The 143537-nt window shown below is 38.0% G+C and overlaps 13 protein-coding genes across 28 annotated transcripts; 8 read left to right on the forward strand and 5 right to left on the reverse strand.

Moving 5' to 3' along the window:
• Window positions 1-7011: 7011 nt before the first annotated feature.
• Window positions 7012-17108, forward strand: LOC131994067 (uncharacterized). Of its 4 annotated transcripts, none has more exons than XM_059360270.1 (2): window positions 7012-8303; window positions 16109-17108. In XM_059360270.1, the coding sequence occupies exon 2, from the start codon at window positions 16116-16118 to the stop codon at window positions 16764-16766; it is 651 nt and encodes a 216-aa protein (XP_059216253.1). In that variant the 5' UTR covers window positions 7012-8303; window positions 16109-16115; the 3' UTR covers window positions 16767-17108. The 4 variants fall into 4 exon arrangements, with proteins under 4 accessions (XP_059216253.1, XP_059216254.1, XP_059216255.1 ...); XM_059360271.1 differs by having other exon boundaries at window positions 7012-8281; XM_059360272.1 differs by having other exon boundaries at window positions 7012-8203.
• Window positions 17109-34858: 17750 nt separating this feature from the next.
• On the reverse strand, window positions 34859-36600 carry LOC106089340 (uncharacterized protein DDB_G0283697). The gene has a single exon (XM_013255159.2). The coding sequence runs from the start codon at window positions 36478-36480 to the stop codon at window positions 34897-34899; it is 1584 nt and encodes a 527-aa protein (XP_013110613.2). The 5' UTR covers window positions 36481-36600; the 3' UTR covers window positions 34859-34896.
• An 8421-nt stretch (window positions 36601-45021) lies between these two features.
• LOC106089349 (signal recognition particle 19 kDa protein) lies at window positions 45022-45895 on the reverse strand. The gene is made up of 3 exons (XM_013255181.2): window positions 45700-45895; window positions 45459-45636; window positions 45022-45388 (listed from the first exon to the last, which is right to left on the reverse strand). The coding sequence occupies exons 1-3, from the start codon at window positions 45762-45764 to the stop codon at window positions 45155-45157; spliced, it is 477 nt and encodes a 158-aa protein (XP_013110635.2). The 5' UTR covers window positions 45765-45895; the 3' UTR covers window positions 45022-45154.
• Window positions 45896-48760: 2865 nt separating this feature from the next.
• Window positions 48761-66999, forward strand: LOC106089348 (terpene synthase). 3 transcript variants are annotated; one of them, XM_013255177.2, is made up of 8 exons: window positions 48761-48963; window positions 49087-49241; window positions 53437-53478; window positions 63591-63699; window positions 63768-64028; window positions 64100-64202; window positions 65586-65713; window positions 65783-66999. In XM_013255177.2, the coding sequence occupies exons 1-8, from the start codon at window positions 48898-48900 to the stop codon at window positions 65909-65911; spliced, it is 993 nt and encodes a 330-aa protein (XP_013110631.1). In that variant the 5' UTR covers window positions 48761-48897; the 3' UTR covers window positions 65912-66999. The 3 variants fall into 3 exon arrangements, with proteins under 3 accessions (XP_013110631.1, XP_013110633.1, XP_013110632.1); XM_013255179.2 differs by lacking the exon at window positions 53437-53478 and having other exon boundaries at window positions 48762-48963; XM_013255178.2 differs by lacking the exon at window positions 53437-53478 and having other exon boundaries at window positions 48763-48963; window positions 63555-63699.
• A 5173-nt stretch (window positions 67000-72172) lies between these two features.
• Window positions 72173-105535, forward strand: LOC106089346 (EGFR adapter protein). 9 transcript variants are annotated; one of them, XM_013255170.2, is made up of 6 exons: window positions 72173-72435; window positions 83660-84073; window positions 84246-84372; window positions 103833-104112; window positions 104192-104472; window positions 105024-105535. In XM_013255170.2, the coding sequence occupies exons 2-6, from the start codon at window positions 83850-83852 to the stop codon at window positions 105243-105245; spliced, it is 1134 nt and encodes a 377-aa protein (XP_013110624.2). In that variant the 5' UTR covers window positions 72173-72435; window positions 83660-83849; the 3' UTR covers window positions 105246-105535. The 9 variants fall into 9 exon arrangements, with proteins under 9 accessions (XP_013110624.2, XP_013110623.2, XP_013110625.2 ...); XM_013255169.2 differs by having other exon boundaries at window positions 72173-72413; XM_013255171.2 differs by having other exon boundaries at window positions 72173-72338.
• A 5396-nt stretch (window positions 105536-110931) lies between these two features.
• LOC106089359 (probable prefoldin subunit 4) lies at window positions 110932-111775 on the forward strand. Its single transcript, XM_013255193.2, has 3 exons — window positions 110932-111083; window positions 111228-111449; window positions 111524-111775. Exons 1-3 carry the CDS (start codon window positions 111039-111041, stop codon window positions 111671-111673), a joined length of 417 nt encoding a protein of 138 aa, XP_013110647.1. The 5' UTR covers window positions 110932-111038; the 3' UTR covers window positions 111674-111775.
• A 55-nt stretch (window positions 111776-111830) lies between these two features.
• LOC106089358 (phosphatidylinositol N-acetylglucosaminyltransferase subunit C) lies at window positions 111831-113518 on the reverse strand. Its single transcript, XM_013255191.2, has one exon. The coding sequence runs from the start codon at window positions 113458-113460 to the stop codon at window positions 112615-112617; it is 846 nt and encodes a 281-aa protein (XP_013110645.1). The 5' UTR covers window positions 113461-113518; the 3' UTR covers window positions 111831-112614.
• Window positions 113519-114427: 909 nt separating this feature from the next.
• On the forward strand, window positions 114428-116143 carry LOC106089344 (eukaryotic translation initiation factor 3 subunit E). Its single transcript, XM_013255166.2, has 3 exons — window positions 114428-114646; window positions 114731-115123; window positions 115191-116143. Exons 1-3 carry the CDS (start codon window positions 114557-114559, stop codon window positions 116010-116012), a joined length of 1305 nt encoding a protein of 434 aa, XP_013110620.1. The 5' UTR covers window positions 114428-114556; the 3' UTR covers window positions 116013-116143.
• A 490-nt stretch (window positions 116144-116633) lies between these two features.
• Window positions 116634-121632, reverse strand: LOC106089341 (uncharacterized). 3 transcript variants are annotated; one of them, XM_013255161.2, is made up of 8 exons: window positions 121351-121632; window positions 121176-121267; window positions 120967-121111; window positions 120016-120748; window positions 119629-119954; window positions 119396-119566; window positions 116914-119330; window positions 116634-116853 (listed from the first exon to the last, which is right to left on the reverse strand). In XM_013255161.2, the coding sequence occupies exons 1-8, from the start codon at window positions 121430-121432 to the stop codon at window positions 116803-116805; spliced, it is 4017 nt and encodes a 1338-aa protein (XP_013110615.2). In that variant the 5' UTR covers window positions 121433-121632; the 3' UTR covers window positions 116634-116802. The 3 variants fall into 3 exon arrangements, with proteins under 3 accessions (XP_013110615.2, XP_013110617.2, XP_013110616.2); XM_013255163.2 differs by having other exon boundaries at window positions 120016-120691; window positions 121339-121632; XM_013255162.2 differs by having other exon boundaries at window positions 121339-121632.
• A 1706-nt stretch (window positions 121633-123338) lies between these two features.
• Window positions 123339-125721, forward strand: LOC106089343 (acetyl-coenzyme A transporter 1). The gene is made up of 2 exons (XM_013255164.2): window positions 123339-125089; window positions 125164-125721. Exons 1-2 carry the CDS (start codon window positions 123692-123694, stop codon window positions 125356-125358), a joined length of 1593 nt encoding a protein of 530 aa, XP_013110618.1. The 5' UTR covers window positions 123339-123691; the 3' UTR covers window positions 125359-125721.
• A 2383-nt stretch (window positions 125722-128104) lies between these two features.
• LOC106089338 (cold shock domain-containing protein CG9705) lies at window positions 128105-131301 on the reverse strand. The gene is made up of 4 exons (XM_013255157.2): window positions 131027-131301; window positions 130781-130960; window positions 130571-130693; window positions 128105-128480 (listed from the first exon to the last, which is right to left on the reverse strand). The coding sequence occupies exons 2-4, from the start codon at window positions 130927-130929 to the stop codon at window positions 128336-128338; spliced, it is 417 nt and encodes a 138-aa protein (XP_013110611.1). The 5' UTR covers window positions 130930-130960; window positions 131027-131301; the 3' UTR covers window positions 128105-128335.
• A 2241-nt stretch (window positions 131302-133542) lies between these two features.
• LOC106089337 (E3 ubiquitin-protein ligase RFWD3) lies at window positions 133543-136155 on the forward strand. Its single transcript, XM_013255156.2, has 3 exons — window positions 133543-134133; window positions 134195-134278; window positions 134340-136155. Exons 1-3 carry the CDS (start codon window positions 133689-133691, stop codon window positions 135953-135955), a joined length of 2145 nt encoding a protein of 714 aa, XP_013110610.2. The 5' UTR covers window positions 133543-133688; the 3' UTR covers window positions 135956-136155.
• Window positions 136156-138863: 2708 nt separating this feature from the next.
• On the forward strand, window positions 138864-141101 carry LOC106089339 (E3 ubiquitin-protein ligase RFWD3). Its single transcript, XM_013255158.2, has 3 exons — window positions 138864-139085; window positions 139141-139260; window positions 139315-141101. Exons 1-3 carry the CDS (start codon window positions 138917-138919, stop codon window positions 140877-140879), a joined length of 1854 nt encoding a protein of 617 aa, XP_013110612.2. The 5' UTR covers window positions 138864-138916; the 3' UTR covers window positions 140880-141101.
• The last annotated feature ends 2436 nt before the right edge of the window (window positions 141102-143537 follow it).

A 143537-nucleotide genomic window follows, 5' to 3' on the forward strand; every position in this document is an offset into this window, starting at 1 on the left:
CTGTCTGTCCGTCTGTCTGTCTGTCTGTCTGTCTGTCTGTCTGTCCGTCTGTTTGTCCGTTTGTCTGTCCGTCTGTCTGTCTGTCTGTCTGTCTGTTTGTCCGTCTGTCTGTCCGTCTGTCTGTTCGTCTGTCTGTCTGTCTGTCCGTCTGTCCGTCTGTCCGTCTGTCTGTCTGTCCGTCTGTCTGTCCATCTGTCTGTCCGTCTGTCTGTCCGTCTGTCCGTCTGTCTGTCTGTCCGTCTGTCTGTCTGTCCGTCTGTCTGTCCGTCTGTCTGTCCGTCTGTCTGTCCGTCTGTCTGCCCGTCTGTCTGTCCGTCTGTCTTTGTGTACAAAGTAAAGGTCGCAGTTTCCATTCGATCATCTTAAAATTTGGTGCAGGCATGTTTTATGGCCTAGAGACAAAGCCTAATGAAATTTAAAACAAGTAAAAAGGCGTTAAGTTCGGCCGGGCCGAACTTTGGATACCCACCACCTCGGGTATATATGAAAACCACCTTTCATCAAAATTCGGTGAAAATTTCATACCTTATACTCATATACCTCATACCGATCTGAACTATATACGACACGGATGTCGAAAAGGCGAACATAAGTCACTGTGTCAAATTTCAGTGAAATCGGATTATAAATGCGCCTTTTATGGGGCCAGGACTTTAAATCGAGATATCGGTCTACATGGCAGCTATATCCAAATCTGGACCGATTTGGGCCAAGTTGCATAAACATGTCCAAAAGCGTAATACAAAGCACTGTCCCAAATTTCGGCGAAATCGGACAATAAATGCCTCTTTTATGGGCCCTAAACCCTAAATCGAGAGATCGGTCTATATGGCAGCTATATACAAATCTGAACCGATCTGGGCAAAATTGAAGAAGGGCGTCGAAGAGCCTAACCAAACTCACTGTGTTAAATTTCAGCGACATCGGACAATAAATGCATCTTTTATGGCCCCAAAACCTAAAACCTAGATATCGGTCTATATGGCAGCTATATCCAAATCTGAACCGATCTGTGCGATATTGTAGAAGTATGTCAAGGGGCTTAATTTAACTCACTGTTCCAAATTTCGGCGACATCGGACAATAAATGAGCATTTTATGGGCCCAAAACCCTAAATCAAGAAATCGGTCTATATGGCAGCTATATCCAAATCTGAACCGATCTGGACCAAATTGAAGAAATATATCAAAGGGCCTAACACAACTCACTGTCCCAAATTTCAGCAAAATCGGATAATGAATGTGGCTTTTATGAGCCTTACACCATAAATCGGAGGATCAATCTATATGGCAGCTATATCCAAATCTGGACCGATTTGAGCCAAATTAACGAAGGATGTCAAATGGCCTAACACAACTCACTGCCCCAAATTTCAACAAAATCGGATAATAAATGTGGCTTTTATGGTGCTAAGACCCTAAATCGGCCGATCGGTCTATATGGGGGCTATATCCAAATCTGAACCGATCTGATCCAAATTGACGAAGAATGTCAAATGGCCTAACACAACTCACTGCCCCAAATTTCAACAAAATCGGATAATAAATGTGGCTTTTATGGGCCTAAGACCCTAAATCGGAGGATCGGTCTATATGGCAGCTATATCCAAATCTGAACCGATCTGAGCCAAATTGACGAAGGATGTCAAATGGCCTAACACAACTCACTGCCCCAAATTTCAACAAAATCGGATAATAAATGTGGCTTTTATGTTGCTAAGACCCTAAATCGGCGGATCGGTCTATATGGGGGCTATATCAAGATATAGTCCGATATAGCCCATCTTCGAACTTAACCAGCTTATGGACAAAAAAAGAATCTGTGCAAAATTTCAGCTCAATATCTCTATTTTTAAAGACTGTAGCGTGATTTCAACAGACAGACGGACAGACGGACGGACATGTCTAGATCGTCTTAGATTTTTACGCTGATCAAGAATATATATACTTTATAGGGTCGGAAATGGATTTTTCGATGTGTTGCAAACGGAATGACAAAATGAATATACCCCCATCCTTCGGTGGTGGGTATAAAAAATCGGTTCAGATTTTGATATAGCTCCCATATATATGTTCGTCCGATTTGCAGTAATAATGCAATTAAATGGTCATTGGTTAACCGAATTTCTCGAAATTTGGCAGGAAGGGTTTCCTAACGGACGATATTACTGGTGAATTTCATGGAAATCGGTTCAGATTTAGATATAGCTCTCATATATACAATATATATCGCCCGATTTTCACTTCTAGAGTCACAGCAAGCGCATTTATTAACCAATTTTGCCAAAATTTTGCCCAACGCTTTCCTCGGCGACTACCGCAATATCTGAGAAGATTGCTCCAAATCGGCTCAGATTTACATATAGCTTCCATATATATATTCGTCCGATTTGCAGTTATAATGCAATAAAATGGTCATTTGTTAACCGATTCTCTCGAAATTTGGCAAGAAGGATTTTCTTATGACTTTCGACATTACTGGCGAATTTCATAGTAATCGGTTCAGATTTAAATATAGCTCTCACATTGGTATATGTCGCCCAATTTTCACTCCCAGAGCCATTTATTGACAGTTTTTGCCAAAATTTTGCACAACGCTTTTTTCGAAGTCTACCACAATATCTTTGATTTTTACTTTAAATCGGATCAGATTTAGATATAGCTCTCATATATATGTTCGTCAGATTTTGGGTAATGTTGTTGTAATTTGTCTACCATACCAACTCCTTATCATTGAGCTTAAACTTGAATTGGACTGCACTCATTGATATGTGAGAAGTTTGCCCCTGTTTCTTAGTGGAATGTTCATGGGCAAAATTTGATATTGAAAATCTGAATTTCACCTTAAAGGAGCAAAAGATAGCGTTATACAGAACTTGGGTTGTTGGTAGCAGTGAGTGGCATCATTTTCACAAATTTTATTAAAAAAAAAGCCCAAGTACTTTCCCCCATTCTTAGGTAAAACGCTTTCTTCAGCCAATATTTCAGTGATTCTATTCTGGTAAACCACAGAATATATTCTTTGTGGGATCTCAGATCAATATTTCGATGTGTTACAAACGGAGTGACAAACGTCATATATCCCCATTCTATGGTCGAGATTATAAAAATGTAGGTTTCCAACCCAATGTGCATAGCATTTAACAAAGTACAAGAAAAATTAAAGCTTTTTTGTCTGAAATATATTTCAATCAGACTGCCAACATATTTTTCCCCCCCTCTTTCGTGGACATGGTATTTTTGTGTGGTGTGCGGTTTACGTATTTTCAACAGTGCATGGGTGTATGTGTGTATGTTTATGTGCGCTTTCGTCTGGTGAGCAGAGTGTCAAAATCTAAGAAGTATAAAAGAAAATTAACAACCGGACAACGTAACGTCAAATAGTTTACAACTCACTCGCTTGTAGCTCATTCGCCTCACAGAGGCAGCAGCGAAGAGCTTATAGTCTTGAAAACAAGAAATAAACCAGAAAAGTTTCATGAAAAATTACCTATGTGAGTTGCATTGCCAATTAGCACATTGTTGTTGTTGAGTAGTTAAAGCTGCCTGGTTGGCTAATATATGACAGAGAGAGAGAGAGAGAGAGAGAGAGCGCCTAACTGGCTGCGAAACTCTCTTCATTAGCCACAAAGCTTTTGCCTGCACCCTAAACAAGAAAACGCATTTGATGTTTGCATTGTTCGCCTTGTTTGTGTGTGTGTGTGTGTGTGTGTGTGTGTGTTTGTGGTGAGTATGCGAATATGAGTACATACGACAAAGTCGAGCAACAACATGAATTTTCTTTTAGTGGAGCACAAACAAAAGACTTAAGAAACAAACCTAATACTGTTCCCATACTCATTTACCTTAGACATTCAGCCACAACTACGTATACACAGATACACAGAGTGCTCGTTAGCTTGCCATTACCACAACAGTACTTTACATAAGAACGTGCTCCCCATTCAATTTCTATTGAGACGGCATCAATCAATGTCAATGCTGGTAAATTTGTTTTAATTATGTTTTTTTTTTGGGCAATTAAAAAGATTAATTTTGTGATTAGGTTTTAAATAACCCAGTGGGTATTTTGACATATGAACTCTTAGAAATTATATCGATTTTGATTATCATCATTAATCATAAATTTTTGTTTTTTTTCAATTTATATTATAGTTGCATGTAATGAACATGAAAATCATTTTGGGCTAAAAGAGGTGGGACAGAAGTTCATCTTCCGGCATGGGTAGGGGGAAGTGTTTTTTTTTTTTTTTTTTTTAATTCGGGGTTTCCTAATTTTAGCCGAGTTATTTAAACTACTAATTTTATACACTATGTGTCTGGTAGATTCACTTTTATTGTTAGTTATTATAAGTTTTTTTGGAGATTTCCTAAGGAACCAAACAATTTTTTAGACACCAAACATACAGAAAGCATTTACGAATTTGTTTTTGTTTTCAGAATAATAAAATTAAGTATGCCCCGCGACATACAATCACTTTCTTTTTCGAAGTGACCATGTTCTACCGTCCAGGAACTCTTGTAGTCAAGTTACAGTTCGCATTTGTATGCGTTTATAAATAACAATTGCAGATGTCACACTTTTTCTGGCCCAAGGACGAATGCCATTGATTTTGGAATAATTCGGTTCAGATTTAGATATACATTTGACATGCATTTTTTAACTTTTATGTCATCACTAGCTGGCCCTAGCTGTGCTTTGCTACGCCCATATATGGTTTTTTTTAATAAACATATCTTTAAATGTTTTGAAGCCGATGTCTAGGGCTATTTGTCTTTTTCGGATCAATGAGACTTCATTTTTTATCTTTTTTGATGATGACATCTAAGTACCATAAAAGATTTAATACCTCCTCAATCAGCCTTATACCAGATGTCGATGTCGGCTTCGTACTCCACTCTCAAAGTCCCTTAATTTGAGTCACATACTGTCCCGGTGTGTCTGCATGTCCTTTGGGAGATTATTGGCAGCACTTACACTTGTTAGGTTAGGTTAAGATTAAATGGCAGTCTGCCATCAGACTCACTTAGACGTTTTCGTCGATTGTGATACCACAGGAACAGAAGTAGGGAGATGCCTTCTAGTTCCTACCATTGAACCATCCAGATAGCTTTAAAAAGCCCACCAACATGCGAACGTTCACATCCGCTAAATATTGGTTTGCCCAAAAAGTAATTGCGGATTTTTCATATAGTCGGCGTTGACAAATTTTTTCACAGCTTGTGACTCTGTAATTGCATTCTTTCTTCTGTCAGTTTTAGCTTGCTTTAGAAAAAAAGTGTAAAAAAGCATTTTTGATTAAAGTTTATTCTAAGTTTTATTAAAAATACATTTACTTTCTTTTAAAAAATCCGCAACAACTTTTTGGGCAACCCAATACGACAAGTTCTCGAAGAATTGAGAACCTAATGTGGACCTCCTTCTGACTGCCAGTGCGGGGCACACACACAAAAGCTGCTCTATGGTCTCTTCTTTTTCGATGTCCTCACAGATTCTGCAAAAGTCGTTACTGGCAACCTTCAGTCTGTCAGCATGTTTTCCGATTAGACAGTGACCTATCATGACGGACACAATGACTGAGACGTCTATTCTAGCCAGTTACAGCAAAGCGGTAGACTTCTTCAAGTCTAGATTAGGCCACATAGTTTTGCAATGCTCACAGCCCCCTCTTTGTGCCCATCTTTCATTCGTTGCCCTTCAGGCCTGATCCTGAAAACTTAGCTTACATGTCGCTAGAGGCATACTACCCACAGATTCCAGTATCCCTGGAATGTGTAGAGTAGTTCCTAGTAGCGGTAGACTTCTTCAAGTCTAGATTAGGCCACATAGTTTTGGAATGCTCACAGCCCCCGCTTTGTGACCATCTTTCATTCGTTGCCCTTCAGGCCTGATCCTGAAAACTTAGCTTACATGTCGCTAGAGGCATACTACCCACAGATTCCAGTATCCCTGGAATGTGTAGGGTAGTTTCTAGTCTCGCAAGCTCGTCCGCTTTACAATTCCCTGAGATATCTCTGTGGCACCCAGAACAGGTGAATTTTGCACTGTTCAGCCGCCACGTTAAGAGATCAGAGACAGTCGAGGGAGGTTTTTGTGTTAAAAAATACGTTCTCCAGGGAAAAAATACGTTCTCCTCCACTTCCTCAATTGCAAGGATCTCCGCTTGATATACACTCCAGTGGTCGGGTAACCTTTTCGATATGACCAGTTCTAGTTCCAAACTACCATTGCTATAGAATTCTATGCAACTTCTATTACCAGGGATATCGTAGTTCCAATCGGTTCTATCAGGAATTGTGGTACAGTACTTTTTATCAAAAAGCGGCCCAGGTAGGGTGTAATCCACACTGCCTGGAACATCGGATATTGTATCAAGGATTACACAGTGTCCGGAGCCGCCACATGACCAATGAGAAGCTACCTTAACCTCACGGCAGTGGTCACAGCAATTTGCCACAATGTCCAAAGGCATTAGATGTAGCATTCTATTCAGTACATCAGATAGTGTCGTCCTCAGTGCGGCAGTGTGATGCACAAACAAGCCATCCTTTGGATCTGGTTGAGTATTGAACAGTAGGTGAAGCGCCGTCCACCAGACCACAACACCATATAGCATTATAGGTCTGACAACTGCTTTATATATCCAGTGCATGACGCCCGGTCTAAACCTCCAACTTTTGCCATTGGCTCTCTTGCAGGTGTTTAGGGGAAAGAGTGTGGACAAATTTGAATTTGTCCCTTTAAATTTAAGAATATAAGGTAGAATAAGTGCCATGAATTTTAATTGAATTGTGAATTATTATTATGAATTGTATAATCGATGGTCCATCGAAGCCGTTCACTGAGAGTACCATCGATTAAGGTAATCCCCGTCTGCATTGTCTAACATACTTAGTTGTGTGTCATCGGTTCGGTAAGTGAAACCACTTAAATTCTCTAAGAAGGCAGCATACATTACATACACACTTGTAAAGGGCAGAGTAAAACCAAAAAAAAAAAAAAGATAGTTCTACACGGAAAATGTATAAAAGTGCAAAATACATTATGAATGTGAAAACCGCATGTAAAGACCAAAAAACGCATTTTTAAATGCGGTGTAATATATGGGAAATCCCTTAAAAAAAGAGATAAAATTTGTTATTCCATGCAAACTATCAGCTCGTCTCAATTCCTTTTTCAAAAGTGTGTATGTAAATGCCTTTATCTATATAACAAAAAAAAGATAGAATCGTCAATTGTGAGAGGAAAGTGCTAAAAGTGCAAAGAAGTGTTGTTGCTGTCTGTCCTCATGTGTTGGACACCGTAAAAAGTGCTGAAAACAAGGTTATTTAAAAACATATTTCTGTACACATCTCTGAAAATTGCATAAAATTCATGTTATTTTGTTCATTGGCAGAAATCCCGTTAAAGTCAAATGAAAGTCGTTTAAAAGTCTACATAACGGGTTAAGATCACAAGAAAAAAAGTACATAATTTCAACCAAAAACATAAGAATTTTAATACATAGTCGGTTCTATATACAACACAAAGTTCAACGATCGTTTCGTACGGTGTATAAAAGAACGGAGATTAATGTTAACTCTCTCATTACATTGGTATTGAAGAAGAGAGTAAATAACTAGATTTCAACTGGAAGGGCCAAAGCCAAAAGCGAATGAAGGAAGAGCAAAAAAGCAAAAAAGAAGAAGCACTCAGGCAGACAGACACACACTTGCAAGAAGAAGAATTTAGTTACATTTGAATAGATTTGAAGTTAAGTGATGAGTGCAATCGGAAGGCAATATTTAAAACAATTGTGAAAGAACGAAAGGTGCAAAAGTTAAAAAGAAAAATGTGCTTTAATTTACGTTCACTATTTGTAAAGCATGCAAAAGGTCATAAAATTTAAAAGGAAAAAAAAAAGGAAAATTGTTGAAATAAAAAAGGAAAATTGTTTGAAAAAAAAGACAAGTGAAATTAGAAGAAAAGCAAAAAAAAAAAAAAACCAATCACTCTGTTGAACATACATACATAGTTAAAAGCAGACAGCACTAGACAAGTTAAAAAAAAAAAAAAAAAAAAAAAAAAATATTGTAAAATAAGTGTTTAAAATTACCGCAACAACAGGTAAAGTTTAAAATTTAATAACATTCACAAACTGGGCCCTAAAAATCAATGAAAACAAAAGGAAAAAATATTGCACATGTGGCTTATTAACTAAATGTAAATTTATTGCACCGTTTAATTTATTGCACTTCATAAAGAGGGAAAAAGAATTAACCCGCATTCTCATACATTAAGGTGGGTGATTATGTAAATTTCGGTGAGTGGCAGTTTAACAAAGAGAAAAAAAAAAATTCCAGTTTTTACAGAATATTGCACTAATAAAATATTGCAGTTTTCGTAAAATATTGCACATATCCCAATCATTACCCGCTCACATACGCAACTAAATCTATAAAAATTCATCTGTCCAACACTTTTGTTGGCGATTGTGTTAAAGTCATTGCACAGATCAAGATTACTACGCCATTTCGATATTATTTCATGCTTCGCAATTGTTAATCCCCGCTTATACACGCTTAATACATTGCATAGAAATCCAAATAGGCAATTGATTCAGTTAAAATTATTTACTATTTAAAATTCACATCGTCAAAAGATCATTTCAACATCCCAAGCGTTTACCCGCTCTTACATACGCTTGAGTCATTCAATAAACACATAAAGATTTAAAATATTTAAAACTAAAAATATTGCACAATAACACATATCATTTTTCATTGGCCAAAGCTGACCCACTTTCATGTACGCTAGTTAATGCATACCATTAAACATATAAATATTTCCCCCTTGTGGGTTTGGTATTTTGGTAATATTGCACACGTTGATATCACGACAATAGTTGATATTTATGTATTGAACTAAGCTAAAAATATTAAAATATTGCACTAATTTGAAACACTAAATCTAAATCACAGCACTATAGTTTTATTGCACATCTCCCTCACATTTTTATATGTAGTACATTATTGCACGATTCTATCTCCATTTATTTTCTAATTATAATCATCATCGATAAACGTAAACAAAGAGAGGAAAAAAAAGAGAACCCATCAAAGCAATTGGGTTACAAGAATAAGAAAAAGTAAAATCAAACTGAAAACATAAAGCGTAAATAAACAAGAAGGGCGAGGGACTAACTCGTCGCTTTGTACAAAAAAAAAAAAAAAAAAAAAAAACATACGCGCCAATTCTCCGCTCAGTCTATCATTTATACGTATGAGTGTATGTATATTTATGTCCAAGGGGTATCGTCTGTGCTGCTTACTCCCTACACATTGACTCTGCCGCTGCTTGACAGGCAGAGCCCACGCGTTCGGCCACCTGGTACACACACGTACATACATAACAATTAATCAAGTTTGTTTTGCTCCCATTGGAAGTGGTTATATGAAGATCAAAACAAACCACCAAATACGCGGTGTTGCCAGATTAGCGCTTTGGTAACTGGTTGTGGGATTTGGTTTTTTTCTGGAAATTTGTCTCGCTTATGCGAATTGACGGAAAACCAACCCGTCTATAAAAGGAAAAGAAAAGTTTGGGGATAGAACAAGAATTTCCATTACCGCCAGCAGACATACACTGGGAAAAATTTTTTGAGAATTTACTATTTACTATACCATTACCAGCATATGTAATTTGAATTGAGGGACAGGGAATTATTTTCGTACTAACAGAATCAATACATATACTAACTAACCCATTTCATTGCAAACCATATACACATTGTTTATCTGAATTTCAGCCTTTATGTGAACTTGTTTAACAAGTTGAAGATTTTTATGAATTAATCAGAGATATTTGAAGAAATTTCTGGAGTAACAAAGACGTATGTGTTTTTTGCGGTTTTACAACATTCATTTTCACATATGGTCAAGAAATCAACTCCAAAAAATTTCAACAAATGTCATTTGACTATCTTGTGAATTACTAAATACCCTAATTGCTCACAGTAAAGTTCAAGAAATTCTCTTTATGCGCTCCTCCTCTACAGTAGAGGTTGTTCCCTTTTAATTAGAGTGCGATTCGAGTAGAGGTTTATCTCTCTATTGAACTACATTTCATGAATTTGGTACAATTCCTCTGACTTGAATTTGCGGACACCACTTGTCCTTACTATTATGCCCATCTCAAGAATTTCAGTCCCTCACCTTTAGTAGTATGAATTATTTGGGTTAACTCTAAGATCTTGCCTTTGGTACTCTCGCTTTAAGTCTAAGACTACTCTTTAGACGCCCGCTAAGATTCTGATTTTTAATCTATATTTGGCATTTAATGCGGGAACCGCTTCTTTAATTATTCAGAATCTTATCACCTCTTACCGGCGGAACAATTTGGTTATTCATCGGAGCTTTACGCTTGCACTCAATTCAATCGCAAATCAAAATTGTCTCGATCTCACTGGGTTTCCAAAGGCAAACAGATTTTCTTACGACATTCTACCAAATAATTCTTCTGCATTACTTTCTCAGACAGGAGTTGAAAGCTCTTTCCACTTCGCTTACCTACTCTATTTCTCATTGTTCACTTTATTTTACGGATTCAGTACAAAATGAGCTTAGAGAACGCGACCGCAGACATGGCTTCCCAGTCTTCAGGATCCAATCCTTTATCAGATCCCGCTTCCGCAATTAAGAGGTCTTTGAATCATGACAAGTTTCTATTTGACTGCGACCACTTGATCAACTTTTGTACTCAATTTGAACAGAGCGACATTCAGGATCAGACTGATTCTGTTTTGGAGGTGAAATTGGAAGACCTCGAGAATAGGTGGCAACGACTTCAAGCTACCTATGAAGGTCTCATGCTAGCTCCAAGAAATGTCAACACCAAGGACTTTAGGGAGAACGCTAGAATTAATTTCAACGCCAGCTCTGAAGCCTATTACACGGCAAGGTCCCAAATCCTAGATATTCTAAGAATATCAGGCGGAAATGCTCGCCAAAACGCGAGGCACAGCCTTATTCCGGCTTACCTTCCCCAGCCTTCGGTTAACCACTCGTCTCAAGATGTAGCTGACAGTTACATCAAGGTCCCTCCGTGTGATACGGAAATTTTTAAAGGAGGTTACGAAGAATGGCCGTCTTTCCGTGACATGTTCACGGCGGTCTACGTCAACCATCCGAAATTAACAAGAGCTCAGAAATTGTATCATCTGCGGAACAAGACTAGGGGTGCGGCCGGCGCCATAGTCAAAAGATACACGCTTTGCGATGAGAACTTTGAGCTCGCTTGGAGTGCTCTAAAGGCTCGCTATGAGAACAAGCGAGTCTTAGTGGACAACCAATTGAAGATTCTCTTCAACATTCCGTCAGCTTCTGTGGAGAACAGTGAGGCAATTCACAAAATTCAAGCCACCGTGAATGATTGTCTGTGCACTCTCAAGACTCTGGACGTCAATGTAGAAAGCTGGGACCCCATATTGTTATATTTGGTTTCGACCAAATTGCCAGATGAAACGCTGGCTCTGTGGGAACAATCCCTCAGATCTCATCGCGATCTTCCTACCTGGAACCAGCTCGATGAATTTCTCATCAACAGGTACGAAATTGTGGAACGGCTCTCGAGCATAAAGGCCACAAAGACCAGAAGTTCGCTCCCGTCTCAAAGCAGTGGTAAGATCCAAACTTATCACTCGCAAGAAAAGCTAAGCTCTTCTTGCCCCCTTTGCAGTTCCGACCACACAATAAGGAGTTGTGGACAGTTTCGGAAATACACTGCACAACAACGCATAGATTTTGCATACAAGCACAAATTGTGCATAAATTGTCTCTCCTCATCTCATCTCAAGACAAATTGCAAGAGTGTAAACACTTGTATTATTTGTCATAAGCCACACCACACTCTGCTTCATCTAAGAAGTAAGCCAGAAGAGAAAACTGAAGATCATGTAACCCATTCTGGTCACGAGGATGACAAGGGTCAAATTAAGTCCTCTGGCATGAATTCAAAAAGCACATCTCACAATGAGACTCCCTCAACTTCAGCCGCAAGGCGATCCTCGCATGTTCAGGCAAATTTTTCGGCCAACAACGACATGATTTTGTTACGAACAGCTCTAGTTCGTGTTGAACATCAAGGGGAGTTGTTTACGCTAAGAGCTCTTATTGATCCCGGTTCTCAACGAACCTTTATAACACAAAGAATTCAGAGGCGCTTGCAAATTCCCACCTCTAAAGCGCACTTTGAGATTTCTGGAATTGGCGAACAGACTCAAACATCGAATAAAGAATGCCAACTAGTCATTGTTGCGGAGAAATACGATGTCCGCTTTTCAGTCTCAGCAATAGTATTGCCTAAAATGACAAAATGGCTTCCTTCCGTCTCGTTCGAAATCTCAAATCCCTCAGAGTTGGAGGAGCTAGATCTGGCCGATCCAAATTTCAACAAATCCGCTCAAATTGACCTGATTCTAGGCAATGATTCGGAACGATTCATAAACATTGAAGGAATCAGAAAAAATATATGTGGCGATACCTCAGCATACAATACAGTTTTTGGCTGGGTATTGAGCGGTCCAATGCAAACTGAAAGAATTTTCTCATTCTCCACGAACGTGGTTGAATCCGAAGATGTAAGGATCAGCAAACTTCTGAGGAAATTCTGGGAGCAAGAAGAGGTACCCATGGCTCCCCCTCTTTGTGAAGAGGATCAGTTTTGCGAAGAGTTTTACTCTAAAACTACCTCCAGATCCCCGGACGGTAAATACGTCGTGAGACTGCCTTTCAAAGCAGAAATCTCCGACTCCCTTTCTCTTGGCTCGTCTCGCTTTCTGGCTCTAGCTCAGTATAATCGGATGGAGACAAAGCTCTCTAATGATCCCGAGCTAAAAACCGAGTACAACTCGGTTTTAAACGAGTACATTTCTCTTGATCATGCTCAGGAGGCCTCGTCTCAGGAAATCCACTGCGATGGACGATACAATTCCTTTTATCTCCCACACCACGCAGTCGTCCGTCCAGAACACAAGTCCACAAAGGTGAGAGTTGTGTTCAACGCATCTCGTAAGAGCAAATCTGGTTATTCGCTTAATGATGTGCTCCACACTGGACCTACACTGCAAACCGATTTGACATCTGTGATCCTCAATTGGCGCAGATACCGATATGTGTTCTGTGGCGACATTCAAAAGATGTATAGGCAAATATGGCTACATCCGATCGACAGAGCATATCAGCGCATTCTTTTCAGGCCGGATCCAAAGGGACCGGTAAAGGATTTTGAGCTAAAAACGGTTACCTTTGGTCTGAATTGCGCACCGTTTTTGGCTATTCGCACACTCTTGCAACTTGCATCTGACTCTGAGAACGAATTTCCCAATGTCGCGAAAGCATTAAGGAAAGAGACATATGTCGATGACATTTTGTCCGGCGGCTTCTCTATAGAGGACACCATTCGAGCGCAAGAGGACTTGATATCAGTCCTTAAGCAGGCGGGCTTTCCTCTCGTCAAGTTGACTGCGAACGACCCACATTTGCTTGCACATCTCCCACAGGAGAGTCTGTATGACTCTGATTTCCTACGCTTCGATGAGTCAAGCACTACTAGGACACTGGGTATCAAGTGGAACGCACTAACTGATTCGTTCAGTTATACCCTCGGCTCTATATCAACAGACCAGCCCATGAGCAAACGCAGAGTCCTCTCTGCCGTCGCGCAATTATTTGATCCTGCGGGATGGGTGACCCCTGTAGTGATAAGATCAAAGATACTGATGCAGCAACTTTGGCTGGAAGGACTGGATTGGGATGACGAACTCGGCCCAGAGACCCTGCTGAAGTGGAATGCTCTAGTGACTGACTTGAATCACATAGGAGAAATTTCCATACCCAGATGGCTACAGTATCATCCCTCTGATACAGTAGAGATTCACGGGTTCTCTGACGCGTCTCAGGCAGCAATGTGCGCATGTGTGTACATTCGGTGTCAAACTTCCAAATCGGTTGTCTTCTCAAATTTGCTCGTCGCAAAGAGTAAAGTAGCCCCACTGAAGCCTGTATGCCTGCCACGTCTAGAGCTCAACGGAGCCTACCTTCTCGCAAAGCTTGTCAACTTTGTACTATGCACTGTCGATCTAGACATTAGTGGCATAACTCTTTGGACGGACTCATCCATTGTCCTTGGCTGGTTAACAAAACCACCATGGACATGGGAAACATACGTGGCAAATCGAACGTCCAAGATTCATGACTTTCTTCCAGGGGGGACATGGCGACACGTCCCTACTCATGACAATCCAGCCGACCTCGGCACAAGAGGTTGTAGGCCGCAGGACCTCACCTGTAACTCATTGTGGTTTCATGGCCCAAATTGGCTGACGAACCCACCGTCAGAATGGCCCAACAGGAACCCTTTGGTCTCCCCGGAGATAGGAAAGCGCCTAGATATCCAGGTTATGCACGAGACAGTAGAGGATTCAGACATCTTGCTCAGATTCTCTTCGTACCCCCGAGCATTGAGGGTGGTCTCCTACGTGTTCAGATTCTATTATAATTGCCTTGCTAAATCTAGAGGTACCACGAGAAACTCCTCTCCAATTCTTACCCAGGATGAGGTTATACACACGAAATTCCGCCTAATAATGTTAGCCCAGATGAAATGGTACCCAGATGAATACAAGCAAGTTAGTAGGTCTGAAGAATTGTCCAACAAAACCTCACTGCAATGTTTGAACCCCTTCCTAGATCGGGACAAGGTCCTACGTGTTAATGGTCGACTCGCAGCTAGTTCTTTACCCTACAACGAAAGGTTTCCCATCATACTTCCTGGGAACTCTCGGCTTTGCCACCTCTATTTGCTCCATTTGCATGAATTTCTCGCCCACGGTGAGTGCATCCTAATGTGTCGCATGATTCAGACAGAATTTTACATCTCACGTCTCAAGCCGAGAGTGAAGAACGTCATTCATAAGTGCAAAACTTGCATCATTTTTAGGAAGAAACCTTGCGTCCAAATAATGGCTCCGCTCCCTCCGGACAGATGCACTATAACACCACCATTTCACGTGACCGGTATAGATTTTGCAGGACCCTTTGAAATTAGGAGTTCATCCCTGCGCCGATCCCCTCTCTTAAAAGGCTATGTGAGCATCTTCGTGTGCTTCGCCACCAAGGCCGTACATTTGGAGCCATGTTCCGAGCTTTCCACGGCGGCATTTGAGGCCGCATTTTGTCGATTCGTTGGGAGGCGAGGCCTACCTCGGAAGGTAGTATCTGACAATGGCAGAAATTTCGTAGGTGCTAGTCGAAAGATGCTGAGGGAATTTAGGAGTTTTATTCAGACTGCGGCAAGCGACATTGCTGAGAGGTACTCCACACAGGGCTTTGAGTGGCAGTTTATACCCCCTCATGCTCCACATATGGGTGGGCTTTGGGAATCAGCCGTAAAATGTTTCAAACACCATTTCAGGAGAGTGGCTGGCGCTCATTTATTTACATTCGAACAATTTGCGACATTACTTGCTCGGATTGAAGGAGTTCTAAACTCTCGCCCTATCTCTGCCGTCTCTGAGGATCCAAATGACCTCACGGCGTTAACTCCAGGACACTTTTTAAAAGGCGCTCCGATAATGTCATTTCCAGAGCCCTTAGCTGAAGATATCTCCTTGGTAAACAGGTGGCTGAAATTGAAGGCAATCCATCACCAGTTTGCTATTAGATGGAAAGAGGAATATCTGAAAGCACTGCAGAAACGATACAAGTGGAAGACCACATCTCCAGATATAGAAGTTGGTGATCTAGTAGTCGTAATGGACGATCTACTACCACCTAGCGACTGGCGACTAGGAAGAGTGACTAAGACTCACAGCGGTTCCGATAAGAGGACTAGAATTGCGGATGTAAGAATTGCATCAGGAGTCATTACTCGACCAATTGTTAAATTATGCCACTTACCTTTGCTCAATCAACCCCAATGAAAATCCTAGCCTAATACTATATCGATGCATCATTTTGCATAGGGGCATACTAACCCCTTTTATCACTCATCTCATTGTATCTCGTTCTCATATGATCTGTGTCACTTGTTGCTTGCATTGCCAAATTATTAACCTCTGTTAACTTTCAGATCTACAATGCGTGTCCAAGACGTCTACAAGTGCATGGTGTGCCAAAACCGCCACGCCCTCAGGTACTGCCCATCTTTTATTTTGATGACTGTCGAAGATAGAAGGACGGCAGTTAGACAACACAAGTATTGTCGAAATTGCCTTGCCAAAAGCCACACCGTGGAAGATTGCCAGTCGACGGAGACGTGTAGGAAATGTGGGTTCCAGCACCACACCATGCTGCACCCACGAAAACTAGCACCAAAGCCGAAAAGCTCCAAGGCAGCCACCAGAACGCCCATGGCACAGCCTCGGCGACAAGAGCCAAAAAAAACCAACAATGGCCAATCCACATCCGCTCAGGCCCAACGAGACCAACCAGCCAAATCACGACTAGGCCGACGTCAAAATACAGCTGCCGCCCGCCAACAACAGCCACACCCCAAAAGACACAACGGGCCCCAGAACCACCGAAACAACAAACAGGCAAACCAACGCAACACTCAACAAAGAATCAACCGAAAGCCAAAGCGCAAACCCCAGCGAAAACCCACCAAGAAACCACAACACCAACCAACAAACCAACCACCAACTCTCCAACCTAATTATTTGATTTTGTCTGAAGCGATCAAGTCGCTGGCAACCGTCTTGTGTGCAACTCCCTCAAACTTTGCGTGAACGCAAGGCCGGCGCCATGGACAAATTTGAATTTGTCCCTTTAAATTTAAGAATATAAGGTAGAATAAGTGCCATGAATTTTAATTGAATTGTGAATTATTATTATGAATTGTATAGCGTATAAGATATCCCCCTTTTTTGCCATCCGTACTAATCTGGAATAGAGTGTAAGACTATTGTGAATTGTTAGCTATAAGCCTTTTAGTACTGCAGCTCACTTGCCTTTTTTCAAATGTATACAATTTCACTTCTTCCACAACCGCAGCCAGGTGAGCATCCACATCTCTTTTCCCCTCTCTGTTTTTCCCAATAAAACCCAACGTTGTACCTCTCATAACCCGACACTTACCGTTTTCTTATTTTTTTTCTTTTCGTTTTGGATACTTCATTTTCCTATTTAACTCATTATTCCTCTGTGTACGAGGAATAATAAGTTAAAAAACTCCCGCACTTACAGTCCACTTAACATCCACAGCCACACAGGGAATTCCTACAGTGACGTCACATCGCCTCTCATCATTTCATCGCTAGCACCACAAATCCCCAAGTGATCTCAATCACCCCCGCTCCGTCTAGCTAGGAAACCCCCCAATCTTGTGCAGAGTGGTCTTTCCTGCCCTTTTCAAAATGTTAAATTTCTTGTCCAGAAAAACACCCAGGTAGTCTGTAAATGGAACATTCTCTCCTCCCAAGGAGACAGGTGCCACTGTAGGTAACTTGTACCTCCTGCCGAAAAGAACTACTTCTGTCTTGTACGGATTAACGCCGAGACCACTTTCGGCAGCCCACTTCGCTGTTGCACGTAGAGCTTCCTGAAGTATATCTCTTATAGTGCTGGGAAACTTTTCCCTAATTGCTATTTCCACGTCATAAGCATACGCTTAGACCTTTTTCTTCCAGAGACAACTTTATCCTTCATGATTGACGTCGGTTTTACGTTATTGAAAGCACCTTCAACAATGTCAAGAAATGCTGCCATTGCAAATTCCTTGACAGCGAGAGAACCCTCTATGTAGCCGACTAGGTGATGAAGGGCTGTTTCAGTGGACTTGCCTTTACTATATGCATGCTGCTGCCGAGACAGGCAATCTCCAGGGATCTTTGCCCTAAGATATGTCTCTATCAACCTCTCAAGAGTCTTCAGTAAAAGGGTGGCAGAGTAATAAGACGAATTTCTTTCGCCTTCGTGTGGTAGGGTTTTTCTACCTTCGAAATGAAAATGACCTTAGTGTCCCTCCATCCCACAGGTATATCAGACATGCTTATACAAGCAGAGTATATTTCCCTAAGCCAAGGAACCAGTCTTTCAGACACAGCTTGTAATTCAACCGGTGATACAACATCAGGGCCTGACGACTTTAAGGAGGCAAAACTTCTTGGCGCCCAAAGGATCTTCGGCTCAGACACAATTTCCTTAATAACCTCCGACGAATACCATACCATTGTCCGTTGGAGAATTTCCCAGGAAATGTGTATCAACGAGTAGTTCTAGTCTTTCCTCACTAGACTTTGTTCATACTTTCTCTGACTTCTGAATATACCCCACCGTAATAGGGCTCGAAGACAGAATCTTCCTTAGTCTAGAGGCCTCAGATGTATCCTCCACGGAGCTGCAGTACGGGCCCTAAGAACTATCAATATCGGACTCCACTCTCATAAGGCCCAAATTGTCATGGTGCGTCCTATTTAGGGGTTGTTATGGGGGATGGGCCGGCCACTCAGTGACTTGGCCCTGAAAATATTGTATATATCAGATTCGTGTTCCACTATAAAATACCTCTTCCTCCCCATATTGCAATGGTCGGCAACTACGTCCTTTTTGGGTGGTGTGAGAGGCGACGCCATAGACACTTTTCCCGAGTATTGATATCAGATTCGTGCTTTACTCCCAAATACCTTTCATTTGAGCCCCATATTGCTATGGTCGTAAATATGTCCCTTTTGGGGGATGATTTTAGAGACGGGCGTCCGATTTAGGGTTATTTTGGGGGTTGGGTAGTGCCCCAAACACTTGGTCCGACAATTGGATATTAGATACGTTTTCTTATCCAAAATACTTTTCGTTTGAGTCCCATATTGTCGTGATTAGTGCATACATATATTTGGTAGGTTTTGGGGTGGGGCGCACCCCCTAGATACCCCATCCGAGATTTTGAGTAGCAAATGTTTGTTTGTTGGTTACTATAAGAAAGCACACAAAATTTCGCTTAAATCGCATCACCCATCACCGAGATCTGGTGTTTCTGAAAATTAGGGTAAGGGGGAGGGTCCGCCCCCCCCCCCCCCCCTTCAGATATCAAAAAAATGTAGTACCCTATTTGCGCCACGGGATCATGATGCATCATTAGTGAAAATTTCAAGAAAATCAGTTCAGCCGTTTCTGAGTCTATAAGGAACACACAAACAAACAAACACAAATTGATTTTTATATTGGGTTGCCCAAAAAGTAATTGCGGATTTTTTAAAAGAAAGTAAATGCATTTTTAATAAAACTTAGAATGAACTTTAATCAAATATGCTTTTTTTACACTTTTTTTCTAAAGCAAGCTAAAACTAACAGCTGATAACTGACAGAAGAAAGAATGCAATTACAGAGTCACAAGCTGTGAAAAAATTTGTCAACGCCGACCAAATGAAAAATCCGCAATTACTTTTTGGGCAACCAATAGACTCGGATCATTACCTTGTTGCAGCAAGGTTTGAACATCGCATCCGTTTGAACATGGCGAGGAAAGTACGATCTGAGCAAACTGCTTGATGAAAGCACTCCTTGTTCCGATGATATAATGACGCAGTTGCAAACTATTACCCAATCCATAGAAAATGCCGATAAATCCGTACTTGGGTACCAAAAGCCTCCTCCAAGAAACCTATGGTACGACCAAGAATGTCGAGATGCTACTGAAGCCAAGAATGCAGCATATAGAGCAACCCTGCAATCAGTAGCAACGCGCCACATGAAGGAGAGGTATCGGGAGAAAAGGAGAGAGGAGAAACATCTATTCCGCAGAAAGAAAAAGGAAATGGAAAGACGTGAGTGTGAGCGAATTGAGATGTACAGGAGTCAGAATGAAGTCCGGAAATTTTACCAAAGAATTAAATATCAAATCAATGGCTTTAGTGCAGACACATCCTCCTGCAGAGACAAAGAAGGAGTTCTGGTAACTGACACAGATAACATGCTGAGGATATGCCAAGAACATTTTACCCAACTGCTAGTGTCCGACAATGGTGGCGAAGACAAAACCGCAGAACCAATCCCTGATGATGACACACAATGTTTACTTCCTAGGCAGAAAGAAGTCCAAGTAGCAGTGACCCGACTAAAGAACAACAAGGCAGCAGGAGCCGACGGGTTACCCGGTGAACTATTTATGACAGAAAGAGACAGGCTTATAAGGTGTTTGCATCAGCTTATCTGCGCAATCTGGCTAGAAGAACGCATACCCGATGATTGGAACCTCAGCATACTATGTCCCGAACACAAGAAAGGAGTCAAGGTGGAATGTTCCAACTACAGAGGAATAAGTCTCCTCCGCATCGCATACAAGACACTCTCGAGCGTACTGTGTGAAAGATTAAAACCTAAAGTCAATGAGATAATTGGGCCCTAACAATGCGGCTTTAGACCTGATAAATCCACCCTGGACCAGATATTCACACTGCGCCAAAACCTGGAAAAGACCTGAGAAGGACAAATCAACACCTACCATCTCTTTGGTGGACTACAAAGCCGCCTTCGATACTCCTTTACGTTTAAAGGTATTTCAAGCCATGTCTGAGTTTGGTATCCTGCAGGATGACACTTGCTGATACGCGTTCCTCAGTAAGAATAGGAAGGAGTCTCTCCGAACCATTTAATACCAAACGAGGTTTCAGACAAGGAGACAACCTATCTTGAGATCTCTTTAATATCCTGCTGGAGAAGATTATACGAGATGCAGATGTGAATAGATATGGCACACTAATCACAAGAGAGCACATGCTACTCGCCTATGCCGACGACATCGATATCATAGGTCGGTCACCGGAAGTAGTAACTGCTGCCTTTGAAAGAATCGAAAGAGAGTCAGTGAAAATGGGTCTGGCTGTAAATGGAGATAAGACGAAATGGATGGTTTCAACTCCCAAAAAGCCTTGCACAACCGAGCAGATAAAGAACATGGAGAAAGTTGGGAACCACAACTTTGAGATAGTCAGTAACTTTATCTAACTCGGCATCGCCGTAACCGAAACGAATGACACCAGTTTTGCGATAAAGCGAAGATTAATACGGGCAAACAGATGCTACTTTGGACTAAGTATGCAGTTAAGAAACAAGGCCACCTCTCGACAGACAAAGATTAGACTATACAAGACACTGATACTATCCGTGTTGTTATATGGTTCTGAAGCATGGGTACTTGTGAAAGCAGATGAGGCAGTACTTGGAGTATTTGAGAGAAAGATTCTTTGTAAAATATATGGTTTGCGTTAATGGAGAATAGAGGCGACGAGCTGTCTGACGACGACGGCATAGTTACAGGTATCAAAATACAACGGCTGCGTTGGCTAGGTCATGTTGTCAGAATTGATGAAGAAGCTCCAGCAAAGAAGTCTTTTGAAGGCAAACATGGTGGTACACGCAAACCGGGAAGACCAAAAGCCCGATGGAAAATTCAAGTGGCGGAAGACACCTTGAAACTTGGTGTCAGATATCGAGGCGCTTGAAAACGCTATTCTACGTTCGGCTAGAGGAACAAATATTCTTTCATGACCAATTTATGTAAAGTATTGGGTTGCCCAAAAAGTAATTGCGGATTTTTTAAAAGAAAGTAAATGTTTTTTTAATAAAACTTAGAATGAACTTTAATCAAATATAAATTTTTTTACACTTTTTTTCTAAAGCAAGCTAAAAGTAACAGCTGATAACTGACAGAAGAAAGAATGCAATTACAGAGCCACAAGCCGTTGAAAAAATTTGTCAACGCCGACTATATGAAAAATCCGCAATTACTTACTTGGGCAACCCAATATATTTCCAAATTCGGGCAACACATCGGTTTAGGGGTGATATTCGTAGTTTTAGCAACCAGTTGGTTAAGGGGAACAGTTCGCTCTGCTGTTACCCCACCTATTTCCAAAAGAAAATAATTGTTTAGAAACATGATTTTTGAAAGCACTGTAGACCGGCAAGACAAATACAACCAGGTATGACGCTAAGTAATACAACACCCCATCACATATTCGTACATAGACAATCATTGAAGGCAATCATAGATACAGCACTCATGTTCATAATTCGCCATCAGATATATGGTACGGAGACCTCTATGGGGAGAGTTAGCTAACGATTAGCGTCTTAAATGAAATTGATATGGTCTCCAGGGAGATCTGTTAATTCACCATGTTAATTACCATTGCCGAAGTTGGTTGTGAAAACTACCTCCGTTGGTTGGCAATGGTAATTTTTTGACCGCACCGCTTCCCCCAGGGGTGGCAAGAAAATCGATTAAACCCTGCCAAACAAAGATCTATCAAAAAGAAAGCCCATCAAACAGCAAATGATCCCACAAATTCATCAGCAATTTATGATGGCAAAAAAAAAATAAAAAGTTACCATAATGGATTAGCTGGACATGTGTGAACATTGTCCCTAAGCATGCGAACATAGATGGGGGTACACTTTAATAATACCGAAATTTGGAATGACCACCGGTGCTGCTGGCGCTGGGTGGTGGGGGTAAATTTAAACCAGTCTTAATTATTCAATATCACAACGTCGTCGTCGCCGTCACAGAGTGGACTTAGTTGCCCGTCCCCATCACCGTCTCCATCTTCATCGTCGTTTGTTGTGAAAAGAAAGCGAGTTTTGTAGTAACTTCATTAACATAGACCAGGGGTATAGCACAAACTTAGCAGAAACCCCTATTACATAATGCGGGTGTCCGTCCCTCCTTCCCCGACATCCAATTTGGCCATTCACATGTCTACTAGCTATGCAGGGTTAGAGTTGTTGGTATGTCTTTTGGCGTTTTGTGGTATTTTTACAAAATTTCTTTTCAAAAACACACAAGCAGACACACAAGCTCACGTATGGAAATGTGTAAGTCATTCCTAGACAACAGTAAAAATCAATGAGTGTGTGTGTGTGTGTTTTTTTTGTTGATTTTCTTCTTCTTTAATAACAAATTATGCAGAAACACACACACACACACACACACACGCACACAATAAGATGCACGCATGCGCATAAATAATCCTAAGACACGATTCAGAGATTCCCAACAGTTGCTCGTTCAGTCGCTCTTAGTTCGAGTCTTATAAATTATGCATTAATTTTAGCCACCATTTAGAAATTGTGTACAAATGCAACACATAAAAGATTTATTTTTACATATTTATCATGGAGAGAAGCAGGGCACCACCAAAAATTAGGCCAAACAACCAAAAGCAAACCGAAAAAAAAAATTATTTCAAAAAAAATGTGGGCCAAAATAAATAAAAGCCAAAAGTTCATCAAAGAATGTATGAAATGTGGTCCAAACCAGATGGACATTTCTTATGGGGAAATTTACCCAGATGGGGAATTCGAATGGTTTAAATTGAATTCTGAAATCTAATAAACAATTAAAAAAATAATAAAATGAATTTTAAAGAAATTTTCCCAAAAAAAAAAAATCATTTAAAAGAAAGCTAGCATTGCTAGCCGAAATTTTAGTTTTCCAAAATTTTTGGCAAATTAAACAAGTAAAACCGTGCTAAGCTCGGCCGGGCCGAATTTTATATACCCTCCACCATGGAACGCATTTGTCGAGTTCTTTTCCCGGTATGTCTCTTTAGGCAAACAAAGGATAAAAGAAAAGAATTGCTATGCCATTGGAGTTATATGGTCCGATTCGAGATCATAGTAGAAGTCATTGAGTAAAATTTCAGCCAATTCGAGTAGGAATTGCGCCCTTTAGGGGCTCAAGAAGTAAAATAGGGAGATTGGTTTATATGGGAGCTGTATCAGGCTATTAACCGATTCAGACCCTATTGTACAAAATTTCAGCCGTTGTACAAAATTTCACCCAAATCGGATAATAATTGCGCCCTCTAGATGCTCAAAAGTCAAGATCCCAGATCGGTTTTTATGGCAGCTATATCAGGTTATGGACCGATCTAAACCATATTTGGCACAGTTGTTGGAAGTTATAAACAAAACACATCAGGCAACATTTCAGCTAAATCGGATGAGAATTGCGCCCTCTAGTGGCTCAAGAAGGCAAGATCCAAGATTGGTTTATATGCCAGCTATACTTGATTATGAACCGATTTAAACCATACTAAACACAGTTGTTGAAAGTCATAACGAAACACGTCATGCAAAATTTCAACTAAATCGGATGAGAATTGCGCCCTCTAGAGGCGCAAAAAGTCAAGACCCCAGATCGGTTTATATGGCAGCTATATCAGGTTATGGACCGATCTAAACCATATTTGCCACAGTTGTTTAAAGTTATAACAAAACACATCATGCAACATTGCAGCTAAATCGGATGAGAATTGCGCCCTCTAGTGGCGCAAGAAGTCAAGACCCCAGATCGATTTATATGGCAACTATATTAGGTTATGGACCAATTTAAAACATACTAAACACAGTTATTGAAAATCTTAACGAAACACGTCATGCAAAATTTGAGCCAAATTGGTTAGGAATTGCGCCCTCTAGAGGCCCTCAAGACCCCAGACCGGTTTGTACGGCAGCTATATCAGGTTATGTACCGATTTGGACTTCCACAGTTGTTGGAAGTCATAACGAAAGATGTCATGCAAAATTTCAGCCAAATCGGATAAAAATTGCGCCCTCTAGTAGCTCAAGAAATCAAGATCCAAGATCGGTTTATATGGCAGCTATATCAAAACATGGACCGATATGGCCCATTTACAATCTCAATAGACCTACACTAATAGGAAGTATTCGTGCAAAAGTACAAACGTCTAGCTTTATTCCTTCGAAATTTAGCGTGCTAAGACAAACGGACGGACAGACCGACAGATAAACGGACGGACGGACGAACAGACGGACGGACGGATGGACAGACGGACGAACAGACAGACAGACAAACGGACAGACGGACGGACGGACAGACGGACAGACAGACGGACGGACAGACAGAAAGACGGAAAGGCGGACAAACGGACGGACAGACAGACAGACAGACGGACGGATAGACAGACAGACAGACAGTTTATACAGACGGTTTATATGGCAGCTATATCAAAACATGGACCGATATGGCCCATTTACAATCTCAATAGACCTACACTAATAGGAAGTATTCGTTGAAAATTACAAACGGCTAGCTTTATTCCTTCGAAATTTAGCGAATTTTAGACGGACGGACAGACGGACGGACAGACAGACAGACGGACAAACGGACGGACAGACGGACGGACAGACAGACAGACGGACGGACGGACAAACGGACGGACAGACAGACAGACAGACGGACGGTCAGACAGACAGACAAACAGACAGACGGACGGTCAGACAGACAGACAGACGGACGGACGGACAGACAGACGGACGGACAGACGGGCGGATAGACGAACGGACAGACAGATGGACGGACGGATGGATGGACAGACGGACGGACAGATGGACGGACGGACAGACGGATGGACGAACATGGCTAGATCGACTTAAAATGTCATGACGATCAAGAATATATATTAGAGTGGGTCAATTTTTAATTTTTTTTTGCAATATGGAGGCCACCGTGGCGCAGAGGTTAGCATGTCCGCCTATGACGCTGAAGGCATGGGTTCGAATCCTGGCAAGACCATCAGAAAAAACTTTCAGCGGTGGTTTTCCCCTCCCAATGCTGGCAATATTTGTGAGGTACTATGCCATGTAAAACTTCTCTTCAAAGAGGTGTCGCACTGCGCCACGCCGTTCGGACTCGGCTATAAAAAGGAGGCCCCTTATCATTGAGCTTAAAACTTGAATCGGACTGCACTCATTGATATGTGAGAAGCTTGCCCCTGTTCCTTAGTGGAATGTTCATGGGCAAAATTTGCATAGGACTATATCCTGATATAGCCCCCACAGAGTCCGATCTTCCATAAAAAAAACCACATTTTTTATCCGGTTTTGCTGAAATTTGGGACAGTGAATTGTGTTAGGCCCCTTGATATTCTATCTTGAAGACGGTCCAGATCAGTCCAGATTTAGATATAGCTGCCATATAGTCCGTTCTCTCGATATAAGGTGTTGGCCCCATAAAAGACGCATTTATTATCCGATTGTGGTGAAATTTGGGACTGTCAGTTGTGTTAAGCCCCTTGATATCCTATCTTGAAAATGGTCCAGATCGGTCCAGTTTTAGATATAGCTGCCATATAGTCTGATCTCTCGATTTAAGGTCTTGGCCCCATAAAAGGCGCATTTATTATCCGATTGTGTTGAAATTTGAGACAGTCAGTTGTGTTAAGCCCCTTGATATTCTTCTTGAAGACGGTCCAGATCGGTCCAGATTTGGATATAGCTGCCATATAGTCCGATCTCTCGATTTAAGGTCTTGGCCCCATAAACGACGCATTTTTTGTACGATTGTGCTGAAATTTGGGACATTTAGTTGTGTTAGGTCCCTTGATAACCTTCTTGAAGACGGTCCAGATCGATCCAGATTGGTCCAGACTTAGATATAGCTGCCATATAGTCCGATCTCTCGATTTAGGGTCTTGGCCCCATAAAAGGCGCATTTATTATCAAATTTTGCTGAAATTTGGGACAGTCAGTTTTGTTAGGCCCCTTGATATCCTTCTTGAAGACTGTCCAGATCGGTCCAGATTGGTCCAGATTGGTCCAGATTTAGATATAGCTGCCATATAGTCCGATCTCTCGATTTAGGGTCTTGGCCCCATAAACGACGCATTTATTGTCCGATTGTGCTGAAATTCGGGACAGTCAGTTGTGTTAGGCCCCTTGATATCCTTCTTAATGAAGGTCCAGATCGGTCCGAATTTAGAAATAGCTGCCATATAATCCGACCTCTTGATTTAAGGTATTGGCTCCATAAAAGGCCCATTTATTATCCAATTTTACTGATTTTTGACACAGTGGTTTATGGTAGGCTTTTCGACATCCGTGTTCTATATGGTTCAGATCGGTCTGTATTTGAATATAGCTACGAAAGAGGCCAGCAATGAACCAAGATTTAACAGTGACTTGTATTTATTAGACCACTCAATGTCCGTGCGGAATTCGGTCCAAATCGGACCATATTTCGATATAACTGCTATGATGACGGACTATGGCAAAACGTGGTTAACATATACACCCGAGGTGGTGCGTTATTAAAAAATATGCCTTTCTTTCTCCATACAAAATCCAGATAAATATCACAATTGTTTGAGTTACTCAAAACAATGGAGTGGCCAACATTTTTTCATTTATTTTTTTTTTCAAAAAAAAAAAAAAAAAAAAACATTTCCCTTTTTTTTCAGCTTGTAAACTAATCAAAATCAAGATATGACACATGACATACACATGCATAGCTTCAAGTAGGCATGCATGCAATGCAATGCAATGCAATGCATGCATTTATTCATAACAATAAAATATGGGAGTAGCAGGAGGTATGAACACCTTCCTTTCCACCTGTCCCATGGATGTTATTGATATCAAAATAAATTTCCAAAAAAATAAGAAACAAAAGGGGGGCAGAAAGGCAAAAAAAATGAATCAAATAAAAAGCAAGTAGCTAAATGCTCATGGGATTGCCTGTTCATGCGTTCGTTCGTTCATGAGATGAATTGATTTTTTTTCTTTTGACTAACTCTGACTGTGTTGTTGGCTTCAGATCGTAGTAGCAGCTGTTCGCTCACTGGCCGTTCCTTGGTTTTTTGCCATTTCGTGTGGCTTTTTTCGCTGCTGTTTTTCTGATTTGTTTTGGTGTTTTTGCTTTTTCGTAATTTTGTAGCATGAAAGCGAAAGTTTAATGTTTGCAGAAAAAAAATAAACAGACTCACAGTCGGCCGACACTCGCTCACACACACACACACACAATAATTGACATGTTTTGTGAGCTTCGCACATGCGATTGGCTGCAGAGTAGGCAAAAACGCTAAAAATGCTTTGGGCTTCATCATCGTCATCGTCATCATCATCATCAGCGTCAGGTAGCAAAAGAAATCAATGGAACAAATTATCGCAGTGTTGGCCTGGTCTTCAAAATTTATGAAAACTTTCAATGGCCAATTAATAATAAACCATAAGAAAAAAAAACCAGCGAAAACACCCCAAAAATTTCAAAACACTGCTTATTTGACAAAGGCACCTTACCTTCATATGTGTTAGGGGTGATAGAAATGTTTGGAGTATAAAAAAAAAACTGTTACAATATTTGAAAGTGGTAATGAGATCAGTCGTTAAAACAAAAGACTTAAGACACGAACCCAAAGTAATAAGCATCGCATGTAGCTAATTGGGATATGTTGGTTTAAGTACCTCCACTATAGGATGGGGGTATACTAATTTCGTCTTTTCGTTTGTAACAATTCGAAATATTTGCATTAAAGTGTATATATGTTTGATCATCATGTCTGTCCGTCCGTCTGTCTGGCGAAACACGATAACTTTCGAAAAAGCAAAGCTTGGAGCCTGAAATTTGCCACATTTGCTTCTTATTAATGTAGGTAGTTTGAGTTTGTAAACGGGCCGAATCGGTCCACGTTTAAGTATAGCTCCCATCAAAAACCCATCTCCCGTTAATACTTCTTGAGCCTCTAGAGGGTGCAATTCTTATCCGCTTTACTCGATGACTTTTCCTATGACCTCCAACATATCTACAAAGTATGATTTCAACTGGCTCAAAACCTGATATAGCTCCCATATAAACCGATCTCCCAAATATACTTATTGGCCCTCTAGAGGGCACACATTTTATCCACTTTGGGTGACGTTTTGCACGAGGACTTTTTCGAAGGAGCAAAGCTAGGCTCCTGAAATTTGGCACAGTTGCCTCTTATTCATGTAGGTCATTTGAGATTGTAAACGGGCCAAATCGGTCCACGTTTAGGTATAGCTCCCATCAAAAACCCATCTTCCGAAAATACTTTTTGAGCCTCTAGAGGGCGCGCAATTCTTATCCGCTTTATGGTGAAATTTTACTCGATGACTTTTTCTATGACCTCCTCATATGTCATGTAAGTATGCTTGTAATCGGTTCAAAAAATGATATAGAATAGATATAAACCGATCTCCCGAACATACTTCTTACGCCTCTAGAGGGCGCCATTTTTATCCAATTTAGCTGAACTTTTCCTATGACCCCCAACAGATCTACGAAGTGTGGTTCCAATCGGTCCAAAACCTGTTATAGCTCCCAAGTAAACCCATTTCCCGAATATACTTCTTAAGCCTCTAGAGGGCGCAATTCTTATACAAACGTATAAAAAATCCATGGGGATTTCTTGTTATGACCTCCCATTATCTTATAAAGAGAAATCGTGCAAAGAACTTGTTATACCCACCACCGAACGATAGAGGTATTGTCATTTTGTCATTCGAAATATCCATTTCCGACCCTATAAAGTATATATATTCTTGATCAGCGTAAAAATCTAAGACCATTTAGCCATGTCTGTCCGTCTGTCTGTTGAAATCACGCTACAGTCCTTAATACTAGAACTATTGAGCTGAAACTTTGCGCAGATTCTTTTTTTGTCTATAAGCAGGATAATTTCGAAGATGGGCTATATCGGACTATATCTTGGTATAGCCCCTATATAGACCGATCCGCCGATTTAGGGTTTTAGGTCCATAAAAGTCACATTTATTATCCGATTTCGCTGAAATTTTGGGACAGTGAGTTGTATTAGGCCAGTCAATATCCTTCTTTAATTTGGTCCAGATCGGTCCAGATTTGGATATAGCTGCCATATAGACCGATCTCTCGATTTAAGGCTTTGGGCCCATAACAGCCACATTTATTATCCGATGTCGCCGAAATCTGGGACAGTGAGCTACGTTAAGCTCTTCGACATACTTCTGGAATATGGCACCGATCGGTCGAGATTTGGATATAGCTGCCATACAGACCGATCCTCCGATTTAGGGTCTTAGGCCCATAAAAGCCACATTTATTATCCGATTTCGCTGAAATTTGGGACAGTGAGTTTTGTTAGGACCTTCGACATCCTTCTTCAATTTAGGTCAGATCGGTTCCAATTGGGATATAGCTGCCATATAGACCGATTTCTCGATTTAAGGTTTTGGGCCCATAAAGGGCGCATTTATTGTCCGATTTCGCTGAAATTTGAGACAGTGAGTTGTGTTAGGCCCTTCGTTATCCTTCTTCAATTTGGGTCAGATCGGTCCAGATTTGGATATAGCTGCCATCTAGACCGATCTCTCGATTTAAGGTTTTGGCCCCATAAAAGGCGCATTTATTGTCCGATGTCGCCGAAATTTGGGACAGTGAGTTAAGTTAAGCCCCTCGACATACTTCTGCAATATGGCATCGATCGGTCCAGATTTGGATATAGCTGCCATATAGACCGATCTCTCGAATTAAGGTCTTGGGCCCATAAAAACCACATTTATTGTCCGATGTCACCTAAATTTGGAACAGTGAGTTATGTTAGGACCTTCAACATCCTTCTTCAATTTGGCCCAGATCGGTCCAGATTTGTATATAACTGCCATATAGACCGATCTCTCGATTTAAGGTTTTGGGTCCATAAAAGGCGCAGTTATTGTCCGATGTCGCCGAAATTTGAAACAGTGAGTTGTGTTAGGCCAGTCGATATCCTTCTTCAATTTTGCCCAGATCGGTCAAGATTTGGATATAGCTCCCATATAGACCGATCTCTCGATTTAAGGTTTCGGGCCCGTAAAAGGCGCATTTATTGTCCGATGTCGCCGAAATTTGGGAAAGTGAGTTAGGTTAGGCCAGTCGATATCCTTCATCAATTTGGGCTGGATCGGTCTGGATTTGAATATAGCTGCCATATAGACCGATCTCTCGATTTGAGGTTATGGACCCATAAGAGGCGCATTTTTTGTCCGCATTTTCACCGGATTTTAACGAAAGGTGGTTTACATATATACCCAAGGTGGTGGGTATCCAAAGTTCAGCCCGGCCGAACTTAACGCCTTTTTATTTGTTATGCCTATAAAGAGATACCGAGCAAATGCGATTCATGATGGAGGGTATATAGAATTCGGCCCGGACGAACTTAGCACGCTTTTACTTGTTTTTACTTCTAACAGCCATAACAAGTATGGTCCACATAGGTTCAGAACATGATAGAGATCCTTTTTATTTACATATTATTCATCTTTTTGTTGGAGAAGTTAACAAGTCTAAAATACTCACAAATTTGTCCCCTATTTGTGAGGTAAAAGGCATTTTGTTGCATTGTTTCTGCAAAAAAAAAAACATTTTGGCATATCAAATTGATTTAAAATGAATCTGCAGAGAAGGCAGCACAAATTCGAGAGGGAATCTGGAGCCAAGGTGTTTAGCCTTCCGCTAACTACGATGACCTTAACCGCGTATTTCTTCCAACATAAACAAAAGACTTAAGAAACAAAACTAATGTCATGAGACTAACAATTATATCATTCTAAAATATTTGAATAACAAAACTGAACAATTTAACTTTGTTATATGCCAAGCCAAAAGAAAAAAACATCATCAATTCTAGCACTTGTATGGGAATTTTAATTAGATCTAAAACTACATGATTTCAAATTGCTTAAATCACACAAACAAACTTTTGTTTCCCTGATTTCTTAAGCTGCGGTGTGTATTGAATAATATTAAAGAAAAATGTTAATAGCAACACAAAAATCAATCAATCGATGCGCATACGAATGAATCAAATTTCGAATCGATTTTAATACATCACAATTCCGTAAATATTTTCTCTGCGCAAACTATGTTTAGCTAAAAGAAATCATTTTTTTTTTTAACAATACAAAAAACCTAGAGAAAGTTGTAGATAGTGGTAGTTGCATGTTCGTATACATGTCATAAATTTGTATATCCTGCATATTGGTTAATTAAGAGGATTTGGTTTTTTCAAGCATTCAATGTTGATAAATCGATAAACATGTTATTTAATTTGTATATGCTTGACCCAATAGCTTGCATTACAACTAACAAAACGCCAAAACATCGCTTGATAACACGAAACTAATGTACACAAAAAATTTTATTTCAAATTTTTAATGTAGTCACAAATAAAAGACTATTTCCCTCTAGGACGCATGATCTAGGAGATACGGAGATCAAACTGAAATTTAGATTTTTAATAGGTTTTCAATAAAATGTTGACTTTTTTAATAGAGTCCTGAATTAAGGCCTATTTCCCTCAAAGACGCATGGTTAAGGAGATACAGCTGTTAGTTAAGGAGATACATCCATTTTAAATTTTCAAACTGACATTTCGATTTTGAATGGATTTTCATTGAAATTTTGTATTTTTTTATGGAGTCACATATTAAGGCCCATTTCCCTCTGAGACACACGGTTAAGGAGATACAGACATTTTAAAATTTCAAACTGAAATTTTGATTTTTAATGGATTTTCAATGAAATTTAGAATTTTATTGATGGAGTCACGAATTAGGGCCCTTTTCCCTCTAGGACGCAAAGTTAAGGAGATGCAGCCATTTTAAAATTTTTAAACTGAGATTTCGATTTTTAATGGATTTTCAATGAAATTTTGAATTTTTTTGATGGAGCCACGAATTAGGGCCCTTTTCCCTTTTTTAATGGATTTTCAATGAAATTTTGAATTTTATTGATGGAGTCACGAATTAGGGCCCTTTTCCCTCTAGGACGCAAAGTTAAGGAGATGCAGCCATTTTAAAATTTTTAAACTGAGATTTCGATTTTTAATGGATTTTCAATGAAATTTTGAATTTTTTTGATGGAGCCACGAATTAGGGCCCTTTTCCCTTTATGCATGGTTAAGGAGATACAGCCATTTTAAAATTTCAAACTGAAATTTCGATTTTTAATGGATTTTCAATGAAATTTTGAATTTTTTGATGGAGTCACGAATTAGGGCCCTTTTCCCTTTAGGATGCATGATTAAGGAGATACAGCCATTTTAAAATTTCAAACTGAGATTTCGATTTTTAATAGATTTTCTGTGAAATTTCGAATTTTTTTTGATGGAGTCACAAATTAAGACCCATTTCCCTCTAGGACGCATGGTTAAGGAGATACAGCCATTTAAAGTTTTCAAACTGAAATTTCGATTTTTAATGGATTTCCAATAAAATTTCAAATTTGTTGATGGAGTCAGGAATTTAAGCCCATTTCCCTCTAGGACGCATGGTTAAGGAGATACAGACATTTTAAGTTTTCAAACTGAAATTTCGATTTTTAATGGATTTTCAATGAAATTGCCGTTTTTTTGATAGAGTCTTGTATTAAGGCCCATTTCTCTCTAGGACGCATGGTTAAGGAGATACGGCCATTTTAAGTTTTCAAACTGAAATTTCGATTTTAATGGATTTTGAATGAAATTGCCATTTTTTGATGGAGTCACGTATTAAGGCCCACGCATGGTTAAGAAGATTTTTAATGGATTTTCAATGAAATTGCCATTTTTTATGGAGTCACGAATTAAGGCCCATTTCCCTCTAGGACGCATGGTTAAGGAGATACAGCCATTTTAAGTTTTCAAACTGAAATTTCGAGTTTTAATGGATTTTCAACGAAATTTTAAAATTTTTGTTGGAGTCACGAATTAAGGCCTATTTCCCTCTAGGACGCATGGTTAAGGAGATACAGCCATTTTAAGTTTTCAAACTGAAATTTCGATTTTTAATGGATTTTCAATGAAATTTCAAATTTTTTTAAGGAGTCACGAATTAAGGCCCGTTTCCCTCTAGGACGCATGGTTAAGGAGATACAGCCATTTTAAGTTTTCGAACTGAAATTTCGATTTTTAATGGATTTTCAATGAAATTTTAAAATTTTTGATGGAGTCACGAATTAAGGCCCATTTCCCTCTAGGACGCATAGTTAAGGAGATATAGCCATTTTAAGTTTTCAAACTGAAATTTTGATTTTTAATGGAATTTTCAATAAAATTTTGACTTTTTTGATGGAATCACGTATTAAGGCCCATTTCTCTCTAAGACGCATGGTTAAGGAGATACAGCCATTTTAATTTTTCAAACAGAAATTTCGATTTTTAATGGATTTTCAATGAAATTTCTAATTTTTTGATTGAGTCACAAATTAAGACCCATTTCCCTCTAGGACGCATGGTTAAGGAGAAATTTAGATTTTTAATGGATTTTCCATGCAATTTTGAGTTTATTGATGGGCGCACAGTTTAGGATATACAGCCAATTTACAGTTTTCAAGTAAATTTTCGATTTTTTAGGGATTTTCAATGAAATTTTGAATTTTTCGATTGAGTCACGATAGACAGGGCCATATTGGCCCATGTTTTGAAAAAGCTGCTATATAAACCGATCTCGAATCTTGACTTTTTTAGCCTCTTGAAGGCGCAATTCTTTTCCGATTTGGCCGAGATTTTTGTACGAGTGATTTTTCTTGGACTTCCAATGGCCAATTGTCCAAATTGGTTTATTATCTGATATTGCAAAATTTGCCCATGAACATTCCACTTAAGAACAGGACAAAGTTCTCATATATCAATGAGTGCAGTGCGATTCAAGTTTAAGCTCAATGATAAGGGGACTACTTTTTACAGCAGAGTCCGAACAGCGTGCCGCAGTGCGACACCTCTTTGAGGAGAAGTTTTTACATGGCTAGTACCTCACAAATATCGCCAGCATTAGGAGGGGGATAACCATCGATGAGAATTTTTTTCTGATAGTCTCACCAGGATTCGAACCCAGTCTATCAGCGCCATAGGCGAATATGCAAACCTTTGCGCTATGGTGGATTCATGTCCTCTGTAACTTAGTTAGTTCAAATAAATTTTTATTGGAATCCAGGTTTTTACTTCTTTAAACCATTTTTGTTTTTTACAAAAATGGCCGAAGCCGAACCTATTTTTATTTGTTTATCAGAAAATCTTTACAATAGAATTTTATTAATCAATAAAAGTTTATTCAATAAATAATATTCTATAAATTTAAAAAAAAATTTAAAATTCAGTATTATTACGGGTTCAATACATATTGAACTTTTTTCAAAAGTCGTCCAGGTCTCCACCAAGTTGTAGGGAATGTATTCTCCTCGCTTTCTTCGCTCTTGTCTTCGACATTATAACGCTTGGATGTTCTCTTAGGCGGCGCCAAGAATGCCTTGGAAGAGTTCTTAGCTTTCCTGCGTTTCTTCTTAGAACTCTCCACCAAGCTTTGCTCAAGTTTAGTGCCCAACTCATCATCATCTGAGTCATCATCGAGATACTTTGATTTCTCAGAGGTGGAAGCACGGTTTTGTTTTTTGCTCACATTTTTAGTAAGAAACTTGGGTTTCCTTTCATATCTTTCATTGTCATCATCCTCATTAGTATCAGCATCATCAGCATCATCATCATGGTGATCTTCATCCTTATCAGTAGCCTTCTCTATGGATTTATCCAGTATGAAATCAAAGGCGTTCGATAAATCTCGCCCAAAAGCTTTTAATCTTGCAGAACCCTCTCTTATATTGTTTTGAATGGGGCTATTTTTTTGTTTTTTCACAAATTTGTTTTTCATTTTGGGAACATCATCGTCATCATCTGTATCACTTTCCACATGCTCTTCATCTTCATCTTCCTCTTCCTCTTCATGAGACTTATCCGCATTAAAGCCAAAGGCTTGGGATAAATCCCTACCGAAAGTCTTCAATATTTCCTTACGAGCTTTTGGTAGAAACGGCAATGGAGTACTTGTAGCATATCTCTCCTTAACTACATCATCATCACCTGTCTCTCTCTCACGACTCTCTTCATCGCTATCCTCATCCTCACTACTTTCGTTTAGGCCTTTTTTATAGATCGTAGAACCTCTTCTCTTGGCCAGGGGTGCCGGTGTGAAAATGGTGCCCACAGCTTCAGTGAACCAAGATTTATCCAAACCCAAGCTGGATTTTGTTGTTCTGGGTTTCTCTGTCCAGGGAGCTTCTGTGGTTGGTGTTTTCTTTTTACGCCCTCCCAAGGGAGCTGGCTTTACCAAATTCTGCGACAATTCACTAAACCACTCAAACTGTCTTCTCGATCTGCTTTCCGAAGAACGTTTGGGTCTATCCTTAAGCTTTGCCTTAATGCTGTCGCTCTCTATGACATTGACCTTTGAATTGCTGATTACTTTTGGCCTATGCTTGCCCTCAGGTCGATACACAGTCACCGTAAATCTTTTCTTGGGATAAATATTCGATGAAAAGTGCCCCTTTCCATTGTTCTGTTCAAATTGAAAGGCATTGCGCACAAATGTATTGCGCGAAGGTCCTTGGATCAAAAGCTCAAAGGGCATTTTCAAAGCTGCTGCATTCTCTTGCATGCGGGCAATGCATTCCGTATCCCCATTATCATTGTTACACTCACAAATGCACTCCTCGCCACAATAAAATCCCAGACAGGCACATTGATCGCACAGACCCTTGCAATTTCGGGTATTCCTTTGCTCCTCCTCCAAATTTGGTTGCGGTTGTAACAGATTGTCACTGCTGCTGGCTGTGGCCAAAACAATTAGCCATACAATAAGCAATCCCAGGGTGTAGAAACAGAACTGCCTATTGTTTACAATCGTCGTAGTCATTACGCTTTCGGTATAATGCGCTGTCTCTATGGGGTGCTTAATCGCTTACATTCTCCGCTCGTTGAATATTTTTATTCTAAGACGTTTAAATTTTTGGAAAATCACTTTTTATACTCGTACTTGAAGATATCACTCAATGTCATGTGAAAGAATGAAGAATGGCAAGCACATGAAAAACCAGGTAGAGAAGGTAGCATGAACATGCTACACATCATGTGAATGAAATTTTTATAGGAAAAATTTCATGTGAATGAAATTTTTATGGGAAAACTTTCATGTGAATGAAATTTTTATAGGAAAACTTTCATGTGAATGAAATTTTTATAGGAAAACTTTCATGTGAATGAAATTTTTATGGGAAAAATTTCATGTGAATGAAATTTTTATAGGAAAACTTTCATGTGAATGAAATTTTTATAGGAAAAATTTCATGTGAATGAATTTTTATAGGAAAAATTTAATGTGAATGAAATTTTTATAGGGAAAATTTCATGTGAATGAAATTTTTATAGGAAAAATTTCATGTGAGTGAAATTTTTATAGGAAAAATTTCATGTGAATGAAATTTTTATAGGAAAAATTTCATGTGAATTAAATTTTTATAGGAAAAATTTCATATCAATGAAATTTTTATAGGAAAAATTTCATGTCAGTGAAATTTTTATTGGAAAAATTTCATGTCAGTGAAATTTTTATAGGAAAAATTTCATGTCAGTGAAATTTTTATAGGAAAAATTTCATGTCAGTGAAATTTTTATAGGAAAAATTTCATGTCAATGAAATTTTTATAGAAAAAATTTCATGTCATTGAAATTTTTATAGGAAAAATTTCATGTCGATGAAATTTTTATAGAAAAACTTTCATGTCAATGAAATTTTTATAGGAAAAATTGCATGTCTATGAAATTTCTATAGGAAAAATTTCATGTCTATGAAATTTTCATAGGAAAAATTTCATGTCAATGAAATTTTTATAGAAAAAATTGCATGTCAATGAAATTTTTATAGAAAAAATTTCATGTCAATGAAATTTTTATAGGAAAAATTTCATGTCAATGAAATTTTTATAGGAAAAATTTCATATCAATGAAATTTTTATAGGAAAAATTTCATATCAATGAAATTTGTATAGGAAAAATTTCATGTCAATGAAATTTTTATAGAAAAAATTTCATGTCAATGAAATTTTTATAGGAAAAATTTCATGTCAATGAAATTTTTATAGAAAAAATTTCATGTCATTGAAATTTTTATAGGAAAAATTTCATGTCGATAAAATTTTTATAGAAAAACTTTCATGTCAATGAAATTTTTATAGGAAAAATTTCATGTCTATGAAATTTCTATAGGAAAAATTTCATGTCTATGAAATTTTCATAGGAAAAATTTCATGTCAATGAAATTTTTATAGAAAAAATTGCATGTCAATGAAATTTTTATAGAAAAAATTTCATGTCAGTGAAATTTTTATAGGAAAAATTTCATGTCAGTGAAATTTTTATAGGAAAAGTTTCATCTCAGTGAAATTTTTATAGGAAAAATTTCATCTCAGTGAAATTTTTATAGGAAAAATTTCATGTCAGTGAAATTTTTATAGGAAAAATTTCATGTCAGTGAAATTTTTATAGGAAAAATTTCATGTCAGTGAAATTTTTATAGGAAAAATTTCATGCCAGTGAAATTTTTATAGGAAAAATTTCATGTCAGTGAAATTTTTATAGGAAAAATTTCATGTCAGTGAAATTTTTATAGGAAAAATTTCATATCAATGAAATTTTTATAGGAAAAATTTCATATCAATGAGATTTTAATAGGAAAAATTTCATGTCAGTGAAATTTTTATAGGAAAAATTTCATGTCAGTGAAACTTTTATAGGAAAAATTTCATGTCAGTGAAATTTTTATAGGAAAAATTTCATGTCAGTGAAATTTTTATAGGAAAAATTTCATGTCAGTGAAATTTTTATAGGAAAAATTTCATGTCAGTGAAATTTTTATAGGAAAAATTTCATGTCAGTGAAATTTTTATAGGAAAAATTTCATGTCAGTGAAATTTTTATAGGAAAAATTTCATGTCAGTGAAATTTTTATAGGACAAAATTTCATGTCAGTGAAATTTTTATAGGAAAAATTTCATGTCAGTGAAATTTTTATAGGAAAAATTTCATGTCAGTGAAATTTTTATAGGAAAAATTTCATGTCAGTGAAATTTTTATAGGAAAAATTTCATGTCAGTGAAATTTTTATAGGAAAAATTTCATGTCAGTGAAATTTTTATAGGAAAAATTTCATGTCAGTGAAATTTTTATAGGAAAAATTTCATCTCAGTGAAATTTTTATAGGAAAAATTTCATGTCAGTGAAATTTTTATAGGAAAAATTTCATGTCAGTGAAATTTTTATAGGAAAAATTTCATATCAATGAAATTTTTATAGGAAAAATTTCATGTCAATGAAATTTTTATAGGAAAAATTTCATGTCAGTGAAATTTTTATAGGAAAAATTTCATGTCAGTGAAATTTTTAAAGGAAAAATTTCATGTCAATGAAATGTTAATTAAAAAAATTTCATATCCTTTCCTTATTCCTATAAAAATTTGATTGACCATCGCGGTATAATCGAGACGACGTTAGGAAAATCCTATAAGGGTATCCAGATCGTGAGATGACGAGGCTATTACTGAAAGGAAGTAAGAAGGAGGTCAGTATAGCTTTCAGTATCATAACGGGACATATAGGTGCTGCGAGTGATAGCATGTGTAGGGCATGCGGGGATGATGATGAGACGTTGGAGCATTTCCTTTGTCATTGCCCGGCTTTCGCGTCTAACAGATAACGGCACTGAGGGTGGAGACACAATACCAGACATGAACCAACTAAGGGGAGTGGTATTGAAAACAATTAAGGATTTTGTAAGTAACACTGAATTCCTAACTTAAAATTTTCTTTTAAGAGGTTACTTTATAGTTTTTAGAGCGCACAACAAGCCGATTACTGGCCTAGGTGTATGTCCATAGTGGCATGGGCCGGATTAATATCTGCACCCTCTTTTCAGCCTAACCTAACCCACTATTGATATATATGACCCATTTGCAATGCACAATGACGGATTGCAAATGGGTCATATCGGTACAGATTTAGATATAGCTCCCATATAAACCGAATGTAGTGTTCTGTTATGACTTTCAACAACTGTGCCAAGTATAATCTAAATCGGTCTATAACCTGATATATTGGGTTGCCCAAAAAGTAATTGCGGATTTTTCATATAGTCGGCGTTGACAAATTTTTTCACAGCTTGTGAGTCTGTAATTGCATTCTTTCTTCTGTCAGTTATCAGCTGTTACTTTTAGCTTGCTTTAGAAAAAAAGTGTAAAAAAAGTATATTTGATTTAAGTTCATTCTAAGTTTTATAAAAATTGCATTTACTTTCTTTTAAAAAATCCGCAATTACTTTTTGGGCAACCCAATAGCTCCCATATAAACCGATCTCTCGATTTGTTTTCTTGAGCCCTTGCAAGCCGCATTTTTTGATCGATTTGTCTGAAATTTTGCATGTGGTATTCTGCTGTGACTTTCAACAACTGTGCCAAGTACGGTTCAAATCGGCCTATAACCGGATATGGCTCCCATATAAACCGATCTCCCGATTTGATTTCTTGAGCCTTTGCAAGCCCCAATTTTTGTCCTATTTGGCTGAAGTTTTGCATGTGATATTCTGCTGTGACTTTCAACAACTGTGCCAAGTACGGTTCAAATCGGCCCCTAACCGGATATGGCTCTCATATAAACCGATCTCCCGATTTGACTTCTTGAACCTTTGCAAGCCTGAATTTTTTCCGATTTGGCTGAAGTTTTGCATGTGATATTCTGCTGTGACTTTCAACAACTGTGCCAAGTACGGTCCAAATCGGCCTATAACCGGATATGGCTCCCATATAAACCGATCTTCCGATTTGACTTCCTGAGCCCTTGCAAGCCGCAATTTTTGTTCGATTTGGCTGAAATTTTCCATGTGGCATTCTGCTATGACTATCAACAACTGTGCCAAGTACGGTCCAAATCGGCCTATAACCGGATATGGCTCCCATATAAACCGATCTCTCGATTTGTTTTCTTGAGCCCTTGCAAGCCGCATTTTTTGATCGATTTGTCTGAAATTTTGCATGTGGTATTCTGCTGTGACTTTCAACAACTGTGCCAAGTACGGTCCAAATCGGCCTATAACCGGATATGGCTCCCATATAAACCGATCTCCCGATTTGACTTCTTGAGCCCTTGCAAGCCGCAATTTTTGTTCGATTTGGCTGAAATTTTGCATGTGGCATTCTGCTATGACTATCAACAACTGTGGCAAGTACGGTCCAAATCGGCCTATAACCGGATATGGCTCCCATATAAACCGATCTTCCGATTTGACTTCCTGAGCCCTTGCAAGCCGGAATTTTTATCCGATTTGGCTGAAATTTTGCATAAAGTCTTTCATTTTTATTTCCAACTTATATGCTAAGTATGGTTCAAATCAGTTCATAACCTGATATAGCCCCCATATGAATCAATCCTGATTTTGGATCTTGAGCTATTGCGGCTTGCCTGGCTTGACAGCAATCAGATTCATTTTGTGAAAGTGTTTAGCAAAAACCATGATGGTGGGTTCCCAAGATTCGACCCATCCGATTTTTTTTTTTATTTTTTTAAATATTTTCTCTTCCAAACTTTTTCGCAAAAAGCCAATCTTTTCTACGAAACTAATCGCATCTTGTGTAGAGTGCATGCATGTGAATTATTTTTTATTAGCCACATAAATGCTGAGTGGACGCAATTTCTTCAACAACTGTTTTCAGTTGAAACAAAAACGTCATGAAATGTTGATGAACGTGTGCTTGAGAATTTTATGATAAACATTGTCATTGAAGTGCACACATCTTTCATGGTGCTGCTGGTGACTTTAATATAGAATTAAAAAAAAATTTTAGCATTATATTGTGTGACACTGATTTTCACCAAAGGTCAATGAAAAATTGTTAAAATTTTTGTTAAGTTTGCGTTTTAACTTAGGTAAAAGGTTTATAAATCGTTCAAAAGCCAACAAAAGTGGCAGTAGTATCAATTATAACGAAATGAAAAGACATTAATCGTTAGCAGTTAGCGAAGCACTTTAAACAACTTCAGAGAGGCCTCAAGTAGTAGACCAACAAAAAAAGTAAACTTATTATCTCAAACAAAATCGAAGCAAGTTTGGTTAGCAATTGTTTAAGATTTATATAAGCCTTGACCATCTAATTCTTTTATTTAAGGAATTTGAAAAACATACCCTAGCTTGGTTATTGGATGTCATTATGCCATACAAATTACTAAAAATTTATAGAATGCAAGAAATCCAGAGGGGAGTATGACTTCGAACAAGGCAATACTTGACAGACACATGAAACAATGTCATTTTTTTCAGATAGTACTGATTGGGAAGTTTTGAAGCGACTATGGATGGAATTTTGGAACCACGACTTTGTAATTGAAAATAATGCACTTTATTAGCAGTCTTCATGAGATCACATTACAACTCAAGTCTCAATCCCATGGCCGCCGGTTGTACATATCGACAAGGGCTGCCGTCTCAGTGTACAACAAACAGCTACAACAACAACTGCTGAAGTCGGTGATACCTCAAGTTTCAATAATGTTTCAAATATTTTTAACTGTGTAAAGTTCCAATAATGTTTGAAATATTTTTAACTGTGTACATTGATATTAATTTTATCAAAATCTCCCAGAGACCGATGACTCGCAAAACCTAAATTTTTTATAAAAACATAAAATCAAGAAAAATAAACAAGTTCTTTAAATGACTTTTTCAAGTAGAAAAATGCCAGTCATAGAAAAACACCACCTCCAAAATTTCAGGCAAATCGAGTAATAATTGCGCCCTCTAGAGGCTCAAAAAGTCAAACTGGGCGATCGGTTTATATTGCAGCTATAACAGGTTATATACCGATTTAAATGACTCTTGGAACAATTGTTGGAAGTCGTACCAAAACGACATATGCAAAATTTCAACCATATTGGATAAGAATTGCGCCCTCTAGTAGCCCAAGATGTCTAATCGGGAGATCGGTTTATATGGAGGCTATATCATGATATGGACTGATTTATACCATACTTGACATAGTTGTTGGAAGTATTAAAAAACACCTCACGCAAAATGTCAGCCAAATCGGATAAGAATTGCGCCCTCTAGAGGCTCAAGAAGTCTAATCGGGAGATCGGTTTATATGGCGGCTATATCAAGTCATTGACTGATTTAAACCTTACTTAGCACAGTTATTGAGTGTCATACCAGAACACTTCATGTAAAATTTCAGCCAAATCGGATAATAATAGCGCCCTCTAGAAGCTCTAGAAGTCAAGACCCCAGATCGGTTAATATGACAACTATATCAGGTTATAGACCGATTTGAACCATAATTAGCAAAGTTGTTGGAAATCATGACAAAACACCTCATGCAAAATTTCAGCCAAATCGGATAAGAATTGCGCCCTCTAGAGGCTCAAGAAGTCTAATCGGGAGATCGGTTTTTATGGCAGCTATATTAGATTATCCACCGATTTAGACCATACTTAGCACAGTTATTGAGTGTCATACCAGAACACTTCATGTAAAATTTCAGCCAAATCGGATAAGAATTGCGCCCTCTAGAGGCTCAAGAAGTCTTATCGGGAGATCGGTTTATATGGCGGCTATATCAGGTTATGGACTGATTTAGACCATACTTAGCACAGTTATTGAGTGTCATACCAGAACACTTCATGCAAAATTTCAGCCAAATCGGATAAGACTTGCGCCCTCTAGAAGTTCAAGAAATCAAGACCCAAAATCGGTTTATATGTCAACTATATTAAAACATGGACCGATTTGGCCCATTTACAATCCCAATCGACGTACAAAATTGCAAATTTTCCTTATGAACATTCCACTAAGGAACAGGGAGGGGAAAACTTCTCAAATATCAATGAGTGCAGTGCGATTCAAATTTAAGCTCAATGATAAGGGACCTCCTCTTTATTGCCGACGGCGTGTCGCAGTACTAAACCTCTTTGGAGAGAAGTTTAACATGGCATAGTACCTCACAAAGGTAGCCAGCATAAAGAGGAGAAAACCACCGCTGAAAAAATTTTCTGATGGTCTCGCCAGGATTCGAATGCAGGCGTTCAGCGTCATAGGCGGACATGCTAGTTGGTGATGGTCAAAGCAAAACACTTCATGCTAACTTTCACCCAAATTCTAGAGCCGCTCATGAATTCAAGATCCTAGATCGGTTTATATGGAAGCTACATCAGGTTATGAACCGATTTGGACAGTTGCTGGAAGTAAAAATAAAACACTTGGGGCAAAATTTCAACCAAATCAGATAGGAATTGCGCCCTCTAGAGGCTCATGAAATCAAGATCCGATATTGGTTTATATGGCAGCTATACCAAAACATGGACCAATTTTTACACAATGACTTCTACTCGGACTTCTAATCGGATCATAACTTGATATAGCTCCAATAGCATAGCAATTATTTTCTTTTATTCTTTGTTTGCCTTAAAAGAGATACCGGCAAAAGAACTCGACAAATGCGATCCATGGTGGAGGGTATATAAGATTGGGCCCGGCAGAACTTAGCACGCTTTTACTTGTTATACACCACCACTGTGGTACAGGATATTACAATGCTAAGAAGGAGAAGAGCTAGACCAATCGATAAGAATACCGATCGGCTTAGAATCACTTCCTGATTCGATTTAGTTATGTCCGTCTGTCTGTCTGTCTCTCTGTCCATGTATTCTTGTAATCAAGGTTGTCCAATTTTCATAAAATTTTGCACAAGTCACTTTTTTGGTCCAAGGACGAACGCTGTTTATTTTGGAAAAAATTCGGTCCAGATTAATATATAGCTCTCATATATATCTTTCATCCGATATGCCCTTTTAAAGCCGTAGAAGCCACAATTTTGGTCTGATTTTTACCAAATTTGGCATTAAGAGCTTTTTTTGACGTGTGTGTGAAAAGCTTAATCAAAATCGGGTAAGATTTAATTATGGCTCCCATATATGTCTTTCATCCGACGTGGTCTTTTAAGGCTTTAGTATCCACAATTTAGGTTCGATCTTTATATTATACCATCGATCAATAATCACGACGATCATAGGAGGCTTGGATGGATTAAAAGAGGCTTCACATGGATACCTGAGACGACGGAGTTTGAGTTTGACGGAACTCTGTCATTGTCATCTGGCAATTCATGCTGCACATATGGACTAAAATTAGAGGACAAAAACAAGTCTGAGCGTCTTCATTGATTACCCCTCAGAGAGAGTTCATTTCCAGTTGCCTGACCATAGCACGGTGCTGCAGGCTGAATTTCGGGCGATCACGAAATGTGTGAGGTGACACTGTATAAGGTGAAGATCAACGCAGCAACAACTAAAGGCAGAGCGATCGATCCAACTTCAGTTGAGTTGCCAACTTTGTTATAGAAACTTCAAAACGGCTCCAAAATGTAATGAATCAACTTTTGATCGACAGCAATTTTTATTCTCATAGAAAACGATATTGTATCATAATTTAAGCCGTTGAATAACAAAAGAGTTTAAAGCAAAAAAAAATGGCCAATGGTTGGCAGAGCCACGTCTTAACGTCTTTTACCCTTGCCCTTCTTACCACCACCTCCGCCGCCACCACCACTTGTCGATTGTTGTTGTTGCTGTGGTACTTCACCGCCTGGTTTGGCTTGGCGACTTTTCAATTGGGGTATTCTGGTGGATGCATGTAACATAATCGCTTCGCGGCTAGTGAATTCAGGATTGCAAAAAGAACCGTCATCGTTGCGCATTTGTACGCGTATTCTACCACGGAATTGAACTTCCTGAACAATAAGAAAAACAAATTTTGTTTCAAAAACAAAATGCCAGGAACATATACTACTCCATACTAACCCTACTTTTCTCTCGGCTATATTGTTTGTTTTCAACTGCTACTCGAACATTACTAGCAGAGAGAACATCGCGGATTTCAGCATATGTTGGATTTTCAACACAATTTTCCTTGGGCAATCGACGACCTTCCTGTCTGGTTTTCTTGCTATTAATATAAGCTGGATAAATGCAAATCCATCTACAGAACAACATACACATGAGTTGGTGTTTTCAAAAATAGCCATTTTTAATGTACACATACCTTTCCAAATCGCTGTGTTTCATGGCCGGATGCCAATTGGTACGTACTGGAGCGGCTGCAGCCATCTTCAGCGACTTATTTAGCTTTAAAAACTGAAAATATCTTATATATTTGGAAAAATAAGAAAACTGCTTTACAGCTTCAATTGTTGACACGTCGATTTGTCAAATAATGCACTTGTTAAATAAACAACTTTTTGCAATCACACACCCTGTGGTATTTTTAATACAACAGCTGATTTGTCAAGATAGTTAATGTTATGGGGCGTAGACACGTGATAATAATGTACTCAACAAGACCGAAAAGAGTTTCGAATTTTTTCATTCTTTAGAATTTACATCAAATAATCGGCTGACATCGGCATGACAAATCCACTGTTTTCGCCACATAAATTATTTACTCTAGTTTTAATTAAAAAAAATAGTCAAAGCTATTTATATTTAATACGAGAAAAAATATTGGGTGAAACAACATAGGTAAAAAGATGAAACAATTAAAGGTGGTCACATTTATACAACAACCACATATCATTTGTCATCAAGCTGATCGTGTGTGTATACGTGTGCGTACATGAACAGAGACTATGCGAGAAAGAAAATAACAACATATAGAATGCAAGCGAAAATCTGTCATCTGAATATCGTCAGAGCCGGCTGTTCGCCTTAGCAACGTAACCATAAGGTTTACCAACCAAAGACACTTCGTGTGGTACGTGTGCAGGTAAAATGAGAAAAAGAGAAACACAAACAAAGAAAACGTGCAAAAAAGCGGGGTGGTAAGCTGCGAATGTAGGACATCTTAATACTGCCTAACTGGTTGGCTGTTTTCAGCTGTTCGAATGAGACCACCTTTATTAATCAACCTTGGCTTGTCCCGCTATGTGCTTGGTATATTAACATTGGGAAACACTAACACACATCCGAAATAATCAAATATCAACAAAACAAATATAATAAATCATTTTATTTATTTCTTTACTTTGAATCAATATGACAGAGTCAGGATTCATTGAATAAGGTTAAGCCAAGCGATCAGGCGAAATACATTTTTTTTTTATTTTTTTGCAGTACTTGGCATTGAGGATAACAACTGGTTCTCTTTTTACATTTATTCTTTGTTTATGACATGATGTCATTTTCAATCGGCAGATTTGTCATCCTTAATAATGTTCATGGAGCCTATCCACTTTATATTTTCCCATGTGACCTAACCTTCTGTTAGTGAATCGTGTGGCAGAGTATTTCATCCATGACATAATTACCAGGTAGTGCACCGTAAACAGCTGAGTAAAATTTTTTCTCGCGAAGTGCACTATCTGTCAACAAGTTTTGGTTGTGTGTGCGTATTATAGTTAAGAACCGTAACACACGGCGAAAAATAGCGCGAACAAGTTATATACACAAAACCAGAGTTACACTAATCACTGATTTTAACAGATAGTGCACTCAATATATTGTTGTTTGGCAGCTACCACTACCTGTAAATGAATATATCTTGATTCCTTCCAAATTCAAAGATAACAACTTTGTTGATGTGTGTGTACGAAAAAGTTAAAAATCCTTTAACTTTTGCTCGTCGCTTTTCAACGCGTATTTAAAAAGGTGGTCTAACGCGAACAGCTGTTAACAGCCGGCAAGCTTTGACGGTATTAAGGTGACACATTTTTGTTTGCATTTCTTTGTTGTTATCTTCATTCTTGCATATTCTCTGCTCATGTACACACACGCACACAAATTTCCATGTGTCTGTTGGCAAAACGTCGATCAGTTTGATGGCAAAATGTCGGATTGCACCATTTTATTTGTGGTTGTTGTACAAAAGAGACCATCTTTAATTGTTTGGCCATGGTCGCTTTTATGGGATTTGTTTGCTGAGTTCCATTTTTAATGCGCCATGGTACAATTAAAGGCCAAAACAGAATAAGCGTGTTGTTTTGTTTTTGAGCGTTGAGTTGAAAATGCAACTCTGCGAACAAACCTCAAATAGGCAACGCTCAAAAGTAAAAGTACGTTTACATTGGCCATTAAATCCGGATGTACGGACTTTTCGAGATTTAAGTGCTAAATACTGTTTTTTGTTTGCAGGTTTTATCATACAAAAATAAATCCAATTGTTGCAAGATTTATTTTTAAATCCCAAATAAACTCGATATCATGGCTGAATAATCGATAAAATTGCCGAAATATGCAACTGTTTTCAAGAATTGTGTATGGATGTGTGTGATATGCAAGACATGACATAACTACCAGGTAGGGTACCATAAACAGCTGAGTAAAATTTTTTTCTCGCGAAGTGCACTACCTGTCAACAAGTTTTGGTTGTGTGTGTGTGTATTATAGTTAAAACCAAAACAAAAAATGGCGTGAACTAGTAACATACACAAAATCAGAGTTGCACTAATCACTGATTTTGACAGATGGTGTACTCAATATTTTGTTATATTCGTAAATTAATATATCTTGATGCAGCTGCAGGATTCACTAATAGAAGGTTAGGTCACATGCAAAAACACAAAGTGGATAGGCCCCATAAACATCATTAAGGATGTCAAATCTGACGATTGAAAATGTCATCATATAGGAGAAAACGTAAACAAAGAATGAATGTAAAAAGAGAACAAGTTGACATCCTCAATGCCAAGTACTGCCAAATATTAAAAAAAAAGTATATCGGCTAATCGCTTGGCTTAACCTTATTCAGTGAATCCTGATGCAGCTGTTTATGGTACACTACCTGTTAGTTATGTTATGTGTAATATGCACATTCATGTATACGCATGTACGCTTGTGTATATCCCTTAAATCCCAAAAAACGCAGTGTAAACTGACAGGATTTGCATTTGGATTAAGTTAAATTCAGATCATGGAAGTTTTAATGTAAACGAGCTATAAAACAATTTTTAATTTTCTATTTTGGGATTAAGAAACTTTTACTTCTGTGTTCGCACTCCTTCATATTTATATATCTGCGAAAGTAGGCGAACAGACCTTATGTTGTTGGCTGGCAACAACATTTTACCATTTCTTCATTCCATGTTGTTTCTAAACATTCCACTTTAATAGCCATTCATCCATATGTCATTCGTTCGAGTTTCATTCGAATAATTGCCCACAAGCGCAACTATACTCCAAAACGCCACCGACCACACAGCAATCAACATCTCGTGGAGTTGTTTATACATTAAATACATCGGTCGAGATGGGGGAACTTAATGAAATTTTGGAAATGACTCGAGATAAGTCAACACAAAAAGAACAAGACGAGGTAAATGTTGACACGGCATATATTGGGGGATTTGGAGATTTTTTTGTTTGTTTATTTGTTTATTTCTACATTGCTCAATCAGAAATTTGTTTACATGAAAAATATTTTTTCCTTCTCATTTAGATTCTACTGCAGCCCTTTACGTATATCCAACAAATTCCAGGAAAACAGTTCCGTTCACAGCTATCGGTGGCCTTTAACTATTGGTTAAATATACCCAAAGAGAAACTCTCACAAATAGGAGAAATTGTGCAGATGCTACACAATTCCAGTCTACTGTAAGTACGAATGCTAGTCAATATTGGCATCTATTCACCTACGGCTTAAGGTAGTCCTTATAAGGTTACAGTCGCATGCTTCAATTAACACAAGAGGATTATAAAACACAGTCTACAAGTGGCACCGCCCTAAAAGTAATGGTGTTTTGCCATATTGGCAGGGAAGTTATTCAGAATAGAAAAGTAAACTTTGCAACTGCGTTATAAAGTAACAATTAAAACATTCAATTGAATTTGTAATACTTTTTGTGGTTAGGGCATTACAATTATTTTGCACAATTTTAAGGAAAATTTATTTGAAGTTGATATATGTGTAAGGGTCTCTCATAGAAGGTGTTATTTTGATATTCCAGGAAAAATTACAATTTTTGAAATAACTGATCGTATTCTTATATCATAATAAAGTGGAAAGTATGGCGTTAATGAAAAAGTACATCACGACCTCGCTTACAGGACTATACCGAGTATTAAAAATAACAGCGCAAGTAGGAAACCCCATTATAACATATATATTACTTAAAAGATCATGGTTATTAAGTATTATATTAAGGTCTGGAGGACATAATTTCAATTATAGTTGCTATTTACAATGTTCTCATTTAGTTTCCTTATGGCTTTTTCAATTCGGCAGAAATGCTATTTTCATTATACTGCTGCGAAAAATATCAAATAGATCTCTCTTATATTCTTTGGAAGAAATCCAATGTACATTCAAACGTGTTGTTGTAGAATTTGTATTGAGTTATTGAAATTATTCTAGCTAATTGCACGCTAATACACTACATACTGACGCATAGGTACTAAGACGTAAGTATGTATTTCTTTGTTTATAAAAAAAAATACGATAAATTATTGGATTTGTTGTTTCTTTAATAAGAATTACCTTATTCCATTAAAATGTATGGGCATTTGTACATTTTCCATATCCAACTAACCATAATTGCAAAAAAGCACTAAGTCTGGAAAAATAACCTGAAAACAAAGCAAATCAAAAAAAAACTTTACTAGTGGTTGAAAAGAAACAAATTTTGCCTATGAACATTCTACTAAGAAACGGGCAAACTTTTCACATATCAATGAGTGAAGTCTGATAAAAGTGTAAGCTCAATGATAAGGGGCCTCCGAACGGCGTGTCGCAGTGCGACCCTCCTGGAGAGAAGTTTTAGATGGCATAGTACCTCACAAATGTTGCCAGCGTTAGGAGGGGAAAACCAACGCTTTTTTCTGATGGTCTCGCCAGGATTCGAACCCAGGCCTTCAGCGTCATAGGCAGACATGCTAACCTCTGCGCTACGGTGGACTAAAACAAGTAAGAGCGTGCCAAGTTCGACCGGGCCGAATCTTATATACCCTCCACCATGGATCGCATTTGTCGAGTTCTATGCGCGGTATCTCTTTTTAGGCAAATAAAGAATATTGAATAAGAACTGTTATGCTATTGGAGCTATATCAAGTTATAGTCCGATTCGGACCATAAACGAATGCTGAACATTGTTAAAGTCATTGTGTTATATTTTAGTCCATTCGGATAAGAATTGTACCTTGTAGGGGCTCAAAAAGCAAAATCGGGAGATCGGTTTATATGGGAGCTGTATCAAGCTATTGATCGATTCAGACCGTATTAGATGTTGAGAGAAACCGTTGTACAAAATTTCTGCCAACTCGAATGAGAATTACGCCCTATAGAGGCTCAAGAAGTCAAGATCGTAGATCGGTCTATATGGCAGCTATATCAGTTTATGTACCAATTTGCGCCATACTTAGCACAGTTATTGGAAGTCATAACAAAACACCTCATGCTTAATTTCAGTCAAATCGAATGAGAATTGTGCGCTCTATTGGCTCAAGAATCAAGATCCAAGATCGGTTTAGATGACAGCTATAGCAAATTATGAACCGATTTGGATCATTCTTATCACAGTTGTTGGAAGTAAAACCTAACACGTCGTGCAAAATTTAAGTCAAATCGGACGAGAATTGCGCCCTCTAGAGGGTCAAGAAGTAAAGATCCCAGATCGGTTAATATGGCAGCTATACTTGTTTATGTATCGATTTGCGCTATACTTAGCAGAGTAATTGGAAGTCATAACAAAACACCTCATGCAAAATTTCAGCCAAATCGAATGAGAATTGTGCGCTCTATTGGCTCAAGAAGTCAAGATCCAAGATCGCTTTATATGACAGCTATACCAGATTATGAACCGATTTGAATCATACTTAACACAGTTATTGGAAGTGATACCAAAACACCACGTGAAAAATTTCAGTCAAATCGGATGAGAATTGCGACCTCTAGAGGCTCAAGAAGTCAAGACCCAAAATGGGTTTATATGGCAGCTATATCAGTTGATGTACCGATTTGCGCCGTACTTAGCACAGTTATTGGAAGTCATAACAAAAAACCTCATGCAAAATTTCAGCCAAATCGAATAAGTATTGCGCCCTCTAGTGGCTCAAGAAGTCAAGATTCAAAATCGGTTAATATGGCAGTTATACCAGATTATGAACCGATTTGAATCATACCTAACACACTTATTGGAAGTGATACCAAAACACCACGTACAAAATTTCAGTTAAATCGGCTGAGAATTGCGACCTCTAAAGGCTCAAGAAGTCAAGACCCATGATCGGTTTATATGGCAGCTACATCAGTTTATATACCGATTTGTGCCATACTTAGCACAGTTATTGGAAGTCATAACAAAACACCTCATGAAAAATTTCAGTCAAATCGGGCGAGAATTGCGCCCTCTAGTGGCTCAAGAAGTCAAGATTCAAAATCGGTTAATATGGCAGTTATACCAGATTATGAACTGATTTGAATCATACCTAACACATTTATTGGAAGTGATACCAAAACACCACGTACAAAATTTCAGTTCAACCAATTTGGCCCATGTACAATCCCAACTGATCTACACTAATAAAAAGTATTTGTGCAAAATTTCAATCGCCTAGCATTACTCCTTCGAAAGAAAGCGTACTTTCGACAGACAGACGGACAGGTGGACGGACATGGCTAGATCGACTTAAAACTACCATCAAGAATATATATACTTTATGGGGTCTCAGACGCATATTTCGAGGTGTTACAAACAGAATGACGAAATTAGCGTGATGGAGGGTATAAAAAGAGGCAAAATTTGACCGAGCTGAAAATTGGATGCCCACCACCATTGATTTTGGTAATATAATTGGACATTTTTAGATCAATTTATATGAGGATTATTTTTAAGGAAGAAATTCGACAAATGGATAACTTCAATAAGTTAAGATATGGTCCGTGGTGGCTGTATGGACCACTTATGGACCTACCTAATTTGGTGTATATGTTGTTTGTCAGAAGCTCACTTTACATACAAAATTTCATCCATATCGGGGAAAAATTAAAAACTTATACAGACTTATGGCTGCTACTGTGTTCGTTTTTCACCGTTGAAAACCCATGTTTTTCGCAATTATTTTTTTGAAATACTTCACAAATATCAATGATAAAATAACAATTTTATCATAGGTAATGAGGACATCCGCTATTGAATGAAATCAGCAAATTTTTATTGCTTTAAAATCTTCTATTATCTAAAAAATGTAATCAGCGAAAAATGTCCCGAAAAACCGAGGTAGAACCCGCCTTTAAGAAGTAAAATCGGAAGATTGATTTTCATTGTTAAGAAGATACACCAGAAGCGTTAGTGCCTTATTTAAAACTCCCTATTTATTCAACTGTATATCTGTTTAAACAATAGTTTCGAACAAATTTTGCAAATGTGGAAATACGCTAACAAATTTCTAATACAACAGAGATGTTCTATTTAAGGCGGTTCAGTGCACTTCATTCGGACCGAATGTGGCGAATTCTTTATGCTTATGGATGTATTTCTTATTATTAAAAAAAACAATGGGTGCTCTTTTTTGTGATATGACTTTGCTATTCATTTATCTCAATTAATCAAATATATAAATTGGATGGCATTGTTAAAAGGAAACACTTGGATATTTTAAAAATTTATTTAAGTCCCCATTTATACAATTGTTTTTTTTTTATACAATAATATATAACGGAGTTGATTTAATAAAAGCTCAGCTTTTAACTTTGTTTGATTTTTTTAGCATTTGCTTAAATTTTATTGCGAAAACAATTAAAAAAGTTTTAAAAATCTTAATTTTTTTTCTTGTGTTTACATGATTGAGAAAGGCTGAAACCACAAACACCTTCACGTGATATTTTCATCTTAAGGTTCGTCTTTTCCTTGTCTAAATTATTACATACGAAGGAATTTTAAGCCAAAGCATTTTCTTTCATTCTAACAGCATGTCTAAGCCATATCATCGTTGTAATTTAATACGCTTGCTATGTGAATATCGCCATGCGCATACATGGACACGCGAATTACAGCAAACAGCTGAGTACAATTTTTTCACTATCTGTCAACGAGACTTCATAACGTTCGGTTGCGTGTGTGAGTTACGAACCACAGCACACACAAGCAAGAAAAATTGCGCGAACTAGTAACATACCCAAAATAAGAGTTGCGCTGATCACTGATTTTGACAGATAGTGCACTTGATTTTTGTTGTTAGCCAACTGTTCCTACCTTTTAAATTTGTCTTGATAAGCCCTTTGTACAGTGCTCATTAATTAACGAAAACTGAGGTTCGAGTCGTCAAAACAGGTTTTAATGATCACTTAGAGTGTTCGCGTACTTAATAATGTATGCAAATTTCTATAAATTGATACTGAAAGTCGTTCGCGTACTTTATTTGCAAGCAGAAGAGAGCAGGGGAGTGCGTGAGAGAATTTGCAGCATCGAACAACTGTTTTATGAAAACTAGCTCTTTAATTCAAATAAATAGCAAAAGAGACTAAAGGCCCAAGCGGAATGAGTTCGTCGCGTTGAAAAATGCAAATCTGCAAACAAATGTGAAAACATCACCTCAATCAAACAATTTTTAACTTTAACGACTTAAAGCACTACTTCACGTGTGGCAGCACAGAATGACGTTTGCTTTCATGTGTCAAAGTTAAAAATTTTAAAAAATTTTCCGCAATACTTTTGTGGGATTTGTGTGCAGAGCTGCAATTTGACATTTGTTTGCAGAGATGAATTTTTGCAACGCGACACTCAAAAATAAAGCTACGGCATTCATTCTGTTCAGTGGTACAAAAAAAATTTCTTGTACTCCTGCCAATTTTTACAGGAAAACTATGCGAACAGACCTATTGTTACTGGAAGTCTTTCGCGTACTTTATTTGTCCGCAGAAGCGAGCGGGAGAGTGTGTGAGAGGGAGCAGAATTTTGAGCATTTTGCAATTGGCATGACGAAGCATTTATAGGTGGTCTTATTTGTACAACAACCACATATCATATGGTGCAATTCGCCATCTTGTCATCAAGCTGATCGACGTTTTGCCAACACACACAAAGAAGTTTGTGTGTGTGTGTGTGTATACGTTTGCGTTCATGAGCAGAGAATATGCGAAAAAGAAGACAACAACAAAGAGAATGCAAATAAAAATCTGTCATCTTAATACTGCCAGAGCTAGCCTGCTGTTAACAGCTGTTCGCGTGAGACCATCTTTTAAATACGCCTTGGGTAATTGGGAGCTTGTAAATTTCTACTGAAGTTTTTTTTTCCAGTAGAAATTTGTAGCATTGAACAGCTGTTTTATGAAAACCATCCGTTTAATTCAAATGAATAGCAAAAGGGAGTAGTTTCTCACTCTCCTGCAATTTTTTATTGGAAAAGTACGCGAACGGACCAAATACAAATTTTCCATGAACATTCCATTAAGGAACAGAGGAAAAATTCTCACACCTCCACCAGTGCTGTCCGATTCAAGTTTAAGCTCAATGATAAGGGACCTCATTTTTAAAGCCGAGACCGAACGGCTTGTTGCAATGCGACACCTTTTTGGGAAGAAGTTACATGGCATAATACATCACAAATGTCGCCAGCATTAGGAGGAGATAACTACCCCTGAATTTTTTTCCGATGTTTTCACCAGAATTCGAATCAGGCGTTCAACGTTGTAGTCAGACATGCTAACCTCTGCGCTATGGTGGCCTCCAATCGTCTGTTATGTATCCAGATTAAGGAACTTAGCGAATAAGTTAGGGTGAATACTGAGGGATCTTCTCCTAAGTCGAGAAGGTTTGGCCATGCAGATAAACGGATGAAGTGTGTCGTGTGGTCTCTGGTCGCAATCGGGACACACTTCCCGATTGTTGGCATCAATCCTAGCTTGAGCCGATAAACAGGTGAATTGTATCGTGTGGTCCCTGGTCACAATCGGGACACACTTCCCGATTGTTGGCATCAATCCTAGCTTGAGCCAGAAATAAACTGATTTGCGTGGGAGGCAAGTTTCTTTAGGTGAAATGGGTGGCGGTCGGTCTCCAAGGACCACATTCACCCGGTAGCTAGTCACCTTTGTGGGCGGTGAATGCCTATCCACAATATGATCATGGTTTGAATGATCGCAGCGATAACAGCCTTAGAGTATTGGTTAGACATCATATAGTTATGTCTAAGTACGGGTAGAATCTTTTGTCTCCTGATGAAGATGGTCCACGTAAGAATATGGGCATGTGCATACACGAACAGGGGCAAAATTCACACATCAATGCCTATTGTCCCATTCAAGTTTAAACCCAATGACTCAAGTTTAAGATCAAGGACTTCCTTTTTCTATCCGAGTCTGCTCAAATAATTCGGCTACCATCAGCTGATTTGGCGTATGGGGTTCAGGTTACAATCCTTTGGCTTGTGGTCCCGCAACACACATTAAACTCGCTAGCATCAGCTCTGTCGGAATTCGGACACCTGCAACTGCTGGAACCCAATTGCCAACAGTGGAATGCTTCGTATGTAGTAATTGCAACTGCAGTAAACAATCAGCGGTATCGAGTGCAGCGTCCCAGTGAGGGGCCGGGCGGCACCAACACTTGGTTAAATGATCAGGGCTTATGATGAACGATATGACAAGGCGAGTTATTGTCCATAGCACCGTTCACGTTCCCCCGGTGATCGGTGCTATGGACCGGAGCGGCCTTGCTCAACTGAAGAAACTTGACAGAGATCGCTACAACCAATAATCTAATATCTTATGGAAACCATCATGACTAGCATATCGATTTATGCTCGATTGCTGACAAGAATATGAGAAGAATTTGTCAGCGATAGTTTGCTCCACACTTATGTCAGTGGCATTTGATACTCTTCTATGAAGAGGTGCCGCCCGACGGCACGTCGTTTGTTCGCTATTCATTAAGAAAACTCTCCGTTTCTTACTGAGCAAATTTTCATTTTTTATGGTGGGTAAGTGTATTCAACCCTTAGGTCTAAATAAATTCAATATTTTGTGGCTTAGTGTTATCGACCTTCATAATTTAACTCTACGATTTTTACTTTTAAATTGACCTTGACAGTGAAATTTTTTAATATCATCCATCACCATAACTTTTTCCATTATTTGTGGACCTTTTGTTTTTTTTTAACATCGAAACTTTAGTAAAAACACACCTACAAATAGCATCCAGTTTTCTAGTTAAATCTGAAAGTGTGCATGCCAATAACAATAACTAATTGTGTCTATATGTCGATTTTTGCATATATTAAACACTAGTGTTGTGGTCAAATCGAAATCGATATTCAAATAGATTAGTTTTGCATTTTAAATTGGGTGTTTTAATATCAAAATGAATTTATAGGAATGGGTTACGCGATTTTTTTATAAAAATAATGCACCATTCTAATAATTTTTGGAGGGATGATTTGATTTTGTGCACATTTGCTGATGAACATTCCATTAAGGAACAAGTGTCGCCAGCACTAGGAAGGTGAAAACCACCGCTGAACATTTTCAGCGTCAAAGGCAGTCATGGTAAACTCTGCGATCATCTTGTGTATAGGTATCCACGGCCCAGATACATGATCTTGAGTAGAGGTTCAGCGCTGCAAGAGAGAATCTCTAGATCAAGCGGCATATCAAGCACGTCTAGACGACAGTCATCCAGACATGGCAGAAGAAGCGGTTAATAGCTACTTGTGAATGTGGTACTTGGAGAACGACCGCCACCCATTAGGTTAGGTGAGTCCTTTACAGACTCACTAAGACAATTTTAGGTCCATTGTGATACCACAGTAGCGACAGATCAAGGCTTCTGGGGGGAATCGAACCCACGACCCCTGCACTAGTAATCCAAGCACGCTACCAACTCTGCTACCGGGGCGCCCTACCACCACCCATTGCGCCTTCCCGCCTTCGAACCCACGACCCCTGCACTAGTAATCCAAGCACGCAATCCCATGGCAGCCGGTTGTATGTACCGGATTGACCCGATGAATTCCTTCATCGGCAAGGGCTGCCGCCTCAGTGTACCACACACTGCTACTACAACAACAACAACAAGCACGCTACCAACTCGGCTACCGGGGCGCCCTACCACCACCCATTGCGCCTTCCCGGCAAAGCAGAGTAGTTCCGGCTAAATTACGATCAGGCAGATGCAGCCGCCTCAACTTCTAAAAAGGAAGGATTGATGCTAACGTGCAGGATGTGTGTCTCGATTGTGACCAGGGACCACACGAAGCACGTCACCTGTATAACTGCCCACCAAGGACCACTCAGATCCCCCTGAACGCACCCTACCTAGTCGCAGAGTTCCTGGATCTGGATATTCAGTAGAACAAAGCCGACGAATAATAGAACACAACACACTGCTACAACAACAACAAACTCTGAGCTACGATGGCCCATCTGCATTTGTGCATCTCTCTGCTAGTATCATGAAAAAAAATCAATAAATTATCGAATGCTAAAAATCCCATAAAAGAAAGGCGGGGATGCTGCTCGATTGCAGTTTTAAATCAATAATAAGAGTCCTTTTATTCTGCAAATGCCATGCAAATTTGTCCATGAACCTTCGATTAAGGAACAGGGGCAAACTTTTCACATATCACTGAGTGCAGTCCGATTCAAGTTTAAGCTCAATGATAAGGGGCAAATGATTTCGAAAGGCGGAGAGTTTATACATGGCATACAAATACAACAAGTAATTTTGCCCATGAACATTCCACTAAGGAGCAGGGGCAAACTTTTCACATATCACTGAGTGCAGTCCGATTCAAGTTTAAGCTCAATGATAAGGGGCCCCCTTTTTAAAGACGAGTCCGAACGGCGTGCCGCAGTGCGACACCTCTTTGGAGAGAAGTTTTACATGGCATAGTACCTCACAAATGATGCCAGCATTAGGAGGGGAAAACCACCGCTGAAAATTTGTTCTGGTAGTTTCGCCTGGATTCGAACCCAGGCGTTAAGCGTCATATGCGGACCTGCTAACCTCTGCGATACGGTGGCCTCCATGGCATAATAGCTCAAAAATGTCGCCAGCATTAGGAGGGAATAACCACCGGTGACATTTTTTTCTGATGTTCTCGCCGGGATTCGAATCCAGCCGTTCAGCTTCATAGGCGAACTTTAGTACGTTTGCGCCATGGTGGTTTCCTTCTATTATAGCTGAGTTTAAACTGTGTCAAGCAGAAAATCAACACTTCTTAGAGAAGTTTTGATTTTATTGAGTTAGTCCATTTTGAAATCAATGCAAAAATACATTCTCAACGCAAGATGATTAAGTTTAGATGATTTCAACACGTCACATTTACCCCTGAGAGTTTTTATATACATAGATGTTGTGTGTGTGTGTAGATGTGTGTGCACCTCCTCACAGTAATGTAAACAAAAAGAAAATCACAGTTTATATTTTCAATGCTTAGAAGATTCGTTTTTTTTTAAATTAAAAGGTAAACAAAACAAATGATATAATTGTTCCAATTTGGAAATGATCGCATATTATTTTCATTCTACGAAATTATTAATCAGCATAAAACCTCTTACAAATTCCTTTGGAATGTGGGCCTGGTATGCCAAATAATATGAGATATAAGTACGATCTATGAATAAGTGTAACCTCCTACCGCTGTTGTAGAACTCAAATTGTCCAGTTACAAAAACCGGTAGAAAATACAAGTTAATATATGGGAGTGATTTTTTTGTAACAACGTTAGGTTATGTATGGGACATAGAATTTGTTGTTGTTGCAGCAGTGTGTTATACACATGATATAATTACCAGGTAGTGTACCGTTAACATCATCGCGAAATGCACTATCTGTCAAAGAGTTTTGGTTGTGTGTGTGTATTATAATTAAGAACCACACAAACACGGAAAAATGGCGCGAACTAGTAAATGCAAATATTGCCCATGAAACATAGCCGAGTCCGAACGGCGTGCCGCAGTGCGACACCTCTTTGAAGAGAAGTTTTAGATGGCATAGTATCTCACAAATGTCAGCATTAGGAGGGGAAAACCACCGCTGAAAATTTTTCTAATGGTCTCGCCAGGATTCGAACCCAGGCGTTCAGAGTCATAGGCGGACATGCTAACCTCTGCGCTACGTTGGCCTCCCGGTGCTAGGATAAAAGAGGATGAAAAGATAGCACAATGTCCAAAAGAAAATCTAGACAAGAACAAAAGTTTTCACTGACGATGCCATGCCTCCTCGCCGTCATTGAAAAGCATTCGCATCATCCCCCACAAAGTCCGCTTCTACCTGTTTCTGGCGCAATGTCAGCTTTCGCACATTGTTGTGATCAGTTAACAGCCGCCTCATTGCTAACAACAATTGTTCAAATTTTACGGCATACAAAAATGTTACCGGCCCACACCACACCGAAATAGAATTTTCAATTAATTTGAATTTCTTAGGAAATCTTCAAAGTGATTTTTATGTATCATGTGTTTATTTAACTATGTGATGTGATGAGTGAGCAATGGGTTCATAAGTATGCATTTCATTTCTTGAAGGAATTCCAAGAATTTCTACAATAACATTGTGTGCCAGCTCACACACTATCTCCCTTACATGGTAAATTTTTATGTTCTCTTCTTTTTTTGATAACAATTACTTTGAGAATTTCTGACAATTGCCATTAATTAACATTCATGGCTGGACATGGTGGTGCATTGCTTTGGGATACCCCCGCCCCATGTTGTATTTTGAGGCAGTTGAGGAAGCTTGTTTACAATCATCATCGGATAGCATTAATTGTTTACCCAACAACATTGTGAAACAAAAAAAAAAGAGTTTTCAATTTCAATGTGAATACATATTTGTAATAACTCCACAGAAGTCATTGCCTGCTGCAATTGCTTAGTGGGGGAAGATTCAAAGCAAAACAATGTTCGAGTTTTTGAACAAATTCTCTAATGAAAAAAATTTTCTAATGAAATAAACATTTTGTGTAGAAATATAACAATAAACAACATCTAGGCAAATTTGCCCAGTACACAATGTTGCTCATTGTTGTTTAGGTATAGAAAAAAATAATCCCAAGCAAGCCCACGGGCTGAAAATAACTGCAAATGTGTTAGCCTGACTGCCACTGAAATTAATTATAGACAACATTTTCTGTAGAAATAAATGAAAAATGTGCAGAATTTCGGTATCGGTACTTAAGCCTATAACTGACTTCGATTGTGCGGAAAATGTTGCTAAACATCAATTAAATTTTGTACAATCTCACAATGTTTCCAATGGTGTTGCTAATTTGCTTGATTGTAATTAAACTTTTTTATTTGGCGTGTAAAGCGTTGTTTTGGTAGAAAACAGTTGTTTGTTGACATCATTGTTATCATATGACTGTCAACCAAGTTAAAAACAAATTTTTCTACAAACTGGTAGTTTTAAGTACAAAGCCATCCGTGTAGAAGTCTATGCTACTTTTATTGCCAGTGATATTGTTGTCCAATAGATTCTATCAGGAATAGAATACAGTACTTTTTATCAAAAACGCTGCTCAGGCGGTGTGTAATCCATAATGCCTGGGAAATCTAGAATAACACAGTGTCCGTTGGCGCCGCATGACCAAAGGGAAAACTCCCTTCGCCTCCCAGCAGTGGTCGCAGCAATTTGTCTAGCCACGATGTCCAAAGGCATTGAAGCGCGCGTCCAACAGACCACAACACCATATAACATTATAGGTCTGACAACTGCAGTATATACCCAGTGCATGACACGCAGTTTAAACCCCCCAACTTTTGCCAATAGCCCTCTTGCAGGTGTATAGGGCAAGTGTTCACTTTTTTTGCCTTTTCCAAAATGTTAGATTTGAAGTTAAATTTCCTGTCTAGCCAAACACTCAGGTATTTTGCGCTTTCAGTAAATGGAACATTCTCTCCTCCCATGGAGGCAGATGCCACTGCTGAAAAGACCTACTTCTATCTTGTACGGATTTACGCCTACACCACTTTGGATAGCCGATTTCGCTGTCGCACGTAGAGCTTCCTCTAAGAGTGCTGGAAAACTTCCCCTAACCGCAATTGTCACATCATCATCATACGCGACCACTTTTACACCTTTTTTCCAGAGACAATAATATATTGTTAATGGCTATATTCCAAAGTAGAGGAGACAGTACACCTGCTTGAGGTGTTCCTCTACTGATCCATGTTTTTAGATCCATAGATCCCGAGCCTACCGTTATGCATCTTTTAGTAAGTAAGTTATTAATAAACGTGGTCCGCAGATTGTTAAACGCCCCCTCGATGTCAATACATAACGCCAGGGTGTACCTTTGGGCATCGAAGGATTCTTGTATTTTATGCACAACCTCGTACAGGGCAGTCTTCATCCACCTTCCCTTGATATAGGCATGGTGTTTGTATTTAAGCAGTTCGCTGGATGTCCTACTCTTTATCATGGTGTCCACAATGGTTTTGAGTAGGAAGGAGGTACGGCTTATAGGCCTTTGACGGGCTTGGATATAAATACCACCCTGGCCTCGTGCCAGGATTTCAGAGTATATAAGTCCCGGGCACGCTGTGAGTAGCTCAGGTTAGGTTGAAAAGAGGGTGCAGATATTAATCCTCCCCATACCACTATGGACATACACCTATGCCAGTAATCGGCTTGTTGTGCACTCTAAAAACTATAAAGTAACCTCTAAAAAGAAAATTTAAGTTAGGACTTCCGTGCTACTTACAAAATCCTTAATTGTTTTCAATACCACTCCCCTAAGTTGGTTCATGTCTGGTATTGTGTCTCCACCTAAGTGCCGGTATCTATTAGACGCGAAAGCCGGCCAATGACAAAGGAAATGCTCCAACGTCTCATCGTCTTCCCCGCATGCGCTACACATGCTATCACTTGCGCACCGATTTTACATAAGTGAGCTCGTAGTCCTATGACCGCTATGATACCAATAGTAAAGAATGTACAGGGTATTGTGGCGGTGCTGATATAGGGCGCGCCGAAGAGTGCTCCAAGAGCAGAACTGAATGCGATATTTGATCTGAGACCTTTGCACTTGTACGTGGAGTGCGTTGCATTGAGTACAGTTTTCTGACCGAGAGAGTCAGGATCTCGGGCATTCGTTTGTTCTGCGGTAGGCCGATGGCTTCGTGGGGCGACTTCATGGCTTTGGCATTGCCAAACTGATCTTTCGTAGATGGCGACTTGGAGTTTGTCTTCTCGGAGAGAAAGCTTTGGGCTGGGGGCGCCCCGAACTTCTCTGGTCCCTCTATATACACGGATTGATCCAATATGAATGAGAGCACTGGAACAGAGGTTTTTATTGAATTCGTAGGGATTAGGGAGCCATATAGAACTCTGGTTGGGTGTAGTGTCTTTCATATCCCCAATATCTCCACACAAAATAAAAAGACGACGTTTCTTATAAAATTTAAACTAACAATTTTTGTAAACAGCTGATTGACATTGTTCGCTGCATGTAATAGACATTAACATTTAAAATCTACGAAATTTGACAATGTTGCTAGCAACATGTTGAAATAGTTTTGTTAAAAGAACTTAGCATTGCTTATTTGTACAACTACAACTGTTCGGGCGAAAACTTGAAGTCAGTACAAGGCTTTAGGTGAAAATATTCTTCTACCTACTCATATTCTTTGAAAATGGTACATATCTCATGAAACCAAAGGGATGGCTTACTGATAAACTTTATTGAGATTTAAACCAGTCTGCTAACCAAACCATTTTATAATAATTCTAAGAGTCAAGAGTCCAAATCAACTTTGCAAAAAGAGAAGGTCTTTGAGATGAAAACTCTTTTTCTGTTTCTATTATCCTCTTTGCCTTTTTCTTCATCACTCCCTACAAAAACATTCATTCAATCGTATTTTTGGTGTGCCTGGCCCATTTGTTTCTAATTTGTGTGTTTCTTGTTTTTCACTTGCATTTGCTTAACCGAATTTCACTGCAATCGATGTTTTGCTAACAATAATTTTTACAGCGTTGATGATATTGAAGACAATTCGATACTTCGCAGAGGTGTTCCGGTTGCTCATTCCATATACGGTGTACCCAGTACCATAAATGCAGCCAATTATGTATTGTTTTTAGCTTTGGAAAAAGTACAACAGCTGGGACATCCCGAGGTGAGAGACAAACTACAATCCAATTGGTTTTAAAAATAAATTATTTTTTTTTTTCTATTTCCTTATAGGCTACCAAGGTGTATACGGAACAGTTGCTAGAATTGCATCGAGGTCAGGGTATGGAAATCTATTGGCGTGATAGTTTTACTTGTCCCTCGGAACAGGAGTACAAACTTATGACTGTGAGAAAAACCGGTGGTCTGTTCATGCTAGCCATACGTTTGATGCAATTGTTTAGTAACAATAAGGAGGATTTTACCAAGCTCACAGCTATTTTAGGACTATATTTTCAAATACGTGATGATTACTGCAATCTCAGCCTGAAAGAGGTGACAAAAAATTTTGTTTTTTTTGTTTCCTTATACAAATCTAATGCGTTTTTTTTTTCTTATATTTTTAGTACACTGAAAATAAAAGTTTTGCCGAAGATTTGACGGAAGGCAAATTTGGCTTCCCTGTTATACATGCCGTGCAAACGCAAAAGCATGATAAGCAAGTGCTACGTAAGTGTGAAGTAAACTATACAAATTTTGCCCATGAACATTTCACTAAGGAACAGGGACAAACTTCTCACATACCAATGAGTGCAGTCTGATTCAAGTTTAAGCTAAATGATAAGGAACCTACTTTTAAAAGCCGAGTCCGAACGGCGTGCCGCAGTGCGACATATCTTTGGAGAGAAGTTTAACATGGCATAGTACTTCACAAATGTTGCCATTAGGAGGGGAAACCACCGCTAAAAATTTTTTTGATGGTTTCGCCATGATTCGAACCCAGACGTTCAGCGTCATAGGCGGACATGCTAACCTCTACGCTAGTAAGCCTATATATACGGTAAAGTATACTATAGGCGTATTAAAATATGAAAGGCCCTGTTACATGTTTTTGTATTCCTACATATATGGGTACAAACATAGACTTCCTTACATCGCTTCAAAAACTCCGAAATACGTTTTTTTTTAAACTCATACCGATCAAGGAATGAATTTCTCTTTTGGACTGTTTTTCAAGTGTATTTAAAAGTTGGTAACCCTATTTCCTACTTTTTTCCACACATCTCTATCATTCTCTTCTGACATTTGTATGCATTCTTCGAAGTCGGTTAGAATGTGTAATGGAGAGAAGTTCTTTTTGTCAACCGGTATTGCAACTTCTTGCCAAGTGACAGTATCCACATATATTCCATTGGAAAATGTATGTCCGTTCGGTTTTCGAACCATTCGTCATTAAATATTATGCCATACTCGTTAAATTGTATTTCTTTCATCTTTGTCTTTTCTTCATCAGCTTTGTCAGTTCCCTTACATTCTATTTCGTAAACAACATTACGTTGTTATTGTTTGTCGATTGGAGTTTTGATGTTGGAGAATTTGTTGTTCGTTTAATTCGCTCTGTATGCTTATTTTATGTTGTTTATTTTGTTCATTAAAGCTCTTAAGCTTTTGGTATCTGTTAATCCAGGGATGTATTTCAAGCTACAATATCGTTTGGTTTCTTCATTCGTTGTAGGGTTGCCATAAGTGCTGTTTAGTTTGCGTTTTATTTCGTCGAATAGTTTATTAATTTGGGTGGAAAACTTTTGGTTTTTAATATTTTGGTTTTAATTTTGTCTTGATGGAATTGTTCGTCACTGATGCGGAGTACTCTGGTGATAAAACTTTTAGCATGGTTGATTATCTGTGATTTTGGTTGTGCGCTACGGTAATTCATGATTCTACCAGATGCCATAGTCTTCTGATACCCATCAAATTGTATTGAGGTGTTATTTCTCCATATTTTTGTATCCAGATATGCTATATGGTTGTCCTTTTTTCGAAACTTAGGTCTAAAGAGCTTAAGATACAATTTAACCAAACTTTTTAATTTTATTTATTTTTTAATTTCAGATATTTTACGCCAGCGTACACAAGATGTTGAAGTTAAGAAATATTGCATAACTTTGTTGGAAAAACTAGGCAGTTTTCGTTATACTAGAAATGTTTTGGAATCTCTTGACGAAGAAGCAAGAGCAGAAGTAAATTGCATATGATATTTTTATGTTTTTCGAAAAAAAAAAATCTTATAAAATTTCTTTTCCTTGCAGGTTAAACGTCTAGGTGGCAATCCTCACATGGATATCTTACTTGATAAGTTATTATCGTGGAAAAATTCAGATTTAAATAGCCTACCCTCCTCTTCCTCCAGTGAGAGTAAATCGTCAACGTGTAATTAACAACCAAAGAGGCAAAGAAGGCTAGAATACAATTTACCTTCTTTTGCAGCCACTTAGTTTTACAGTTATATGTGGCTGGCAGTGGCTGCAGCTACTGCCCTCACCATAAAAACCCATACGCCTTATTTTTACAAATGCACCTTAAAAGTTTACAGAAGGTTATGGTTATACATGCATATAACTCGTGTTAAATAGAAAAACAAATGTTCGATGAAAATTATGTATGTATATGTGTAATGGTTCCATACTCGAGTACCATCGCTAAGTGTTGTATGTCTGATTGTTTTTTTTTAATGTTTCAATTTAAAAAAAAAAAATGAATGCCATAATGTTATCACGGCACATAGGATATTGGTTGTCCTAATATAAATATACAAATCCCTTTGTCCCTTACCCTTGAGAAGCTTCTATACTTAATTCATTTGTTCCTTATTAAAAAAAATGTTATTGATCATTGAATTTATGTGAAATTTTAAATCAACATTGCAAAACAAATTGAATGCACCACCTTAATATTATACACATACATATATACGAAGTATGTATTTTGAATGTTTATAAAAAAAAAGTATTTTTTCTGCATTTCTTTTTTGCAAAATAATAATAAAAAAAATTTAAAATACAAGCACCACACTATCTGTCTGTAAATAAGAAAACCGATTAAGGACTACAAATGAACATTTAGCAACAAAGCAATACAAAATAAAAGGAAAAAGAAAAGAAAACGTGCGTCATTTATTATCCCGTCTTCTGTCGTTTTTAGCATGGTGCAATTAAGAGGTAGTGTCATTAGCACTACAACAAAAATCTACCCTCAACAAAACTACCTTGGGTGGCAAATGCCGTTAATTGAAATGTCAAAGTATTTTAGAAACAAACTTTGTTTTACAACTTATCTTCTTCAAATGTATTTCATATTTGTATTTTCATCTTTATAACACTGTTTTGTTGGTTATGTGTGGAATATCGGACCAAATAGAACATCTTTTTAAGATTTTAGTACAAAATCACAGCTGTGTTATAAAGCCTTTGACATTTAGATTTATTACAAAATCAAAACAAAAATAAAAAAAAATTTTACTCAGCTGTTCGCATGACTTCTCCTTATAAGTGCATCCTGCGTTTTTAGGTTAAAAACTATGATCGATGATTCTCTGGCCAAATGATTTAAATGTGAATATTTTGAAGCGTTTTGCTGCTGAGCTTTTTTTCCCCAATATATATAATAATTTCGAGATTTTCCTCATTTGACCTTTTCATCGAACTTTTCGATTTTGTTGTTGTCACGTTCACTGTAAGTATACAATTCTAAGATTATTCTGATCCGGTAACCTTCTCCAGATCCATAGTGGTTCTGCAGTTAGATTGGTTGGTTTCCCCGGAAATGTATACAGGTGATTGGAGTCAAGAGGTCCTGTGCTGCATGCAGGGCAAATACTAAAGTTGGTTTCATCTTATCTTGAGAGATATGAGTTCAGGTTGCTACAGCAACCGAATATAAATTGAGCACAGTAGCTATGGTTTTTCTAGACAGACCATTCTCATCATCTGCAATGGGTGGTTGGCGTCCGTCAATGACAAAATTCGGCTGGCAACAGTATCCTGGTGAATATTCTGAGATGTTGTCTTTAAACCTCCATATACTCCTATGTTTCGAAGGGATTCAGCTAAATGTTGGATATTCGGGTAATCACTGTGTTCTTAAGGATTTTGGGCTCCTAAGGTTAATTTTTGTCATTCCTTGCGTTTAGACAGATCTGTAGATTTTTTCCACTGCGTACTAGTCAATTCTCGGACGCCACCCTAGCGCAGAGGTTTGCATGTCCGCCACGGGATAGCTGTGAGCATCACACAGGCTGGAGCATAAGGTTCGATCTATGTGGTGTTCATGCTAGCTTAGCTGCTAGCTACCGGGCGCGTCCACAGATTGCGGATAGCGGAATGTTCCATGCCGAATAGCTGCAACGGCAGTCACGGACAATCAGCGGTATCGAGCGGAGAGTTTCAGTGAGAGAAACACCGGCCTCACGAGAAGCTTAGCTGCGAGCTACCGGGCGCATCAACAGGTTGCGGATAACGGAATGCTCCATACGGAGAAGCTGCAACGACAGTCGCGGGCAATCAGCGATATCGAGCGGAGAGTCTCAGTGAGAGGCTGGCGGCACCGGCTCTTGCACAAATACTGAGTGCCTATGATGCTCGATATGACAAGGCTGGTTATTGGCGCCTTTAAATAACAAAGGCTCTGAATAGCTGTGGTTCAGTGTCGACTGGGAGTTTCCTTACCCTCCTTAGAATGGCCGTTTTCGCTTTCACTAATTGCATGCTCGACAAATTTTCTACCACCGTACCGTGTCTGATATTAGATTTGGTTGAAGAACATTGGGCGTTCAGAGACTACGCAGTCATTTGAAGAAGCATCCAAAATCGTGCTACCGATGCTATTTACGACTCTCAACAGACAAAAGTCCCAGTTTACAAACTCTGATATGGAGCAGAATCACGGGTAAAATTGCAAATTTGCCCACGAACATTCCATTAAGGAACAGGGGCAATCTTCTCACATATCAATGAGTGCAGTCCGATTCAAGTTTAAGCTCAATGATAAGGGGCCTCCTTTTTATAGTCAAGTCCGAACGGCGGGCCACAGTGCGACATCTCTTTGGAGAGAAGTTTTTACATGGCATAATACCTCACAAATGTCGCCAGCATTAGGAAGGAATAACCACAGCTGAAAATTTTATGATGGTCTCGACAGGATTTGAACACGGGAACTATTCGTCAACATGGGCTTAGCTTAGCTATTTTGTAAGAAAGGATGGAAATATTCCTGCATGAATACTTTACGCAAGCAAAGTAGACCAAAACTTCTGTGAAGGGATTAAGTAGAGGAAACATAGTATTAGAAATTGGTAAGAGCGCATAGAATTCATTATAGTAGAATAGTTATGTCTTCTCCAAATATATTTTCCTTTTTAAAAATATAACAAGTAAAAGCGTGCTATGTACTGCCGGGCCAAATCGTATATACCCTCTACCATGGATCGCATTTGTCAAGTTCTTTGCCCTGTATCTCGTTAAAGGCAAACAAAGGACAACGGTTAAAATTTGACATGCTATTAAAGCTATATGAGGTTATGGACCGTACTTGGTTTGGATGTTGGAGACCATTGTGGAAGTCATTGAGCAAACTTCCAGCCAAATCGGAAAAGTATTGGGAGAACGTTTTATATGGAGCTATATCAGATTATAAACTGATTTATTAGACCTTACTAGGCATAGTTGTTGGAAGACAAAACAAAACACTTCATGGAAATTTTCAGCCAATTCGGATAATAATTGTGCACTCTAAAGGCTCAAGAAGTCGAGATCCCAGATCGGTTTAGACCGATTTAGCCCAATTACAATCCCAACCGACCTACATCAATAAAAAGTATTAGTGCAAAATTTCAAGCGCCTAGCTTAACTTATGCGAAATTTAGCGTGCTTTCGACAGATAGACGGACGGACATGGCTAAATCGACCTAGAACGTCAAGACGATCAGTTCATCTGCCGCCATTTAATTCTAAAAATAAAACAAAATTTTTAATAAACTTTGTTAGGGTGATTTATGCATTAATGGGTTAATCCCATGTACTTACCTAGCATAATTGTATGTTTAGTTATTTCTTTTCACCCGATTTGAAGTTTCGTATTAAAGGCTACTACTTTGTTGTAACTCTAAGCTAAACCTTTGTGCCCTCTAACATTTTGCTTGGGTGTATAATTCCTGTTGAATGTTATATCTACTAGGGGCCTTGTTCATTAGATACCAAAAGTGGAATTATTACCACCGCATATCTACAACCCCACACAAGCAAATCTTAAAAATAGCATAACCATTCATCTAAAGAGTGTCACTATGTCCAAAAGTACAATAATGCACTTGTCTAAAGTGCATGCACATACACATACATGCATATACATTAGGGCGGGTTGATTTGTAGGGATGAAAAAATAAAATTGAAAATCGTAGGTATAGCAACAAAACATAATCTACATAAAATTCTAAGAATTCTCCGAAGAAACCATGGATCTAAAATCAAACCCATAATACGCTTACTAGGAAAAAGCTAATACTTCTAGCATTTTTTTTGTCAAAGGCGGGCATATACATTTATTTTCAAGTCGATAGGCGCGGATTTTTTAGATATCTACATGGTTTCTTCGGTATGCGATTAAAAAAATCAAGCCGCCCTTATATACATATACATCCGTTATCATCCAACTCTTTAATTGACATTTCAACACTCAACTTTCATTAAGTCTCAAATGGGGGGTACACACATTGAAAAGCAAAGATAGACACATACATACATATGTATGTATGCACATAGTTGTGCACGTTACACCCAAAACTATTTATTTTGTTTGTAATTAAAATTCCTGACAAAACCCCCTTTCACTTTTTTGGGAGAACTTTTTCTAGGTAATGGTGCTAAAGCAATTTAGAATCATTTTATTTAAATTGAAAAATAAGTTTTGATTTTAATTTTGCTAAGTTTGAGCTGAATGGCTTTAGTCAAGTACAATGATGGAGTAGGTGCAGGGGACGAAGAGGATCAGAAAGCAAGCACAATTATCCATATGTTTTGAATTGCTGCTGCTGCTGTTGCCTCCTGCAAATATAGAACACACAGCATTTTTGCTTCTTTTCTTTGTCATGTCGTACCAAGGAAGTTTCTCACGTTTTATATTTACCTGATGTGCCCTGCTTTGATTGCCACCCCTTCTGCCCTTCTTTAACTGGTAACAACATTTCTTAAGCCCAACATACAAAGCACATCCGTTTGAATGACATTTCATTGTGGTTGTTGTTTTGGTTGTAGACAACATTTCTCTTTTACTCATCTCATTGAATGGCATAAAAAGAGCGAGAGAGAGAGGGCGGAAACAGAGAGAGCAACATTTCATTTGAAACTGGCATTGAGAGGCAAAAGTAGCTGACCCATCCCACCTGGTTTGGAATGTTTTCTTCTAATATCCTGTTTGAGATACTGAAAACTGGACTTGGATGAAACATTATTTAGAATTAACGCATTAGTCGAACTAAACTCTAGTAATCTAAGGAGCGTTAAAGTAGCTCTTGGCTAAACGCAGCAATTTACCGAGTTCAAATGGCTTTGTTACTAAAACCGGCAGAGGACAACTAACGCATCAATACGCGAAAGATGGTGCGCACAGTAGGCCAAATAATAAATTAGATTGAAAAATACTCTCAATACGGTGAACATATTGTAGTTATTTATTTTGACTGAAGAGCTATGTAGGTGAATTAATTAACGATAAAATCGAACAGCCCAAAAAATATTGATCCAAATGCTTTAACTTATTAAAGGTAACTATTATTTGTTATGAGCTTATAGGGAAGATGAGCAACATGAGTTATGACAATGTGATGATTTCCTTGGCAAATTTTATGTCCATTATGTTGCGTTTTGTATTTTCCAAAAAACATCCTAGTTGAGGAATTTTTTTTATATCAAAAAGCTCCCACATTCAAATTTAACCCAACTTTTAATACCATATTCGTATTCGTATTGTTCCGATCGGTCAACCTTGATTTTGGGTGGTGTTTTGGGGTAACGGGGGCGGGTCCGCCCCCTTCCAATATTCACAAATTATATAGCCTATTCCTCCTTCCTGGCCATATTCGTAATCTACTCCCGAATACCTTTCATTCGAGACCCATATTGTCATGATCGTCCAAAAAGCCTATTTTAGGGTGTTTTGGGGTTGGGGCGACCCCCCTGTTACTTGAGCCCAAATTTTAATATTGAATTCGTGCTCTACTCTTGAATATCTTTCATTTGAGTTCCATATTGTCCCTGTCGCTCAACTTTTATTTTTGGGACGTACTTTTGGGACGTACCCCTTGAGATTTAAAAAAATTATATAGCCTATTGCTGCTTTCGTACCCACTCCCCACAATCTGTGAAAATTTTAAAGAAATCGGTTTAGCCGTTTTTTATTCTATACGGAACAAGCAAATTTACAAACCCACAAACCAACAAACACTAATTCATGTTTATATGTATAGATTATTTCAAAAAAGTAATCGCCGAAAAATATCAAGAAAAATAAAAATTTGTTGAGTAGCCAACTGTCATAAAAAAATTCCCACTGTGTCACGAACAATGTCGAAAACGGATTCAGCTGTTGTAACGAACGATTAGAATGATGGCTGAGATGGATGTCGGTTGCTTTGGCTAGAGGAGTAGTACAACGACGACTACGACTGCGAGTATATGTATCAAATGTATTTTCGTATTTTCCTTTAGTTCATTGCTCCAACTCTTTCAGTACAAACGTGTGTCGTGTTCAGGCGCCATAACGCGTTGTTCATTGGTTCATTCTATCGTTGTCGTCTTCGCTGCCGTGCGTGAGGTAAACTGAGTGGAGTCTGTTGAGTGTCGTCGTTGTGAGCAAAGAAAAGAAGGAAATATAAATACCACCACTACTGTGAGAAAAATAACTAGCCATTGTAAATAATTGTAACCACCAAGAATGAATAAAATAATGAAAGGAAAAAACCTCAATTTCAATGATGTTGTTGTTTTACCAAATTGTAATTCATAATTACCTTTGCATGAATGTGGCATGTGTGTGAGAATATGCACTTAAGTAAAAAAATACCAACAAAAATAATGTTCAACAACAACAACAGCAAAGCAGTTCTTTATGTGAGAAAGAAAAACAACAACAATAACAAGTTAACAAAGAGTTCAGTTCTTAATTCTTTTTCATGTGAAAGAAATTCTGTAATTCTCATCTCATCTAAACCTATCCCAGCCAGCGTTGCCGTTTAAGTCTTTTTAAGACCAAAATACAAGGGATGGATTTTAAATTTTGGGAATTTTTTTGGGATTGCCCTTATTTTGGTTTAATATAAATTTTAAAGCATCCAATACGTATGTTGACACCAATATTTTGGAGTTTTTATATGCCTATACTTCTTTTGATTAATTTTTATACCCACGACCGAAGGATGGGGGTATATTCATTTTGTCATTCCGTTTGCAACACATCGAAATATCCGACCCTATAAAGTATATATGTATATTCTTAATCAGCGTAAAAATCTAAGACGATTTAGCCATGTCCGTCCGTCTGCTTGTTGAAATAACGCTTCAGTCTTTAAAAATACAGATTTTCAGCTGAAACTTTGCACAGCAAATATGTCCGGTTTGGGGTATGGGGCCTAAAAACGATTAATATTGAGCTCCACTGTCTTGAAGGCCAAAATTGTCATGGTGAGCCAAAACTTCCTATTTGGTGGTTTTTATGGTGGTGGGACGTTCCCTAGATTTTTGGTCCTGAATGTTGACATCAGATTCATGGTGTACTCCCAAATACCTTTCATTTAAGTCCCATTTTTCCATAGTCGGAAAACATGACCGGTTTGGGGGGTGTTTTGAGGGCGGCCACTCAGTGACTTGGCTTTGGAAATATATATCAGATTCGTGTTCTACTCTAAAAATCCTCTTATTTGAGCCTCATATTGCAATGGTCAGCAAATACTTTCTATTTGGTTGGTGTTATGGGGGTGGAGTGGCCCCATAGACACTTCTCTCGAATATTGATATCAGATTTGTGCTTTACTTGCAAAGGCCTTTCATTTGAGCCCCATATTGCTATGGTCGTAGTTTTGTCCTCTTTGGGGGATGTTCTCGGGGGTGGGCGGACCCAAACACTTGGTCCCATATCTGGATATCAGATTCGTATTCTACACTCAAATACCTTTTATTTCAGACTAATATTGCCATGGTCAGTAAATAAGTCCTGATTGGGGGATTTTTTGGGGAAAGAGTGAACCCACATTTGGATATCAGATTCGTATTTTATTCACAAATACCTTCACTTGACTCCCATATTGGCATGGTCGGTAAATATGTCCGATTTAGGGGTGTTTTGGAGGTTGGGGTGGTCCCCCAAACACTTAGTCCGACAATTGGATATCAGATACGTTTTCTAATCTTAACTACCTTTTATTTGAGTCCCATATTGTCGTGATAGGTCTATATATATATTTGGTAACTTTTGGGGGTGGGGCGGCCCCCCTAGGTACACCATCCGAAATTTGGATACCGAGTTTTTGTTTTTGGGATACTTTAAGAGAGCACACAACATTTTGCTTAACTCGCACCACCCATCTCCGAGATCTGGCATTTCTGAAAATTAGGGTAAGAGGAGGGTCCGCCTCCCCTTCAAATATCAAAAAAATATAGTACCATATTTTCACATGCAACATTTTTTTTCACTCTCTGTAGGTAACATCATTACCAACGAAAACTTCCGTACAATTTCCCTTGGATAGAGAAAGGGCCCGTTTTGGTGCCATTTTATGTAGATGTGCTAAAAATTATATGTTTTTAAAGTAAACTCAGCGCCCGGCATCCGAGTAGGTATTATAAGCGGATTACCAGTGAGCACGGTCGTAGGTTTGATTCTTACCAGAGGCTTTGTTCTCTCCCTACAAACAAATATCTGTGCTATCTCAATCGACTAAAAATGTCCATGTGAATCCAAAGTTCTTTCTTTATTTTCCGGGATGTTACTCGAAACGTTTATTAATAAAATGCGGGGAAACTTCTCCCATAACGACGAGTGCTTTGCGGTTTAAGGTTTAGCTCACTGACCTCTATACAGTCGAGACCTAATTCCGTGCCGCTGAGAGACGATATTAGTGGAACATTTTCTCGCTGGGACATGCTAACCAATGTAAAACGCTACCCTACGTAGAGATATCAGTTACATAATCGTAAAAACGTTTGGGATATCTTTGCGACAAACAAATCTATTTTATTGGTAAAGTACTATTTTTACAGTAACTGTGCAACATTTCCCTACACCATTGAACGTATGTCATGAATTTGGCACATTTTGATGTGAAAGTCACATTTGATGGTAAAACTTTTATGAACTACGTCTGTGGTAAAGGATGGTTCTTTTACAAAAAAAAAAAAAAAAAAATAAAAACTTCTTTTGGGTCAAAAATGTTTAGTTTACAGCCAAAGGCGAAAAGATTACGTCTTTGGTTTATTATTATCTTGTGTCTCTTCCATTTGGCAGAGTGTAGCTTAAAAAAGATTTTTTTTTTGTTTTTTAAAGCTCAGTCAGTATTTGGAGGTTCGCGATCGCGTGCAAATGTAAACTCGGAAAGCGACAATTTTAAAAAACTTTAGTTGAAAAAATGCTCGTATTTACCATTCCACGAACCTGAAACCTGGCACCAAACCGCACCAGGCTGGAGGCAACAACTATTTCTACAGCGAATACATAGGTTGTTTGACAATATTTTAAGCTATAAAGAAAAAATATCCATCCTTTGTTTTCATCACAAATTCTTACAATTTTGTCGTAAACAAAGTCCCAACATTTTTCGTAAAAGAAGTTTACTAATAGAAAAATTCTTTTAGAGCTAATAAATTATTTTTTACGTGTGGTGGGCGGAAGTTTGCGTTGCTGCTGGCCTATTTGAAAAGAAAAACGCTAACAGGGAGCCGTTCCATTTCTGTACTTTGGGAATATAGAATGTCCTCCCTGCATTTGGCTCTTTTGTAGGTGTTTTCTTGATAGAGATATCAAAAACGTAAATTATCTAGCAAACATCCTATTATGCAAAAACGGGGAAACTTTTGCCAAATCAATTAGTAATGTCCGATTCAAATTAAAGCTCAATGATTTCCTTATCATGTTCTATTTGTAGCCGAGTTCGAACGGTTTTACATGCTGTAGACTTAACGCTAGCATAGAGAAAACCCCGCCGAAAAAAATTTATAATGGTTTCGCTAAGACATGACACAAATAGACAACGGTGGGCTTCAATTGGGGTTGTTTAATTTACCAGTCTAGCGGATTCGCTAGCTTAGGGTTGGTATTCTATTCTGCTTTCGGAATAGAAACGGGAATTTGTAATTGTTCCGCGAGCGGAATTTGACCAAAAACCAGCTGCACTTATTTAAATTATTTTTGTCGCAAATAAATAAAGAAAAGCGAACTATTGAAACCAATAAAACATGCAAAAATGATGCCGACAATGATTTCAAGTGTTGCCACTTTGATTTCGTTGCCATTTTCCTCACTATAAGCAGAGTACTACTTTTTCCGCCTATTTTAGTCAACGTTTCGCCGACGTTTTTTTATAAGAAGTTTGACAACATTCCGCTAAATGCTTTAAACTTCAACGTTGGCAGCACTGGCACACATTCGAAATAATCAAATATCAACAAAACAAATAAAATAAATTATTTTAATTTAAAATAAATATTTCTCTGCGTTCATACATGTAATTTTATTGAAATCCTAAGCAATTTTGCCATTCCAGAACGTTTAATCATTAAATAAATATGTTGCGTTCTTCCTCTTTTAGTTCTGTCATTCAAATTGAATGATGACACCATATATATGCCGCTTAGCTAATCGAGGATGGCATTTTTCTCCATACAAACTAAGCTAGAAAATCCTTTTAGGGGGTAAAAAAACACACCTATTGAGTTATGATATCGTCATATTGCAAAGTCTTCTACGGGATCTTGCATTAGATTTATTCCCAGCAGGTGAAGTCTCCCTCTATAGCGCGCCTACTGTAATGCTGAACCCCTGGAATCCTGGCGAAACTTTTTTACCCATATATCTACTGGCGACATTTGTAGGTATTTTACTTTGAAAATTGTTTCAGGGCATGCCGCGTGAACTCGGCTGTAAATAAAACTTAAACTTACGAGTATATCAAGCAACACTTAGTAATATGAGAGAGAGTCCCGTGCGGATTTTGAGTATTTTTGCAATATGAAATCCCCCTGCCTTTTTGAATTGCCCCATTTTAAAATTTAGTTTAATTTTGTGGCAACACATCATCATCATCATCACCAGCTACTGCCACAGCATGTTGTGGAAGAAGAATAGCACCAACAGTATTGTTGTTGTTGTTATCGTCTACGTCTCGTACCACCACAACACCAACACGGTAGGTAGAGAAAACGCAATCATTAATAAAATGGATGGAAAATGCATGTACTAGCAGTCATTTGCCGCTGTTGCTCCTGTGAGTTTTGTGTGCGAAACGAACACACAAAGTGAACAACTAAAGTGGATGTGGATGTTGTAAAATATAAAAATAACAGTAACAACAACAATTGCGACAAAAAAGGAAACCTTTAAACAAGTTTGACATATAAAAAGAGTACTTTGTAGTACGTGTTTGTAGGTATGTACATACGTACGTACGTAAGTACGACGTACAAGATATGCGACGTAATGTACGGTCGGTCGGTCATACGGATACGTCGTTTTTGGCGAGAAGAAAACCTGTTGCACAGCAACAAACCAACCAAACATCCATCCATCCAACCAACCAACAACACTCATAGAGTCCAGAGGAGGTGCTTCTTGTATTCGTGTCTCAGTTTTAAATCTATGAGAAAATGTGACCAACAGACGGTTACAATAAAGTAGCAAAAAAAAATATTAATAATGTGAAATATACATCCATACAGAATTAAGTAGTATTCAATATAGAATGAGAGTTAAATGAAAAAAACGCGATTTTTTTAAAGCAAATCTGTGTAAAAAATCATCTTAGTGGCGTGCGTTGGGTTAAAATAACCAGAATTCATTGACAGCCACCCCACCTGAAGAGGAATTTTATTTGTGAATGTAAATCAACCGGAAAATTCAACGCATATGTTTAACATATCTAATATAGACGCACATTTTAATATAGAGACATGCGTCAAGTTACCTATGTTGAAACATTTTTTTCTCTGCATTACACCTTACTCTTCGACCAACTGTCAATGCCTGTGTGTGTGTGGTTGTGATAAATTGTCGCTATCTCAGTTATTAATGTGAACCCATTTCTTTTGTTGATTTCATATCGGAAGAAAGTGTCTCAACAACTTTCAACAAGAGGGCCACAACGTGTGTGACATTTTTTTTGACGAGTTTTATGCTGCTTACACTTGTGTGTCGTGTGTATTCATGCGTGTGTGCTTCTCTTTGACTTTCTGCTTGAGTGAACACACACATGCTAAACATTCTTGTACATGTGCGTTACTGTAATGCCAACCTTTGTAACATGATTGATTATTAACAGTGAATTGGATAAACAATTAATCAGTAGCCTGATAACAAATTAAAATTTACAAAGAAATGTATTTGACATGTTCCAAAGAGGGTTACTGCAATGGTGGTATTAAGCTCCTATTAAAGATATAGGTATTAATTGGTAACGATGACAAGGTCCAAAAAAATACATGTTGCCGGTTTAAGGGGGGTTGTCATTCAGTGTTGGAGGTCGCCGTTATGCAGAGGTCAGCATGTTCACCTTGGACGCTGAACACCTGGGTTCGAATCCTGGCTAGACCATCAGTAAAATTGTCAGCGATGGTTATCCACTCCCTATGTTGCCAACATTTGTGAGATACTATGCAATGAAAAACATCTGCATCCTTCGATGCCAAAACGTACACCCTGGCGGTATGCATTGATATTGAGGGGGCTTTTAACAATGTGCTGACCGAAACACTGATCCAATCCTTAGATCAGTACCGGGTGGACCCGGTCCTTAGAGACTGGATAAACCATATGCTAAGGAACAGGTGAATAAATTGTGTGTCCCATGGCAAAAATATAAGGGAAAAAGTGGCATAAGGCACACCACAGGGTGGCATTATATCGCCACTCCTATGGGTGACCACCATAAATGACCTATTACGGATGCTGGCTGAGGAGGGATTTGAACCTGTCTGCTACGCGGACTATGTTATAATACTTCTAAGGGGTAAGGATCCGAAAGAGCTATGAAGAAGGGCCGAAAGGGTCTTGCATATGGCATATGACTGGGCTAGCCCCAGAGCTCTCAATGTTAACCCAGAGAAGACTGAAATATGCCTGTTCACGAGGAAGACGAAGGTGGGCCAATTTAACGCACAACGTTTCCTCAATAAGACGATTTCGATATCTGACAAGGTCAAATACTTTCGAATAATCTTGGACAGGAAACTAAATTAGAAGTGTCACATTCAGAAATGTACTGAGAAGGCTCACCGAAGTTGGACACTATGTAGACGGGCCTTAGGCTTGAAATGGGGCCTGAATCGGAGGATAGTCCACTGACTCTACAGGAGCGTGATTATACCAATACTTAGTATTGCCATCTGGAAGATCATGTTACACGGATGGATCAAAGCTAGAAGACAGAGTGGGCCTGGGGGTCTACATTGAGAACTCAGGGACTGAGATCTGTTTAAGACTGCCTGACCATAATACGGTCCTGCAGGCGGAGATCCGGGCGATCACGGAATGCGTGAAGTGGTATGGTGCTAACTCGAGGACGTCGAGTTTAAACATCTTTACCGATAGATAGATTGCCATAAGGGCAATAACAACCAGGACGGTAAGGCCACGAACAGTCTTGCAGTGTAAGAAGGAGATTAACTTCTTCTCTGAGGATGGCAAATCAGCATCGTTTGGGTGCCGGGCCATAACTGAGTAAGGGGAAATGATGGGAATGGAAAAAATATCATCGCCCTAAGAGACAAATACAATTAGAAATTAAAAAATTCGGCTGAGCCAGGCCGTGTTTCGAACCCACGACGTTCAAGCAATAGTGAAGGTTGCCGAAACGATGCACAAAACCATGATATATATATATATATATATAATCCACGCTGCAATAAAAAACACACATGCATTGGAAAGTGGCACAGTCAGTAGGACAAAGTGTAGGGATTGGTTAGTGTGTTGTATGCAATTCATAGAGGTTCGTTCGTGATTTATGCGAGATAAATACAACCTACAAATGTTCGACCTTTGTAGCCATCACACCTAAAGATTTCTGATGTAGCCAGGGCTTTTTGTTTATTCTAAACAAAAATTAACATTTTTTATTTTGACAAAATTTTATGTTTATAATATTCTACAAATACAACATTTTACTGACTGTGGTACTTTTAAGAGGGCGGCACATGAGAGTCGACTATGGTATGGTAGTTCCACATCGTTATTGCCCAAATTGTCTCGGCCCGGACCATCTGGTGCAGTCATACCCCAGCACTCAACGTTTTAAGCACGCCGACGAGAATTAAACATGGTGTCATGATATTTTATTCTCGCCCGCGTAATACTATAGCTCGTATGTCCGTCGATAGAAAGAAAAACCCTCCGTCCAGAGCCAACACATCGGCATCACGCGATCTATCTATCGCCAGTCCCAACTTCTTTGACCTCAGCACGACATTTTCCGGTGGGCAGTGTTATAGCCCTGATACCCACCGTGGTTGTTTGTAACAGTGTTCAATTTCCGTACGGGCTCTCCTGCATCCATGCTGCAGGGTCAACCAGATTTGAGAATCCATTATGGCGCCACTGTGTTGGTAGGCCTTTATAATGGACGGTAGCCACTACTGCGACTGTACCGTCATATGAAACTACGATGTGGGACAGCGAGATTGACGTGTGCGTTTACACATCCCATGTCGCTGTCCCCAGAGCTTTGTGATTCTTTTAGAGGACTGGAATTGGCAGATGCTTCCTTCTATGCTCACAGAAACTGAATTTACGTTCCTTTCAGATTAAACTAATTCCAAGCGCTCATCAAAAATTATCTACCTACATTTTGATTATTTTCATGTTGCAACATAGTGAGTTTAATGACTTCGCTTCTTCTTTCCTCTACAACACTGATTTTGGTAATAAAATTCAATGATTTGCAAGCGTTGCTCGTTAGTAAGTCTATTCATGATGAAATGTCAAAGCATACTGAGCATCTTTCTCTTTGACAACATGTCTGAAATCCCACGTGATCTGTCAAATACTAATGCATGAAAATCCTAACCTCAAAAAAATCACCCTTTATATATAATCAACCGCGTTTTATTAATTTTAAGTTTATTTACATACAACATCCTCTCTCCACGAAACACTCTCACCTGCACCGAAATATATAGGGACATATAATGTAAATATTGTATGGTCCCTTATCATTGAGCTTAAATTTGATTCGGGGAGAACAACACTCAGGTAATATAAATCCCTCCTCTAGTCTTTAACAAAAAAATGGAAATTTACCCATGAACATTCAATTAAAGAACAGGGGAAAACTTCTCAATGACAAGGGGTCTACGTTTTTTATAGCCGAGTCCGAACGGCGTGCCGCAGTACGACACCTCTTTGTGGAGAAGCTTTTACATGGCCGCCATACCGAATGGTACAGTACGTCACAAATGTCGCCAGCATTAGAGGGGATAACCACCGCTGACATTTTATACCCACCACCATGGAATGGGGGTATACTAATCTAGTCATAGTCATTTGTAAAACATCGAAATATTCGTCTAAGACCCCAGAAGGTATATATACTCTTGATCCTCTCGACGTTCTGAGTCGATCCAGCCATCCCGGCCGTCTGTCGAAATCATGATAGAGGTCGAATGTGTAAAGCTACCCGCTTGAAATTTTGCACAGATACTTAATATCGATGTAGGTCATTGGGGATTGTAAATGGACCACATGGGTTCAGATTTGGATATGGCTCTCATATTAAGTGATCTCCGATTTGACTTCTTGGGCCCCTGGAAGCCGCAATTTTTTCTCCGATTGGGCTGTTATGACTTCCAACAACTGCGCCAAATCGGTCTATAACTTTATATAGCTCCCAAATAAACCGATCTCCCGATTTGAATTCTTGAGCCCATACAAGGGGCAATTTTTGTCCGATTTGGCTGAAATTTTGCACGCGGTGTTCTGGTACGACTTTCAATAACTTTGCCAAATACGGTCCAAATCAGTCTATAACTTGATATAGCTCCCATATGATCGATCTCCCGATTTGACTTCTTGAGCCCCTGGAAGCCTCAATTTTTCTCCGATTTGGGTGAAATTTTGTATGTATTGTAGTTTTCTGTTAGGACTTCCAACCACTGTGTATGCTCCAAATCGGCCTATAACCTGATATAGCTCCAATATAAACCGATCTCCCAATTTGACTTCTTGAGACCATACAAGCCGCAACTTTTGTCCGATTTGGCTGAAATGATGCATGTAGTGTTCTGTTATGATTTCCAACAACTGTGCCAAGTACGGTGCGAATCGGTCTATAACCTGATATAGCTCCCATATAAACCGATCTCTCCATTTGACCTCTGGAGCTCCTGGAAGCCACAATTTTAGTCCGATTTGGCTGAAATGTTGAATGTAGTGTTTTGTTATGATTTCCAACAACTGTGCCAAGTACGGTCCGAATCGGTCTAAAACCTGATATAGCTCCCATATAAACTGGCCTCCGGATCATCCTTATTAGGTCCCTAGAAGCTATAATTTTTGCTGGTTACCTACTCCGAAAAGGTGTGGCCAGAAGGAAAACCAAAAACTTGTAACTCTTCGTTTTATGTCTCCATTTAATGTTTGGCGTGCAAAGCCCTTTTTGTAATAAACACTTTAACTAATCATTAACTCTCGATTTGATAAACCAAGTGCCTACTCTCAGTTACTGAATAAGTAAGGTGTCAACGTAATGATTGAACGACTGACCTTAACTATGTTGCCAGTGTTTGATATTCTTAGAACATTATTATTAGCAAGTAAAGCAAGCAAAAACTTTGGTGCGTTATCTAAAAACTATTTAAAAAGTATCCGTGTGTAATTACAGCTGTGATATATCGGGTTTTCAAATAAGGACAACTTTTTTATAAATAAAGCGCAAACCATTTGAGATATTTCGAAAACTCTGTTATCGGCTTGAAGTACAACATTTATGAATGAAACTCGACTTCGTGCATGTGGCCACCGCGAGCACGTTTGCATCTGTCAATACATTGGACCCAATTTTCGATGACTCGGACACACATTTCAGCCCAAAATGGTCGCAATAATCCATTCAACGTTGGCTCGAGCTCTTCCAACGTCGTCGGCTTGATGGCATAGATCAATTACTTGACGTGGCCTTCAAGAAAATAGTCTAGAGGCGTCAAATCACATCAACGAGGCGACCAATCGGCTGGCCCATTTCTTGAGATAAGACGCTCTTTAAACTTACTCTTCAATACATCGATTTAAGGTGTGTTGTGTGGCTTGTGGGGCCGTCTTGTTAAAACCACCTGTCTTGCAGGTCCATATCTTCCAAATCAAGTCAAAAATAATCAGTGAGCATGGTGCGGTAGATTTGTCCTTTCAAAGCAACGTGGCGTTTGGTATCGTCGACAAAGAAGTATGGCCCAATGAAACCGCCAACATGCAAACCGCACCACACAGTTATTTGTTGTGGATGAATTCTTGATTTGTGATTCACATGTGGATTTTCACCTCACCAATAAAACATATTTTGCTTATTGTGGAACTCATTAGGCCAAAAATTGGCTACGTCAAAACTTGAGTCATCGCTCTTAAAGTCGGTGACCACGACTCCGAATTTCGGTAGTAAATTTACATATATGATTTGCAGACGTTGTGAGTGCGTGTATTTTACCATGATTACAATTTTGAGTTTACTGAATAGATTGACAGTGACAGTAGGATGGTTAGTGTAAGAGTGTAAGAGTTAGTGCCTTCACAAATTAAATTCAAAGTTGTCAAGTCCCTATTGAAAAACCCTTTACTTACATGCTCGATAAATGATCGATTGAACAAAATTACCACATAAATCGTTGACATAATATAAAAGATTATTCTTTTATGTATACCTATCTTTTTTATCATTTCCAACACAGAACAAGACATATAAAGCAAAAGTCCCCGCAACGAAATGAAAACATTCACTGTGTAAATTAAATAAAGCCAATAAATTTTAATAAAAATGCATATCGTGACAAGTGAAACACTTTTCAATTATCAACCATATCAATAAAATTCCCCCGGCCACCATCCTCCTTTAGCCCCCAAACCATAAACCCATTGAAAATGATTTGCTCAGGGGGTAGCCTACAGAACAAAGTTATCTCGGGCAATAAAAAGACCAACATGCAAGATCTACGTTTACGCGTTGAACATCATCGTCATCAGCATCAGCACCAACAACATCAACAACAACAGCAACATGTGACGTCGTCTACACAGCATATACAACCATCAAGTCTGGGCAGGCGACCACCACCCATTCATACTTTACCTCAAATTAGCATAGGGTATGTTTATTTTTTCGTATGTGTGTTTGTATTTGTATTGATAGACAATAATACTGCTATTATCATCATCATCATAACAATTTGCATATTCGTATGCCTGAATAAATTGGAAATCGAAATATTTACTTTTTCCCCTCCCCCCATCTTATTGTTGTTGTATTATTTCATGCAGTTGCAATGATGACAGCAATATTGTGAAACATCATCCACATCAAGTGCCGCTCTCACCCAGTTCAGAGGAGGATAATTCGGTCACGGAAATGAACAATTGCCGTCGTTTATTGGATAAACCACCACTGGTAAGATTTTAAAGATTCTTGCATTACTTCTGTAGAAAAATTTTTCAAAATATTATTTCTTCTAAGAAAATGTCTTTTGGTTAATTTTTATACCCTCCACCATAGGATGGAGGTATACTAATTTCGTCATTCTGTTTGTAACTACTCGAAATATTCGTCTGAGACCCCATAAAGTATATATATTTTTGATCGTCGTGACATTTTATGTCGATCTAGCCATGTCCGTCCGTCTGTCTGTCGAAAGCGCGCTAACTTTCGAAGGAGTAAAGCTAGCCGCTTGAAATTTTGCACAAATACTTCTTATTAGTGTAGTGTAGGTTGATAACGCTGCCCTATAAACCGATCTTGGGTCTTGAATTCTTGAGCCTCTAGATGGCGCAATTCTTATCCGATTGGAATGAAATTTTGCACGACGTGTTTTGTTATGATATCCAACAACTGTGCTAAGTATGGTTCAAATCGGTCTATAATCTGATATAGCTGCCATTTAAACCGATCTTTGGTCTTGACTTCTTGAGCCTCTAGAGGGCGCAATTCTTATCCGATTGGATTGAAATTTTGCACGACGTTTTTTGTTATGATATCCAACAACTGTGCCAGGTATGGTTCAAATCGGTGCATAACCTGATATAGCTGCCATATAAACTGAACTTGGGTCTTGACTTCTTGAGCCTCTAGAGGTCGCAATTATTATCCGATTTGGCTGAAATTTTGCATGACGTATTTTAATCTTACTTTCAACAACTGTGTCAAATAAGGTTCAAATCGGTTCATAATCTGATATAACTGCCATATAAACCGATCTTGGGTCTTGACTTCTTGAGCCTTTAGAGGTCGCAATTATTATCCGATTTGCCTGAAATTTTGTACAACGGATCCTCCCATGATCATTAACATACGTGTTTATTATGGTCTTAATCGGTCTATAGCCTGATACAGCTCCCATATAAATCGATCTCTCTATTGTACTCCTGAGCCCCCAAAGGGCGCAATTCTTATTCGAATTGGCTGACATTTTACACAGGTCTCCAACATATAATTTAATTGTGGTCCGAACCGGACCATATCTTTATATCGCTCTGATAGCAGAGCAAATTTATTCTTTTGTCCTTTTTTTTTGCATAAGATTTCGGGAAAATAACTCGACAAATGCGATTCATGGTGAAGGGCATATAAAATTCGGCCGAACTTAGCATGCTTTTACTTGTTATTTACCTTAAAAAGGATATTTCTACAGAATATTTTGTCTATATTCAGTTTCTATTGAAAATTTTGGGAAATTTTCTATAGAAATTTTTCTTAAATTTTGCTACTACAAAATATTTTGTCTAGTTTTGTAAGATTCTATTTTACATAACAGTAACGCTATTGAAAAAGGTGTTTAGCTTATGTCTACTTACCGAGTTGCAATTAGCAAACAACTCACAGCCGTTGAGAATGCCAGGAACAAAACAAGTCTTTGCCAAGAGAGACCTAACTCGCAGCGGAGTAACCGACTGAGTGGCCCAGAGAGCACGCAAATTTGAATATCCCTGACCAGCGACAGAGTCGATATGATTACTCCAAGTCAGAGTGCTATTAATAACCACGCCCAAGTTCTGTGCATGAGGAACGATTTCCAATCTAGCGTCGTTAATGAATATACCGACATCACATGAAAAACGAGGCAGCCTGTTTCTGATAACAACACACTTGGGCTTTACAGGGTTGAGACGCAGGCCATTGGCTTTCGCCCACGTGCTGACTCTTGACAGATCATGATTAAGCAGACGTATGTTTTCAGCAATCTCATCCCTCCGACATCCGATATATATCTGTACATCGTCAGCGTACATATGTACCTCACAATAAGACAATTGGCTCGCCAAGTCGTTACTGTGCAATGAAAAGAGAAGAGGACTCAGAATTGATCCCTGAAGAATACCTTTTAAAATAAGCAGAGGCGACGATACAGAAGACTTATAACTGACGGACTGGGTGCGGTGTGACAGGTACGACAAAATAAGACGAACGGACGTAGAAGAAAAACTATAAAGATGTCTCATCTTATCACATAACAAGAAATGATCCACAGTGTCAAATGCCTTAGAATGGTCAAGAAGAACAAGGAAATTTATCTTGTCATTCTACAAATTGACCCTGATCCTCTCAGTGACCTATGACAAGGCAGTTACGCAGCTGTGGTTAGGACGAAACCCGGACTGTCCAACATATAACAAAAAGTTCTCTTTGACAAAAGATGAAATTTTTTGTGCGCTCTAAAAACTATAAAGTAACCTCTAAAAAGAAAATTTTAAGTAAGGAATTCCTTGCTACCTCCAACGTCTCATAATCTTCCCCAAATGCCCTACACATGGTATCACTTGCCGCAACGATTTTTCATAGGTGAGCTCGTACTAATAGCTATACTGACCTACTTCCTTTCAGTAATAGCCTCGTTTTCTCACGATCTGGATCCCCCCATAGGATTTTCGGCATCCCACCGACCTGGTTGTTATTGCCCTTATGGCAATTTTACTGTCGTTAAAGATGTTCACACTCGACATCCTCGCATTAGCACCACACCACTTCAAGCATGCCGTGATCGCCCGGATCTCCGCCTGCAGGACCGTATTATGGTCAGGCAGTGTAAAACAGATCTCAGTCCCTACGTTCTCAATGTAAACCCCCAGGCCCACTCTGTCCTCTAGCTTTGAGCCATCCGTTTAACATGATCTTCCAGATGGCAATACTAGGGTCCCATCAATCCATGACTGTGTCGCTGGCAACAGTGTCTCGCACTCGACCTTAAGGTTCATCTCAGGTATCCGATCGGAAACTTCTTCCAGGTTTCCCATCATCGCCTCGACTATACCGCGATGGTATGAGCTGCTTCCATCTTCAATCCATTCTCCCGCAGCGGCAGCCTCACACTTAAACTGTATGTCAATGGGTCGGATATCTAGAACAGTCTCCAGTGCGCTAGAGGGCGTGGTCCTCATCGTTCCGCCCATGCCAAAACAACATGTTCTCCGAACCCGTTGTATGGTCCTTATGTTGCACTTTTTCTCCATAGCAGTCCACCAAACTACTGAGGCGTAAGTAAGTTTTGGTCTAATCACGCTCCTGTAGAGCCAGTGGACCTCGGATTCAGGCCCCATTTCGAGCCTACGGCCCGTCTACATAGTGCCCAACATCTGTGTGCCTTTTCAGTACGCTCCTGAATGTGACATTTTTAATTCAGTTTCCTGTCCAAGATCACACCTAAGTATTTGACCTTGTCAGATATCGTAATCGTCTTATTGAGGAAACGTGGTGCGTTAAATTGGCCCACCTTCGTCTTCCTCGTGAACAGGCATATTTCAGTCTTCTCTGGGTTAACATTGAGAGTTTTGGGGCTAGCCCAAGCAAGACCCTTTATCTCCTCTTTTTCATAGCTCGTTCGGATCCTTACCCCTTAGAAGTATTATAACATAGTCCGCGTAGCAGACAGCTTCATATCCCTCCTCAGTCAGCATCCGTAATAGGTTGTTTATGGTGATCAACCAAAGCAGTGGCGATAAAGTGCCCGCCTGCGGCGTGCCCTGTGTCACTTTCTTCCTTGTATTTATGTCATGGGACCTGCAATTTATCCACCTGTTCCTTAGCATATGGTTTATCCAGTCTGTAAGGACCCGGCCTGCCCGGTACTGGTCTAATGATTGGATCAATGTGTCGGTCCGGTCATTGTTAAACTTCCCCTCGATGTCAATGCAAACCGCCAATGTATGCGTCTTGGCATCGAAGGATACTTCAATTTTATGCACAACCTCGTGCAGGGCAGTCTCCACAATCATGGGCATGCTGTTTGTATTTGAGCAGTTCGCTGGATGTCCTACTCTTTATCATGGTGTCCACAATATGTTCCTTGGTTTTGAGTAGAAAGGACATAGGCTTATGGGTCTGTAGGCCTTTGGTGTCGCATAACTTGCCTTGCCGGGCTTGGGTATAAATACCACCCTTGCCTCCTGCCAGGCTTTCAGAGTACATGCAAGTTCTAGGCACGCTGTGAAAATATTGGGCAGATGAGTCGCCATATGGTCTGCCTTTTTCTGTAGTAACGCTGGAAATATTCCATCGAGTCCGGGTGACTTAAATGGTTTGAAGCTCCTCAAGGATTCCTTCACCATAAATTCCGTTATTGTAAACCTTCGATCAACGTCATTATTCCTGTGGAAAATGGGTTTTCATCAAAAGCCTCAACATGTTTTTACATTGTACTACTACAGAATATTTTGTCTAGTTTTTTAAGATTCTATTTGTTTAGAAAAAATTGTCAAAAAAATTATTTCTGTAGAAAATTTCGACAAAAATGTATTCCTATAGAGGGTTGGGTTAGGTAAGTCGAGGTCTAAGTTACTCTGCCATCAGAGTATCTTAGACATTTTGGTCTGTAATACCATAGGAGAGGGTGCCATGATTGTGAGCCCCAAAAATTGCGGCCCAAATTAAAAACAAAAATGGCTCCAAATTTGGGGTGCTTTTTCATTATGAAAAATTACCCCAAAACAAATGCACCCCTGAAGTATGCAAACCCGCCACAAAAATAAATGTAATTTGAGACTCAGTATTAAAATGATGTCAAATAGCAATTGAGAATTTGAGGTGTATTTTCATAAAGCAATTTCACCCCAAAACAGCAACATAAAAATAGACCCCAAAGTGTGCATAATCACCCCAAATATTTTGTTGTTGTTTACAGTATATATTTGGGGCGTAAATGTAGAAAGCAATGTGGATGTAAATACATGAAATAATTTAGGGAAGTAATTTTGATAAATGATTAGCTGAACCGGGCCCGCTCCGCTGCGCCTTTTACTTTATATGGAACAAAATTATCCTTTGAATATTTGTTTTCGACAATTAAAGAGTTTTTAGTGAAATATCGTGCTACGAAAATAGTACATGTTTATCGCTTCGCTAACAGTATATCCATATAAGTGCCTTTATCTGAATCCCATTTGATCTTTATTGGACTACAATTTTTACTCGGAGGGTTTAAAGTCATTTAAGTTTGGATGCTAGATGTACTCCATTCTTAAAAGCCTTTATTTCAGCACAATATTCTCCTAATGTCCGATTTAGAATTGTTTTCAGGGGGTGAGATGGTGTCCCAGACACTTGGCCCTGAAAAAAATATCAGCATCATGCTCCTCTCTCAAATACCATTTATTTAAACCCCGAATTTCCATTGGTTTAAGGATAGTTTATAGGATGGGGCGTCCCCCAAACACTTGACCCCAAAATTGGTTATAAAATTTGTTTTCTAATCTCAAATATCTTTCATTTAAATCACATATTGTCATGGTTGGTAAATTTTTACCCTTCGGGGGGTGTTTTGGGTAAGGGGCGGTGCCCCAAAAAACAGGGTTCCATATTGTCCCAAATACCTTTATCTGAGCCCCATATTGCGATAATAATTGTTGTTTGTGGAGTATTTCGGGAAAGGGGTTGACTCTCAAAAAATTTATCCCGAAGTGGGTATCAATTTCGTGCTCTACTCCCCAATACCTTTTATCTGAGTCCCATATCGACATGGTCGGTAAAAATGCACGATTTAGAGGTGTTTTGGGGAGTGGGATTGTACCCCCAACATTTTGCCCTGAAAATATATCAGCATCTCTATTCTTATATATCGATACATCATTTATTTGAACCCCATATTGCCATTGGCCTCGAAATTGGATATCAAATTCGTTTTCTAATCTCAATACCTTTCATTTAAACCCCTTATTGCAAAAGTCAGCAAATATGTTCGGTTTGGGGTATGGACTCTAAAAGCTATCAGTATCGAGCTCTACTGCCTTGAAGACCCTAATTGTCTTGGCGAGCTAATACGTCCAATTTGGGGGTTTTTATGGTGTTGGGATGTCCCCCACACCGTTGGTCCCAAATGTTGATATCAGATTCGTGGTCTACTACCAATACCATATTTCCATAGTCGGCAAACATTACCGGTTTGGGGGATGGGGCGGCCACTCAGTGATTCGGCCTTAAAAATATATAACAAATTCGTGTCCTACTCTAAAATACCTTTTATTTGAGCCCCATATTGCAATGGTCAGCAAATACTTCCTATGTGGGTGGTGTTATGTAGGTGGGGTGGCTCCATAGAAGTTTTTTCCCGAATATTGATATCAGATTCGTGCTTAAATCCCAAAGACCTTTCATTTGAGCCCCATATTGATATGGTCGTAAATTTGTCCTCTTTGGGGCGTGTTTTTGAGGAGGGGTGGCCCCCAAACACTTGATCCCACATTTGGATATCAGATTCGTATTCCACACTCAAATAGCTTTTATTTAAGCCCCATATTGCCATGGTCAGTAAAGAAGTCCTGTTTGGGAGGTGTTTTGCGAAAGGGGTGGACCCCCAGAAACTTGGACTCACATTTGGATATCAGATTCTTATTCTACTCGCAAATACCTTTCATTTGAGTCGCATATTGCCATGGTCGGTAAATATGCCCGATTTAGGGATGTTTTGGGGGGTTGGGGTGGTTCCCCAAACACTCGGTCTGACAATTGGATATCAGATACGTTTTCTATTCTTAAATACCTTTTATTTGAGTCTCATATTGCCGTGATTGGTCTAAATATATGTTTGGTAGGTTTGAGGGTGAGGCAGCCCCCCTAGGTACCCCATCCGAAATTTGGATATCAAATTTTTATTTTTAGGTTACTATATGAGAGCACACAAAATTTCGCTTAAGTTCAGCCGTTTCGGAGTCTATAAGGAACACACAAACAAACAAACACAAATTCATTTTTATATAACGATATCGCCCGATTTTTACTTCTAGAGCCACTGCTATCGCATTTATTGATCAATCTTGCCAACATTTTGCACAAGGCTTTCCTCGACGGCTACCACAATCGAAATCGGCTCAGATTTTAATATAGCTCCCATATATATTCGTCAGAATTTGGGTAATTTGCAATAATGTTGTCATTTGTCAACCATAGCTACAATAATTTGAACATATTTGCTCGAAATTTGATACGGATTATTTAATAACCCATCTGAAAACATCCACTGAGGTTCATTAAAATTGGTTCAGAATTAGATATAGCTCTCAATTATAGGTTAGGTGTAGGGTATTATACAGTCGGCACCGCCCGACTTTTGCCTTTCCTCAATGGGTTTTTCTGATGTTCTCACCAGAATTCGAACGTAGGCGTTCAGCGTCATAGGCGTACATTCTAACCTCTGCACTGTGATGGCCGCCAGATGGCGCAACTCTAATCCCATTTGGTGGAAATTTAGAAGTGGGTGTTTTTGTTTTTACTTCCAATAATTCTACCAAGAATGCCATATAAACCGATCTTCAGATTTGATTTCTTGAACCTCTAGAAGGCGCAATTACCACACGGTTTGAAATTTTGCACGTAAAGTTTTGCTATGACTTCCAAACATCCATGCCAAGTATGGTCCAATTTGATCAATATCCTGATATAGCTATCATGTGAACCGATTTTCCTATTTTACTTCTTAAGCCTCTAGAAGGCGCAATCCGAAATTTGACTGAAATGGTATGCTCCAAATCGGCCCTTACCATATAAACCGATCGCCCGATTCAACTTCTTGAGCCTCCAGAGGGCGCAATTGTTATCCGATTTGGCTGAAATTTTCAACATTGTATTTTTTGTGACTTGTAACAGTCATGCCCAGTGTTGCCGTTTTTGTTAGGTTCCTACCAAAATTGGTAGGTTTTTATTCTCTTGGTAGGTTGGTAGGCTGACCTCAATTTTTGGTAGGGTTTTTCAACACATACCAAGTTAATTACTGAAAAATCGCCGGGAATGACTCAAAATTAGTTCAGTTCGTGTTGTTTCTGAGTATTTTTTAAGAGTGCAGAATTAAAACAAGGATAGCGATGGACCAAGGGGGTTACAAGGGGTCTCATTGCTTCAAATTTCAAGAATAAAGGCGTAAGTTCTGATATTGACCGTAACTGCTGGTACGAGTGTTAAGGGATATATTCCAAACTTCGTAAATTCTGGATAGAAAATGCGGCTTTTGTGAGTTCACTGCTTTCAAACGGAAAACAGGGCTATGTGGAAGCTACATACAAATGTTGCCTATACTCAAAAGTTGAGCGGTACACGCATCTCGCTGTAACGGCGAAAATGGAAAGTAAAAGCGCATAACTAGGCTCAAACACTTAAATCGGTATATCGCTTTATCCAAACTCGGCACGGTTGAATTAAAATCGGGGCAAAATACAACTATATAAACTCAAGATTAGGGCATCTTTGATCTTAAGGCTGTAGAGTGTTTGCAAACAACAGTCAGACGGACATGTCTGGTTTCCATATGAATAACGATGATCTAGCCTTTGTAGCTTTGAAAATGAATAAGTTGATGTGTTCCAAATGAAATGCCAAATGGCCAACTCTTCGGTGGTGGGTATAAAAACATATAACCCATTTTTGGCTTTTAGAACATTTGGCCGGGTTTGGTAGGATTTTTCTTAAATTTTGGTAGGAAATAATTTTCTTAAGTGGCAACACTGGTCATGACAAGTACGGCCAATATCAATGCATAACTTGATGAATCCCCTATGTATCTGAGGAAAAGTCATTCAAAGATCTTGTCAAACGCGATCCACGGTGGAGGGTATATTATATTCGGTCCGGCCGTACTAAACGAGCTTTTATGTGTTATATTTTAGTAAAAGTTTGTCAAAATATTTTTCAAAGTTTTTATACCCACCACCGATGGATGGGGGTATATTCATTTTGTCATTCCGTTTGCAACACATGGAAATATCCATTTCCGACCCTATAAAGTATATATATTCGTGATCAGCGTAAAAATCTTAGACGATCTAGCTTTGTCCGTCCGTCTGTCTGTTGAAATCACACTACAGTCTTTAAAAATAGAGATCTGGGCTGAAATTTTGCACAGATTCTTTTTTTTTTTTGTCTATAAGCAGGTTAAGTTCGAAGATGGGCTATATCGGACTATATCTTGATATAGCCCCCATATAGACCGATCGGCCGATTTAGGGTCTTAGGCCCATAAAAGCCACATTTATTATCCGATTTTGCTGAAATTTGGGACAGTGAGTTTTGTTAGGCCACTCAACATCCTTCTTCAATTTGGCCCAAATCGGTCCAGTTTTGGATATAGCTGCCGTATAGACCGATCTCTCGATTTAAGGTTTTGGGTCCATAGAAGGCGCATTTATTGTCCCATGGTGCCGAAATTTGGGACAGTGAGTCGTGTTAGGACCTTCGACATCCTTCTTCAATTTGGCCCAGATCGGTTCAGATTTGAACATAGCTGCCAAATAGACCGATCTCTCGATTTAAGGTTTTGGGCCCATAAAAGGTGCATTAATTGTCCGATGTCGCCAAAATTTGGGACAGTGAGTTTTGTTAGGACGTTCGACATCTTTCTTCAATTTGGCCCAGATCGGTCCAGATTTGCATATAGCTGCCATATAGACCGATCTCTCGATTTAAGGTTTTGAACCCGTAAAAGGCGCATTTATTGTCCCATATTGCCGAAATTTGGGACAGTGAGTTGTGTTAGGACCTTCGACGTACTTCTTCAATTTGGCCCAGATCGGTTCAGATTTGAATATAGCTGCCATATAGACCGATCTCTCGATTTAAGGTTTTGGGTCCATAAAAGGCGCATTTATTGTCCGATTTCGCCAAAATTTGGGACAGTGAGTTGCGTTAGACCCTTCGACATCTTCTTAAATTTGGCCCAGATCGGTCCAGTTTTGGATATAGCTGCCGTATAGACCGATCTCTCGATTTAAGGTTTTGGACCCATAAAAGGCGCATTTATTGTCCGATGTCGCCAAAATTTGGGACAGTGAGTTGTGTTAGGATCTTCGACATCTTTCTTCAATTTGGCCCAGATCGGTTCAGATTTGAATACAGCTGCCATATAGACCGATATCTCGATTTAAAGTCTTGGCCACATAAAAGGCACATTTATAATACGATTTCACCGAAATTTGACACAGTGGCTTATGGATTTTCGACATCCGTGTCGTATATGATTCAGATCGGTTTATTGAACAATAACTTGTACTTATTAGTATTTGGTCCAAATCGGAACATATTTCGATGGGGCATGGGGCATAAGGTATGCATTTTTCACCGGATTTCACCGAATGGTGGTTTACATATATACCCGAGTTGGTGGGTGTCCAAAGTTCGGCCCGGCCTCTTTTTACTTGTTCATAATTTTTTTGAAATGTTTAAAAAAAAATACTTTTTAAATATTTTTATTTCGATTTTTTTTCTTAAATATTCCGACAGATTTATTTCTAAAGAAAATTTTCTCAAGTTTTGTTTTAATAAAAATTTTATAATTTGTATTTTTCATCTTTTCTGGAAAAAAAAATCTGCTATGTCCCTAAGTTGTTAAGATTGTTAAGATTCTTTGTCTGGCGTCAATGCCTATACGCACAAGCTGAAGCATTCATTTTGTGTAGGAATTCAAAATCATTTATCCATAACATTCTCTAATTGAAAATGTGACACTTTTACAAGAAATGAGCAATATGGGCCCATTTGTGCATTCACAATCTGCAATCATAGATACAAACGTATGTATGTATGTATGTGCATTGTTAATACACACAGATATGAATGCAATTATGTACAAATGGGAATATGGGTGGGTTTGCGCTTTCGCTTGCCTATAGAGGCAAGTGTGCAAATGTGTAAATCTGGGCAATGCTTGGCTGACTTCGCCTTGTGTTTACATGGTATGTAAGAGCAGTATACCCAAAGCATCGGCATCCTTTCTAACCCAGGATGCAGAACACACATATACCTAGGCACTGGCACCGCACTTATCTATTTGTAAAACACACACACACACAGGAACACGTCAATATGGCTTGTGTTCCATTTCTTGGGGCCACTGTTTACATGGCAGGCAACAACTTGGCACAATTACGATTGTTGCAGCTTCTGTCGTCTTACTATGTCGATGGGTTTTGAATTGGATCTGGGTGTTAGCTGATGGGCCCCAAGTACATTGGCAACAACGACGACAACAGGTACATCAAAGTAAGCGTTACTCCATCATAATGTACACAAGGAGCAGAAATGTTGATAGATGGAAGGTGGTGGTGGTGGGCTGGTGGTGATGCATCCATACATCATTCATCGCCTTGCCTTAGCCCCAAAGGCACAGGAGGATAACAGTTAGAATTGTTGTATGTTGTTGTTTTTATTGTATGGGGAGCTAGTGGAGCAATCTGTATGAACTCCGCAAGACAAACAAACATACTGAGGCTTACGCAAATATTCTTGGCAAGATGAACTGATTTTTAAAATTAATTAAATGATTCAATTCATTGAAGATTTTAAAGGTTATTTTATACAGTGAAAAGCATAAGCGTGCATCCTCAGAAAATTAATATCCAGAAATTTTTCCATATAAAAGTTCATCTCAATTTCAAAAAAAAATCTAATTTTCATAGAAAATGTATCGATGATTAGCGTCTATCGAATAACATTTACACAGAAATGTGTAATTATTATGTGACAGATATTGAAAAGCACGTTCTGTCCAAAATAAAGTTATGAAAAAAAGAAGAAAAGTTTGGAAAATTAAAGAAGAGAAATATTCGATGTACCATCTTTGGCAAAAGCTCTAATCAACACGTACACACTACGAGTACGATCATGTCGTGCCATATAAAAAGCCTATTAGAAAATTTCATGTCAATCGAATTTTCATAGAAAAGTTCATGTTAATCAATTTTCTTAGAAAATTTGATATCAATCGGAAGACGAATGGCATTAGACCACTGTTTAATGCTTTCTATTCAAAGAATAGTATAGCGAAAAACATTTAAAAGTCAGCAAAAAGTGTGTTGTTGCTAGAAGCATTTGACTGGTTTCCTGTATCGCGCGATTTCATTTTCGACCAAGAAAAATCATCAGCAGGAGATGTCAAATGGATCATGGTGCTTTAGAACCATTGCAACTAGAGTAACTTGTAAAGCACACATCTGAATTTGAACAGGGCTCTTTAAGTCAAATTCAAATGTGTGCTTTCCAACTTACTCTAGTTGCAATGGTTCTAAAGAACCATGATCCATTTGACATCTCCTGCTGATGATTTTTCTTGGTCGAAAATGAAATCGCGCGATACAGGAAACCAGTCAAATGTTTCTAGCAACAACACACTTTTTGCTGACTTTTAAATGTTTTTTGCTATACTATTCTTTGAATAGAAAGCATTAAACAATGGTCTAAAGCAGGACAATATCCTGCAATGCAATCTCAATAAGATTTTAAGACCAAATAAAGAAAGTGCAAACAGATAAAATTTTTTATTGAAAATCGAAATCAAAATTTTCGTATAAAATTGAAATTTTCGTAGGAAATCGCAAATCGCAATTTTTTGTAGAAAATTGAAATTTTACATAGAAGGTTTTTAAGAAATTCAAATTTTTGTGGAAAATCAAAATTTTCGTAGAATATCGAAATAATTGCTTAAAATCGAAATTTTCGTGACAAATCGAAATTTTCGCAAAAAATCTAAATTTACGTAAAAAACCAAATTTTTTTACAAATCGAATTTTCGCAAAAAATCTAAATTTACGTAAAAAACCAAATTTTCTTAACAAATCGAAATTTTCGTAACAAATCGAAATTTTCGTAACAAATCGAAATTTTCGTAAAAAATCTAAATTTTCGTAAAAAATCTAAATTTTCGTAAAAAATCTAAATTTTCGTAAAAAATTGAAATTTTCGTAACAAATCGAAATTTTCGTAACAAATCGAAATTTTCGTAAAAAATCTAAATTTTCGTAAAAAATCTAAATTTTCTTAATAAATCGAAATTTTCGTAAAAAATCGAAATTTTCTTAAAAAATCGAAATTTATGTAAGAAATCGAAATTTATGTAGATAACCAATTGAATAAACTGAAATTTTTATGTAAAAAATTTTTAATTTTTGTAAAAATTCCATGTAGTAAATCCAAATTTTCGTAAAAAATCCTAATTTTTGTGTGAAATCCAAACTTTTATTGAAAATCTTAATCTTTGTAGAAAATCCGATTTTTTTTTTAAGAATCGAAGTTTTTGTAGAAAATCAAATTTTTTGTAGGAAATCAAATTTTTTGTTAAAAATCTAAATTTTTTGAAAATCAAAATTTTCGTAGAACATCAAAATTCACATGTTTTGCGCTAAATTTATTTGGTCTTGAAATAATTCATACAATTGGATATTGTCCCGCTGCAGACCATAGGGTAATCTGTTTCCATTATAAATAGAACACAAAAAACCGTGTTTTAAAGTTAGGCAGAAAAATGTGTTTTTTGCTTTGTAATACCGTTTGATCGGTTTCCTAAATCGCGATTTCCTTTGGAACCACCCAAACTCGTCGGTAGGATTTGTCAAAAAGGTATGTCTTCTAGGTTGAAACTATGCTCTTAAGAGTATTTTCATCTGTAGCGCAGCAAGAAAGAAAATTACTTCGCTTCATATTTTTCTACCAAATGAAGACATCCAACTATTACAAAGAAACACACTTGTTTCAGATTACCCTATGGGCTGCAGCCGGACAATATCCGATTGTATGAAATTTAAAATTTTCGAAGAATATCAAAATTTTCGAAGAAAATCAAAATTTTCAAAGAAAATCAAAATTTTCGAAGAAAATCAAAATTTTCGTGGAAAATCAAAATTTTCAAAGAAAATCAAAATTTTCAAAGAAAATCAAAATTTTCGAAGAAAATCAAAATTTTCGAAGAAAATCAAAATTTTCGGAAAAAATCGATAAAAACCCAAAAAATCGAAAATCAAAATTTTCGAAAAAAATCAAATTTTTCGAAGAAAATCAAAATTTTCAAAGAAAATTAAAATTTTCGAAGAAAAATCAAAATATTCGAAGAAGATCAAAATTTTTGGAAAAAATCGATATAACCCAAAAAATCGAAATTTTTGCAAAAAAATTTTAATTTATCGACATTTTGGTGAAAATTTATTTTTGACGAAATTTCAGTCAAAAATCAATTTTTTATAGATAATTTTAATTTTTTTTTTTTTCGTAAAAGAATTTCGGCGAAACTTTCGTAAAAAATTCTGTTATCGAAATTTTCATAGTTTATTATCGAAATTTTAATAGAAAATTGATGTTATCGAAATTTTCATACAAAATTACATGTTAGCAAAATTTTTTTACAAAAAATCTAAATTTTCTAAAAAAAAATTATATTTAACGAATTTTAAAAAATAATCGAAATCTTTCATAGAAAATTTGGTGCGCATCCGAAGTAATAAGTCAATGGAGTTTAGATTTTCTTGCCTAACAAATATTTTCTCTGTTCCTTAACAGAATGTTCGTCAGAAAAACGAGAACATTGGCTAACTAAAAAGTTATTGGAGCTCTCGGAAAAAAAATGAAAAATACAATAGAACCTCTTTCCATTAGTTAATGAAAATAATCTTTCTATGATTATTTTTTCAATGAGCAACCTTAATATTCATTTCCTATGTACTGCAGAATAAAATATGCACTGCTCTCTTGCTATGCATATGTAAATATTGTAACTTAAACATTTATTGTAATTTCTGTTGTTGTACGTAATGCAAAACTCCAACGATATGCTTTTTCAATGCAAAACAAAACAAAAAAATTGGAAAAGGGATGCAAGTGATTTGATGGATGCAAAATTTCCTCCTCTAGCAAAACTTTGCAATTACACACAAAAGTTCGACGACTCCATTGTCGGATGGTGTGCCGGAAAGCAATGGAGAGTAGTAGCAGTAGTAGTAAGAGGATACTGTGTGCACTCACTGTACAACGGAATTGTTGGCTTTTGACCGAGATACATATTCCGGATTGCAATTGTACCATTTCAAGCAAACTTCTATTGTCTTCTTTCCGGTTGCAGAGAGGAACAGAGGTTGTAGAGCGCACGAATTGCTATTGTTCATATATGGACAAATTGCAAAGAGGAATAATTATTCTGGACGTTGATTGTTCCGGACATCGAATGTCGAGGAAAGTAATTTTGCAGGTGAAAGTGTTTCAAAGCAAATAGCATAGAAGAGCAGTTTCATTAAGACTTTAAATACAGGAAATTCTTTTGAAATATTTGAAAGAAACCAAATGTACATGAGGTAATGGAAAACGTAAAGCTATGGTTTTTAATTAAAGAAGGTATTGTTAATAAAAAGAATTATGGTAAAAACAACATTTGTTTTTGAGAGAATGCAAATGCGGTGGGCAACGGAATAAAAATTCTTTTGATCGCATAAAAAAAAGATGGTAAAGGAACCAGTTTATGTTTGAATCCTTTTCTTTTACTTTAATAGCGTAGAATAGCGTTCCAACCGCCTCGATCTTTTGCGCTCATTTTATATCTCTGACACCATGTCTCGAGGTTTCTCCCACCACTTGATCTCTCCATCGGGCTTTTGGTCGTCCCGGTTTGCGTGTACCACCGTGTTTGCCTTCAAAAGACTTCCTTGCTGGAGCTTCTTCATCCATTCCCACAACATGACCTAGCCAACGCAGCCGTTGTATTGTGATACCTGTAACTATGCTGTCGTCGTCACACAGATCATACAGCTCATGGTTCATACGACGCCTATATTCTCCATTGACGCAAACTAGTCAATATGTTTTATGAAGAAACTTTCTCTCAAATACTCCAAGTACTGCCTCATCTGCTATCACAAGTACCCATGCTCCTGAACCATGTAACAACACGAGTAGTATCAGTGTCTTGTATAGCGTAATCTTCGTCTGTCAAGTGGGGGTCTTCCTTCTAAACTGCTTACTTAATCCAAAGTAGCATCTGTTCGCTTTATCTCAAAACTGGTGTCATTAGTTTCGATTACGGCGGTGCCGAGGTAGATAAAGTTACTGACAATCTCAAAGTTGTGGTTACCAACTTTCTCCATTTTCTTTATCTGCTCGGTTGTACAAGGCGATGAAACCATCCATTTCGTCTTATCTCCATTTACTGCCTGATCCATTTTCACTGACTCTCTTTCGATTCTTTCAAAGGCTGCAGTTACTACTTCCGGTGACCGACCTATGATGTCGATGTCGTCGGCATAGGCGAGTAGCATGTGTTCACTTGTGATTCTATTCACGTCTGCATCTCTTAAAATCTTCTTCAGCAGGATATTAAAGAGATCACACGATAGGCTGTCTGCTTGTCTGAAACATCGTTTGGTATTAAATGGATCCGAGAGATTCTTTCTTTTTCAGTAAGTGTCATCCTGCAGAGTCCTATTAATTTTGCAGGGATAGCTAACTCAGACATGGCTTGAAATACCTTTGATCGTGAAGGGGTATCAAAAGCGGCTTTGTAGTCAACAACGAAATGTTATGTGTTGATTTGTCCTTCTCGGGTCTTTTCCAGGACTTGGCGTAGTTTGAATATCTGGTCTAGGGTCTAAAGCCTCATTGATAGGGCCCAAATATCTCATTGACTTTAGGTTTTAATCTTTCGAGAGTATCATGTACGCGATGGTAAGGAGACTAACTCCTCTGTAGTTTGCACATTACGTCTTGTCTCCTTTCTTGTGAACGGGACATAGAGTGCTGAGGTTCCAATCATCGGGTATGCGTTCTTCTAGCCTTATTAGCGTGTCGCTTCCGGTCTTAAATAGTTCGGCTCCTGCTGCCTTGTTGTTCTTCAGTCGGGTCACTGCTACTTGGACCACCTCATTCTGACTAGGAGATAAACTATCGATATTTAATTTTTTGACTGATTATCGATTGTTATTTTTCCGATAGATACTATCGCAAAAGTTAAATTTTTTGCAAAAATAAGCAATCCTACACTGAATGTACCCTTTAAGATACATTGCGCCTATAGAGGTCTGATTAGGACATTTTGTACAATGATTTCTCTCATGTCTCCCAACTGACTAGGTTTTATTTGATCTGTGCATTGATATTGCTTCTATATAAATCGATTTTCTGATTTTAAATTCTCATTTTCGTGTGAAATATAGGTGATGAGAAATTAACTATAATATCGATACTATCGATATTTATTATTAAAACTATCGAGAATATCGAATGTTGCTATTATGGATAGTTTGCCAGCTCTATATCTGTGCCAGTTACCAGATTTTCTTCCTTGTCTCTGCAAGAGGATGTACCAAAGCCATTGATGTTGAATTCTTTGGTAGAATTTCCGGGCTTCATTCTGACTACTGTACATGTCAATTCGATCACACTCACGTCTTTCCATTTCCTTTTTCTTTCTGCGGAATAGACGTTTCTTGAATCCACCTGGCCTAAAACCAATAATAAGGCCCAATTTAAACGCCGAATTCAATTTTCTATATTCGCATTCCGTTGAATAACTTTTCTGTACAATGGAAAAGGGCTCAATCCTTTTTTATTGGAATATATGAGAGAAGTATACTCGCTGTTCCTCAATGGAATGTTCATGGCTAAATTTGCTATGGAATATAATGCGCTAAGGTTCCTATCATTTGGTATAAGGCGTCTTTGTTCAGATTGTACAAACAAATCTATGCATGTTCCTAATTGGCGCACCACCTCTACTCTTCAAAAGCTCAGTTGGCAAGCCATTGATTGTCACTGCCTTATAATTATATAAAAAATAACATTCAGGTCCCTGCTCTTTCGATTTGATCCTTGCTATGTGGCAAACACTCTTCGAGTATTGGTACTGAGGTGTTTTTTAGCTGCTACCTTTTTTTATATATAATATTCTAAGCTATTAACACCAGGGTGACTCTATGTTATCACCGTGAATCGAATTTTTTCGTATATAATCGAAATTTGATTAGAAAACCTAATTTTTCGCAGAAAATTTTAATTTTCGTATAATGTCGAAATTTTCGTAGGAATTTCAAATTTTTGTTAAAAAATCAAATTTTCGTTAAAACACGAATTTTTGTAGAAAATCGAAATTTTCGTAGAAAATCGAAATTTTCGTAGAAAATCGAAATTTTCGTAGAAAATCGAAATTTTCGTAGAAAATCGAAATTTTCGTTGAAAATCGAAATTTTCGTTGAAAATCGAAATTTTCGTTCAAAATCGAAATTTTCGTGCAAAATCGAAATTTTCGTAGAAAATCGAAATTTTCGTAGAAAATCGAAATTTTCGTAGAAAATCGAAATTTTCGTAGAAAATCGAAATTTTCGTAGAAAATCGAAATTTTCGTAGAAAATCGAAATTTTCGTAGAAAATCGAAATTTTTGTAGAAAATCGAAATTTTCGTAGAAAATCGAAATTTTCGTAATAAGTCAAAATTTTCGTTGAAAATCGAAATTTTCGTATAAAATCGAAATTTTCGGGGAAAATTTTTTCGAATAAAATCGAAATTTTTTTAGGAAATCGAAATTTTCGTAAAAAAAATCGAACTTTTCGTATAAAATCTAAATTTTCGTAAAAAATCTAATTTTTTGTAGAAAATCGAAATTGTGTTATAAAATTAAAATTTTTGTAGAAATTCGAAATTTTTGTAGAAAATCGAAATTTTTGTAAAAATTCAAAATTATTGTAGAAAACCGAAATTTTTTTTACAAAAGTGAACTTTTGGTAGAAAATCGAAATATTCGTAAAAAACCAAATTTTCGAAGAATATATCGAAATCGAAATTTTCCTAGAGTATTTTACGTAGGTTTTTGTAAAATCGATTTTTTCATAAAAAATAGATTTTTACGAAAAAAATCGATTTTTTAAGATTATCGAAAATTTTTTAGAAAATTTAAATTTTCTTAAAAAAGTAAATTTTCTTAGAAAATCAAAATCAATATCTCAGTTTCTAAGCTAATAACACCACGTGGCACATAGGTGAACACATTAGCATCCTGATGAATATATTGGGTTGCCCAAAAAGTAATTGCGGATTTTTCATATAGTCGGCGTTGACAAATTTTTTCACAGCTTGTGAAAATTCTTTCTTCTGTCAGTTATCAGCTGTTACTTTTAGCTTGCTTTTGAAAAAAAGTGTAAAAAAGTATATTTGATTAAAGTTCAGTTTTATTAAAAATGAATTTACTTTCTTTTAAAAAATCCGCAATTACTTTTTGGGCAACCCAATAGTATTAGGAAATTTGTCTGCCGTTCTTAACTCCTCACTGGCGCTGGCTGCATTTGTGAGGAATTCTTCAGCAATGTAAAATTTCCCTACTATGTGGTATCGCTTTGCACCATGCTGTCAAAACTTCACTTTATAGGCTTTTTGTTAACAAGGTTCCTTATGTCAAAACTAGAATCGAACGACACAAACCGATATATTACATTTCTCCCCGTTGTTCTTAAATGAAACGTTCGTAGGAAAATTTAATTTTTTTATTGATCTAGCACATCTTAGTTTACTACCTTTTAAATATATCAATGGTAGCCACGTAGAGGCAGTTTGATGAAAAAGAACAGGCCTTTTTTATTAGTAATTTCCAGCATATCCCTAAGAAAGTTTTTACAAACCTCTATCGATTTTCTTCTTTTAGGTAAAACGTTTAACCATGGGCATTGGTTTGAAAAGATCCACCGAAGATAGTCGACCCCTGGTGCTGCCCACAACGCCAACCACCCTTAACACCTACACCACGCAAAATTTTTCCGATGGCTATGTGAACGAGGCCATTTGTGATCCGGATAAATTTATTTCAACACGTTTTGGTGATTCATGTCGACAATCGTTAACGGATTTAAAAAGTACCCAATGTTTTCCCGAACCAAATACGGAATTTGGATATCAAAAATCTTTTCTAAGGAAAACTTGTAGTGGTGAGAATTATAAAACATTTTCCAAATATTAATTGGACATTTTATTTTTTGTAATTTTATTATAACTTCTTATTTGTAGCCAATTCCAGTCCAAAGATTATATCTCCAAGTGGAACTTTGCGTTTCGAAGGCCTTACAATGGCCGAAGAAAATGAATTGAAGGGAGCACCTTGGTTTCAAGCCGGCCTACCCAGAGAGATATCGTTGGAAGTCTTATCGAAACAAAATCCCGGCTCATTTTTAGTTCGGCAAAGCAATACGAAGCCCGGTTGTTTTGCATTATCACTACGTGTACCTCCACCAGCTCCCAAAGTGGCACATTATTTGATTTTAAAGACTCCTAATGGTTACAAAATTAAGGTAAAAAATAAATCGAGGCTTCATATTATTTGTTGATATTATAAAAGAAAGGGAAAGTAATTTAAAAGCGACGTTATGCAAGTATCCATCGAAGTTGACTTGTTCGCAGAGAAGCTTCCAGGAGGCACGTTTTGCCGCTCTGGTCATCTTCTGGGTAAACATCGTAAATTACGACCCTAAGCTATATTTCAAAAAAAACAAAAGCTGTTGGGTAAAAACATTATATCTACTCTCTGAGGCCACCATTGCGCAGAGGTCAGCATGTCCGCCTATAACGCTGAACGCCTGGGAAAACAGTTTTCAGCGGTGGTTTTCGCCTCATAATGCTGTCAACATTGGTGAGGTACTATGCCATGTAAAACTTCTCTCCAAAGTGGTGTCGCACTGCGGCACGCCGTTCGGACTCGGCTATAAAAAGGAGGCCCCATATCATTGAGCTTAAACTTGAATCGGACTGCACCTGTTCCTTCCACTAAGGAATGGCCCAAACTCCCAAATTATTTATTGTATTTAAAAAAATAATTTCTTATTTCTTCCCCTCTATTTTATAGGGTTTCACGAAGGAATTTTCATCGTTAAGAGCCCTTATTACCCACCACTCGGTTATGCCAGAACTATTGCCCGTGCCTTTAAATCTGCCTAGACCCACAACGAATATGTCGTCGAACAGCAGCACACGTGATAATAGGGGCAACAGTTTGGACTCTGGCCATTTCGATACATATGGCTCATTAAATGATTTTCGCAAGATGATGTCCGATTTGAATGTATGACTACAAGATGATGATCTTCTGAATGGAGATGGATGGCCAAAATAAAAACAAAAAATAACATTTAAAAAAGACCCCTTAATTAAGAATATATATATATTTTTTTTTGTCAAATATATATGTATGTACTAAAATAATAATCCCCTGGGATCAAATGGATTTGTGTTTTTGTAATTGTTTTTTTTTTTCTAATAATTTATAATTTTGCCAAGTGTATGCCACGGATTTATAAACAATTGAACCCATTTCATTATTTTTCTAATGCTATTTGAATTTATAGTTAAATGTGTATACTAATCGCAATTATAGACAAAATACAACAAATTAAAAAAAAAAAAAACATTTAAAACAAACAAAAGTTCATAATCTGTGAATAAACTGTTAACAGTACGCATTAAATTCGCATTGTTTACAGAAATCGTAAATCTTTAAAAGTACAGACATAGATATACTTATATTATTAAATATACTATAATGTTAACAAAAATTTAATAATAATCAAAACTCTATTTCACAATCTCTAATCTTTGCCCTTAAAACGGTGAGTAAAAGCAGGAAAAACGATTAATGATGTAGAAAAGAAAGAAACCGAATTGGTCCAGTTCTTTGGATGATTTCCCATTTAAAATTTATAAATGGGTGCCATAAAGTCCGTAACACCCTTCATATGTTCAAAATGTAATAACTACGGTTGGCAAATGGGAACATTATCGCAAGTTACCCAAAGTCTGATGAACATATATATGGGAGTTATATCTAATTCTGAACCGATTGCGAGCAAACTTCTCAGATATAGTGGTAGTTGTCGCAAGATTGGTCAACAAATGCGCTTGCAGTGGCTCTAGGAGTGAAAATCGGGGAATATGCATATCTGACAGCTATATCGAAATTTGTATGATTTTCACTAGAAAAGTTGGGAGTCATAAGAAAATTTTTCCCGCCAAATTTCGAGAGAATCGGTTAACAAAGGGGCACTTTAGTGCAATTTTTCTTAAAATCGGACGAATATATATATGGGAGCTATAATTTTGCTAAAAAATTTAATTTTCATAAAAAAGGGAAAATTTCGTATTAATACGAATTATTTGTAACAAATCTAATTTTTTGTATAAAATCGAAAATTTCGTCAAAAAGTTAAATTTTTGTAGAAAATCGAAATTTTCGTATAAAATGGAAAATTTTCTTTAAAAAGTGAAATTTTCGTAGCATATCCAAATTTTCGTACAAGTTGAAATATTCGTAAAAAATAGAAAAGTCGAGGATCATAAGAAAATCACTCCTGCCAAATTTCGAGAGAATCGGTAAACAAATGGGCACTTTATTGCAATATTTCTCAAAATCGGACGAACATATATATGGCAGCTATATCTACATCTGAACCGAAAACGAAATTTCGCTAAAAAATTAAATTTTGCTAAAAAAGTGAAAATTTCGTCGAAATTCGAATTATTTGTAAAAAATAATGTTTTGTATGAAATCGAAATTTTTGTAGAAAATCTAAATTTTCGGTAAAAAGTGAAATTTTCGTTAAAAAGTCAAATTTTCTAAAAAAATTAAATTTTGCTAAAAAAATTAAATATTGCTAAAAAAAGTAACAATTTCGTAGAAATTCGAATTATTTGTAAAAAATCTAATGTTTTGTATGAAATCGAAATTTTTTTGAAAATCGAAATTTTCGTTAAAAAGTGAAATTTTCGTAAAAAACCTAAATTTTCGTTTATAATCGATTTTTTTTTTTAAAAAGTGAAATTTTCGCAGAATATCCAACTTTTCGTACAAATTGAAGTTTTCGTAGAAAATCGAAATATTCGTAAAAAATCCAAATTTTCGTAAAAAATCCAAATTTTCGTAGAAAACAGAAATTTTCGTAGAATATCGAAATTTTCCTAGAGTATTTTTCGTAAAAATCGATTTTTTTTTCTAAAAAATCGATTTTTGCAGATTATCGAAAATTTTGTAGAAAATTTAAATTTTCTTAAAAAAGTAAATTTTCTTAAAAAATCAAAATCAATATCTTATTTTCTAAGCTAATAACACCAGCGTGGCACATAGGTTACCATTGAGAACACATTAGCATCCTGGTGAAGATAGTGTTAGGAAATTTGTCTGCCGTTCTTAATTCCTCACTGACGAACATATATTTGGGAGCTATGTCTAAATCTGAACCGATTTCGAGTAACCTTCTCAGATATTGTGGTAGTCGTCGAGAAAAGCGTTGTACAAAATGTTGGCAAGATTGGTCAGTAAATGCGCTTGCTGTAACTCTAGAAATTTAAATCGGGCGATATATTGGGTTGCCCAAAAAGTAATTGCGGATTTTTTAAAAGAAAGTAATTGCATTTTTAATAAAACTTAGAATGAACTTTAATCAAATATACTTTTTTCTAAAGCAAGCTAAAAGTAACAACTGATAACTGACAGAAGAAAGAATGCAATTACAGAGTCACAAGCTGTGAAAAAATTTGTCAACGCCGACTATATGAAAAATCTGCAATTACTGTTTGGGCAACCCAATATATATGAGAGCTATATCTAAATCTGAACCGATTTCTATGAAATTCACAGTAATGTCGAGATTCATAAGATAATCATTATTGCCAAAATTCGTGAGAACCGGTGTACAAAAGACAATTTTATTGTATTATTATTGCAAATCGGAAGAACATATATATATGGAAGCTATATCGAAATCTGAACCATTTTTTCCAATTTCAATAGGCTTCGTCTCTAGGCCGAAAAACGTGACTGTACCGAATTTTATGACGATCAGATGAAAACTGCGACCTGTACTTTGTACACAAATTAACCTGGACAGACGGACATAGCTAAATCGAATCAGATAGTGATGCTGAGTCTAACGGTATACTTATTAATGGGTCTATCTCTCTTCCTTCTGGGTGTTACAAACAAATTCACCAACTTATAATACCCTGTATCACAGTAATGGTGTAGGATATAAATAGCGAACAAGTTGGCGTATGACGTTTGGCATACAAGTGTATAATTATCAAAAAGTGAATATACGCACCCATGGCCAATAAACTTAATACAGAAATGATTGGGACTATGTCAGAGGTTCTCGCCAAATCATTAAAGTTATGAAGTAAAGGATATGTCTACTTCCACTGGACCATAACAGTAGACATAATACCTACTTTGCTTTCACTTCGTCTCCCACGCCCCTAACTTGCACTGCGTCACTCCGAAAGACTTCGAATTAAACAAGTTTATTTCCTCTGGCCTTCTAGGCCAAATCGTCGGATCTTTTATTTTCCCCCTTACTTACTCCGCAAGATAATTTAGATTATCCCAGCATAGAAGACATTGACGACAATGTCAACAGGAGTACGACTACCCTAGTGGAGACTTTCAAAGATAGTTGTCCTCTTCGAGTAAGGAAATCAGCCCAAGAAAACCCTGAATGACCGGGGAGATTCGCATCATTTGGGAAAGAGGTCCGCAGACTTTATAACAGAGCTCGTCGTAAAAAAGCGGAAGTTTACTGGGATGTGTACTACACACGGCTCAAGGAATACAATAAGATTACCAGAGCTGTAAAACATGCCTCCTGTGAGCTTTTCTGAGAACAGGTCGATAGCGTTAATGACTTAGCTAAGATGAAAAAGTTTCTCTCAAAAACGCATGTCCAAACTGAAACGTTAGTAGAAAACATGGGAGTTACAAGAGAGACAACAGAGGACATGTTGAGGCTTTTGGTGAAAACGCATTATCCACAGAACACGACAGGACTCACGGAGACTCCGGAAACTTGGAATAATGAGGTTGATCGAAGGCTTATCATAACGGATCTTATCTATTTAACGTCACTCCTTTGGTTGCCCACCATAAATGACCTATTCCGGATGCTGACTAAGGAGGGATTTGAACCCGTCTGCTATGCAGACGATGTTATAATACCACTTAGGGTAATGATCCAAACCAGCTATGAAAAAGGGCCGAAAAGGTCTTGCATATGGCAAATGATGGGGCTAGACCCAGGGGTCTTAATGTCAACCCAGTGAAGACTGAAATATGCAAGGGGGTCCAATTTGACGCACCATGGCTTGCGATGGTAATTTGTCATTAAATTATCGATTTCGGGGAAGAAAATATCTATCCTCCGAGCATATCTTGTCATCTCAAAGATAAACAAAACAAATGGTGTTCAAAAAGTTATTAAGTTAGGTTGAAAAGAGGGTGCGGATATTAAGACGCCCCATGCCACTATGGACATACACCTAAGCCAGTAATCGGCTTTTTGCGCTCTAAATACTAAAAAGGTAACATCGCAAAAGAAATTCTAAGTTAGTTGAACCATCATGCCACGCCCCTCAGTTGGTTTATGTCTGGTATTGTTTCCCCACCTAAGTGCCGGTGTTTGTTAGACGGGCAATGACATGCGCCTTAATTTATTATTTTCAACTGTGTTAGTGTGCCATACTGATTCGGAGCGGATGATCCAAAAATTCAGATGAGAATTACTCCCACTAGCGGCTCAGGAAAAAAATCGTTATATCAGTTAATATGGAATCTAGGATCATTCTTGACATGGTTATTAGACCATTCTTGACATGGTAAGTGCAAATCTGAGATCAAACCTTTGGGAAAGTTTAATCAAGTAAGGACAATATAAGGTTTAAACGAAAGTTTCCTGGTAGAATATTACGAATCTGACATCCGAATTTGTTTCATCGAGTTTTTTAAGTGAGGCCGTATTCAGCGAAGAATATGCCCCAACTTCTGGCATTGATGTTAGCTGACCTACTGCGACAAGGCTATTTTCAAAAAATATGTTAATGTGTTTAGCAGATGGCATGAATTTTCTGCCTCCGAAACACTGAGCAAATGGGCATAGTTTAAAATAGCATTTTATAAGCGGGATAACATTTAACTTGTAAAAAAAAAGATGAATGATACTCACTGCAATTTGTGTGTTTATATAATTTAATTTGTGTAGAATTTAAAATAATCCAACCTTCAAATTCAACGACGCTATGACCTGTGTTGGGTTGTCATTCCACTTTTCTGAAGGAAACTTTGAGACACTTCTTTTAACGCCGAAATGCTTTGAATAATCGATTACAAAATCGAATCATCGACTTTTACCTTTAAAAAGTGTTGCCATTTTACCTTTTTCCACCAAATTTGGTCTGATGAATTTCTAAATTTAATCTAAAACCTTCTATTAGTGTATCCTGATTTGACATAAGAGTGTATTAGGACACAACTCAAATGACCAGTTTTCATGGTACATCATGATACGTGGTATTGGTGGAAATAAGAGTGTATGCGTCACATGTACACATAACCATCAGTCATGGCATGGCAGCCGGTTGTACGTACCAGCAAGGTTCTTGTTGATTAGAGCTTTTGCAAAAAACGGTGCATCGATATTTTCTTTAATTTACCATACTTTTCTTATCTATTTCAGATTTATTTTCGACAGAAAGTATTTTTCAATATCTGTCAAGTAATGATTATACGTTCCTGTACAAACGGTAATAGATAGACGCCAATCGTCGAAAAAATCAAATGATTTTGATTATTCAGCCATGACTGATGGTTATGTGTATATGTGACGCACACTTTCATCATCATCAGGGTGTGCCGTGTAAAGTCCCTATTCTACTTTTCAAGGGAACCCTGCCTTCCCCCTTACAAAATAAAAGAAAATCGATAACTTTACAATCGACTTTTACTTCTAAAGTTCTCAAGAAAAAAAAACAACACAAAAATTAACAACTGTTCGAATAATTAAAGAAACTCACTAAAAGCTGCATTCTATTCATCTCAAAAATGGCAGCAAAAGTAGCTTCTGCACCAAATAAAGTATTTCAAAATGTAAGTTGACTAAAATGAGTATAACACAGTGTGTGTACAACAGGACACTTTTTCTAACCTCACATTACTGCAATGCTTACTCATTTTTGTGGAACACTTGGTAATGGTTCCAAAGTATCTATTAATCTTTTGCTTATTGTTTAGCATGATGATGTCCATATATCCTTTGAGGACCAACAAAAAATTAATAAATTTGCCAAGCACAACGCCCGCATGGATGAACTGAAAGTCGAGTTGGAAATGAAGAAAAATGACTTGAAGAGTGTTGAAGAAGCTCTTGATGAAATTGAGCTATTCGATGAGGATGAGGATATACCATTCCTTTTCGGTGAGGTATTTTTATCACACAAGCTCTCAAGAACACAGGTATAAAATAAATACAGAAATTGTCAAGTTATGTATAGTTGGTATAACATTTCGTATGTGTTGTGTTTTTGTAGGAACTGTTGCAAGAAACTAAAGAACAGACCTTGAAGGAAATTGCTAGCATAGAAGCCAAAGCCAATGACATAAAAACTGAAATGAATGAACTGAAAGCCCAATTGTATCAACGATTTGGCAGTAATATTTCACTGGAAAGCGATGATTAGGAAGATGACCAAATTTTTAATATTCGAACAAACATGATTACCGCTTTAAATTTTTCAATGGATAAGCTGCGCTTTAATAATAATTAATTCTAAACAGTAAAATTTAGTCTAACTTATTCTGTATTATTTCATGGACTATCATCACTTATTCTAACGTACTGTATTGTTTCATGAACTATCAAAAAGTTAAGGGAAAGCGAATTAAACACCATTTTTGCATTTAATTTAGACGCCTACAAAAAATCGATTTTTTATATCTGCAATCATTCTCGGACAGGGTTGTTCCGTAGCATTGCACCCATAACGAACATTGAAAAATGATTCGGATGTTTTCGCCAGGATTCGAATCTAGACGTTCACTGTCAAAGGCGAACCCAAAATGGCCTCCCAGATTACAAATGAGTTGCATATAAATTGGAGTACATCTCCGCCTAGGGCTGTTAGATATGATAAAGGTCACTGGCCATTCATCTTAACCACATTCGTAAAGCAATCTTATTTGTAGTCGATGCATTAAAAATGGAAATATATTCTAATTTTATCTATGCCTGCAAAAATTCTGAAGGATAAATAGTCTGTAGACTTCTTTTCTTGTACACTATACCTGAACAAGAGTAAGCTGCCAGTGCTATTGGGTGCTTTCTGTATAACGATTTAAGAGAAATTCTATTGATAGTGGGCATAGCCACAATGAATCATAATAACGGGGTCAAAGTGCATGTTGGATAAGCAACAGCCACACTACTACATGGTTTAATGACATAATATCACAAAACCATTTATTCTAGTTAGTAAACTACATATGTATGTATTTATTTATACAAACTTAATAACAAAATGTGGTATAAATTGTATAATATTATTGCTACTAAAAATTATATACATTACAAACGCAGTCTTTTCTTACAATTATTATCTATAAGTACAGAATGTAGTAAATGCTATAATTTTATATCGATATTATCATCGGTTGTTTCTTCGACAATAGCTTCATCCCATGGCCCGTGGATGTTATGCTTGTGTCTCTGTTGAATCACAAAAATACATGGACATACAAAATTAATGAAGAGCGTTAAGGACACATAAATCCACAAAACGTTTAACGATATGGTCCAGAGGAAATACAAGTCCACAATAAAAATAGGCAAGAAAAAATAAGAACACCAGTATTCCCTTACTACCATAGGATAGAGGACAAAAAATATGGCCGCCTCCACTAGCAAGACAAAAGCATGATATGACGTAGCAAGACGTGAAGCCAAACAAATTGACCCAAAAATGGCGGCATTAACTGATATGGCCTTGGAAACCATTGCAACCGAAAGACCATAATCACAGAACAAAACATTAATTAGCATTACAATGAATGTCATGGAGAATATCGTATCCGTCGATATGGCATCTGTAAGCGTGTGTAAAACTGGAGCAAGTAAGTATCCAAAGAGTAAAACCGTCAGCAATGTTTTCGAGTCTTCTATGGCCATGGAGAATGTCAGCATCTTCCCTCGAAAGCAGATATAACCCATTATGGTCACAGTAAAAGAGGGCCAAAAAATAGAGGAGGGTGAGACTTTGTCGCTGTACAGCATGTAGAAAATAATAAGGAAGCCCGTAATGCAGGATATTTGGTTGTTGAGAACTGTGATACCGCGAATCACTTCACCAAGGCTGTAGAAACGTACATGCAGATTGGTTCTTAAGTCCTTTAGAAATGTCGGATCCGTGTAGTTGTCCTCATAATCGTAATTTTCATAAAGATTTTTTCGCCACTGTCTTCTTTTGGACATTAGATTTAATTTAATATTTTCTACAATGCCTATATGCTATTCTATTTATTATTAAATTAAAAAAAAAAATTAAACATATGACCAAGGGCACATTTCATTAGTGAATAACGTAGCGTAAACTTTAAAATAAGACGTAAATGTACTAGAGGTACTTTGCCTCCTAGAACCACGTTTTACACTGCTCTTAAAATACTGACTAAGGCTCTAGTCAGCTGATTTTATAAAGAGAAACAAATTAAATCTGGAAGTAAAGAGCAGTGTAAATGGGATTTAATGACTGGCACTATGTTTGTTGTTCGCCGGTGGAAACACATATTACTTTTTTGAAACACTTCAAAAATTTCATTTTTTTTGCCATTTTCCTCACTATAAGCAGGACAAGTAGTACACTTTTCCGCCTATTTTTAGCCAACGTTTCGCCGACGTTTTTTTATACGGAGTTTGACAGCATTCTGCCTGAAAAGCTAAAAAGAATAATCAGCTATAAGCAGAGTACTACTTTAAGCCTATTTTAACCAACGTTTCGCCGACGTTTTTTATATGGAGTTTGACAGCATTGCGCAAGAAAAGCTGAACAGAATACTCGGCTTTAGTTAGCGTCTCCATGTGTCCAGCGCTACTATAAACTTGCCATCATTGTGGTTTTATAGGAAAGCCTTTGGAACTAAAGGGATTTTTAAAAATTTTTAAATGTGTTGTTTTACTTTGACACTCATATAAAAATAAATTTCTGACTCTGATTGGTTGAATCAAATTTGCCGAAAATTGAAAATGTCAGGGCGAATCGAATTTTAGTCGTCTTGCTTCCAAATTTTGAATTCGCCGATGTGCCCACCTTATTAAATTCGCCTTAGTACCAACCTTTAAACATATTCGAACGTATTTCAATTGAATTGCGCTTTTCTTGGCATCTGGCAGCCCTGTCTTGAGTTATTTTAGTACAACTGCCACACACTTTGACATTTCTCTTCTTCTTTCCTTTTCTTTTTGCCAAAAGGCGAGTGGAATTCTTTTTTCGCGTCAGCACGTTATTTTTGCTATAAATCTAAGCAAATAAGCATTACAAGTGAGGAATATAAGCAAATTATACAGCAAGATGGCAGAGTTTGATTTAACCAGGATAAATTGCCAATTTTTGGATCGGCATTTAACATTTCCCTTATTGGAATTTTTATGTGGCAAAGAGGTTAGTTTTGAGTTCATTTGATCTCCAAAGCATTGCACAGTCATTAGGAATTAACGTTGTAACCGTGATCTATAACCATTACAGATCTATGATCAGAAAGAACTTTTGGAATATATTTTGGAGACTGTTAACAAAACGAACATGATTGATTACACCATGGACACACGCAAGCGTTTGGGCTTGAGTCAGGAGATGCCTGAAGAGCTTGTACAACGTAAAGGCGAAGTTTTGGCCACCCTTAAAATGTTGCAGAATGAAGTTGCTCCCCTTATGAAGGCAACAGATGTCCTCAAGAATGGCGAAAGCATGAAGGATACTAAAACCTTTGTCAATGCTTTACAAAAGGACTATAACTTCAAAATAGAGCATTTGGAAAGTGCCTACAAATTGGCAAAATATTTATACGAGTGTGGTAACTACCAAGAATCTACATCGTATCTTTATTTCTGTTTGATTGTTATGTCTCCCGATGATAAGGTAATAATTTTAGGCATATTTTATAAAGTACTTCATTTCATAACAATTCTTATTTACTACTTTTTAGAACTACCTAAATGTTTTATGGGGCAAATTAGCTGCAGAAATTTTAACCTTGAACTGGAATACAGCCTTGGAGGATTTGACCCGCTTGCGTGATTACATAGACAATGCCAATTTTTCTACCATTCAGGCCTTGCAACAACGCACCTGGCTTATACATTGGTCCGTTTTGGTATTTTTCAATCATCCCAAAGGGCGTGATTTAATCATTGAGATGTTCTTGTACAAGCCGTTGTATTTAAATGCCATTCAGACTATGTGTCCACACATCATGCGCTACTTGGCCACCGCCGTTATTATCAATCGCACTCGTCGTAATGCCCTCAAGGATCTCATAAAAGTGATTCAACAAGAATCATACACATATCGCGATCCAATTACCGAATTCTTGGAGTGCCTTTATGTCAATTTCGATTTCGAAGGTGCTCGTCTCAAATTGCACGAGTGCCAAACGGTTATTTTGAATGATTTCTTCATTGTTGCCTGCCTCAATGAGTTCGTTGAAGATGCTCGCCTTATGATCTTCGAAACCTTCTGCCGCATCCATCAGTGTATAACTATTAGCATGTTGGCCGACAAACTGAATATGAATCCTGCAGAAGCTGAATGTTGGATTGTCAATCTTATACGCAATGCTCGTCTTAATGCAAAAATAGATTCGAAATTGGGACATGTCGTCATGGGTACACAACCATTGAGTCCTTATCAGCAATTGGTGGAAAAAATAGATTCACTGTCAATGCGCTCCGAACATTTGGCAGGTTTAATTGAACGTAAGAGTAAGCAAAAGAATCAAGAGTCCATTGACTCATGGAAATACTATTAAATTATCTTTAGTTTTGTACAGTATCACGTAAAGTTAAATATTTTCTATGATTCCATTTGATACGCTGTATTGTCTATCTAAAAGCCTTCAGAATAAAATGACAACTAAACCTTTCTGGGCGACCAAAACAATTGTAATGTTTGCCGATTATTACCTTAGAGCTAAGTCGTAAGGGTGGCTTTGTTGCTTGTCAAAAACATCAAGTGTTGTGTAGGCCGTTTGCCTTTACCGTGTGTAGAGAGCGAATGAGCAATGGATGCAAAAAATGAAAACGCGTTTCAATACTGAACATATCACCATCCTCGAAGAAAAAAATTGTTCCCCCTACATAGGAAACGACTTTGCTCTCCAAAGAGAGCTCACCAAGAATCGATGCACTGATATGAAGTCTTATGGACTCTTAGGGTTTAAAGGTGTGCAGTGTCCGATTAACGCTCATTTGGCAAAGTATTTGTTTTGGAGTTCCTTGTGGGCCCAATCACCTTCCCCATTTGCTCGTCGATTAACAAACGAAGATGCGTGTGTATCCTGTCTATTCTTCGTCAGGCTTTCTTAACCTACTCGTGCATGGGAACAACTTTATTTCTCGAAAATACTTACCAATCTATCTTAAACAAGATATGCAATTGTACACAATCTTTATTGTTACATGTATTATTTACTAAAACAATATGACGCTTTTAACATAAAACTTGAGATGAATAGGAAAGGACACGATTATGACAAATGGGATAAAATTACGTATGCATAAGAAACAAAATTAAACGCAAATATAAAAGTATGTTAAAAATCACTCCACAAATTTTACTGGCACCACAATGCGTTCATTCTCCATATAGACCTGGCATATAAAAAGAAAATAGAATAAAATATAGCTGCACATTAGGCTCAAAGAACTCACCATAATAAAAATGTCGCCGCGATAGTCTTCTTGCATGGCAGATGCATTGACATTGACCACAATCTCAATTTGGCCATTATCTGGAGCTACATAACCTTCGGAGGGTAGAAATCTCAACAATTGTTTCCTATTACAGCTAACTTCGAAATACTGTCTCGACTTAAAGCCATTGAACACAAATAATGAGACCCTTTCTTGACGACGACTCACATTTATTTCCAAATTGGCCGGCTTAACTGACCACATATTTTGCTGGGTGCTGCTAGATGCAACACGTTCTTCGCTTTCAGTGCTTTCTTCGTACATTTCGTTAACAGTCCCCAGACTTGAAGAGGTGGGAGGTGTGGGCGAATCAGCTGCACACACCACTGTACGAAACAAAACGGTTTCATCTCCCTCCGGCAGAAAGAGTGATGAGGCGTCCGCAGTTTCATCCATGCTATCATAATTGATTGTAAGTAGGATTTCGTGTATACGAAAACCGGATGTTAAATCCATGGCAACACTTGGATTCTCTTGTATGTCTGCCAATTCCTTCATTTCCGTTTCGCCTTCGAATTCAGTCCACAACATGTCCAATACATTGGAAGACATTTTTGAACGTTCTTTTTCACTCATTTGGCACAAAAGACGTCGTATCCTTTGGCGATTTGCTTCATCTCCGCAAATGACGCGCATATTGCCCAACGTTAAAACATTTCTCATTTTCTTTAACATTTTTCTTATATCTTCTCTACGTGGCTTGAAAGTAATACGCGCCTCGATTGTCTGTTGAGGAGGTATGAGTATTTTTTTAGGGTATATTTCAAAGGCGTCACTAAGGCGCGGTAGCAAAAGACCCAGGGAATCAATTGATACCACGGCAAAGGCCAACAACGGCCCTTTGTTGTAAAAACTTATACTACGCTCCAATGGCTGTGCTAACTCGCATATATCACCCATAGTTATGAACGGACTTCCCACTGGACCCATTAGAATGTTTTGTGGCACTATGCTGGCGTTGCCGCCATAGCCATACAGGGCAACGTCCAAAAATGGCTGAACAATTGCTGCAGCTCCGGTGGGTGCATAAAACAAAAGCTTGCCTATGGCCACTCCACGTACTGTGGGGCAGAAGCTTATATTTATAGAACGACACTCTTGGGTATGCAGTGTAATGGTGTTATTACGTTCGGAATTGACTATCTGAAATCCGGGACCAATTACTTCAATGCGTATGACCAAACGCTTGTTGACAATATTTTTGATTTGCATTGACTTGCGTGAATCGCTGCGTAGTTTAATGCTACCCCAGGACAGTTCCAAAGTAGTGACTTTAAGTGGCACTTGTTTGCCATCACGATGGCTGAACTCACTTGAACTAGAACATCGTGAAATGCTGCGCATGTTCGAACTGGAAGTAACGGATCGGGCTGAATGCATAGTGCTGTAGCTGCATGTACTTGACGCTTCACTTCCCACTGGAGAGGAGGCAGCTTTTCGCTCTGATAAACCGCCAGTTGGTGTAAGCAGCTGACGTTCCGAATTACTGGTGGTATCAAGAACCGGAGTGGGGGACGATAAATGGTAACGCGAAGATGACAACGACGATAGGGGAGAACTTTCAACTCGAAGCTCACCAGCATTGCGGGGCGACAATTGTGCACCACCATTACGCCCCGCTAGAGTAGATCCCAGCTTGCTGGATGACAAATTAGGTGATATACCAAAGTCGCAATCAGCGTTACGTGGATCGCCATCAAGACGAGTAGAACACAAGGATTTTGTTTCTTTGACACAGTTCAAGGCAGGCCTTTTATCATACACTGATGAGCGAGAAGACCTAAAATTGACGGGAGTCCTGGCATCAACAGGTGAATCTGATACGTTTGCATGCAAAGGGCTTCTATCTCTTGGAGACTTTCTGCGTACACGACGACTGACATTCTGTTTGGGTGTACCCGGCCATTCATCGTTATCCGCTTCCTCTCCGTCATCAACTGTAGCTTCTACAACACGTATATTTGGAACTGCAGAAGTCAACTCAATAGGGCTCAGTGGCGATCTAGGTTGCTGCTGCGCATGGCTGCGCTCCATTTTCTTCATATCGCTAGAGTTTAAAAGGGACTCTGTAAAACTTATGGTATCTGATAAATCAACTCTACTGCCATCACTACCACGACCTGTAATGGGATCAACATTTTCCTTATTCTCTAAAATGTTGTTGGCAATTTCCTGGGATCCCAGTTTGAAATCGGCGCACAACGATAGCCCACTTTTAGGTCGTGGGGAAAAATTTGATCCATTACAGTTAGAAACAGTTTTATCATGTTGCGTTAGCTGAGGATTCAAACAAGATTTCGACTTAGTGGCCTGCATCATCAAATGCCCAGTTAATTTATTAGTTGACGTGTTTTTTGGGTCCATGTCCAAATTTTCTAAAATTAAATTAGAAATGTAGCAGACGAAATAAAATATAATTATCATTGTCATGTTAGCTTACCCAACGCTCTGTCAATGGCTGACATACTCAAGAGATATGAATTTTCCATTGCACTGGCTGTGTGCTTATTTTCAAACGTTGAAATTACATGGTCTTTTACTTTAGTGCCCGCATTGGAGGCATTTGGAGGCGCCAAAGATTTTTCAGAGCCTGAGCGATTGTCCATATTTTCTATATGAATTTTTATAATGGGTTTTAAAAATTACTTTTATTTTAAAATCTAAACGGCTCACCTAACGCTCTTCCGATGGCAGATTTACTTAAAAGATAGGAGTTTTCGGATGCGTTGCCAGAGTCCTTGCTTTCATGGTTGAGATGTACTTGGCTGGAAACTCGAGTATAGGTTTTGTTATCAATCTGGGGAGTTACTGCAACTGATGCCGAACCGTCGCTAACAACATTTGAAGTAGTCACCATATTGCTGTCCTCATCATCCATCAAGGCAAATGGTGTGCGACATTTTTCCGGGCTCTTTGATTTGACTATATCCCAAATGTTTTCAGAGCGCATATGGAAAAAATTTCCTACCGAAAAATTTGGATCGCCTGCTAAAATGTAACTGGAAGCAGAGATTGTTAACAGCATTAAGCAGTTAAAAAAGTAATCCATATTTAACATACTTGGAGGCAGATGGCGAGTCAAAACCATTGGAGATAGACTCACCAGACACAGCTGCCTTCTCTTTGGCTTGTTGGCTTAAAGTTTTTGCTGGTATAGCTGCATATTCCTCGGCCCATGATATTTCATCCATTATTAATATCGATTGCATAAGTTCCCCCGGAGCAAATTCTTCATTTGAAAATCCGCTCTCATCACCGGTGCCTGCACCAGCACTAAAAGCAAACGATGATCCTCCAGCACCTCCATTAAACGAAAGCTGTGATAGGGATTGTTTGGAAATTGACATATCTGCCGTACGAGGCAAACTTTTTTCCTGACCATCACCAAATGAACTACAAACGCTGGATGACGAAACTGATGACATGCTTAAGAGTTTATCTGCAGCCACATCTAAAGCACCACTTGGATCTAAAGATGGTTCGCCGCCATTGAGTGTCTTACAAAGGTTACGAGTTTTAGTGGCGAAGGAAGAAGCTAAAATTTCTTCCACAGTTAAATTTTTTAATTTTTGTTTTGTTTCAGCTGTCGTTGCCTTTGAGTTGCGTATTTCTTTTTTATATAAGGTTGAGCGGCCGGTCATTTCGCTTGGTTCAAATGAGATCTTTGCTTCTTTACAAGCCGACGGTGGATTAGAAGAAGTGGTCTCCAAATTTATAGTTTCATCGGTCACTAAATCTGATATATTGATTGTGTTAGGACGTCGAAAAGGTACATAATCTGTGTGATCAAGTGCTGTATATATGGTAATTGGGGAATGTGCAAGGTGTGAAAGGTCGGAAAAAAAACATGATATTGTTTTAAAGAGAAACAAATGCAGTGATGTAGAATAAAAACAACAGAAATCGCATTTTATGTTGAATTGTTATTAGAGCGCTAGATCTCATGAATTAATGCGATATTATAAACTGCAATAAACATGGAATGAATTGTATATGCTAAACATCACTTACGCATAGAATTTTCCGTATTTGATGCATTATTGATGATACTACGCATATTTTCCTTATTTGCTGTTACTTCGAAAGGTTTCTTAAAAACATCTGGGGACTTTCCTACTGATTTCTGCAAAGCTTCCAAAGCTTTCTTTCGTTCCATCTACACAAAAGACCAACTATTACAAAAGGAAACTGAAAATAGGTTAAACTTTCAAAGGACTTACATTCAAACGATCACTAATGCGACGATCTGTTCCACCATTTGCAACACTTTTGTATGTATTTTTGAAAGATTCATTGGACAAATCGCCAAAAACTGAAAATTGCAATATTTAAAGTAACTATACATGGATTTGTGTATGAAAAATAATTTCACTCTTGTATTACATCTTCCTCTACCCTTTAATCTATCCATATTAAGTATGCCCAGCGATGTATCATCACCACCACCATAATTTGACGAGCTTGCATTCCTTTCCATAACTTTTCGTTTCAATTAAATCGAATGACATTCAAACAAAAACACCATTTAAATAAATGAAAAAAATAGATTAATATAAAGTCCTCCTTCTATATTATTTCTTTGTTTATTTTTCGTTGGTAATATAGCCACAGGATTCAGCAAAATTTAATGGAGCTGTCCGTCCTCCTTTGCGCCACACAATTTTTAAGCCTTTCTCATTATTTTTGTGATCAAATTCAAATCAAAATGGCGGCCTGTGAAAGCATTTGAAATCGAATATCGATAACAAGAATCAAGCGATGTTCGTTTTGATAACTGTTTCAATGTGGTCAACTTTTTTAAAAGTGTTACGATTTTGCGCGTTTTGATCTAATTTACTGTGTTTACTTATTTGCTCAAATATTAGTCAAGCTCTAATACCTTATTTGACCAATGGACTAAATTTTAGTTAAAATATTATAAAAAATGCTTTCTTAAGTATAAATATATAATAATGAAAGATTGCTCAGTTGAAACAACTTCAATGAAAAAGTAGATAATAATTTTAATTATAAATTACATGAAACATGATACGAATTAACACAAAAAAATTATTGGTGAATGATTGACTACTCTAATAAATTCAGCAACTTAAAGTAGCTGAATACAGCAATAAAAAATTCTAAAATGTGATATCAATAAATATATAAGTTATGGCTTATATGTATTTTTTAATTAACCCTAAAATTAAAATTAACTAAAATACATTTAGTTTAGCATTTTATAAAATATTTCATAAGTATAAATATTTAATAATGGATGAAAAACTACTCAATTTACCTTTTAAAGAGTGACGCATTGAGCTTATAGCCTAGTACTAAATGCATTCACATGAAAATTGATTATTAAAGCTGAGTATTCTGTTCACCTTTTCAAACGGAATGCTGTCAAACTCCATATAAAAAAAAAAAACTTCGGCGAAACGTTGGCTGAAAATAGGCGGAAGAGTAGCACTCTGTTTATAGTGAGGAAAATCGCAAAAAAAAACTATTGTAATGGCAACCCTTGAAACTGTTGCCGGCATAATTTTTTTATTGGTTTCAATGGTTCGTTTTTCTTTATTTTTTTGAGAAAAATATATCAAATATAGAAAACAATAAGTGCAGATTAAAAAACGTATTTTGGTATGGATATAAAAACATCGATTGCTGTCAAATTCCGATTGCGGAACAATTACAAATTTCAGCGCCTATTCCGAAAGCAGAAAAGAATACCATCCCTAATTGTTGGAGAAATATTTGTTTTTATTGGACGACATAACAAACAATTATGATGAAACAAAGTAGCTTGAACCAAATTCGTGAGCATTGAATTACATTGGCTCAGCGACATTTCGCTGGTATTTTGCTCAAAGAACTCAATACCACTTCTGTGGAATGTGTTCGCATTTTCTTCGTCACCATAATTTTATAATGCGTTTTGATCGGTGTTCGGGCAATCCCATGGCAGCCGGTTGTATGTACCGGATTGAACCAATGAATTCCTTCATCGGCAAGGGCTGCCGCCTCAGTGTACCACACACTGCTACTACAACAACATTGTTGTTCGGGCGAAAAGTCGAAGGCAGTACTAGCCAAAATAATAGCGACATGTCGCTGCATCAGTATAAATGTCGTTTCAATTAATTGAAAATGTAACTAAATGGGCACCAATAAACTCTGTTTCTGTGCTGTTGTCTTTGTTGTGTGACTTTTGTTTGTGTTTTGGCGAAGAATAGAGTCCGTTGGATTTTGTTATAGTTTAATAGGCATTTCGCCGCGAATGAAGTCAGTGCTAGACTACATCAGCCATTTTACAAAACCTTAACCTTATTTATCGATATTTACCTTCCCTCTGCAGTCGAAATACAACATATGTAAACAGTTGTTGTTGTTGTTCCTTTATTTGTTGTTTGTATTCTTATTACTTTTTTCATTCTTTGAAGCAATTCAGGTGTTAACTTTGCAATAAACATTGGCAGACTGAAAATTTGCAAATTGTTTAATAAAGCTTAAGTCCATGACTTATTCTATAAATTAAAGTCAATGAAACATAACAGACTGTGTATTCGTAAAGGGTACATACAGTGCACCTGGTGCAGAAAATTAAGGGCTGGCGACGTTTAGAATATTCATATACCCATATACCACACATGCCTCTTCTCTTCAAGTGTGTGACGTGTCGTTTTTTGTTTTTATTTTTAAAAGTTGAGAAGAAAAGTTCGGTTTGGTTATTTGTGGTATAGTTCGACAAGTCACAATGAGTTTAAGACGTAGGCAAAATTCCAAGGAGTCACTTTTGATGCCACAAGACGATGACGGTGGCCAGCATGAGAAAACGGATATACGTGGCGATCGAGGAAATATTTTGATTTTACTGCTTCTGTATATTTTACAAGGAATTCCATTGGGTTTGATAGCAGCTGTTCCCATGCTGCTGCAAAATCGTGGTGCCAGCTACAAACAGCAGGCTGAGTTCTCATTTGCTTACTGGCCATTCAGCCTAAAATTGCTTTGGGCTCCCATTGTTGATGCGTGCTATATTAAACGATTTGGACGAAGAAAATCATGGCTAGTGCCGTGTCAGTATTTAATGGGAATATTCATGTTGTTTCTATCGTGGCAAGTGGATCGATGGCTTGGTGGCAATGGTGCCGACCCAAATGTCCCTTTGTTAACGGCCTTATTCTTCATGCTGAATTTTCTGGCGGCCACTCAGGATATCGCGGTAGACGGCTGGGCTTTGACCATGTTGAAGAGATGTAACGTCGGCTATGCTTCCACTTGCAACAGTGTGGGTCAAACAGCTGGTTACTTTCTGGGTTATGTTGCCTTTATCGCTCTCGAATCAAAGGACTTTTGCAATAATTATTTACGTGAAACACCTAAAGATGTAGGAATGGTTACATTGCCCGAATTCTTATGGTTCTGGGCATGGTGTTTCCTTGTGGTCACTACCCTCATAGCCATATTAAAGAAGGAAAACCTGCCCAAATATAAAGATGATGGATCACGCTATACCGAAGAGCACGAAATGAATGTTTATGAAAGCTATAAGATTCTCCTTGACATGGTGCGTATGCGTCCCGTACAAATACTAGCTGGCATACTGCTAACAGTAAAAGTAACTTTTGCGGCCTGTGACGCTGTAACTTCTCTCAAGCTCATTGATGCTGGAGTGCCTAAAGAGAAGCTGGCTTTGTTGGCTGTACCCATTATACCTCTGCAAATAATACTACCTTTGGTGGTAAGTCGTTACACCAATGGTCCAAGACCGATGGAGGTATACGTTAAGGCTATTCCATATCGCATTGTTTTTGCGGGAATTGCAACGATTATTGCCTATTTGACACCATACATGATCTCTGGCGGGGAAGTGCCCTTATACTATTACGTCCTTTTGGTGGTGAATTACGGCATATATCAGATATTCCTGTATTGTATGTTTGTGGCTATAATGGCATTCTTTGCTAAAATCTCCGATCCGGCTGTTGGTGGTACTTACATGACATTTCTCAATACTCTATCGAATTTGGGTGGGAATTGGGCCAACACCGCTATCTTATGGCTGGTAGATGTGCTTACATGGAAGGAATGCGTTATTGTGAACGGGGAAGAAATTGCAGATAACAAGTGCTTAAACAAACAGCAGACACAGGTAATTATAGAATGAAAAATGGCCAAATTCCATCTAGTGACCTGTGATTCATGTATTTTTTAAATTATTTTCAGGAATGCACCGCAGCTGGTGGTGAATGTGAAATTGTATTCGACGGTTATTATATCGAGTCTATTGTGTGTCTCGTCTACGGTGTCATTTGGCTACTTTGTTTGCGCAAATGGATAAACTACCTACAGAGTCTACCAAACAATTCCTGGCTAGTGGTTAAAACTAACAAATCCTCAAACATGCACAAAAAAAGTTAGCAACTAATAGTTTGACAAAGAGGCTAAATTGTTATACAAAATTAGAATGAAATTAAAGCGAAAGATTTCTTATATTCTATAAGTTGCCTGTATATGTTTTGTATATTTTAACAAAATCGTGTTTTTCTTTAAAGACATTTTTATGTTTAAAAAGCTGAATTATTGTATTCCAGTGCCCAAGCCACAAAAACCCAGCAATGTAGCATTTTTTCCCTACTTTTGCTTGTTATTCCCCCACCCAATAGCTTTATTTGCTATTGTTTATATGTATGTATTGTTTTATATATATATATATTAAATTATTCTTTTGTTGTAATTTATATTTAAGAATTTGCGAAATAATAAAGAAGAGAAGTAGATGAACCGGTTAGATTTTTGATTTTTTTAACAAAGTTCGGTTAGAAACTCGGGTTTGGTGGTACACGAAAAATTCAACACCTGGCGGACTACTTAACTAGTTTATAATAAGACCTTCGAATTCGTTTTGTTTGTCCCATGCTGTCAAGAGTACCTGAATTGATTCAAATAGTATATCGGCTTTATTTCATCCCATAAAACAATTAATAGCGGAATTTACGGCTAGAGCATTTGAAGCTCTGTATTTAAGATACCGGTTGTTGTCGTTGTTGTAGCAGCGTGTTGTACACCGAGACGGCAGCCCTTGCCGATGAAAGATTCCATCGGATCAATCCGGTACGTGTAACCGGCTGCCATGGGATTGCGGTTGTTGTTGTTGGAGCAGTGAGTTGTACACTAAGGCGGCAGCCCTTGTCGATGAATGATTCCATCGGGTCAATCCGGGTACGTACAACCGGCTGTCATGGGATTTCAAGATACCGGTAATAGTCAGCTGTGGTTTAATGTTACATCAATGCCACGCAAAGCTACAAATGCCCGGCAAGGGGTAGCTGTGAGTACCACACGGCCTGGAACTTTGAGGTTCGAACTGTGTTGTGTTCATCGCTGTCACGGGCGCTTCAACAGGTTGCGAATAGTGGAATGTTCCATATGAAGTTTTTTTTTCAAATTACGGTCGTTGTTGTTGTAGTAGCAGTGTGTGGTACACTGAGGCGGCAGCCCTTGCCGATGAAGGAATTCATCAGGTCAATCCGGTACATACAACCGGCTGCCAAATTGGGGTGGTGATTTAAATGTATGCAATTTTTAATTAAAAATTTAATTGATTCAAACATTTTTCAATTGAATTTGAACTTTTTTTAATTTACGATCGTGATTGACTTTTTGCCATTTTCAATCAAAAAATGTATTGATTTAATCATTATTTTAATTGTATCTAAATTTTTTTTCAATTACGAACGTGATTAAAATTGTTGCCATTTTCAATTGAAAAATTAATTGGTTGATCATTTTAGATTTAGATTTATTTGTAACCGAAGCCATTCAGCACATCTATGAATTACGATTTTAGCGTACAGAGAGAATTTTTTTATTGAATCGGTACATTTTTTTTAATTTTTTCTTTTTCAATTAAACAATTTAATTACAACATGATCCTCGTCAAGCTCCTGCCTGCATCGTAGGCACTCAGTATATCCCGATCTCTCACTGAAACTTTCCGCTCGATACCGCTGATTGTCCACGACTGCAGTTACAGCTACTCTGGATGGAGCATTCCACTATCCGTAACCTGTGGACGCGCCTGGTAGCTCGCAGCTAAGCTTTTCATGACAGCAAAGAACACCACACTGATCGGACCTCAATCTTTCAGCTTGTGTGGTGCTCATAGCTATCCCGTGCCGGGCCAGATAATTTGTTTTCTGTTGGTGTTATTTCCTCAGTACATGTAATTCATAAATTTGCTATTAATTTTTGGAAAATCCGCGGGGGTGTTTTGTGCCTTAGGAGTGGTCACGGATCCAAACATGAACCTCAAATTAGTGTTCCAGGAGCTTAACAAATATGTGTGTACCAAGTTGCATCGAAATCGGGGGTGCGCCTCATGCAGCACACTTTTCTTAAAATTTTGAATATATAATTTAAATATTTTTATTGACCCAATTAAAAAAAATGAATTTGAAATTTCGAAAATTTCAATAATATTTTAATTGGACCAACTAAAAAATTAATTAAAAATTTCTATAATTTTTTTTTATTGGATCAATAAAAAAATTAATCTGAAAAATCTTCAATCATGTTTTTAATTGAATAAGTAATTTTTTTAATTGAAAAATTTTTCAAACAACAACAACAACAACAAAACTGTGATTGATATTCCCATTTTCCTGATTGAAGCTGTTTCAATTAAGAAATTGATTGGATCAATAAATTTATTTATTTCTTAATAGTAATACATAAGCCTCCTTGGCCAAAAAAAAAACGTACTACTACGATAAATACTCCCAAATAAACAATAAAAAATTAAATACTTCACTTAGGTGGAGACACAATACCAGACATGAACCAACTTAAGGGACCAACAATACCTAACCTAACCAAAATACTTCACAGTTACAAAACTGTAAGATTCTTCGCCTAATTAATTTTAATTGGCTTCCCAGCCATAACAAGATTATGCGAACATTTAAACTGTTGGATTTTTAAACAAGTCTCATATGAGTCCAATACCAATAGATTCAAGCAACAACACTTGGTTTGATCTGTAGAATAGAAGTTAATAAGTTTTAAGCGAATAACAATATTCGAGTGTGAAAAGATTCTTAGCTCGGCGGGCAATATCAATAAAACGGTCAAACGGAAGGCAATAAATGTATGTATTACATAAAACTGGATTCTTTATTTCATGAAAACATTTTTTTTATTTCTTCAAAATCATTCCACTTATTTTTAGAAAACAATGGTGTGCGCTTAAATTTATTAATTAAAAAAAACTGGCGAATAGAACGAGGCAATACGTTTTTTTTATCGGTTGTTTCCACTATTATATCGTAGAATTCAATTGTTGTTTGAATCTGTTAACGGCAGGCTGTGGCTACAATCTTACGACGGTCTTAAACTTTTATTCTTCCCATCTGTGATGAACTTCAGGGGTTAAGTTGATAATTTTCACATGTACAGCTTGGAATTTTTCATTTTTTGGAGGAATAGCACACAAACGGTACTTTACCTCATCGCCCTCCATTGGCACATATTCACCTTCAATACTAAAATAAAGAAGAACATAGTAATTGTGCGTTAACAACATTGAATACAAAAGGGTTACAACTAAACACAAAGAAAGATGTGAACGTATACGACGGCCGGCTTTTGCAGTCCTCTATTCTATATCTCATTCGATAGTGGAACAAGCTTGAAGACTTCGTTTCCAGACTTGGAACGCTGCGGGTGTGTATGATTAAATGCAAATGCGCTTTTAGTTCGGTCACACCCCCACAATAGATTGCATTTACAAAGTTTTTTCATAAGCAGGCATTCAAAGAGCAAAATTAGAGATCATAAAAGAAGTGCAAAGCTTATTTCGATTTAATCAGGAGATCGGCCATTTTTGAACGATTTCCATAGATTTATTTATTCAATATATAGCTTAAAGAAAATGGTTTCAAATTCATTTATATCCACCACCATAGGATGGCTGTATATTGATTTTGTCATTCCTTTATGCCCCGGGAAATTATGTATAGATTTGATTGCATGTCTGGGTATCTGTAAATCTTGTAATCGCTCTACAGCCTTAAAAAACGTAGTATTGATCTGAAATTTGGACAGATACAAACTATCTGCCAATTTAGGTTATTGGGCCTATAAAAGTCGCATTTTTTACGATGAGTTATACTATGCCCTTTGACAATCTTGCTAAATATGTCCCGGTCCGACTATATTTAGATATAGCAGTCATACCGTCCGATCTTCGGCATTGAGTGTTAAGCCCTTAAAGGCACATATTTAATCCGATTTCGTTCAAATTTTGAACTGCGCATTTATTAGCAGATGTAGAACAGTGAGTTTTATTATATTATTTAATCCCATGGCAGCCGGTTGTACGTACCGGATTGACCCGATGGAGTTCTTCGGCAAGGGCTGCCGCCTCAGTGTATAACACACTGCTACAACAACAACAACAAGTGAGTTTCATTAGATCCACTGACATTCTTGGCAATAACGGTCCAGGAAGGATTGGATACATGGCTGCTACTTTATATACCGAACTTCCAAGTAAGGGCCTTAATTTCGTAAAAAACGGAGTAATTTTATAAGGCTTTTCGGCACCTGAAACAAGTATGATCCATATTTGGATATAATGTAGTTATACAAAAATAGGTAAGGGTAGGTCGGTAGGAGTGTGCGGATATTAATCGGTCCCATGCCACTACGGACAAACGCATAAGTCAGTGATCGGCTTGTTGTGCGCTCTAAATAATAAAAAGTAATCTCCAAAAGAAAATCAAACTTAGGAATTACGTGCTTAGTTTGTTTATGCCTGGTATTGTATCCCCACCTAAGTCTCTGTCTGTTAGTCTCAAAAGCCGGTCAATGACATTGGAAATGCTCCAATGTCTCCTCATCTTCCCCGCATGCCCTACAAATGCTATGCCTTTCCGCACCGATTTTGTGAGCTCGTAGTCCTATGTATCGCGTTATGATACCAAAAGGCTATACTATAACAAATTGGATAATTAACTTATTAGTGACGTTGGTGCTGGACATACCTTATGCAGAAAGTCAGCGATGTCGAATATCAATACTTTAGACCCTCACAAAGACAAAGTTTTGGGAGATATAAAAGTCTATGAGCTAACGGGGCAGTTAATAACATTTTTTCAAATACATTTACCGATGGATTACAAAAGAAATATTCCCGAAAGAGAATTATAGTAATTTTTTCATACATTATTGGTCACAAGAAGTATTCATAAGCCTGCTTACAAGATGGATTCGGTCGACTCTTGGTATAATAAATAAATATGCTACCATTGGTTAATCCACTTAATATATAGTGCTTAATTAGAATCCCGTTCAATTGTTAGACATAATGATTATAATAGAGCATAAACAAAAAAAAATCTAAAATATTATTTTTTTTACTGCAGAGCTTGTTAATTGGCTACTATGACTTTGCTCCAAAAAAGGTAGCTTGTCAAGGTTTGCTACCCCCACATGCAAGCATGGGGCTGCAACAACAATCACTTCGGACAAATGAAAATCGTGAACTGTTTTAAAAATGTTAGTTACGTTCTTTAGCATTTTATGCAATTGTATATCGATATTCTGAAATAAACAGAAGTTATCAACTTACTCGGATATATGACAGAAGAGTTCTTCGCTGCCATCATTTGGTTTAATGAAACCATGACCCTTAGTGCGGCTAAATGACTTCACAACGCCGGTGACAATAGGATTTTCCAATGCACGTGCAGATCTAAGTCAGTGGTTATACACATTATTTTTATCAAGTGTAGGAAAACAAAAACATATATATTAGATATAAGTATATTAAATTACATACGTGGATGCGGTTCTAGTACGCTTTGTAATAATGGGACTTGGCAACTGCAGAGTAGAGTTTGGACTACCGCTACTGCTATTTCTGCTCAATGGAGGTTTGCCGGGGTGTCCGGGGATCAATTTTTCGGGAGTACTTGGAGTCTCCGACATATTTGGATATTTTCCTGAAAATTACTTTAGCCTGGAAAAAGTTACAAAATGAAATATTTAAATTGTTAATTAGATATAGAATTTGCAACATATAAACCTGTTTATATATTTAGCCGAAATGGCGTCGATTTATGTTGCGGTTATGGAATAGGGTGGTGGTGATTTGCACTTTTAGTGTAATGAATGTACCGAGATCTGCTATCCACTTAATGCCTATTTAGTGGTGTGGAATTCTCAAATTACAGCTTCTGTCGGAATTTTCGTTGTCCGCCGAATGCGAGTTCTACCTCAACTTCTAATCAAATTACAACAACTTGGTTGATGGGTTGATGCAATTTTATGGTTTTACTCTGCGGTCGCCAATAAATAAAATACAATAGAGTTGCCATGTCATGAAAACTTACCATAATGCTGGATTGTGGAATGCACCCCCTGATCTGAAGGTGGCTTATAGGTCACATTAGCAATTTTTTCTCTATTTTTGAAAGAGTTCTATGATCATAAACTGTGTAAGAAAGCCATATCTAATATACGCCAAAAAGTGGCCTTAGATAAAAATGGCACATGGCAATCAGTATGCACTTATAAGGGCAAGGTCATGCGAACAGCTGAGCAAAAAACAGTGTTATAATGGTAAAAATACAAATATAAAACACTGTGTACAACACAGAAAGAAAAGTTGTTAAACAAATTTTATTTCTAATACTAATTTGACATTTTAATTTACGGCTTTTCCACTCAAGGTACTTTTGTTGGGGGTAATTTTTTGTGGTTGTGCCAAGGCGGATTTAAAAAGGTGGTCTCATACGAACATCTGTTAACAGCCGGCCAGGTTTGACGGTATTAAGATGTGAGATTTTGTTTGCATTCTCTTTGTTGTCACCTTTTACCTGAACACGTACACACACGAGCGCATATCCCCATGTGGGCCCGGGATGGAAAAGATGTGAGCACAACACATGCCGGGACATTGAGGTTCGATCTGTGTGGTGTTCATTGTTGTCACGAGAAGCTTAGCTGCGAGCTACCGGGCGCGTCCACATGTTGCGGATAGTGGATTGCTCCATACAAAGTAGCTGCAACGGCAGTCGCAGAAAAATCAGCGGTATCGAGCGCAGAGTCTTAGTGAGAGGTCGGGCGACACGCGACAATCCCGCGGTGATTGGTCCACTCGATTGGTCCAAGCTTACTGACCTACAGGAGCTTGACGAGGGTCGCCACCTTCACATGAAAATGCGGCCACAACGAGCGCAAGTTTCTTTGGCTGTGTTGAGAACAATGCCATTTTTGAAATAACATCTTGATGACGAGTTGGCGGATTATACCATATGATTTCTGGTTGGTCTTTTTGTGGCTTGACAAAACGTCGATCAGCTTGATGACAAGATGAAGGATTGCACCATATGATAAGTGGCTATTGTACAAATGAGACCACCTTAAATTGTTTCGCCATGCATATGGCTATAGCATTAGAGCTGGCAAACTATCGATAATCGCAGCATTCGATATTTAGCCTAATCGGATGAAAATTGCGCCCTCTATAGGCGCAATGTATCTTAAAGGATACATTCAGTGTCGGAATGCTTTTTTTTGTTTAGTTTTGCAAAAAAATCGATAGTGCCATCGATATTTTCCCAGCTCTTATAGCATAGTGTAGCGTCTTTAGCACCAAGATGTATTTATTTACAAGTAGAGGCAGTTGCCCAACAACAAAAAAATGAGGGCACTATCTGTCAAAATCAGTGATTAGTGCAACTCTTCTTTTGTGAATATTACTAGTTCGCGCCATTTTTCGTTGTTTGCGTGGTTCTTAGCTATAATGCACACACATAACAAAAACTCGTTGACAGATAGTGCACTTCGCGAGAAAAAATTTTACTCAGCTGCTTACGGTACATTACCTTGTAATTATGTCATGTGTACGAAACTACCTTGATTGGCAAATGCCGTAAATGCAAATGTCAAAGAGGTTTTAGAAATAAACTTTAGTTTTACAACTTATTTTCTTCAAAATTGTTTTATATTTACTTTGATTGGCAAATGCCGTGAATGCAAATGTCAAAGAGGTTTTTGAAATAAACTTTAGTTACAACTTATCTTCTTCAAATGTGTTTTATATTTGCATTTCCAACATTATAACACTGTTTGGTTGATTATTTGTTGAACATCGGATCAAATAGAACATGTTTTAAGATTTTAGAAAATATCACAGCTATGTTATCCAGCCTTTGACATTTCGATATACCGCAAAATTAAAACAAAAAATTGTACTCAGTTGTTTGCATGATCTCACCTCAAGGCGGATTTAACAATGTGGTCTCACGCGAACAGCCGGCTAGGTTTAATGGTTTTAAGATGTCAGATTTTTGTTTGCATTCTTTTTGTTCTCATCTTCTTTTTCGCATATTCTCTGCTCATGTCCCCACTCACGCACACAAATTTCTTTGTGTGTGTTGGCAAACCATCGATCAGCTTGAAATGGCGGATTGCACCATATGATTTGTGGTTGTTGTACAAATGAGACCACCTTTAATTGTTTCGCAATGATCTCACCTTATAAGTGCGTCCTGTGGCTATAGGAAATTTCCGATAAATTGCAAATCGAAGCTAATTATCGAAAATTCTCATTGTCATCTCTAAGCGGATAAAAAACAGAACATAAATACAGATTAATAATAATAATTTCAAACTTATTAACATTGTAAAAAATTAATACATGCCCCTTCGTGATGCAATTTAAAGACTAATGCACTGGGAGCATGGAAAACGACCATGATTATGTTGCAAGTGGTGGTAGTTCTCCACCAAATATTAATATTGTGCGAAGTCGCAGGAACATAATGAGATTGTCCACCCAAGCTCTCTCAAACACGGACCACAACTATGTGTTTGCTCCCGTCTCAAGTGCAAGCAGCGGCAGCAGCATCACTTTCAGTGGAAATAGCAGGTCAGTAGAAGAGGATTTATTTCTAGACGACGACGATGATAACGGCGACGGTGACCAAGATGATGGTAGAAGTTCCGAAGCTGGGCCATCCGATGGAGTTTCAAGTCAAATGTCCGGTGATAGCAGTGCACCTTCAGAAGAACGCCCAAATGGGATGAATTTTTCGGCGGAAGATAGTAATGGGAGTTCAGAAACAAATCCTTCCGATGGTGCCTCAAACGCCACATCAAACGTTTCTACAGTAGAAGCGGAATCTGGTAAATTAGCTTGTTTGTGTTATTGTAGTAAGAAAACTTGTGTAAGCTTTATTTTTCTTAGATACAAACTCTTCTGAAGCTACAACAAGTGCAGCGGTTTCTTCGAGGGAAATTGCAGCAAATGAGGCAGAGGCAGAGGCTCCAGGTAAAAACTCATTTTTTAAAAACTAATTTTTATAGGCGATAAACTTAATATCTCTTTGTAGTTCCTAGTCAAAACGAACCATTGCAAAGATTTCTAAATGTTATTAACCTTGATTCACCGTCGCCACCAAAGAAACGTAAACGGCTTTCGTTGGAACAAAGCAATAAGAATGGAACTCCTAAAGTTAAATCAAAGTCTGGCTCTGGGGATGACGACGACGAGGATGATGGACTCACTTGTCCCATATGCCTTGATAATTGGGAAATGTCAGGTGAGCATCGGTTGTCTTCATTAAAGTGTGGACATTTGTTTGGAGAGTCCTGCATTCGACGTTGGCTTCAGGAGAGCGCACGTCAGTCGGGTCTTAAAGTATGCCCCCAATGCAAAACTAAGGCCCATCCCAAAGACATACGTTACTTGTATGCCAAGCGTTTAAGAGCCATCGATCGCAGCGAAGAACATCGCATGCGGGATGAACTGAATCAGGAACGTTCCAAAAATCATGCTTTGGAATTAGAACTTGCCACAACAAAATTATCTTACGCCCAAGTAAATCAAAAAATAAAATTACTAGAAGCTGATAATGAATCACTTAAGTTGTTGCTGCGTAAAGGTGGTGGCAGTGCGTGTAGCGCCGCTACTAGTCTAGAAGTTGGAAAGGGTATGGCAAGCTTAGTTACCTATAAAATGTTCATGGAAAAGAATATAGAGCTATCTAGGGAGCCAGGCTGCCGAGTTATGAAATATGCAGAGCATCATTCAGCCCTCATTGTTTCGCAAAAGAGTTCACTGGGCCTGTTTCTTGGCTATGGTTTGCGTTTTGTGGACACACCAACGTTTAAACCATCAAATTTCTTACACACATCGATCAAAATGGTGCGAGACATAAGCCTCTCTGATGACCAACAGATGTTGGTTGTTGCAAGTATGGAACAAAAAGCAAAACTCTTCGATCTACGCACACTTCAAGCGGTGTCATTATTTAAACCCGATGAAAGACCCATATGGTCATGTGCCATTGCTCGCAAAGAAAGTGAATACTACCTTTATTTAGGATCTCAACATGGCAGCACATATGTCTACGATATACGTTATCCAGAGACATTTCTGGACGAGCATCAAACAGAGGGTGGTCCAGTAATACAAATTGAATCAGTGCCAGAAAGTTCCACATTTCCTTGTGGTGGATTTATAATATGTAAACTGACGTCCTTGTGGTTTTACGAAAATATTCAAGGTGGCGGAGTAAATGCCACAAGGCTAAACGTTGAAGGTCGCCTTATTTCTATGAGCTATGACAGTAATAACCAAACTCTACTTGTCCAGACGAGAAGTTGTCAGCGCTTTGTTCAGGCTCGCCAAATCCTTGGTCGCTTGACCAAAGTCGATAACATTCCTGTGTTCGAGTTGAATGTCACCTTTTTCGCATACACAAATAGTCCCGTCATGGTTCGCTCCACACAAATCGCGGTTGAGTCAAATACCCTGGTGGCTGCCTATATTCAAGATAAGAAATTACTTTCTGTTTATAATGCTAGTTCCGAGCAGTGTATACAGTCCTTGCCCGTACAAGAAGTTGTCTATGATACTTGTCCAGTGTATGTAAAAAATCTTACGTATTTGGCTGCCTTGACTGAATCCAAATGCAGACTATACAAACTAACGACTTCAACTTAGATAAGAGTTTCCTACATTTTTTTCTTAATTGATAAGTCTATTTACCCATTAACTGATGAAAGGACAACTAACTAAACAATTCGCCATTTTCGAACTTTATACCTTATTTTTATATAATGAATACCTACATTTAATATGTTGTACAGTTGTAAGATTGTGTCATCCAGTGTCCGTTCAATAAAAATATGTTTAAAATGTCATTTTGCTTACTTGTCATTTTGTTTGCGCCACTAGCCGAGTTGGTAGTTTGCTCGAATTAAAAGTGTCGCCTGGTAATCCGCAAGCCACAACAACAAAAATAATCAATCCCATGGCAGCCGGTTGTACGTACTGGATTGAAGTTCTTCATCGGCAAGGGCTGCCGCCTCGGTGTATAACACTACTACAACAACAACAAAAATAACAACAACTACATCAGACGAAAGTAAGAATAGAACACATTGCTACAACAAGAGTAACAACATGCCTGTAAGAAGGGGTACGGATCCTCGTTAAGCATAGGTGAGCAAGGCCCTTCCGGCCCATAGAACCAATCGCCGCGGGAATGTGATGGCCATTCCTTATTTAAAGGCTCCAAAAACTCGTCTTGTATATAGAGTATTTAAGCAAGAGTCGGTGCCGTCTGGCCTCTCACTGAAACTCTCTAATCGATATTGCTTATTGTCTACGACTGCAGTTGCAGTTACACCGTTTACCTATGGGATCAATCCACTATGCGCAACATAAAGGCTCCAAAAGAGAATCACAGGCCCTCAGTATTTAAGCAAGAGCCGGTGCCGTCTGGCCTCTCACTGAAACTCACTAATCGATATCGCTGATTGTCTACGACTGCAGTTGCAGTTACACCGTTTACCTATGGGATCAATCCACTATTCGCAACATAAAGACTCCAAAAACTCGTCTTGTATATAGAATATCACAGGCACTCGGTATTTAAGCAAGAGTCGGTGCCGTCCGGCGTCTCACTGAAACTCTCTAATCGATATCGCTGATTGTCCACGACTGCAGTTGCAGTTACACCGTTTACCTATGGGATCAATCCAGTATCCGTTATTTCTCAGCTGACCTCTCCATGATAACAGCGAACACCACACAAATTGGAATTCAAAATTCTAACCTGTGTAATGCTCATATCACTGTGACAATTTATAGGGTATTGTACAGTACAACTGTACTAGATTTCTATGCAGTACCCATGAAAAGGTTGTTGTTGTTGTAACCACATTTTCTTGTGGAACTGGCGATCCTCGTCAAGTTCCTATAAGTGAGCAAGTTCGTTCCGGTCGCCGCGGGAACAGGGTGGCCATTGGTTATTTAAAGGCGCCAATAACTCGCCTTGTCATATCGAGCATCGTAGGCACTCAGTATTTGTGCAAGAGCCGGTGCCACCCGAGACTCTCCGCTCGATACCGCTGATCGCCGCATTGGAGCATTCCACTATCCGCAACCTTTGGACGCACCCGGTAGCTCGCAGCTAAGCTTCTCGTAACAGCGATAAACACCACACATATCGGACCTCAACGTTCCAGCTTGTGTGGTTGTTGTTGTTGTTGTTGTAGCAGTGTGTTAAACACTGAGACGACAGCCCTTGCCGATGAAGAACTCCATCGGGTCAATCCGGTGCGTACAACCGGCTGTCATGGGATTGGCTTGTGTGGTGCTCACAGTTATCACGTACCGGCCATGAAAAGGTTGTTCACCCCAGAGATTGGCAATGTGGGAGTTATAGGATATAAAGATCGTGTTTTAGCTGCGCTCTATTCATCGCTACTTGAAAGATTTCCAGTTTAATAAACTTTATTATTGGGTTGCCCAAAAAGTAATTGCGGATTTTTCAGGTCGGCCAAATGAAGTTGATGATGACCAAATCAAAGCATTAATCGAATTGGATCGTCATGTAACTGAGCGTGAGATAGGTGAGAAGTTAAATATACCAAAATCAACCGTTCATTATCACATAAAAAGTCTTGGACTGGTGAAAAAGCTTGATATTTGGGTACCACATGTATTGAAAGAAATTCATTTAACAAACCGAATCAACGTGATATGCACCTTAAACGCAATGAATTCGATCCGTTTTTAAAACGAATCATATCTGGAGATGAAAAATGGATTGTTTACAACAACGTTAGTCGAAAACGATCATGGTCCAAGCATGGTGAACCAGCTCAAACCACTTCAAAGGCTGATATCCACCAAAAGAAGATTATGCTGTCTGTTTGGTGGGATTGGGAGGGTGTGGTATATTTTGAGCTGCTTCCAAGGAACCAAACGATTAATTCGGATGTTTACTGTCAACAATTGGACAAATTGAATACAGCCATCAAGGAGAAGCGACCAGAATTGGTCAATCGTAAAGGTGTCATATTCCACCAGGACAACGCTAGACCGCACACATCTTTGGTCACTTGCCAAAAACTGAGTGAGCTTGGCTGGGAACTTTTGATGCATCCACCATATAGCCCTAAACTTGCACCATCAGACTACCATTTATTTCGATCTTTGCAGAACCCCTTAAATGGTAAAACTTTCGGCAATGATGAGGCTATAAAATCGCACTTGGTTCAGTTTTTTGCCAGAAGTTCTATGAGCGTGGAATACTAAATTTGCCAGGAAGATGGCAAAATTTGCCTAACAAAATGGCAATTATATAATTGATTAAAGTTCATTCTAAGTTTTATTAAAAATGCATTTACTTTCTTTTAAAAAATCCGCAATTACTTTTTGGGCAACCCAATATTAGACCTTTTTACTGAAAATCAAATCTATATAATGAGATACCCTTTCACAGTGAGTCATTAAAAATAAAATGCAGCACTAAAAACAGGGCTATTATGGCCTGTCATTTCAGAAAATCGATAAACACAGTTGTATCGATAACCATTCGATTGTTTGTTTGGTATTTTTATTTTGTTTTAGAATTGCCTTAGTTGTTTCTTGGAGATTTGATTTGTATAGAGAATGTCTTTATTCTTTGAAAACTATGATTATGATGGATATGCTTCCAGCGCTGGTAATGGATCTGGTAATGAGCTTTATGATGATTTAAATTCACGCTGGACTAGCAGTGTGTATTCGACATCTGACTCTTTGACCAGTGCCACTAGTAGTAATTCCTCATCAGATACAGGTAAGGCGTTTTTAAGTTATTTTTAAGGTTGACTATAGATTTGACTACCCCACAGATATTTCAAGTGGTTCTGGGACGGAAAGCAGCAGCAGCAGCAGTTCAAGCATATCACATGACTCCGAAAGAGAAGACGATGATGACACACCAATGCAGTCCAGTTCGCGTGATAGTTCCGGTAAGTCGCATTGAACTACCTTTTTAAGTACATCAACGAAAAGTTTCTTCTTAGTTGCAAACGTTTCTGGCCAACAACACATAAATATTACAACTGCACTTAATCCCCGAAAAGAGAAAGCTCGTCTAACCTTACAGGCGCGTAAGAACGGTGAAGATGATGAAAGTAGCTTATCATGCTCTTTATGTCTACTAAATTGTGAAATGTTGGGAGATCATCGCCTGTGCTCTTTGAAATGTGGCCATTTCTTTGGCGAATCCTGCCTTCGAAAAAGACTTAAAGAGACGCCCGGCTCTAATGTTTGCCCCGATTGCAAGGCAAAAGCTCGTGTACGACACATACGTTATTTGTATGCAAAACGTTTAGTTGCCATAGATCGAACTGAGGAAGTGCGTGTGAGGGATCAACTGAATCAAGAGCGCACAAGAACTCAAATTTTACAATTTGAATTGGACTCGTTAAAGACTTCTTACCTTCAGGTGACTCAAAAAATGCAGTCGCTGGCAGCGGCCAATGAATCTCTCAAAGAAATGCTGCAGCACAAAGGCATTCCCAGTACATTCAACATGAAGGCTAATGAAGAAATGATTTCGACAAACCCTTTAACTTATAAATTAATTTTAGATAAAAAAATTCCAATATCTAGTAAAGCCTGCTGTAGGGTGATGAAATACGATGATCGTCGTTCAAAACTAATAATATCACAAAAGGGATTTTTTCCGGGCTATGGACTAAGAATAATGAATGCACCTGGCTTTGAGAACTCAAATTATTTGTATACATCCCAAAAAATGGTATGTGATATAAGTCTCTCGCCTGGCAACGAGCAGAACTTAATAGCTGTAGCCAGTAAGGAGCGTACCTCAAAACTTTTCGATATGCGCAACTTTCAGGCAGTAACTGTTTTTAAGCCTGGAAAAGAATCTATAAGATCATGTGCTATTTCTTGCAATGAAAGTGAAAGTAAGCTTTATCTAGGATCTACACATGGATCTGTTTATTTGTACGACACGAGAAATCCAGGAACTATTGTAAATGAATACAATCCTGAGCCGGATAGAATTGGTGCAATAATACAAATCGAAACTGTGCCAAAATGTGAATTATTTCCGCATGGAGGTTTAATTGTCTGCAAAATTTCTTCGTTGTGGTTTCTTGAACCTCGAGAGGAAAATGACTGTGCTGTTGAGTTGACATGTTTGCTATCCGAGGCAAATTTCGTGTCCATAAATTACAACAGCCAAAATCGCAGTCTTCTAGTCCAAGCAGACATTTCGGCAGACCAACCGCGAGTTCGTCATATTCTGGGATACTTAACAAGGGACAAGAATAATGTACCTATATATCAGACTGATGTTGTCTTTTTTGCCTTGACATCCAATCCAATCGCCACCAGGTCTACACAGATTCAAATAAATTCCAATACTTTAGTAGTCGCATATATGCAAGATCCAAAATTGCTGGCATTATATGATAAAAATTCAGAGCAGAGCATACAATCCCATCCAATGTCAAAAGTTGTCTACGATGCGTGCCCCATTTACACAAGTGAATTTACATATTTGGCTGCATTAAATAAATCCAAATGTTTTCTATATAAGGTCACTTCCTCCACTTGATAGGGATACCAGTACATTTTTAGAGCGTTTTGTATAAATGTACATCAGTGGATGATGATGTATGTCAGAAATACTGTAGTAAAATTTTTAGCACTAGGTAAGAATTAGGTATAGTATATATGGTACATTTTGGAATGTTTCATTTAAATATTTACATTAATTTAAAACAACAACAAACACATAGAAACATATATAAGGTAAGAATTAGGTATAAGAAATTATCCATGCAATAACTTTATGTTAGTAGATAAATAACAAAAAGATAAATTCTTCCAATTTTATAATAAATTTTGTCAATACTATATACCTAATTTTATCATTTTATATCTTTTTTGCAAAATTTTTGCATATTTTTTAGAAAATTTTAGCACAATTGAAGTTTCATTGAATATTTCGTTGAAATTTGGCGGTGTATAACTCTGCATAATGTCCCAACGTTCTTTTTTCTGCTACTAAAATGGTCATAAACCCTCTGAACGACATTGGGCAAACACACACACACACAACCATTGCATGTCAATCCCATAGCAGCCCGTTGTACGTACCGGATTGTCCCGATGGAGTACTTCATCGGCAATAGCTGCCGCCTCAGTGTACAACACACTGCTACAACAACAACCATTGCACGTAATTTGGCTCATAGTACATAAAGATAAAGATTAAAGATAAACCTGTGTGTTTGAAAATAATGTGCAAATGCGTACACATTCTCATCATGGCTATAGAAACACATATTCAGTATACTGGTCGTAAGGTTTCCTCTATACAGGATTCTAAGTCTAGGTAGCTCTATGGCATTACCTCGTTGTTGAACGTTCTCGGTGCGAAAGGTTCTATGGACCGGAACGAGTTTGCTCACGTCTAAGAGCATGACGAGGATCGCAACAACAACCTTGTTATTATTGAGAAGCCTCTCCATCCTCAGCGTCTGACTGTTTGTTGCGGTTTATGGTGCGGCCGTGTCATTGGGCCTCACTTTTTCGAAAACGTGGTTGGATCCACAGATACGGTGAATGGATTGCGTTATGTAAAGGTAATTAATGTTTTTTGTGTTCGGAGTTAAATGGTATTGAACAGGACAACTTTTACTTTCAACAAGACAGCGCTACGTGCCACCCAAGCAACGAAACCATTGCTCTTATTGCTCTTTTACGGGTCGTGTTATCATAATTGGCTATCGATATCTTGTGATTTAATACCTTGCGACTACTTCCTTTGGGGCCATATGAAAGATTCGGTGTATGCCAACAGCCCAGCGTTGATTCAATACCTCAAAAATAGACTTCGTCAGGTTATTGAGAACAAAGGTCAGGCACTTTGCTAGTTTTTTTTTTCATTATTATACCCTCCACCATAGGATGGGGGTATACTAATTTCGCCAATCGGTAACACCTCGAAATATGCGTCTAAGACCCCATAAAGTGTGTATATTCTTGATCGTCAAGACATTTTAAGTCGATCTAGCCATGTCCGTCCGTCCGTCCGAAAGCACGCTAACTTTCGAAGGAGTAAAGCCAGCCGCTTGAAATTTTGCACAAATACTTCTTATTTGTGTAGGTCGGTTGGGATTGTAAATGGGCTATATCGATCCATGTTTTGGTATAGCTGCCATATAAACCGATATCGGGTCGTGATTTCTTGAGTCACTAGAGGACGCAATTCTTATCCGATTTGGCTGAAATATTGCGTGAAGAGTTTTATTATGACTTCCAACAACTGTGCTGATTATGGTTGAAACCGGTTCATAACCTGATATAGCTACCATATAAACCGATCTCGGGTCTTGATTTCTTGAGCCACTAGAGGGCACAATTCTCATCCGACTTGGCTGAAATTTTGCATAAGGCGTCTTATTATGACTTCCAACAACTGTGCTGAGTATGGTTGAAATCAGTCCATAACCTGATATAGCTGCCATATAAACCGTTCTCGGGTCTTGACTTCTTGAGCCACTAGGGGGGACAATTTTTATCCGATTTGGCTGAAATTTAGCATGAGGTGTTTTGTTATGACTTCCAACAACTGTGCTGAGTATGGTTGAAATCGGTCCATAACCTGATATAGCTGCCATATAAACCGATCTCGGGTCTTGCCTTCTTGAGCCACTAGAGGGGACAATTTTTATCCGATTTGGCTGAAATTTTGCATAAGGCGTCTTATTATGACTTCCAACAACTGTGCTGAGTATGATTGAAATCGGTTCATAACCTGATATAGCTGCCATATAAACCGATCTCGGGTCTTGACTTCTTGAGCCACTAGGGGGACAATTTTTATCCTATTTGGCTGAAATTTTGCATGAGGTGTTTTGTTATGACTTCCAACAACTGTGCTGAGTATGGTTGAAATTTTTTATCCGATTTGGCTGAAATTTTGCTCGAGGTGTTTTATTACGACTTCCAATAACTGTGTCAAATATGTTTCAAAGCGGTCCACAACCTTATATAGCTGCCATATAAACCGATCTCGGGTCTTGACTTCTTGAGCCTCAAGAGTGCGTAATTATTAACCGATGTGGCTGAAATTTTTTACAACAGCTTCTTCCATGACCTCCAACTTACGTTTCAAATACGGTCTGAATTCGTCTTTAGCCAGATACAGCTCCCATATAAACCGATCTCCCTATTTTACTTCTTGAGCCTCTAAAAGGCAAAATTC

The sequence above is a fragment of the Stomoxys calcitrans genome, chromosome 1, assembly GCF_963082655.1.
Source record: "Stomoxys calcitrans chromosome 1, idStoCalc2.1, whole genome shotgun sequence".
NCBI classification, from domain to species: Eukaryota; Metazoa; Arthropoda; class Insecta; order Diptera; family Muscidae; genus Stomoxys; species Stomoxys calcitrans.

Bases quoted from the DNA above. Each gene is read 5' to 3' on its own strand.
- LOC106089348 (XM_013255177.2), top strand. From the start codon at position 48,898: ATGGGGGAACTTAATGAAATTTTGGAAATGACTCGAGATAAGTCAACA. The intron at 64,029-64,099 runs GTGACAAAAAAT...TTATATTTTTAG, and splicing joins GCAATCTCAGCCTGAAAGAG to TACACTGAAAATAAAAGTTT. The intron at 65,714-65,782 runs GTAAATTGCATA...TTTTCCTTGCAG, and splicing joins ACGAAGAAGCAAGAGCAGAA to GTTAAACGTCTAGGTGGCAA.
- LOC106089337 (XM_013255156.2), top strand. From the start codon at position 133,689: ATGGAAAACGACCATGATTATGTTGCAAGTGGTGGTAGTTCTCCACCA. The intron at 134,134-134,194 runs GTAAATTAGCTT...TATTTTTCTTAG, and splicing joins TACAGTAGAAGCGGAATCTG to ATACAAACTCTTCTGAAGCT. The intron at 134,279-134,339 runs GTAAAAACTCAT...ATCTCTTTGTAG, and splicing joins GGCAGAGGCAGAGGCTCCAG to TTCCTAGTCAAAACGAACCA.
- LOC106089343 (XM_013255164.2), top strand. From the start codon at position 123,692: ATGAGTTTAAGACGTAGGCAAAATTCCAAGGAGTCACTTTTGATGCCA. The intron at 125,090-125,163 runs GTAATTATAGAA...AATTATTTTCAG, and splicing joins TAAACAAACAGCAGACACAG to GAATGCACCGCAGCTGGTGG.
- LOC131994067 (XM_059360270.1), top strand. From the start codon at position 16,116: ATGCGTGTCCAAGACGTCTACAAGTGCATGGTGTGCCAAAACCGCCAC.
- LOC106089338 (XM_013255157.2), bottom strand. From the start codon at position 130,929: ATGTCGGAGACTCCAAGTACTCCCGAAAAATTGATCCCCGGACACCCC. The intron at 130,694-130,780 runs GTATGTAATTTA...CCACTGACTTAG, and splicing joins CGTACTAGAACCGCATCCAC to ATCTGCACGTGCATTGGAAA. The intron at 128,481-130,570 runs GTAAGTTGATAA...TCTTTATTTTAG, and splicing joins CTCTTCTGTCATATATCCGA to TATTGAAGGTGAATATGTGC.
- LOC106089341 (XM_013255162.2), bottom strand. From the start codon at position 121,432: ATGGAAAGGAATGCAAGCTCGTCAAATTATGGTGGTGGTGATGATACA. The intron at 119,955-120,015 runs GTATGTTAAATA...CTCTGCTTCCAG, and splicing joins GACTCGCCATCTGCCTCCAA to TTACATTTTAGCAGGCGATC. The intron at 119,567-119,628 runs GTGAGCCGTTTA...AAATTCATATAG, and splicing joins TGCCATCGGAAGAGCGTTAG to AAAATATGGACAATCGCTCA.
- LOC106089358 (XM_013255191.2), bottom strand. From the start codon at position 113,460: ATGTCCAAAAGAAGACAGTGGCGAAAAAATCTTTATGAAAATTACGAT.
- LOC106089344 (XM_013255166.2), top strand. From the start codon at position 114,557: ATGGCAGAGTTTGATTTAACCAGGATAAATTGCCAATTTTTGGATCGG. The intron at 114,647-114,730 runs GTTAGTTTTGAG...TAACCATTACAG, and splicing joins AATTTTTATGTGGCAAAGAG to ATCTATGATCAGAAAGAACT. The intron at 115,124-115,190 runs GTAATAATTTTA...ACTACTTTTTAG, and splicing joins TTATGTCTCCCGATGATAAG to AACTACCTAAATGTTTTATG.
- LOC106089359 (XM_013255193.2), top strand. From the start codon at position 111,039: ATGGCAGCAAAAGTAGCTTCTGCACCAAATAAAGTATTTCAAAAT. The intron at 111,084-111,227 runs GTAAGTTGACTA...CTTATTGTTTAG, and splicing joins CAAATAAAGTATTTCAAAAT to CATGATGATGTCCATATATC. The intron at 111,450-111,523 runs GTATAAAATAAA...GTGTTTTTGTAG, and splicing joins ACAAGCTCTCAAGAACACAG to GAACTGTTGCAAGAAACTAA.
- LOC106089339 (XM_013255158.2), top strand. From the start codon at position 138,917: ATGTCTTTATTCTTTGAAAACTATGATTATGATGGATATGCTTCCAGC. The intron at 139,086-139,140 runs GTAAGGCGTTTT...ACTACCCCACAG, and splicing joins TAATTCCTCATCAGATACAG to ATATTTCAAGTGGTTCTGGG. The intron at 139,261-139,314 runs GTAAGTCGCATT...GTTTCTTCTTAG, and splicing joins CAGTTCGCGTGATAGTTCCG to TTGCAAACGTTTCTGGCCAA.
- LOC106089349 (XM_013255181.2), bottom strand. From the start codon at position 45,764: ATGGCTGCAGCCGCTCCAGTACGTACCAATTGGCATCCGGCCATGAAA. The intron at 45,637-45,699 runs GTATGTGTACAT...GTTGTTCTGTAG, and splicing joins AAACACAGCGATTTGGAAAG to ATGGATTTGCATTTATCCAG. The intron at 45,389-45,458 runs GTTAGTATGGAG...CTTATTGTTCAG, and splicing joins ATAGCCGAGAGAAAAGTAGG to GAAGTTCAATTCCGTGGTAG.
- LOC106089340 (XM_013255159.2), bottom strand. From the start codon at position 36,480: ATGACTACGACGATTGTAAACAATAGGCAGTTCTGTTTCTACACCCTG.
- LOC106089346 (XM_013255170.2), top strand. From the start codon at position 83,850: ATGATTTGCTCAGGGGGTAGCCTACAGAACAAAGTTATCTCGGGCAAT. The intron at 84,373-103,832 runs GTAAGATTTTAA...TTCTTCTTTTAG, and splicing joins TATTGGATAAACCACCACTG to GTAAAACGTTTAACCATGGG. The intron at 104,113-104,191 runs GTGAGAATTATA...TCTTATTTGTAG, and splicing joins TCTAAGGAAAACTTGTAGTG to CCAATTCCAGTCCAAAGATT.